We start from the raw sequence: 107,985 nt of genomic DNA, 5'->3' as shown, positions 1-107,985 counted from the left end.
ATATCCACTATATACTATGTATATATTCAGTGTGTCCAACCAACCAAAGCATCCCATCCTTCCATTTATCCATCCAATGTGTATATCCAGTACATCCAACCAACCAACAAACCAACCAATGTATGCAGTGCATCAAACCTATCTCTCCAACCATCCAACTAATGAATTTATGCAGTGCATCCAAGCTCTCTCTCCAACCAACCAATGTATGTGTCCAGTACAACACCCCAGCAAACAATATCAGGTAGTGCATTCATCCAATCAGTAACCAAACAATGTATCCAGAGCTTCCAACATATCTGTGAAACCAACCAATGTCCAGTAATCCAACGTTTTCATCCATCAATCCATCCATGAATTAACCAGTATCTGTACCTAGAACAACCAAACACCCTGACAACATATCCACCAATCCATCGAACCAACCAATATGTGTCACCATTGCAACCAACCAGCCAATCAATGTATGAAGTACATCCAACCAACCAACCCACCAGACAACCAATGTGTGCAGACAGTGCAACCAACCCACCACCCAACATATCTATCCATCCAAGAGATCATCAGGAACAAAGGTCAGCCCCCATGCTATTGTGGCATCAGGGATTAACCCTCTGCAGAAACCCGAAGATACTCCAGGGATCGACACAGTTCTAAACACACAGCGGATAGGCTGGGCTCCCGGGGGAAGGATTCATTAGGGGGCTGTTCCCTAACTGTTGTTTTTGTTGCTTTCCAGAATTACCCAGCAGCTCTTGTGTTAATTATTTCACCATGAATGCACGCACCCCACACACCATCCAGCTGGATGTTCCCTGCGCATATGATCAGCAGTGATGCTGATATATCACTTGCCATTGGTAAGATTCACAGTTAACACCCATAACACGGCTAATACTCTGAAACTAGTTAACACCCAGGAGAACATTCCACTGGGCTATTGATTCTGGCTGTCAGCAGACTCAGGGAGATGGTACTGCATTAGGGTCACATTGAAAAAGGCAAATTCCCCCTGACTCTGGGATTAAAGTGTCTTCCTGGCTCATGCCTACCTACATCTGCTGAGAGCCTAGATTAATAGCTCCATGATGCAGTTAACTGGTGAATGATGACTGTTAACTCTGAACCCTACTGACTGCAAGTTAAATATCTTCAGCATGGAAAACTGTCATGCAGCTTTGCAGCTCCACCACAAAATGATTTGCTTCTGGGAGGCTTCCAGACCTCTGACTCTTTGCAAATGTATCTCCCTGCCTCAATAAACATTTGTGAAAGGAAGTTGGTAAACAGGGATCCGTGTCATTCTTCTAACCCCACTAGGAGGGAACAAGATGGAGCAAATTGGAAATGAGCAGGTGCAATATATTGGGTACACTAGCGGGAGTAATGGGCTGGAGGGGAGAGAGGCATGACAAGACAGGGAAGCTAGACATCCGGGTGACTTTGCTGCAATGGGGAATCCAGTGTCATGTGGCTAATGCCAGTCAAAGGGAAGCGTTTCTGTCAGGGGCACAGTGGGGTGGATAGGAAAGGGAGCCAAGGAAATGGGCAGTTTTATTATGGGGTATTAATAGCACACAGGTGATATTTACAGGTGAGTAATACTTCCAAGGGATCCTGGAGGGGATAGGAGGCCTTTCCCATCTACAGGACCCTATACAGCAGGGGTTCCCAAACTGTGGGCCATTCCCTAACGGTGGGCCATGACATAGTGCTGGGTGTTCCACCATGGGCGGTGCTGGAAGGGGGATGGGAGGACGTTGCCCCCACAAACTGTGTACATTGGTGGAGTGGTAGCCGGCGATGGCCCCTTCCCAGGGCCAGAGGAGCCCAGCACCCCCGCGGGTGGCAGAGGCTGAAGCAGGACCAATCCCCAATTTTTGCGTCAGATCCCTAAATGGCCCCCTCAAGGATTGAACTCACAACTCTGGGTTTAGCGGGCCAATGCTCAAACTACTGAGCTATCCCTCCCCCCACACAGCTCTCAGTGATTTCACCTGTTAGTGGGGAAGTCTAGACCCGGTTATCAGTGATTTGAGCTCTATTGGTCTGCAAACAAAAGACTCCCAATTGAGTCTTAATCACCTCTGTTAATACACAATAAAGAGAGGTAGGTCAAATGGACAACACCAGGCACAAGAACATGTCCCCAGCTACCCTCATCTCTTGGCACCCCTGTCCCCTCCCTAGTGAGTGCAATTCAGATGAGGGCGAACCTCTCACTCAGGGCAGGCCAAGCACAGCTCTGCTGCCCTTGATTCACACAACAAGGATAACATCCCTTTATTACCCTTGCCCCCAATAACAAAGCGATTTGCAATCCAACACCAGCCAAAAGTGATCATTTAGGCAAAGCAGCCCCACCACGCTGCTCACCTAGGCAGGACTGGGTGTGTTCATGCAAACAAGGTCAGCTCCTGAAGGCCTATTACATGGCTCATCCCTAGATGTCAACGGAAAGCTCATTCCGACCCTGCTTACATTATTCTGCATCGGTACAGCACCTGGCAGTCTAGGGTCCTGGCCCATGGCTAGAATTCCTAGATGATACAACAACACAAATAATAAAAAATAATAAATTCTATTTATATTCCACTAGTTCTCTCTATTTATCATGCCTTCTCCCCGGGAATACCAGTATGGAGGGAACGGAATTCATCTTGAGCTCCCATAATTACCTAGTAACCCACAATGCACTGCAAAAATGTCCCATGAGGTATTGCACCAGATGATGGAATAGGGGATACCGGGATGCCTACCCATAATGCCCCACACCATCTGCAGACAAAGCCTCTTCGGTGGCCCAGACGAAAGCAGCCAAATGCTCACAAGTTCCAGCAATATGGCAAAGTCGGCATCTGTCAGCTCCCAAAAGATCTGACGGTGAAACGTTTGAGGGCAGATGTGGCATGTCGTCCTGGAGTTCAACAGAAAGTGGCGCTCCTATCTTCAGTGACAACCGCATTCCAATAACCTGTTAAAATCATTACCCAGAAAATGCAACCCTTTAAGGAATAGCAAGGATTTCACTAGTAAGAGGAAGATAAGTTAGAAAGAAGTAATCGCTCTTCTGTAACCTATTTTCCAGCCATAAGTGTTTGCCTTCAAATTGAAAGAATAAAGACTTTGGAAAGTATCTAAAAGGAAGTAAGCTAATAATATTGAAATAGGAATTACAGCTTTTATGACCTCATTCTTAGCTCTTGATAACACATTGGCATCTTTCATAAGACAATCTTGCTGATCTGTTTATCTTTTGATGAAAAGGTTTGTAGATTTACAATTGCCCACTGATACCTTCGACACCTTGCAATTAAAGCCTTCTGTCACACATATGCTACAAAGCGTCAATCCCAAGGACACATATGTGCCTCTCAAATCATAGCATATAAGGAAATAGTACAGAAGATTAAAGGACATACACGTTACCAGCTGCATTTCAGAACTTGTGTAAACACATTTATGGCCAATAGTGTTATCTCCTCTCACATCTGAGGCCTGTCGCCTTGACAGAAAACAGAATTCCTCCTAGGAATTACCTTAGCTAGCTGAAATCTTTCACATGATGAAATCAGCAATAGATCGCATGCCTGTAAGTTATTATATTCTCCAAAGATAGTACATAATAAGAGTTATGAGTATCTCTTCAATCCCGTAAAGGCGCAGGCAGGTTTGTTGTGACCTCACATTTTCAGAATAAATTATTCAATCTACACTGGTAATAAGCTTTTGATCACGGCCTCTGCAATCTACCAGACAAAGGTCTAATAAGGTCTGATGGCTGCAAATTGAAGCTAGCCAAGTTCAGACAGGAAATAAGGACACAATTCACCAAGGGCCATGGTGGATTTCCCATCATGGACAATTTTGAAATCCGGAATGGTTTTTGTTATTTTTTTCCTAGGAGACCAGCTGTAGGGATTCATTCAGGGCACTTCTCTGGCCCGTGTTATCCAGGAGGTCAGACTAGATGATCACAACAGTCCCTTCTGGGCTTAGAGTCTGTGGATCTAGAACACTGAGCTCTACCCTCACAAGACGCCAATGTCCGACGGTACGTCACATGGTGGCCGCTTCTCTCTCCCAGGTTTCGCGTTACCCACAAACCTTCGCTCAGCAGCCATTTTACCCAGGCCCTGAGGAACGTCCCGGAGGATTACACCCACAGCTTGCTGCAGCTGGGGGGGCCGGGCGGGGCATGTGACGGCCATGCGGGTCTGCAAGGCGGCGCTGGATGGGGTGAAGGCTGATGAGGTCAAGGACTGTCTCAGCCTGGAGGCCTCCGTCAGCATCGGGGCCAGGAAGGGCAGGGCCCAGGCGGCCTTCAGCCAGTGTGAGGAGCAGCAGAAGAAGAAGAACTTCAAGGGGAGCTTCCACGAGACCAAAGCAAGTGCCACACCGAGGTGACGGGCGGCCACAGCCACGCCGACCTGTTGTTCTCTGAGGGGCAGGACGCCGGGGTGTTCTCGGCCTGGATGGAGAGCCTCAAAGCCAGCCCCGGCCTGGTGTCCTACTCGCTGCGCCCCATCCTTGGTGAGGCAGGACAACCCCAAGCGGGAGGTGCTGAGGCAGGCGGTGAGCGAGTACGTCGCCGAGAGGGCCCTGTGGAGGAATTGCACCTGGAGCTGCCCCCGGGGACCCAGCGCAGCGCCCATGACTCCTGCTCCTGCATCTGCCCCAGGGATGGCTCCACCAACACCATGTGCTGCTCGCGGGAGCGGGGCCAGGGGAAGCTGGCGGTGACGGTGGAGCGGGCCAGCGACCTGTGGGGCGACTGCTCCAGCCCCACTGATGCCTACGTCAAAGGTCTCCTTTCAGGGCCAGAAGCCGCAGAAGGAAACCGTCTGGAACGCCGACAACCCAGCTTGGGGCATTCGCCCAGGCCTGGGGCCCCTATGGGTGGGGGAGACCAGCCAGCTCCGCCTCCAGGTCTGGGACGAAAACAACAAATATGACAGCGACCCGCTGGGGACCTGCAACGAGCTGCTGCGCTCTGGGCAGGGCTGGTACCAGGTCTGCTACTTGAACCTCAGTCAGCTGGCACCATCCTCCCCCACAGCACCTACCCCGCATGCCCACCCTCCCCCTCATCAAACCAGATTCTCTCCTGCCAGGCCCAGTGTTGCTCAATGGCCCATTGTCTCTAACAGGAAGTGGCGGGTGAAAAAGCCTCACCCCAGCTTCCCAGCAGGCTGCCAGATGCTGGGTCTAGCAGGGCGGTAGCTGGCAGATGAGGGGGGACGAAGGCAGCTCTGGGCTGCTCAGCCTCTATCTCGTGAACACGCACTGGGTCCTGAGGCAGGAGCCCTGCTCTTTGCTGGACCCACTGGAGTCAGGTAATCAAAGGGCAGAGGAGCTATGGGGGCAGGTGGGCTGAAAGTTCCTGCAGGGAGAAGCTGGCTGGAACGAGGGGTGGGGAGCAGTGGTTGGGGTCCCAGGGAAGGTACCCCACTGCTAAGGACCTTGCTACCCAGGGCTCCTTGGTTAACCATCCTCTCCCCAAAGTTTACAGCACACTGGCCCTCCTCTGCACCCCACAACAGTGCTGTGTGGCTGTTCCAAGCTGCCCAACCCCAGAGGTGGCTGCATCTCGGTGCCAGGTGAGCCATCCCCGGGCGGCATCACTGAGCAGCTACTTCACAGCTGTCTCACCCCAGAGGTAGCTGCATCTCAGTGCCAGGTGAGCTGTCACGACATTATAAGCAGATGTCTGTTATAAGCACTGCCTGTTATTAAGGTTGCCCAAAGCTTCACGTTACAAGACCCTGTTTCCAGTTGCCTGGAACTTTGGCAAACTTTCCCCAAAAGACTGGAGTAAATGGGGACAAGGAGGCTGGAGAGATTGGGGCAGGAGAGAAACTGTGAATCGGGGTTGGAGAGGAAAGGCTGGGGCTGGCTGGGCAGCGAGACTGGGACTGGGAGCTGGTGAGGAGACTGGGACTGACTGGCTAAAGGACCTGTGCATTGCTACACGCTCATAACACAGCTCTGCACTAAGACAATGACCACAGTCGAGTCTCATGCTTCAGGGCTTCAGCTGGTCACCTGCAGGGGTCAGGAAGGAATCCCTTCCCCCCACATGCATAATTGACCAGCATCTGGGATTCCCCACCCCATCCCCGATTCCTCTGAAGCACCTGAGGTCAGCCACAGCTGGAGACTAGACACTGGCTGGTTCAGTGCTCTGAGCTGGTCCAGAAAACCCTCATTCTGGCTGCCTGGCTGGTGGGGCAGGGTTGCCAGATATGAGGCTAGGAAGGAATTTCCCCCCAGGGCAGACTGGCAGGGACTGTGGGAGCTTTTCTCCTCCCTCTGCAGCTGGCACCTCCTGGGATCATCGGGACATATCTCACCTCATTCCCTGCCACGGCAAGGGCCCCGGGCATGGCTGGCACCTGGGCCCTGTTCCCTGCCCCTGGCACAGCCTGGCCTACTGAAGGCTGAATGGTTTGGTCTAACCCAAGGGGTGGGCTCGATACAAATGTAGCTGGTAAAATTCCCTGGCCTGGGCTCACAGGGCATCAGACTAGATCCTCTAATCTTCTGGCCCCAACTCTGTGAAAGTACAAAGGATGCTGGGAATGGGAGTAGAGGGCACAATGGGACTGGGGGGAAAGAGGTAAGGGGAGCCCATAGGGTCAGTGCGGGAAGGACAGAGGCAGTGGTTCCCCATGGCACCCTGTAATGCCCAGCTGCCCTCACCCTGCTCCACGTGTCTTCAGTCCATCATGGCACCAATCTCTCAGCCACCCAGAGCACCCAGAGTACCCCACTTCTGCCAGCCCAGTGATTCTCAGTGGCTCATTGTCTCGATGGGGGAATGGCAGGTGACAGCTAGCTCCTATGTTGATCTAGAGGGCGGCACCTTGCTGGTTAAATTGGGGCTGAGACATGGAGGCGAAGGCAGATCTGGGCAGCTCGGCCTCTGACTGGTGAACGTGCGCTGGATCCCGAGACAGGAGCCCTGCGCTTTGCTGGATCCACTGGAGACGGTATTCTAGGGGGCAGGGCAACTTGGGGGGTGGGCTGAGAGGGGCAGATCCAGGCCAGAGTGACAGACACTGGGGAGAGGGCATGCTGGGGAATCTAGGGGGGCAGCACCGTACCCCACTGATGACCACTGTGCTACTCAGGGCTCCGTGGATAACCATCTTCTTCTCAAAGACCACAGCCCTCATCTGTGCCCCCCAGTCTGGGTAGGCAGCTGTTCCCCAGTTCCCCTTCCCCAGAGGTGGCTGCATCTCAGCTCCAGGTGAGTCATTTTGGCATTGCAGACGGTGTTGGTAGCCTAGCCTGTTATTAAAGCGAACCCAGATTTCCCATCATATGACACTCTTTTCAGTTGACTCTTCCTTACTAGACTTTAACTATCTGAGCTGAAATTTTCCATGCTGGCCGGTGTCTACCGCAAGCTGAATATTCTGGGAGAATTTCAGCCAAAACAATTAATCCATTCCCAAGAGAGAGGCAAAGGAAAAATACAGTGTTTTGCCCACATTAAAAAATTTCTTGCCATCTCTTTTTTAACTGCTCTAGTGGCCTGGCTCTTCATACCGGGCCGGCATCTTTTGCTGTCAGAGCAGGACTTTCCCTGTAATTTCTCCTCCAGGCCGGGCTGGGGCCGGGCAGTGTTAGGGGGCTTATTCCTTCACCCACTTACTTCCCTGGTCCTTCTCGCATGAACAGAGAGCAACAATACCCGAAGTCCAAAGGTGCAAACAATTCGATGTTTATTGGGGTGAACTTCCAGCAAGCATGATTCCAGTTTCCTTCCTTAGTGTCCCCCTTCCTAGCTCTGACACCACAGAGCCTTACACCTGTGTCCCTGTTCCCATTCCTGCCCTTAGCCAAACATGATTCCAATTTCCCCACTCCCCTTCCCTGTTCCCATTTCCCCCTTTAGCAAAACATGATTCCATTTTACTTACCCTCATTCCCTGTTCCCATCTCCCCCACCCACCCACCCCACACATCCACCCACTCACTTCCTGATTGACTGCAGACTGCATTTTCCACCTTTATGCATCCGATGAAGTGATCTGTAGCTCACGAAAGTTTATGCTCAAATAAATTGGTTAGTCTCTAAGGTGCCACAAGTCCTCCTTTTCTTTTTGCGAATACAGACTAACACGGCTGCTACTCTGAAACCTGCAGACTATATAGTAAAACTTGAGTTCTGCTTAGCTATACCTTAACCAATCATTTTCCTGAAATTTAACTAACCAATCCTAATGTATTGTAACATGACTATGTAACCAATTATATCCCACCACCTTAATTAGTTTACACCCAGCAAAATCAATTATACAGTAGACAGGAACAATCACAGAACCAGACAGAGATTATACAGACAAACAATAGCAAAGTGGGAACTATAATGACAAAACAATACAGAAGTGAGGATTTCACATCCCAGCTATTGATAAGTGAGTTCTTGCCAGACAGGATGCTATCAAACTAAGTTTCCTTTTACATTTTCTCCGCACTTCCCTTTCTCTGGAGGTGATAGGACAGGATTGTATTCCTAACAGCCCAATAGCACCTTATTTCAATGTGACGAGTTTGGAATGTGAGGAGGTGACCGGTCGCTTCGCAGCTTATGGCTGCCTCTGCTGCTTAGCCAAAGATCTTAGCCTAAGAACAGGGCCTCAGACTGTCACAGTAAGAGAAGGACCTTACAGCAGCAGACAGTGATTTTGATTCTTTCTTTTATACCTCTAGAACTAGCCAGGTGATAAGAATACACCTAAATTCTTAGAGTATAGGCCTTTACCGACAGGCCTGAAGATCTATATCCTAACAGGCAGCACAACAGCGAGCAGGGAGCCTGCTGCTTCTGGGGTCTTAGCGACCCTCCAGTCCTGGCACCCAGGCGGTGCAGAGGAGGAAGTGCCTGATTCCAACACAGAGCGGATAAAAACTAGACCAAGGGGGGGAGCTGGAAGGTGCAGATTCGGGCAAGGAGTTGGGAGAGACCAGGAGGGCAGCGATGCTGTGACTGAGAGTTGGAGGAGGGGTGAGTGAGGCTGGTTGTGCAGGGAAGTTGGGATGGAGACCTGGCAGGCGGTGGGAAGGCTGGGGATGGCTGGACAAGGAGACTGGGATGAGGCGCCGGGGGGAGGAAGAGACGGGACTGGCACTGGTTGGAGAGGATGGAGGAGAAGGGGTCCAGTTTGAGGCAAATGGGCAGAAGGTTCTGTGCCCATGAGAGCACTCTGCCCTCCTGAGCCTGGACGGGACCCCAGGATCCCCAGGTGCCAGTGTCTTCTGCTGGGGAAGGTAAATTACCCAGAGGGTTGCACATGTCATTGCTTCTCCTGTCTGAGCTCAAAGCACCTCCTCCCTGGGATCCTCGCATCCTTCTGCCCCGCCACGAGCTGCCTGGGTGCCTCCTCCCATCCCCCTCGAGCTCAGGGCATCCATTCCCATTTCCCCCATTCTCATTTCTTTTGTGATTGGCTGGCAGATCAGTTATTCAGGGTGTCGACAGGTTACACCCCACTGGGAGGCTGAGCAAGATTAAACTGGGCATTGTTGGGACAGGTTAATTTCTGGGGGGGAGGGATAGATCAGTGGTTTGAGCATTGGCCTGCTAAACCCAGGGTTGTGAGTTCAGTTCTTGAGGGGGCCATTTAGAGATCTGGGCCAAACATTGGGGACTGGTCCTGCTTTGAGCAGGGGGATGGACTAGATGACCTCTTGAGGTCCCTTCCAACCCTGATATTCTATGATTCCAGATTTAGCTGATGCTGCTGGCTCTGCTAACCGATGCCAGGGTCTCTGGGCATCCCCCATTTCCTTCTCCTGGGTTCCCGACTACCCCCCAAAATGTGCAGGGCTCTGCCCGGCGACGCCTAGAACAGTCGCTGACATTTGGGAACTGATTGGCTGCGACATTGAAAAATGACATCGAAACCGAGAATAGCCAGATCTGTTTAGTGCAGTGGTGTTGTCGCCAGGTTGGTCCTGCTGTAATAGAGAGACAAGGCGGGTGAGGAAATATCATTTATTGGACCAGCTTCTCTTGGTGAGAGAGACAAGCTGTTGGGCTGCACCGAGCTCTTCTTCCTGAGACACGAAGAACCTTGGAGAGCTGAAGGCTGGTCTCTCTCACCCACAGACGTTGGTGCAATAAAGGATATTTCCTCACCCGCCTTGTCTCACTATAATGTTTATGTTTATTATGCTAGCATTAGAAGCCTAAAGGGAGATCAGGGCCCCCCCTTGTGCCGGGCGCTGCACAGACCCAGCTGACTGAGATCAAGGCACCGTTATGACTGGCTCTGTCCAGACACACAGGGAGAGAAAGTCCCTGTCTCGAAGCTCTGACCCAACAAAGGCAGGATTATTCTCCCCATTTTACAGATGTGGAAAGTGAGGCCCAAAGAGATTAAAAGGTTTGTCCAACGTCATATGGGGTCTGTCGCAGAGCTGAGAATAGAACCCAGGAGTAATTGTACCATTTCTGCTCCTTACGTGCCAGGCGAACGTTCCTGTAAGCTCTCTTCTGCGTTCTCAGTAGTGAGACAGAGTAGCCAACAGATAGAAAAATCCACACAGCAAGTTACCTGCCTGGAAAGAAATTATGATTATTTATTATCTGAATTATGGATGCACCTGGGAACCCCAGTCATGGATCAGGACCCCATTGCACTAAATATGCGTTGAAAATATTGTCCTGAAATTGCCTCATAGCCTGTGGAAAGCATTGGCACAGGAGACGAATAGGGCCAAGAGTTTAACAGGATTCCAAACAGGACTTTCTTTGGACATTGGGAAAACCAGAATTATAATCCTAAGGGATTTAAATAAATTTGTTTAAAAGGGATATGTCTTATGCTTCAAAGTCTGAACCCACCTCTGATTAACGATGGGCAGGGGGAATTGGCCTCTGTTAGAGATTGCAGACTGGGCTAGATGGGCCCTTGGGTCTGATCCAGGGTGGTAGGGAGGGTTCAGGATACCAGTCTAGATGGGCCTATGAGTCTGATGTGGGTCTGATTGGGCTGATGAAACCCTAGAAAATGACCCTCAATCGGTGGCTAAATGTAACAAAATACACCACTTTCAATGTCCACTAGGGGGCCCCAGTGGTTGACAAAAAGACAGTGGTAATTGAATGCCTCTGTCTCTGTCTCTCTCTCCATATAAGTAAGTTAACCTGTGGAACTGCCTGCTACTGAATTATGATTTATTCAGGATCTCTATATGTCTCTCCCTGTAGGGGTTTCTGAGACTGACGCCCCAACACACCAGTCATGCCCAAACCTAGTGTCTTCATGTTCCTCCTCCTATTCCTCCTCCCCGTGGTCTCCCCCGAATGCCAGACGGGCACGGCTGCTGCATGCACGAATGCAACCTTCGTGCCCGGGTACAACCTGGTGGGAGAGGGGATTGATGTGACCACACTGGGCAGGACGGGGGCCTACTTGGTGGACACCAGCCAGTGGCGCGGCCCGAATGGCACCTGCACCCTGTGCCGGAACCCGCTGCAGGGAGGCCAGTGGCAGAGGCTGCCACTGGCCGCGGTGGACTGGAGGGTCCGCGTCTCGTGCCAACGAAAGCTCAGCAGCTCGGTGCAGCAGTCGGCCATGGGCATGATGGAGTCCGCAGCGTCCGTGGTGCAGAACGACTGGAAGGTGGGGCTGAAAGTGTCCATGGTGCCCATGGTTAATATCAAGATGGGGCTGGCCGGCTCACGTTCCAAACTGGCCGAATTCGTCACGCAGAAGTCGCGGAAGGACAAATATGCCTTCATAAGGCATGAGGTTTCCTGCCAATATTATGGGTAAGGACCAGCTTGGACACCTCCCAGTCTGGGGATGGCTCGCCTGGTACTGAGATGCAGCTAGCTCTGGGGAGGGGCAGATGGGTAACAACTGCACAGTGATGACATACCGGGATGTCTCGCCCAGTGCTGAGATGCAGCCACCTCTCGGGTGGGGCAGCTGGGAAACAGTTGCACAGTGGTACCACCAGCCATCCAGGGCCTTTCCCTTGTTAGGAGCTGTCTCGTTCTGGGGTGCGATCCAGGCCAGTGAGGGATTGTGTCACTGCCTGACCTGTAGCCCTAAATGCAGCAAGAGACTCTGCCTCTCTGAGTCCCTTCTCTGGATGCCCCACGAGCCAGCAGTGAGTATCTGTGCGTGAATCAGCTCTGAGACCAGCAGCCTGTGTGTTACCCCCCAGCCACACGCTGGTCGATGACCCCAACACACTTCCCATCCCAAGTGTCCCCCAAACCGTGTGCTTTGCAATCTCCATCCCTCTTGTGGCCCATTCGGAGAGATTTAAGGTTCCTTTGTTCCTTTAAAGATACAACACTCAGCAGCTTGCCGGGCTAACTGGAGTTCACATGCACTTTACGTCAAACACAGCACAGGGTGGGGTTAGCAAGTTTCTGAAGTAAGGGAGAGAGGAGGGTGAGTGAGGTCAAGCACAAGGGATAAGGACAAGAGTGATTACAAGCAAAGTGAAAAGCGCTTTCTGGTGGCTAAGATGTAACAAAACAAGGCACAACCTTTGTGCAAGGCAGTTTCCTTATCAATCTACCTTCCAGCGAGATGGTTGACCACCCCTCTGGTCGAGATCTCCCACCGAGTCCATTGTGTTTGGGTCCTTTCTCTTCTTAAGTGAAAGATCATTTGGGGTCCTCAGCCCTTCCCTTGATAGCCCAGTGAACCTTTGCAATGGATTCCCCTTACAGTCACCCAGCCATAGTAAAGTCCACCCAAGCTGTGAGGAAGGTGACGTGGAGTCAGCTGGCCAAGGAAAGTCCTTACTGGTTTCTTCCCCTGCTTGGGGTTGCTAAAATGCAAATCGATCTGTTTCCTGCACTCTCCTCCCCCTGCCGTTTTAATGGTCCTGTTGACCCTCATTTGCAGTCCCCTTGTCTCTTACTGTGCCTTGGAGATGCCTTTCAGGGACAGAACCACAGTCCGTTGTCGAGGGTGGAGTACCTATCGCCCTGCCTGGCAGACGCACTCTGATAACAGAATTTCCCACCCGTATGCGTGTTTGGATGTGTCCTCCATACAGACGCCTCGCATTGATAGCAATGAGCAGCACGGCATTAGCTTGCTGTTGATAAGTTTACGTGGCCCTTTTTAGATTCAGGTGACGACATGAGTGAGGTGGGGAGGCCAGCTGAGACTCACTACCAGATACCAGGGAGCCCTTGTCCTCTGGCATTGGGGTGCTGTTAGGGTCACACCTGAGCCACAGGGTTGCTGGCTGAGATCCAGCCTGAGGGCAGGGGACTGGCTGGGTCAGTGGGGTGGGGAATGGGACATGGGGTCTTTCCCCTCTAGGGGCTGCTGCTCTGATCTGAACCTGGCTAGCTATGGAGGATTTTCTAATTGTCCCATAAATTCTTTGGGTCCCTGGGGCAGGTTCCGGGTCAGTGAGAAACCTCCATTCACCAGCCATTTCACCCAGGCGGTGAAGAACCTTCCAAGCCTGTACAACAAGGCCTCTGAGCCGGAGTACCATCATCTGATTCAGACCTATGGCACCCACTATGTGTCTCAGGCATCCCTGGGGGGCCGGGTGCAGGACATGACTGCGGTGCGGGTCTGCGAGGCGGCGCTGGATGGGCTGACCGTCAATGAGATCAAGGACTGTCTGAGCACGGAGGCGGCCGTGAATATTGGGGTGGCCTCATTGCAATTCAGCTTCAACAAGTGCAAGGCGAAGAAAAATAAGTTGAAATTCCATCAGAGCTTTCACGAGACGTACCGGGAGCGCTACGTAGAGGTGGAAGGAGGGAAGAACACGGCCGACCTGCTTTTCTCCAACAATTACGTTGGGGTCTTCTCAGATTGGATGAAAACCCTGGAGTCCCTCCCTGGCCTTCTCACTTACTCCTTGAGGCCGATCCACACCTTGTTGGGGCAGGACGACCCCAAGCAGGAGGTGCTGAGGCAGGCAGTGAGTGAGTACATCCGTGAGAGGGCCCTGCGGGTGGATTGCACCAAGAGCTGCCCAGCGGGGACCCGGCGGAGCGCCCTCGACCCCTGCTCCTGTGTCTGCCCTGGGGACAGCTCCACCAACACCATGTGCTGCTCGCAGCAACGGGGCCTGGCAAGGCTGACGGTGACTGTGGAGCGGGCAAATGGTCTGCGGGGCGACCCCATTGGTGCTACGGATGCCTACGTCAAGGTCTTCTTTGGAGGGAGGGAGATCCGAACTCGCACCATCTGGAACAACAACAATCCCGTCTGGTACAGACACATGGACTTCGGCACCATCCATGTCACCGTCGCCAGCCAGTTCCGTGTCGAGGTATGGGACAAAGACTGGTCGAGGGATGACGTGCTGGGGTCCTGCACGGTCCCGCTCACATCTGGGGGGCCCCGCCAGAGGGAGTGCTACCTGAAACGTGGCCGCATCTGGTTCCGTTACAGTCTGCCCTGTGGGCCCAACCTTCAGGGCCAGAGATGTTCTGAGTATGTTCCCCAGCCCCCCCAGCACAGCATAGTCCAAGGGAAGGGGCTATGGTGAGCACCCTGGTTAGGGAATTGAAGAGGGGCACGGGTGTGCATCGGTCAACAGTGTTCCCTGTCCCTCAAAGCATTTCCTAGCTCCCACTCTGCTGATGCCACTGGGCTTCATGCTGTCATTTCTGCTCGGGAATCGGTGTCTCCTATGCCCATAACAGCCTCCTCCCTTCCATGGACCAGTCACCCTCACAACTCTCTCTGGAAAGGCATCCCACCACTAACTGCCAATTCCTGAGCCACTGAACCAGTACATAAATGAACTGTCTCCAACCAACCAACCAACCAATCCAGCACTGTATGTATCCAGTGCATCCAAACTATCCATCAATCCATCCAACCAACCAATGTATCTATCCAGAACATCCATGAAATCTCTCCAACCAATCAGCCAAGAAATCAACCAGCTACTGTCTGTATCCAGTGCATCCAATGTATCCTTCAAACCAATTAATGTATCAAGGTCATCCTAGCAATCCATCTAATCAACTAATGTATGGATCCCCTATGTCCAACATCTCCATCCAGCCAATCAATCAACCAATCATTGTATCTAGTGCTTCCAACATATCCAAGTGTAATACTGACCGATCCAGGTCATCGGCGAGTGGGACTGAACCTGGGACCTTTGGGGCTAAAGCCATGAGCCTCTGCCGCATGAGCTAAAAGCTTGCTGGCACTTAACCCAGGCTGTAAAGCAGCCAGATTTCACTCTCCCTCTAGTAGTCTCAGTGCATCAGGGTTACATAAGCAAGCAACCAATATATGTATCCAGTGCATCTAATGCTAATATAACATTGGCAATTGGTCACATTCACAATTAACACCCAGGAGGACATGCCAACATGCCACAGAGCTATTGATTCAGGCTGTTAGCAGGCTCCAGGAGATGGCCCTGCATTGGGGTCACATTGGAAAGGACAAATCCCCCTAACTCTGGGTTTAAAGTGTCTTCCTGGGTCACACCTACCTGCATCTGCTGACAGCCAAGATTAATAGCTCCATGGTGCAGTTAACTGGTAAATGTGGACTGTTAGCTCTGAACCCTACTGACTGCAAGTTAAATAGCTCCAGCATGGAAAACTGCCAGGCAGCTTTGCAGCTCCACCACAAAATGATTTGCTTCTGGGAGGCTTCCAGATCTCTGGCTCTTTGCAAATGTATCTCTCTGCCTCAATAAATATTTGTGAAAGAAAGTTTGTAGCCAGGAATCCATGTCATTCTTCTAACCCCACTGAGTTGGACCAAGATGGAGCAGATTAGAAATGAGCGCGTGCAATACGTATTTGGGGACACTAAGGAGGCACTGGGCCTGAGGGGAGAGAGGCGTGACAAGACAGGGGAGCTAGACGGCTGGATGAGTTTGCTGCAATGGGGAATCCAGTGTCATGTGGCTAATGCCAGTCAAGGGAAGTGTTTCTTTCAGGGACATAGTGGGGTGGCTAGCAAAGGTACACAAGGAGATGGACAGGTTTATTATGGGGTATTAATAGTGCACAGCTGATATTTGCAGGTTAATAATATTGCCAATGTATCCTAGAGGGGATATGCAGCTTCTTCCATCTACAGGCCATATATAGGACCAGCTCGTACAGGGGGGCGGGGATTGGGATGCATGGCAGTAGAGGGCAGTGTGCTGCAGGGAATGCCTTGGGGGGCTCAGTAGGGGGTGCTGTCCTCAGACATTAAGCACTGATCCCAACGCCCCAATGTGGCGCTAGGGGCCACTATGCTTCCAGGAGCAGGACAGGTGGTGAACGTTGATGGTTGGAAAATGGTTTACAAAGATATCGGTTGCTTCGATCTAACTTATCTTTCTCTTACTAGTGAAATCCTTGCTGTTCCTTACAAGGTTACATTTTCCGGGTACTGATTTTAACAGGATATTGGAACCCGGTGGTCACTGAAGGCAGGAGCCACGTCTCCTGTTGAACACCAGAACTACATGCCACGTCCACCCTTGAAACTTTCACTGTCAGGTCTTTTGGCAGCCGACAGGCGCTGTCTGACATTGCTGGGCTGCCTGTGTCTGGGCCACCCAAGAGGCTGGGTCCTCAGCGGAGGTGGTGCATTTTGGGTAGGCTTCCTGGTATCCCCCATGCCACCATCTGGTGTAATGCTTCCTGGGACATTTTTTCAGTGCATTGTAGGTGACCAGTTGTAGGAGCGTCAGTCTCGGAGGAAGGCCATGCCTCCTCAGTCTTGGGCCCCTGACAAGACAAGGGTTACTGGGGGAGAATTAGCCCTGGCCCCCTAGGTAGCGCTCAGAAACAACCAACCGTCAAGGGGCTCAGGCCTACAGGCAGAGCAGAGCCCCAAACAGTCTAGGGGCTCAGGCCCTCAGGCTGGGTGGAGTAATAAACAGTCTGACATACTGACTCTGGCAGACCTTAGACAAGCGCTGGCCTCTTGGCCTAAGGTGGGGAAGCTGCCACTCCAGGAGTGGGGCGGCTGCAGGGGGTAGGGGGAGCCAGGCCCACCTTACTCCTACCGGGTCCCAGCCCAGGGCCCGAACAGTGGCGGATGGTTCCACCGCTGGGTCAGCAGCAGGCATCCGACCATAACACGCTGAGCCCAAGCGCTGGTTAAAGCTAATCTCTCCGCTGGCCATGTAAAGTGCTTCCCCCAAAGCAGGTCTGATTGTCCAGCCGGCTCCCCGGCCCTGCTCCCTAGTCTAACCCTAACCTGACTCCATTACTCTACCCCTAAATCCTGCTCTAATGATATGCCTGCTCCCGTCCCCTAACCCTAACGTAACCCCTACGCTAACCCTAACCCTGCTCCCCTTCCAAGATCAGATCATTGAGAATGGACCCATCTAACCTGATATCCCATCCCACCCCTGCCACCCCAGATCAAAGTCAGACCATGGGCCCATGTAACTTAGTATCCTGCCCCCTCCCTGCCACCCTGAATCATGCCCATCTAGCCCGGTATCCTGCCATCTCCCTGCCACCCCAGGTCAGACCAATGGGCCCATCTAGCCAGCCTTACATTGTGGCCAACTCTGGAATAACCTGCCCTCCTGGGCGCACTTTCCTCCTGACCCTCATTAATTAGAGGGCAGTTGAAGCCCTGGAGCATGAAATTTACAATCCTTTCAAACATATGTGTTTTAAACTCTTAGGAGTATAACTCTGGCTCTTCCATTCCCCATATAAAGACCCTATTCCGAATCCTAACTCACATCCTGTGCCAATGAGTTTCACAGGCTACAAGGGGAATTTAAAGATAGTATTTCCTTTGAGTATTTAAGGTTAGTGGGTTAGAGCAGAGTGGGGATTCCTGGCTTTCATCTCCAGCTCTGGGAGAGGAGTGCGGTCTAGAGAGTTAGAGCAGATTCGAATGCACAGAGATCTATTCAGGCTTTCACTATTTTTAATAAATGAGCTGTACAAATTGGCAGAGTCCATGTGTTTGTCTGTATGTCTACAGGTGGGGGCATGGAAAACTGCCAAACCAGCCAATCATTTGTCAGCTGAGATGCTGTAATGAGCCAGCCAGGGGAGGGGAGAGCGACACATTTCCCATTTGCACCTCTGTTTCCCCGCAAAGGACTCCCTACAAAGCATTTCCCGTCCCATGATGTAGGGAGGGGACGGGGCATCGCGAGGCCAGGAGGCGGAGAAGCAGCCAGAAGGGCAAGCGCAGGATTTCTGACTCACAGCTCGGTGATTGCATGTGGAGCGTGAGGGGCAAATTCCTCAGTTGTAGCTGGCAAGAAAGACATGGCTCGTTAGGGTCACTGAGATCAGAACCCAGCCCTGACTCCACTGGGTCACTTTGCATTTTCTCCAGGGTCCCGGAGATCAGCACACACACAATAGGGGCGGTGAGCTCTGTAGGAGCCAGTTCCTCACCCTCACAACTCATAGTCCAAGCAGACAAGACAGACCCAGAGTGAGGAAGGGAAACTGAGGCACAGCATGAGTCAGCGACTTGCCCACAGTCACACAGGGTGTTGGGAGGTGAACCCAGGAGTTCTGGAATCCTTCCCCAGGCCACAAACACAAGAGCACTGCCCTGTTCTCCAACACCCAACCTGGCTGATGTGTCTCTGAGGGTGGTGTGGAATAAGTAGATTCTGCAACACCTCAGCCTTCATTTCACAAATTAATTCTCTAGCCCTCAGGGCTGAAAAAAAAGCCATCCAACCAGTGTGACCATTGCCAGAGTCTGCAGAGAGCCTGACACAACCACTCTGAGCAGCGAGAACTGGCTGCATTTGTCTCCATGGGCTTGTTCACACTTGAAACTAATGATGTCACTTGCTGGCACATCAGTGTACCTTGACCTACTGATTGTTTGGGCGGATGAGGCAAGGGAAGGGAATGGGGGTGATACCCATGTGGGATGGGACAATTGGGAGTGGACACGGAGAGACCAAACAGGGATTCATGTCTATAGTTTAACTCCCATTGATTCTGAAGCCTAATGATAACCCTTTAAATGTCAGTTTTTACTCTGTCATTGCTGATGGTTTCAGCAGAGGGGTAGGAGAATGGGGGGGAGTGGTGCCCATGTGGGGTGGGGGGCAACTGGGAGCTGACACAGGGAAGTGAGGAGTGTTCATATCTATCATCCCCCCCCCCCCGACTCTGAAGTCTAATGATGACATGTAACAATAGCAGTTGTCACTATTCCCCGCCTGATCATGTTAGTGAGGGTGGAAGTGAAGCCACTGGGTGAGGGGAACTGGGAGCTGCTACAGGGACGGGGGAGGCGGGGAGGGCGGATTCAGCCCCATAATTCAACCCAATTTAATTCTGCAGCCCAAGGAGGATGCTTGAAATCATGAGTGCCAGTAATTTTTTTATTAGGGTAGCATGGAGACCCCAGTCGTGATCAGGGTCCGCGCCAGGCCAGGCACTGCACAGACGCCTGCAACAAGATCAGGGCACTAGCTCATCTTCTCTGCTCCCCCATAGCCCAGGGCAGAGGATTTCCCTGGCTCCCCCCTGTCCTGAGCCCACGAATGGGGGTTTGGCTAAAGCCGCTGTTCTACCAGGACTCCCAGGCTGAAGGGGACCCCACAAGAGCCCTGAGCAGGACTATTTTTTAAATCCCTCCCTGCGATACCCACTCCCACGTGAGGGTTGCCAACTCAGACCGGACACTATTTGCGGCAATGGTCCGACCGAGTTGGCAACCCTACCGCACTCCCGCATTGTTCCTTGCATTTATATCCTGCTCTCACCCACAGAAACCTGACATCGGGCAAATCCTGCAAGAGAGATGGATTTCCCCATGCTGAAAGAAAGAAAGAAAGAAAGAAAGAAAAGGGAAATGGATGAGAAAGAAAGAAAGAAAGAAAGAAAGAAAGAAAGAAAGAAAGAAAGAAAGAAAGAAAGAGCTAGTCAATATATTATAAACACAAATCAGACACAATTTTTTCCACTAAAAGAATAAAACAAATCTTGCTTAAGCCATGTAAAAAAACACTCGAAGTCCTGTTGGAACAGACATCAAATCTCTTTTCTATCCCTTGCTTAAATATAAGTATTAAAGCTTTATTTTTAAAAAAGAGGAAAACTTGCTTTACGTTGCTGAAATCCTGTTGTGGCACACGGCTGTCAGGTGTTGCTCACACGCAATGGGAATCAAATGGCACCACAATGTTGCCGTAAAAGGTGCCGATTGTTTGTTAATGGTTATAAACAGTAAGTTGTTTAAAAAAAAACTGGATTTTTTTTAACCGGCTTCAGCACCGTTTTTAGGACTGTGAAACCTCCCAGTCCAGTTATGTGCATGTCCGGGTCATTCTTGCTTTTTGAAAACCTTTGGGTGGGAGAACTCCTCGCAGCACTGTGCATTGGTCAAAGTGGGGTCTGGCCCACGAAAGCTTGTGCCCCAATCAATGTGTTAGTCTCTAAGGTGCCACGGGACTCCTCGTTGGTTTTACACCCGTGACAGGATGTGGGGTCTCGGAGCAACAAAATCTGGGAGCGTGACTCTCTGATCTGACTTGAGCCCGAGCGCCACCCCGGATCCAGAGCGTGCGAGAGAAATATGTACGGGAAAGCCAAGCTCAAAGAAAACAAGTAGCAACTTCCCAAATAGGAAAAACAACCGGGGAGGCCTTGTGGCACCTTAGAGACTAAGACATTGATTTGGGCAGAAGTTTCCGTGGGCTAAAACCCACTTCATCAGATGCATGGAGTGGAAATCACAGTAGGCAGGTATAAATACACTAGCACGAGAAGAGATGGGCTACTTCTGGTAAAACTAAGATTTAGTATCTCCCAGAAAATTCCCACAATCTGGGGGTTTTTTCCTCCACCTGATCAACACAATACACTGCCTTCACCTGCTCCTGCTAATATGGCAGCAGGTCCTGCGGGACCCACAGGATCCCAATCCCACTGCAGGGTTAAACCTCACCAGAGAGGGGACCCCCCACCCTGCTGGAGGGGGGGGTGGAGGGGAGGGCTCAGCTCAGGGGGCTGGCAGTGGCCGGAGGAGCCGGACAAATCAGCGGCCACGGCCCGCGCCCGGTTCCGGTTTCACTTTCGTTTCCTTGGCGCTGTCTAGACAAAGAGAGTTCGCCGGGCGGGTGCGGCGGTCGGTTGCTGCAGAGACCGGGCCGTTCCTTCCCCCGGGCTGTGAGCTCCCGCCAGCAGTGCCCGCTGGGGTGCGGGGCTCTGGGGCTAGATCGGGGTCAGGGAGGTGGGGTCCTGGGGTGGGGGGAGGAGGAGGAGCGCCCAGGGAGCATCTTGGAAAAGTCCCAAACCAGCCTGCTCCTGCATGGGGCCCTCTTCACCCTGTCCCCCATGTTTCGCTATGGACAGGGGCACCCCAGTGCGGCGCTGCAGGGAGTGGGGGGTTAGTAGGGGGTGCTCTCCCCCCTGGGAGTCAGGGCTGGCCCCAGTGCAGAGCTAGGGGGCATGTGCCGCAGGGAGGGGGGTGTGGGCTCAATAGAGGGCACCCTCCCCTGGCAGTCAGGGCTGGCGCTAGGGGGCGCTGTGCTGCAGGGTGTGGGGCAGGGGGCGCTCTCCTCCGGGAGTCAGGGCTGGCCCCAGTGCGGGGCTAGGGGGCGCGGTGCTGCAGTGGATGAGTTGGGTGTGTTTTTTCGGGAGTTACAAACACAATCTGAAGTTGTTTCTCTCCAAATCCTTTGCCCAGCTGCAGGGACGTGGGCCCAATGGCCTTTGAGACGATCCGCCGGGGACGGGAGCGACTCATCGCCCTCCTTCTAACAAGCCCCGACCCCGTCTTGGACGAAGTGGCCTCGCTGGGGATAGTCACCGAGGAGGAGTATGAGGCCTTGGAGAAGCTCTCGGAGCCCAGGGAGAGGATCCGAAGGCTGCTGATAAAGATCCAGAAGAAGGGGGAGAGCGGCTGTGAGCAGTTCCTGGAGTGTCTGCAGAGCCTCTTCCCAGAGTTTCCATCAGATTTACAGCCCCCGGCACGCCGTGAGTTGGGGCTTTCTGAGTCATTTCAGTTTTTAGTGGGATTGTGTAGAAGAGACATAAAATGTAGCCAGGAGATATTGCGACGTAGCTGTGTATTGGTGACGGGTTGGACTAATGCTTAGAGCAGGGGGGGCCTGGAAGTCAGGACTCCTGGGTTCTATCCCTGGCACTCAGTGGGGCTTTCCAAACAGACCGACCTCAGCATGTCTGTAACATTCCTTGAAACCTGAGGATTTAGCCCCAAACCTGATCCCCCGCTCCCCTAAAAAACCTTGTCACCACCACCACCGCTCCCATGTAACACCCTTTTGCCGTAGACCACAGGATTTCTCTCTCTGTTTTTAACCTCTTCCCTCACTGCTGAGCTAACTAAAATGCAGGGCAGCAGCCAGCAGCCTCAGGAGAACAGCTGAGGGCTGAATGGGCCCCAGAAACGCTCCCTCCTTTCTCTCTCACCCAAGGAACTGACCGGAATTGTGAAGAAATCTGTAAGGTGCTGAGGTGGCATCGATTTGTTTTCCCTTTGTAGGGTACGTAACTCAGACAAAGGATGCAGAGAATCCAGAAGGTGGCACATCCTCCGAGAAGACCGGACAAGAAAATCTAGAAGCTGCTGTAGCCACACGGAAGAATGAGCTGGAGAATCCAGAAAGTGCTGAACTGCATGAGGTGAATGATCTAGGGTATCCAGACGGTTGCCCATCCTCAGGGGACATTGATCCACCGAACCCAGAAGATGCCATGTGCTCAGAGAAGAATGATCCAGAGAAGCCGGAAGAACCTGAGAAGCCGGAAGCTGAGCCGTCCTCAGGGAAGGGACTGGTGATACCAAATTTTGCCACATCCGCCATGAAGAACGGACCACAAAACCCAGAAACTGCTTTACCCTCAAAGAATGATCCAGAGAGTCCAGGAGGTGACAGATTCTCCGAGAAAGATGCAGCTGCTGTGTCCTCAGAGAGAGCAGATTTCGAAGGTACAGGACGGGTCTCTTGACTCGCCCTATAGGGCAATGCTTAAGAAGTATTTATGGCTGTCCTGCACTGGACACAGGATCCCAGGTGGGTTCTCCTCGGGGCTGGATGGAGAGGGATAGAGGGAAAGCTGTGCTCGATTTCAGATGCAGGAAGGGTCTAGTTCCTGTGTGTTTGGACCCCTTGCAAGAACAGAAGGTGCTTGTGCGTGTAAGGAAACAATTGCTCGTGGACATCTTGGGGGAGGCGAGGAGGTGCTTCTGGCTCCATGGAGCTACGTGGATTAGCAGGTTAACTCAACCACGAACCCCACCTCACACAGCTTAGTACCTTGAGCTCAATTTCAGCAGCTCCAGCTACAAGCTCGGTTCCTCCTCTATTATTTTAGCAGGGGCTAAGGTAGGGCTCCAGGTCTTCTGGCGTTCTCAAAGGGGTTCATGAGATGGAGCAAGAATTAAAGGCCACCTCTTGAAACCCTAGGCTAGACAAAGTCTATGGCCCAGATCTATAGGCTCCTAACTTCCATTGATGTGAGCCTAAATGACTTACACTTGCATTGCTTTTTAGGATCTGGAAATATCCCCAGCTGTGGAGAAGAAGAAAAGACTGCTGCAATAAAAGGGAAATTTGAAGGTAGGGTCTCTGCCAATCTGACCTGGGGGGAAATTTCTTCCTGACCACAAATACGGTGATCAGTTAGACCTTGAGCATGGGGTGAGACCCACCAGCCAGACACCTGGGTAAGAATTCTCTGTAGTCACTCAGAGCCCTTCCCATCTAGGGCCCCATCTCTGGCCATTGGGGATATTTGCTACATTTGGGCTACATGCCATTGTAGGCAGTCCCATCATACCATCCCCTCCATAAACTTAGCAAGCTTTCAGTCTTGAAGCCAGTTAGGTTTTTTGCCCCCAATGCTCCCCTTGGAAGACTGTTGCAGAATTTCACTCCTCTTCCTTATGGGCAATACCTCCCAACTTTTGTGTGACCTGCAAATTTGATTAGCACACGCCCACCTTTTGTGCCAAGATCATTGATAAAAATCTTATATAAGATTGGTCCCGAGACCGATCCCTGAGGTAACCTCCCTCCAGCCCGACAGTTCATCTTTCCCTATGACCCGTTGTAGTCTCCCCTTTAACCAGTTCCTGATCCACCTCTCAATTTTCATATTAATCCCCAACTTCTTCAATTTAACGAATAATTTCCCACATGGAAATGTAACAAATGTGAGACTGAAATCCAGGTAGATAAGCTCGACTGCATTTCCTTTGTCTAAAAAAAAAAAAAAACAAAAAACAGTCATCACAGAGAAAGCCATCAGGTTGGTCTGCACCATCTGCCTTTTGTGAAACCAGGTTGTATTTCATCCCAATTACCGTTCGTCTCTATGTCCTTAACTAGTCTCTCTTTCAGAATTTGTTCCAAGACCTTGCATACAGTTGAGGATGAACTAAGAAGCCTGTAGTTTCCTGGATCACTTTTTTTCCCTTTCTTAACAATTGGTACTACATTAGCAATCCTCCAATCATAGGGTGTGACCCCCACATTTAGAGATTCATTAAAAATCCTTGCAATTTCAGGTGCCAGTTCCTTTAATATTCTTGGATGGAGATTATCCACCCCCACCCCCCCATTTAGTCCCATTAAACTGCTTAAGTTTGACTTCCATCTCGGACGTGGTCATTTCGATTTCCATTTCCTCATTCCAATTAGCCACCCTCTCAATACCCCTAAACACCTCATTACCCTTATTAAAAATAGAGACAAAGTATTCGTTTAGTTGTGGGGTTTATTTTAGATTATCTTTAATCTCCACCCCATCCTTAGTTCTTATCAGTCCCACTTCTTTCCTTCTTTTCATTTTATTTATATGGCTAGAACCTTCTTATTGTTGGCTCTAATTTCCTTTCAAAGGTCCAAATCTACTTGTGGCAGTTCTCGCTTTATTTCTGTGCTTTCTGACCTCCAAGAGGCAGCTTTCCTTGCTGATCCGTCCCATCTTCCATTCCTTGTTGGCTTTCTGTTTTCTCTTCATCACCTGTTTGAGAAGCTTGGTCTGTAGCTTGGTCTGCAACCCTTCTCTATGAATTTTTTCTCCTTGCTTTGGATGCAGGCTCCAGATAATTTTGTAAGTTTGACTTAAAGTAATTCCAAACCTCCATGTTCAGATCCTTAAGTTCTTTGGCCAGTCCACTCCCCTAATTAATTCCCTTAATTTTTTAAAGGGAGTGCTTTTGAAATCAAGGACCCAAATTGCAAATCTGTTTTTGTTTATCCTTCCATTTAGGTTGAAACTGAATTAGCTCATGATCATTCAAACCAAGGTTGTCCCTTACGACCAGTTCTTCTCTGAAGTCACCAAAACTAAACCTAAAGTGGCATTCCCTCTTGTAGCTTCCGTGACTATCTGGTGAAGAAATCTATCAGCTGTCACATCCAGGAAAATCTAGGCCCTGCTATTATTAGTAGCACTCGTCCTCCAATCTATATCTGGGAAATTAAATATTAAAAACATTAAAGAGGTCTCTATCCCTATCCAGATCGGATCCTCGGGGTCTGTAGCAGACCCCAATCCCTGTCCCGGGGCAGTTTCTGGGAGTTTTGCTCCTCAAAGTGATTTTAGCTGAAATAGACTCTGTCGTTCCATCACGTCTAATTTCTTCAGTCTTCCTCATCATTAGCATACAGGGCTACTCCACCACCTTTACCTTTATTTCCGCCTTTTCTGCACAGCACAAAGGCTTCAATACCCGCACTCCAGGCATGATTACTAATCCACCATGTTTCTGTTATCCTGATAATATCTGGTTTCACTTCTTGCATCTGTAGTTCTAGATCCTCCATTGTGTTACCCAGACTCCTTGCACTGGTGTACAGCCATCTTAGTTGTTTCTGCGTGGCTTTGCCCAGCTTCCTCACTCGATTGGGTACAGTCATTCTGCTGCCAGTGTCTCCGACCTGGCTAGCAGTGTCATTGGTATCGGCACTGTCTTTCCTCTTCATGTCCATTCTCCAACCCACTGCTGTTCCTTTCTCTGTTGCTGTATTCCTCTTTCTTGATTTTTTCCCTCCTAATCAGGATTAGAATCCAGCATGGAGATTATGTGAGCGTCTCCCCTGAGTTCCTAGTGTAAATCTTTTAATCAGTTGTGGCAAACTCCACCCCGGAAGTCTATTTCCCTCCCTACTCAGGTGGAGTCCATCCCAGGAGAGCAGCCCTCTGTCCATGAATGCCTCCCCGTGGGCAAACCGCCCAAAGCCCTCCTGATAGCACCGCTGCTTGAGCCATCTGTTGCTCAGCATAATCGTGTCTCACCTTCAGGGGACAGGTAGAATCCCACTGAAAATTACCTGAGCCTCCATTTCTTTACGCGTCTTCCCCAGCCTGGCAGAGTCATCCTTGATGCATTCCAGTGAAAATCTAGCAGTATCATTTGTTCCCACTTGAAGGACAATCAGTGGATTCTTTCCTGCTTCCATTAGGATACTCTTTGGCCTCAGGTCCACATCTTGTATCTTAACTCCTGGCAGACAGGACAGCCCTCTGCTCTCAGGATCAGCTCAGGTGACAGGCCTGTCTGTTCTTAGAATGGATTCACCAGTCACGGCGACCTGCCTCTTCCTGTTGGTTATGTGATTCTCCAGCCTTCCCCATCTGTTCTTTCTGGCTGCAAGTCCTCGTGTCTCTTGTTCTCTCTTGCAATATTTTGTGTGTCATCCGCTGTCCTCTTGGGCTCCAAACTCTGACTATCTCCATTGACTCTTCCCCTCGTCATGTAGGACTCGCAAGTTCTTTTCTTCTTGCTTGTTCTCCCACCGTCTGTTGCTGCCTGCTGGGCCCCTTCTTCATCTTCCAATTCAGGGAAACCTGTTCCTGAGCTCTCTTTCTCCTTCACTAGCCCGTCTTTTCCTCTGCCTGGTTCTGGTAGTCACATGCTTCCATTGGCCACTTTCCTCATCTAGCAGCCTCCCCTCACAGTTCTCCCGTCCAGCTTCCATCTGCCGGTCTTGACTTTTCCCTTCAACCTTCCCTCCATCATCTGCTCAAATCCCCTTCGAAACTCAAACAAAGTCTCCACCTGCATCGCCAAACCTTGGATCTTCTTTTCCATCAGCTCCCTCAGGCAGCACTTCATACACCCAGCGATGAGCTGCCAAAATCTTAACAACCAGCTCCCTCCTCACCCCACGAGGGGGTCGTGGCCCACCCCTACCCCGGGGACTCCTACCCCCCTGTGTTCCTTGACGCCCCCCTCCCAGATCCCTGCCCCATCCACCCTCCTCCCTTGTCCCCTGACTGCCCCCAGAACCAGGCAGGAGGGTCCCGTGGGCCACTGTGGTGGGTGCCCACCCCGCCCCTAAGAGCCAGAGGGACCTGCCAGGGGGCGAGGTGGGGAGTCCCGGTGGTACTTACCTGGGTCAGCTCCCAGGAAGCATCCAGCAGGTCCCTCTGGCTCCTAGGGGCGGGGGAGCGTAGCTGGGGGGGGGGGGAGCAGGGGGAGCGGCCCTCCCCGTGGGTGCTCCAGCCCCAGAGCACCCATGGAGTCGGCGCGTAAGGTGCCACTTTTGGCCAGTTGTTAAATTTAGAAGCCCTTTTAGAACACAGGGGCACTGGGAAGGTCCAGGGCAGTGGTTCTCAACCAGAAGGACGCATACCCCTGTGGGGTACACAGAGGTCTTCCAGGGGATACCCAATTGCTGTAGCTCAGTGTTTCTCAACTTGGACGTTGCAGCCCCCAGGAGGGTCCTGGGACGGGTTTAGGGAGATCACAAGTGCAGGGCCGGCATTTAGGGGGGTGTCAAGCAAGGCAATTGCCTGGGGACCCATGCTATAGGAGCCCCACAAAGCGAAGTTACATGCTTCAGCTCTGCTGCCTGGAGGTGTGCTGTGACATTTCTTTGTATTTTTAAGTGAGGTGAAACCTGTGGTATGCAAGACAAATCAGACTCTTGAAAGGGGTCCAGTAGCCTGCAAAAGTTGAGAAACACTGGTCTAGGACCTCTGAGCAGGCTTCTCTTCTGGATCCTTAGATGGAGCGACTCCAGACTCAGATGTCTCCATGTCGGAGAGCAGAGCCGAGACACCAGGAGTTGCCATGTCAGTGGAGAGGTGCGGAGCTGAGACACCAGGACATTCTGCATCAGTGGACAGGAGCGGAGATGAGGCTCCCGAGACCTCTCCCAACAAAGTTCATGGAGGTAGAGTCCTGAGAACATCCCCCCCCAAGTCCTTCTCCCAACCCAAATCCCTCTGCCCTGAGTTGGCCAATGACGAAGTCAGTAAGGGCCCCCCACACTCCTGTGGTTCTTCCGTCCAGCGTCTCTATCTCTGTACACTAGCCGTGCCCGAGCTCCTGACCGTCCCCTGCGTATTGTCCATCTGTGAAGCACGTGGAAGATGCCAGGATTGTTTTACAAATACTACATGTAGAGCTGTGTGGAGAATGGAAAGTCCCTTTTGTGTTGGTTTCTGAGATTTTGAAATTTTGGGCTTTTCCTCCTCCAAATTCCCAAATCCTCCATAGAAGAAAATTCTGGGGAAAAATAAATTGTTTCTGAGCCGATGGAAACGCAGACGGCCCGCAGTGTCAGGAACCCAGCCAGCTCCGGGCATGGTTGCCTAGTAACCCAGCGAGCTCGGCTGGGCCCAATAAACCCGCACTGAGACTGTGTCTACACTTACCGGTAAATCGGTAAACTGGAGTAGAGTAACTTAGGTCGACTTACCGCTGTAGTGTAGACGAGGCTGAGTGACTGTGGTCCCTGACAGGACAGAAGGGCCCACAAGTCCCTATTTAACCCAGGTAGCCACAGCAGCACGACGGCTACTCAATCATTCACAGCTGTGCCAGACCGGCTCCCTGGCCAGCCCTTTCTCCACCCCTTAGCTGCTCCATTCTAGCCTTACGCCCTGCCTGCCTCTGAACCCCTGGCTCTAATCCCCGGCTGGCCTCCCAACCATGCCTCTGCCTCTGGATCTGCAGTGACAGATAGTCCTGGGGGCAGGAGTTTGGCCTAGGTCACACCATCTACGCCTCAGTGTGGGACACCCAGCCTCAGGAGCGAGGGAGTCTAGATAAAGTAAAGCCTCCCTAAGCGTTAGTGGAGACAGACGGGTTTGAACGTTTAGCTGGGTTAGTCCCCTTCAGATGAAACGAGCCGGGGAGGTGAAGGCTTCAGGCCTAAATTTTGGAAACAGAGAGATCAAGAGGAGGCCCAGGTGCAGCTGGCCCTGAGCTGTGATGCCATCCCAGGTGGTGATGCCTTCGTTTCCATTTGCAGGGAGAAGAGGAGCCCTGAAAACCGTCTTGTCAAAGCTGAGGCTCAAGAAGTTCAGAAATGGGAAACTGCGGCTGAGTGATCTCCTGGAAATCAGCCCGGAGAGCCTGAAGGACTGGACTCTTTCCATCCTGGGAGACTTGCCTTGGCACTTCCTGAGAAAGCTCATGGCTTTGAACGGGACAGCCAGAAGCACAAGCCTTGGGCAGGGGACATCTGATGAGGACACAAGTGAGGATGAGGAGGGTGGGGTGAGTGGGGATGTGTTTTCTGTGAGGGAAGACGACTCTAGGGCTTCTCTGCACCCCCTCGATGTTCTCTGTGCCGTTCTGCTTTGCTCAGACAGTTTCCTACAGCAGGAGATCCTCTCCAAAATGTCCATGTGCCAGTTTGCCCTCCCTCTGCTGCTACCTGCCGTTGACACCCCCAAGTGCACCCTACTGCTGTGGGCCATGAGGGACATTGTGAGGAAGTGGAGGCCCCACTCCCTGGCAGAGAGCAGAGGGTTCAGAGAGGAGAGCCTGGTGCTCACCAAAATGCCAACCATTTCCTTTGTGCGGATGGGGAGCTGCAGCTTCTCCAAGTCTAAACTCCTCAATGAGGTTCTCAGCCCCTCCCAGCAGCACCAGGATTTCTTCATCCATCGGGACATGGAGTCTGGGAACATCCCCCGGGAAATCGCAGATGGGCTAGTCGAGATTTCCTGGTATTTCCCTGCTGGGAGGGAGAATCTGGATCTTTTCCCAGAACCCATCGCGGTTGCAAACCTGCGGGGAGACATTGAGTCGCACTGGCTGCAGTTCAGCTTTTTAACAGAGGTCTCCTCAGCAGTGTTCATATTAACGGAGAGCATCAGTGAGAGAGAATACACGCTGTTATCATCTCTGCAGGGATCAGCCACTAAATACTACTTCATCCTTAACAGTCAGGCTGGGAAAGCCAAGGAAACACTGGGACTCCTCAATAAATTAGCCCCGCAACTGAATATGAACAAATCACAACTTCTGGTGAAACAGAAGAGCAACAATAGCGCAGAACTGGTGAAAAAGCTACGATCCACCCTACGGGGTGTCATGAGCTCCTCTCCCAAGAGCGCGAGCATCCGTGACATGGCTGTGACAGCGCGGGAGCTCGGGATCCAGGTGGATGAAGATGATGGAGAATGTTGGACCGCCTTGGAGCACGTTCAAGAAATCACCGCAGAAATACAGGACGTGGCAAAGTACAAGAGGGAAATGCTGAGGCTCCAAGGGGATCTGTGGAGGAACTTGGCTAAAGTGGAGAAAGAGCTGTGCCGGATGAAAGGCCAACGGGACGTCCCTCCGGAAGACTATAGATCCCAGCTGAGAGAAAGGTGGTTGGAGCTACGCAGGCAGCAGAACCAGTGTGACCTCACTAGCGGGATGGTTAAATTTATTAGCGGGATAGGACAGTTGAGTCCAGCTGAGAAACATCACTTCCTGAAATGGATGAAGTTCCACCTGGATCACATCGCCAGGGGGAACCTCTCTAGGCTCCGGGCTGAGTATAAAGAGAAATGTCGTGCTCTAGGGGATGATGCAAAACAGCTGGCAGAACTGGACGAACTAATCTCTGCCAGCTCCTTAGGGGTGGAGCATTTCATGCGTGAGTTGGGGCAATTTTACGAGGCCGAATGCTCAATGGTGAAAGACGGGAACATGGGGAACATCCAAAGGCAATTCATCTGTCTCCCAGGCATAGCAGCTGACCTGATGCTGGAAGGGTTTCCCATGGAGCTGATCGATGGAGATGCCTCCAACATCCCACTGCAGTGGGTGACAGATGTTCTGGCTGAGCTCCATGCCAAGCTGGGGGGAAGGTCCAGAATGCTGGTTCTAACAGTGCTGGGAGTGCAGAGCACTGGGAAATCCACCCTCCTCAACACCATGTTCGGCCTGCAGTTTGCAGTGAGCAGTGGCCGATGTACCCGAGGAGCCTTCATGTCCCTCATTAAAGTGGCAGAGAACTTTCGGCAGGAGCTGGGCTGTGACTTCATCCTGGTGATAGACACAGAAGGCCTGAAAGCCCCGGAACTGGCCAAGCTGGAGGACAGTTATGAACATGACAATGAGCTGGCCACATTGGTGATTGGACTGAGTGACATAACCATTGTTAACATGGCCATGGAGAACGCCACCGAAATGAAGGATGTTCTGCAAATTGTGGTCCATGCATTTCTCAGAATGGAGGAAATTGGACACAAACCCAACTGCCAGTTTGTGCATCAGAATGTCAGTGACGTGTCTGCGCATGAACAAAACATGAGGGACAGGAAACACCTCCTGGAGCAGCTGGATGAAATGACCAAAGCTGCAGCGAGGATGGAAAAGCAAAGCAGGGAGATGAAATTTTCTGACATCATGGACTATGATCCAGAGAAGCACAGTTGGTACATCCCTGGGCTGTGGCATGGAGTCCCTCCTATGGCACCAGTGAATATGGGATACAGCGAGAGCGTGTGTGAGCTGAAGAAATACCTGTTTGAATTCATGAGGAATCGATCACCTCACAGAGCCCCCAAGGACATTCCTCAGTTCATTGAGTGGGTGAGGAGCCTCTGGAACGCCGTGAAACACGAGAACTTCATCTTCAGCTTCAGAAACAGCCTGGTGGCTGAGGCCTATACCCAGCTGTCTGTGATGTACGCGGAGTGGGAGTGGGATTTCCGCAAGGAGATGCACCTCTGGATGTCCAAAGCCGAAACCACCATCCAGAACCAATCCCCAGACGATCTGGGTCCCGACACCTTTGAGAAACTAAGGCTGGAAGTTCACCAGATGCTCCACAATGGGGAGCAGAAGATGCAGCAGAGTTTACAGAGCTACTTTGAGAGTGGAACTGGGAACCTTCATTTGGTAGAGAAATACAGGGAAGATTTTCTCCGGAGTGTGACATTTCTCCGGCACGAACTGGAGAGCTATCTGCTCTGTAAATCTGAAGAGGCCATTCGTATCCAGAAAGGTCGGAGCAAGATAGACCATCTGCAGGCCAGGTACATGAAAACCATTGAAGGGAAGGTGGATGGGCTCTTGCGGGACTGCAGGGAGAGGGACAAGGAGCTAACGCCCAAGGAACTGCAAAGAGAGTTTGCCAAGATGTGGAAGGAAACCTTAGCAGAGCTGCCACTGGAGAGCTTACCCCTACGCCAAATTCATAAAGACATCCGCTACCAGCTCTGCAAGGACCTGGAGAACAGAGGGAGTTTGGTCAAGCAGATGCTCCATAAAGCCCAGAGCTTGTTGACCTATCAAAGCAAACCCTTCTGCATGAAGAAGGAGTATCTGGACTTGGCTTGGTACAGAGTGCCTGTGGAGTTTATAACTCAGCAATGTTGGCGTGAATTGGAAGAGTTCACAAAGTCCCTGATGGAGGAGTGTAGGAGGTACGTTGGGCAGAAGGTCCACTCCCAAGGGGATTACGACCAGACCTACTGCACGGAATTGCTGTGGATGATCAACGAGAGGCTTCAGGAGAAGATCGCTGGGAAGATGTGCACCAGTGCTTCCTTCGAAGTTGATTTAAAACTTCACATCCTGGGCGAGGCGGCCAGCGCTTTCCAGAAGATGCACGAAGACTTTCTCAAGAAGAACGACCCTCAGCGTCGCCTGGAGGAGCTGAGACCTCAGTATTTCTCCACCTTCAGAGACGTTTACTATGAGAAGGATGCCTGCCAGAAGAGAGCTTTTGATTTCTGTGACCGGTGTCTGAGACCCGCCCTGTGGGAGTATATGAAAAAGAGACTCGGGATTGAGATAGTGGACAACTTTCTCAGCAGTGGAGAATCCATCGAGTACGGCAGCCGGAGCTTCTTCCAGTTCTCCGTGCAGAAGAAGCTTCTGGAGGAGATGGACTTCAATAACTACGTGAAATACATCAATAACTATGAAGTGTTTGTCAAATCTTGGATCCAGACACGCCTGTTTGAGCGCTACAGAGAGATGGGGGGCTTGAAGGAGCTGGAGAAAGTGGTTCTAGCCACAATAATGAAGAAAATCCAGGAAACTCTGGAGAGCTCTGAGTGCCAAGACGCCCCCACCGTCTCTGAGTTCTTGGACCATTTTTGCCAAGCGATGTGCAAGGAGCTGGTCATCTCCAAGGACAGTTTGGAGGTGATCCTCTTCAAGAACACAGCCAGTGTCGGGCAGTTCTCAGCGGACATCCAGACCTTCCTTCCCCAGGTGGAAGAAGGTACCCTCTCAGAGTGGGAAGAGCTGAGCGGGGAAATGGTCTTCACACAGCTCCAGTTCAAGCCCCAGGATGAGATCTTCAAGCGCGTGTTTGGCTGTGGGAAGCAGTGTCCGTTCTGTAACGTTCCCTGTGAAGCAGGAGGCAGTGACCACAAGGAGCATTTTGCATCAGTGCATCGGCCTCAAGGGCTGGGGAGATACAGGGATGAGACAAGCAAGAGACTTATATATTCTTTATGCTCCTCTGACGTGGTTTCTTCAATGTTATTTCGAAATCTGCACACAGCCTTCCAATGGCATCCCTACAAAGATTATCGCCAATTTTACCCCACCTGGCGCATTCAACCAGACCCCAGCATCAGCGCCTCCGATTATTGGAAGTTCATATTCAGAAAGTTCAATCACCAGTTTGCCAAAGAGTACAAAGCGGATCCTGCCGATCTCCCCACAGAGTGGAAGAAAATAACCGAGAAGCAGGCTCTGCAGAGCATCCGAGAGGCCTTTAACATGGAATAGAGGCAGGCTCTCTGCATTATGATACAGTCTTTAACTTCACAACAGGGCCCCGTCAGTCTTAATCCTGGCATTTTGCTACTTCCCAGGGCTTGAATTTGCCACCTGAAGGCTCCTTTAATGTAGTTCTTTGTATGTAATTGCCTAGGTTTAAAAAAAAATAAGTGGAAAAACAAAGCAATTCCATTGTGTGGCATCATAATGACACCTCCATAGCTCCTCAGCAGGGCTTGAACATTTAGATCCCGTGCACACACCTCCACCGGTTAAGCTCACCAAGTAACTGATAGCAGTAGTAAGTTGTCATCCTCCCTGGGGACCGGCCAGCAGAGGGGAGTGAGGGACACATTTTGCCAGTGGATTTCGTAGATATTTGCTGAAGGAGAGGAATGATGAGACTCAGGACTCCTTGGTTCTGTCCTTGGTTCTGAGGGGAGTGTGCTCCAGCGGTCCTGTCATAGACCGATCTGTCCATTCCCCCGCATCTTGACCCCTTTTGACCCGTCCCTTCCACCATGTCCCCGCATCAGTCCCAGTCTCCCCACTACCAGCTCCTCTTTTGCTACATCTCCAAGTCCCCAGCTGAAATTAGGGCTTTATAATGGGAAGTGTCAGGCAACCTTAACTACAGGGGGTGCTAGCAGCCCTGCCTATACAGCAGAACCCTGTTTATCCGACCCTCCATTATCCGGCTCTCCATGTTAACCGGAGAACCAGTGTGCACAGGTCCAGAAGGGGGCGATCTCTCCTGTGGCCACTAGATGGTGATGCAGCATTGCACTTTCCCATTCTCCGGTTTCTCTGTATTTCTGATTACCCAATCTGGCCCCAGTCTCACTTACATCAGATAAAAGGGGTTCTGCTGTACTGTATTCTGTCCTTGGCTTCTTTGCCCCGAGAGGTAGAAATACAGCAGGGTCATTTCCCCGAGGGTAGGTGGGTCATTTATTATATATCCCAGGTGCCTTGTGGGACAAATCTAAAGAATCCCACACACACTTTGCCCCCTGCTGAGCCATGAGCCACTTCCCTCTGAAATCCAGATCCTTTAGCTTGTGCATGCGGACAGGGAAATGGGCAAGTGGCCCCAAGGCCCTGAGCTGTTGGGTTGGTGGATCCAGGTGCGGCGTCCAGTTTGCCCCTCCTTATGGCGGATGACTCTCTGTTGAGTTGCGTTGGGTGGGTCATAGAATCATAGAATATCAGGGTTGGAAGGGACCCCAGAAGGTCATCTAGTCCAACCCCCTGCTCAAAGCAGGACCAATTCCCAGTTAAATCATCCCAGCCAGGGCTTTGTCAAGCCTGACCTTAAAAACCTCTAAGGAAGGAGATTCTACCATCTCCCTAGGTAACGCATTCCAGTGTTTCACCACCCTCTTAGTGAAAAAGTTTTTCCTAATATCCAACCTAAACCTCCCCCACTGCAACTTGAGACCATTACTCCTCGTTCTGTCATCTGATACCATTGAGAACAGTCTAGAGCCATCCTCTTTGGAACCCCCTTTCAGGTAGTTGAAAGCAGCTATCAAATCCCCCCTCATTCTTCTCTTCTGCAGGCTAAACAATCCCAGCTCCCTCAGCCTCTCCTCATAACTCATGTGTTCCAGTCCCCTAATCATTTTTGTTGCCCTTCGCTGGACTCTCTCCAATTTATCCACATCCTTCTTGTAGTGTGGGGCCCAAAACTGGACACAGTACTCCAGATGAGGCCTCACCAATGTCGAATAGAGGGGAACGATCACGTCCCTCGATCTGCTCGCTATGCCCCTACTTATACATCCCAAAATGCCATTGGCCTTCTTGGCAACAAGGGCACACTGCTGACTCATATCCAGCTTCTCGTCCACTGTCACCCCTAGGTCCTTTTCCGCAGAACTGCTGCCTAGCCATTCGGTCCCTAGTCTGTAGCTGTGCATTGGGTTCTTCCGTCCTAAGTGCAGGACTCTGCACTTATCCTTATTGAACTGGGTCATTGGGTCATTGGCTGGTGGTCAAACAACCAAGCTGGAATGGTGGCGGGTATCAAGAAAGGTTTCTCCGGTGTATCCAGCTCTGGGTGCACGGTGGACCAGGTCATCTGTCTCTGATAGGAGGTAACATTTTTGGCTGAATGCAATGAGACTCTAAACTTACCTTCAGGTCTGGCTGGCTGGATGTTGGGAGGTAACGTGATATCTTTTGAACGCCCCATCCGATCAATTCCTAAATTTCCAGGAATGTTCCAGGCATTGAGGGGGAGAATCCTACTGGTTTTAGGAAAAAATGGAAAACCCGGAAGGGAGAAATGGGAGATACAGAGTCCCTGGCTTCTGGTCAGCAGAGCCATCAACTTCAACCAGCTCTAGAATTGTCTGTAGATCAAAGAACCAGTTGGTGGCAGAAATTAACCCCTTCCAGCCTAACAACACTCCACCGCCCATCTCAGCGCCACTCAGTCCCCCAAATATTCCAGTGCAGTGCGGCTCTGCTATGGTTAAGTTGGAGAACAGCTTTCTGTTTGAAGGGCCACTCTTCAAAGGGCTCTAAAATCCTCACGTTTACTCGGTTTGCTTTGAAATTTGCTGTGCCTCATGGGGGAATGGGGTGGGATTAATGGTCCAAGTGTGAGGCCATTTGACCAAGGCGATCTTGAGATACAACCCTCTCCAAACACAGAGTTTTGTCATGTTGAGAGATTGCACCATTGATATTTGGTTTTGGGTGGTTATTTTCCTGAAGCCAGGGCTCTGCTCCTGCCCCAGATACCCTGAAAATGTTGACACCTGAATGACTGATCTTCCAGAGAGAAAGAAATAGAATGTGGGGGGAGGAATGGGGGGCACCCTGAGCCCCTGGTATGGGGGGGTGGAATGGGGGTGCAAAGAGAGGTCCTGGCATGGGTGGAGAGGAGAAATGGGGGGAATGCAGAGCCCCTGGCATGGGGGAGGGGTTTGTGGTTGCAGTGAGTCCCTCAGCTAGACCAGTGGTTCTCAACCAGGGGTCAGGGGACCCCTGGGGGGCCGTGAGCAGGTTTCGGGGGGGGCCACCAAACAGGACCAGCATCAGACTCGCTGGGGCCCAGGGCAGAAAGACGAAGCCCCGCCACAGGAGGCTGAAATCCTGAGTCCCGTCACCTGGGGCTGAAGCAGAAGCCTGAGAAACTGAGCTTCTCGTTGCCCACTGTGGCGTGGGGCCTGGGGCAGTTGCCCTGCTTGCTACCCCCTAACGCCGGCCCCGGCTCTTATATGCAGAAAACCAGGGCCATGGAGTTTTTATCGCATGTTGGGGGGGCCTCAGCAAGGAAAAGGTTGACAACGCCGAACTAGAGAATGGGAGAGGGGCACCCAGAGAGGGGGAGTGGCGGGATGCACGGGGCCCCTGGGGGTACGCTGGGCTTGGCCAACAGATGCCCGGGAGCAGGTGTCCCCTAGTTGAGATCCCAGCCCCAGCTGACTGCTCCCCCCTACTGTTGTCACAGGGGCACAACCCCGATGGCGAGGCAGGGTAGCTGGGTCCTGGATCTCCGCCCCCCAACATGCCCAGCCTCACACCTTGAGGTGCTGGGACTCTGTAAAGGGGGGCAGCCTGGGGTCAACTCAGGCGGGCTCCCCATGGGGTGAAAAGATCCCACACCGATGGCCAGGACTGTGCGTGTCTTCAGCACTGGGATGGGCTCTGCCTAAGGGTAATTGACTGAGGGGAGGGGGTGACTCAGAGGGGAGAGGTGATCAGGGTGCCAGTTATGCCTGGTGCTGCACAGGTGCATCAGGAAACCAGTCCCTGCCCCAACCAGCTCACGGTCTAAACAGGCCAGGTGCTATCACCTCCATTTTATACATGGGGAAACTGAGGCGCAGAGAGATGCAGGGCCCTGTCTGATCACACCAGGTATCTGTGGAAGAGCCAGAGATAGAACCCAGGAGTCCTGGCTCCCAGCCCCCTCTGCTCTAACCACTAGCCCCCACTCTCCTCCCAGAGCTAGGGCTAGAACCCAGGAGTCCTGACTCCCAGCCTCACACACACACACCCCACATCCTCAGCACCAGGTCAAATAGCCCTACATGGGAGCAAAGGATCTCCTCTGGCCTTGTTCTAGGTGGTCATCGCTTTGACATGCAGGGCCCCAGGACGTTGACCAAACTACTCACACTGTAGGCTGGCTGCAAAGCATTGGGGGTAGGATAGCTCCCCTGTCAATGGGCTGGAAATGCTGGAAGTCTTGGATGTGGAGGACAGGGGGGAAGAGAGATTCTAACTACAAGGAGCCAGCGCCCTCGACAAGGGAAAGGGTAATGTCCCATTCCCTTCCCCTCCTGAGCCAGCCAGCCCCCTGCCCTGGGGCCAGATTGGAGCCAACACCCACTGGAGGGGAAAGGCCTCATGTCCCCTCCCCCAGACAGTTCACACACCTCCAAAAACAATTTTGGATAGTAAATTTTCACTAAAAACCCTCCATCATTGAATTCAATGGCCTGCTTCTAGTGCCTTGAAATCGGGTCACTCCAGATTTACACCAGGGTCACTGAGATCAGGATCCAGCCCTATAGTTTCCCACCCCTTCACCCCATAAGCCATCTCCCACATAGTTATGTTTTTTAAAAAAAACCAGCCCCTGCTTTTTCTTTGAAATGTATTTCCTTAAATCTGAAAGGCCAGCCCAGTCTGACCTAAAGAAAAACAAACCTGAACCAAAACCCTCCTTTGTCTTTCAAAGATAAAAAAGACAATTGTTCCAATTTAAATAAAATATTACAAAATGGAGACTTTAAACAAAAACAACTTACAAGTATCAGCTAGCCAAGGGCGGGAATGGACCATCAGTGTGATTGTCCAGTTATCCTAAGTAGAAAACCAAAGGTCTCTCTCCACTCTGTTAAGCGAGATGCTATCAAAGAAAATTTAACACAGATCCAAGCAGATCTCAGTTGGTTACTACCAAATCCGCAGGCTTCTGTAGGAAACGTGTGTAACATGGAGGCTGGTTTATTCGGTTGATGTCAAAGCACCGTGGTGGTCCCATCTCCGTCTCTTTGCAGTGTCATTGGAGTCCGGTTGGGCCCAGGATAGGAGAGAGACAAGGTGGGGGAGGGAATGTCTTTTATTGGGTCAACTTCTGCTGGTGACAGAGCCAAGCTTTGGAGCTCACACAGACTCTGCTTCGAAAGCTTCTCTCTGTTACCAATGAAGGGTGATCCTGATTCCCAGTGCTACCCCCGATCCTACTAGACCCCACTTTCCTCTCAGAGCCAGGGCTAGAACACAGGAGTCTTGAGGCCTCGACCAGTGCATTTACCGCAAGACCATTTCTTCTTGGCATAAAGTCATTTTGTCCTCTTCGCTATTACTATATAGAGTTTGATTTATCACTGCTCGAGTAACCCTTGTATTACAGGTTTCAGAGGAGCAGCCGTGTTAGTCTGTATCCATAAAAAGAACAGGAGGACTTGTGGCACCTTAGAGACGAACACATTTATTAGAGCATAAGCTTTCGTAAGCTACAGCTCACTGCATCGGATGCATGACACACACACTCTCTATCCCAGCCACTAGGGGGCAATGGAGGGACAAGGACACACAAAATCCCAGCCACTAGGGGGCAGCAGGGAGACACACACAGTCACTAAGGGGCAGTGGGGATGGACGGACGGACACACACATATACAGTGACTAGGTGGCAGGGGGGACACGCACAGAATCACCAGTGTGCAAATGGGACACACACACGTACACAGAGTCACTAGGCAGCAGTGGGGATGGACACACACACACGCACGATTGCAGCTACTGGGGGCAGTGGTCACACACAACCCTCCCTACCCGCTGCCCTCCCCGCCCCACCCAGCTCTGCCCCACACAGATGCTTGAGGATGCAGCAGTAAAGAAGCCAAATTAGGGCTGGGGAAAATTTGCTCCTGGCCCCCCTCAGCCCTGCGGTCAGGCTCCCCTTGTAACTGAGGCAGGAATGAGCTGCACAGAGTCGAAGGCCAGAAGGGCCCCTTAGATCAGCTCGTCTGCCCTCCTGCATAGCGCAGACTAGAGAATCCCTCCCCCAGCCCCTGGTGGTCACCCTCTCACTTGGGTTAGACTATTTCAGCACATAGGAGACCAAACTGTGGCATGCCATGGGTGAGAGCAGGAGGGACGGTGCTCCCCCAAAGCCCTTGGCCCCTGCAATGGCAGGCAATGGAGTAGGTGAGACACCCCCAGATAACCGTGCAGGCCATCTGCACCCGCACACTGCAGCAAGCCCCCACAAGGTCCCTGCCCTTCTGACCCAGGGGAGATTCCTTCCCAGTCCCAATCTGGTGACCCTGAGGACGTGAGCCAGACCCACCAGCAGAACAAGGATTCTCCGGAGCGGCTCGGGGCACAGGCCACCCCATCGGTGTCCTGTCTCCAGGGGTGGCTGATCCCTGATGCTTCAGAGGAAACAGGGGAGGATGGGAATCCCAGATACTGCCAGCTGATTGTGTAATGGGAGGGAGGAGAAGTCTCTTTTCATTTGATTCATAGTAAATAGTTCCTTAAATGTTCTCCCTCTTATATTAGTCGCCTTGGACATTCTGTCTTCGTAGCCTACTAGCCTATTTTACTTAAGAATTTATTTCCTTCCTGAATCCTATTTTCCTAAAAGGAGGCCTCCCTCCAGGTAGTCATTCCTTGGGTCGGGCCAGCCCTTAGCGACGGTCCCCTAATTTGTATTTGTCTCCTTTGCATGGTATTTTTATCTTCCTGTGCTTTCCCACATTTCCAAAAACCACCGGCGTGGTCACCATTTAAACCACCGATGGAAACCAGGTTTCAAATACAAACCAGCAGGGTGCAAGCTTACCCCCTCTTTTATGCTATTAAAAACTCCTAAAATATCCCTATTGTAAATTCCTTGAGGACCCGGGACCTCCAAAGTCCACGGCAAAAGAACCTCCCGTTCCCCTTCTGCTGTCGCTGTCTGTAGTACTGCCTCCCCTAGACTTTCCTGCCCCAGGGTTTGGGTTAATAGGAATTATTTCAGCCTCAAGTGACTTGACTCTTCCCCCCGATGCTGTCCGGCTGGGGACGTCAGTCCATAAATGAACACAAAGGGTGGGAAAAGAACTGAAATTGAAACTAGCGTTTCTCACCAATTTGCAGTCCCAAAGTCCTGTATCGTCGTTGTTGTTTTTTTCCTTCTTCTTCCACCAGCTGATGGCCCTTGGTTGTGGCATCTCGAGGTGGGTCATGGGTGGGGTCACTTTTGTCCCAGTGACGTTAAACACTGACAGGAGGCATGGGCTGATTACCAGGGTCAACATCGTTATTTACTTTGCACACCTCTGCCGTCCACAGGAAGTTTTCCCCACGAAGCGGGCACAAAAGGTTGCGGATTCACACCATCAGAGGAGTAGGCCTGCGATCCAAATGCCAGCCAAAGCAGCACCCAGGGCTGCCTTGTCTCCAAGGTCTTCCAGCATCCACACAATTGAGACTCTAAAACACAAACCAAAACAAAACTTCTCCCCTCCCTATATAGCGGGATCCATACATTTAAATATAATTTAAACATTTAACTCAACGTATTACTTGTACTTAGACCTATTTGGGCATAAGACCCTCTTCCCCCTCCCCCTTTTTCCCCAGGAGGGGGCGCTTTCATCTTTAACTGTGCTTTGAGCATCTACTTGGGACTCAGCAAATTCATCAGCCCTGATCTTGCCAATGGATACCTATTTCACTGGGGAGCGGGCAGTTTCCAGTAACACAGGGGGCAATCCCACCAAGTATTCCCAGTGCTGCAAAGCATAGGTGCCAACTTTGCCTGGCGCCGGTGGGTGCTCGAGCCCCACCCTTCCCTGGCCCCGCCCCTGCCCCATCCCCATCCCAACCCCTTGCCCAAGGTCCCCGTCCCAACTCCACCCCCTCCCTGCCCCTCTTGGACCCTTCCCCAAATCCCCGCCCCGGCCCCGCCTCTTCCCCCATCACGCTGTGTTCCCCCTCCTCCCCGCCACGCGAAACAGCTGTTTTACAGCGCAAGCGCTGGGAGGGAGGGGGGGAAAGCAGCACCCTTGCCGGGAGAGGCGGAGGTTAGCTGGGGGGGACGGGGAGATGCCGGTGGGTGCAGAGCACCCACCAAGTTTTCTCCATGGGTGCTCCAGTCCCAGAGCACCCACGGAGTCGGCGCCTATGCTGCAAAGCCCAAACTAGAGCCAAAACCTCTTTTTCACAGAGGGTGAATCCCCTCTTTACTTCACCTCAAGCTTTGGAGACAGCAGCCACAGGGCAGAGCCCGGTTCCATAGCTCTGACTCAGCAGAGCTTCCCTCCCCCTTTCTGTGGTTGCCATCTGCAGCACAAAGGGCTGTCCCAGTCTGCTCCCTCCTTTCACAATTCAGGCAGCAGGGATCGCGAAAATCCCTCCATGAAATCTCAGGAGAAATTAACCATTTCCAGAAAATATCGAAGAGCCGTGACATCCGTGGGAGCGGAAAGTCTGAGAATCAGCTCCACTGTCTGTTGATCAGGGGAATGCCCTCCTGTTCCAAAATTACTCCAAGTTAATTCACTTGTTGGGTGCACAACTGGGCTTTTTCTTTTTTTTTTTTTTTTTCAGGCGCTGTAAACAAAAGATCCAGGAAACTGGGTAACATCCTATCCAGTCCTTTCAAATTCTCTTCCCGGGTATCCGTGCAAACCAGGGTATCATTCACGTAAGGAATCACGCTGTCTCTTAGAGGCATTCCATCCCACCTCTTAACTAAAGGGGCAGGGCAAATAATAGGGACGTTGGTCCAGCCCATTTGGGATCTTGGCAAAAGACACCTGCTTCCCCTGGAAGGTAGAAGCAAATGTATAATGGCTGTCCCGATGTAAAGGGATCGCAAAGAAAGCGTTGGCCAAATCCCAAACTGAAAACCACTGGATCCCGCCTGTGGTAAACACTCCAAATTTCATAAGGAAATGCACATTCCTTCTATAGCAGTGGGTCTCAAACTTTAGCAACCCGAGGACGCCCCATTTTGATTTAAACATTTTCACGGAGCCCCAAACCCCCTGCTCAGCCCCATGCCCTGCCCCATTCCACCCCTTCCCCCAAGGCCCCACCCCTGCCCCTCCTCTTTCCACCCCCTCCCCCGAGCTTGCCCCGTCCCCGCTCCTCCTCCTCCCTTCCAGCGCCTCCTGCATGCCGCTGAACAGCTGTTCCCCAGCGTGCTGGGGGCACTGGGAGGGAGGGGGAGGAGTTGATCAGCAGGGCTTGCAGATCCCCTGGAGTACCCTCGTGGACCTCCAGGAGTCTGCGGATCCCAGTTTGAGAAACACTGTTCTATAGTTTAACTTCCACTTGTTGTATGCTATACCATTATATTACATAGAGTTATATTATATTTACATAAAGCGTAACTGTTTATTTGTGCTTACAGAGGTTTTGTGTACCCTTATTAAAGTTACAGTGTTATTACTCAGAGCCACCTTACGGGTCCAGTGTTTTTAACATCGCTTCTTCTCTTGGACCCTTGCCGTTGTTCAGAGGTACACTGTCTTTTTATTTTTGTTTACAGCTGCCTTAGTCTGTGCTTTCTTTACCTTGGGATTGTTCAAAAAGGCAGAAAAATATACGTCTCCATGGTCATCCATGGATCTTTTGCTTTAAAATTTCAGTGGAAAGCAGCAGACCTCTGTCGTGCTTTGTCCGAAAAAACAAACCAACAAAAAAAACCAACAACAAAATAAACCTTTCACATAGGTATCCAAAGTATTCACATAGGTCTCCTCCATTAAAACTTCAGAAAAACAAAAAGTGTGAGAGGGGTGGGAAGCAACCGTGTAACCGGACAATGACTCACCGGCGGCACCTCTTCCTGGTCGTCTCGGGGAATTAGTGTTCCAGCCTCCAGAGCGCCCTCTTCAGGCCAGTGTCTCGCCTTGCTGCTGGCTCCTCTGTCCCTCCCAGGACCCCGGTGCCCCTTTCACTGGGTGCTGGCTCCTGTCAGTACCCCACAGTTCTGGGTCTCCCCTCCCAGGGGAACCCCCCACCCACTATCCCCACCTCGCCTCAGTCGTAGGCTCCTGCTAGTCACCAGCTAGCCCCCGTGCCCTGGGGCAGACTGCAGTGTGAGCCACCCATCACAGGCAAGGTTGGGTTTGGACCAGCGGCCTCTGCCTACCCGTGGCTGCCCCTGCAACTCCTGTCTCCAGGTGGGGTCTTTCCCTGTTCTTTGTTAACATGCCTGGTGGTGGCCGCAGATGGTTCAAGGACAAGGCAAAGTTTGTACCTTGAGGAAGTTTTTAACCTAAGCTGGTAAGAATAAGCTTCAGGGGGCTTTCATGCAGGTCCCCACATCTGTACCCTAGAGATCAGAGTGGGGACGAAACCTTGACAGGGCCCGAGCGGGTGTGCACCCCGCTACAAACCGATTAACCCTGCAAAGTCATTTTAAAGTACAGGCGAACAGCAGCAAGTTTTGCAAACTGAGGAGGCGGAGAAGACGAGGATATAGTTAGCTCTGAATGAAGAATGGGGTTCCCTGGGTTAAAACAGCTGGGAAGACTTACCCCTCGTTTTTATCCAGGGTCTGGGAAGAAAGTGAGGGTTCTTACCGGTTCTTGCAAACCCTGAATTTGTTCCCCCTCTGTCTGTTGCTTTGGTTTGTATGTCAAATGGATGACAGGATTGCCATTCTCGGCTGCAGTTATCTGTTTCTGGGCAACTCCTTGTGTTAATGCGTTCATTCGAGATGTTAACCCGCTCACTCTCCTCCGTTTTTCACTTTGAAACCCTTTTTTTCTCCACTCCCTTGTGACCAAGTCCCAGCTCCTCTCTCTTAAGGTGGTCTGTTAACTCTGCTTCAGACTCCAAGCCTTCTAATGCCAAATTATCTTTCACCACCCCTAGCTCCAATTGACAATCCTCCAGTTTAATTTCCTGGAATAACAACAAACTTGAAAAATGACTGGCAGCTGTCCATATGCTGCCTTTTTCTCTGGTTTTGGCTTCATGCCTTTACAATACTCTTCCAACCCCTTGCAAGCGGACTCAAGAGCCTCCTTTCATAGAATCATAGAATATCAGGGTTGGAAGGGACCTCAGGAGGTCATCTAGTCCAACCCCCTGCTCAAAAGCAGGACCCATCCCCAATTAAATCATCCCAGCCAGGGCTTTGTCAAGCCTGACCTTAAAAACTTCTAAGGAAGGAGATTCTACCACCTCCCTAGGTAACGCATTCCAGTGTTTCACCACCCTCCTAGTGAAAAAGTTTTTCCTAATATCCAACCTAAACCTCCCCCACTGCAACTTGAGACCATTACTCCTTGTCCTGTCCTCTTCCACCACTGAGAATAGTCTAGAACCATCCTCTCTGGAACCACCTCTCAGGTAGTTGAAAGCAGCTATCAAATCCCCCCTCATTCTTCTCTTCCGCAGACTAAACAATCCCAGTTCCCTCAGCCTCTCCTCATAACTCATGTGTTCCAGACCCCTAATCATTTTTGTTGCCCTTCGCTGGACTCTTTCCAATTTATCCACATCCTTCTTGTAGTGTGGGGCCCAAAACTGGACACAGTACTCCAGATGAGGCCTCACCAATGTCGAATAGAGGGGGACGATCACGTCCCTCGATCTGCTCGCTATGCCCCTACTTATACATCCCAAAATGCCATTGGCCTTCTTGGCAACAAGGGCACACTACTGACTCATATCCAGCTTCTCATCCACTGTCACCCCTAGGTCCTTTTCCGCAGAACTGCTGCCTAGCCATTCCCAGCACATCGCTAGGAAGATGTGCACCAGTGCTTCCTTCGAAGTTGATTTAAAACTTCACATCCTGGGGGAGGCAGCCAGCGCTTTCCAGAAGATGCACGAAGACTTTCTCAAGAAGAACGACCCTCAGCGTCGCCTGGAGGAGCTGAGACCTCAGTATTTCTCCACCTTCAGAGACGTTTACTATGAGAAGGATGCCTGCCAGAAGAGAGCTTTTGATTTCATCAACCAGTGTTTGACACCTGCTTTATGGGAATATATGAGAAAGAGACTCGGGATTGAGATAGTGGATGACTTTCTAAGCAGTGGAGAGTCCATCAAATACAGCAGCCAGAGCTTCTTCCAGTTTACTGTGCACAAGAAACTGCTGGAGGAGATGGACTTCGATAACTATGTGAAATACGTCAGAAACTATGAAGAGTTTGTAAAGGCCTGGATCCAGACATGCCTGATCAGCCACTACAGAGAGACTGGGAATTTGCGGGAGCTGGAGAGAGCAGTTCTAGCCACAATCATGAAGAAAATCCAGGACGCTCTGGAGAGCTCTGAGTGCCAAGATGCCCCCACCATCTCTGAGTTCTTGGAGCAATTTTGCCAAGCGATGTACAAGGAGCTAGTCATCTCCAAGGACAGTTTGGAGGTGATCCTCTTCAAGAACACAGCCAGTGTTGGGCAGTTCTCAGCCGACATCCAGACCTTCCTCCCCCAGGTGGAAGAAGGCATCCTCTTGGAGTGGGAAAAGCTGAGTGGGGAGATGGTCTTCACACAGCTCCAGTTCAAGCCTCAGGATGAGATCTTCCAGCGCGTGTTCGGCTGTGGGAAGCAGTGTCCATTCTGTAAAGTCCCCTGTGAAGCAGGAGGCAGCGACCACAAGGAGCATTTTGCATCAGTGCATCGGCCTCAAGGGCTGGGGGGCTACAGTTATGTGACAACTGACAGGCTTGTGTATTCTTTGTGCTCCTCTGATGTAGTTTCTAGTAAATCTTTTAAAAACCTGAACACGGCATTTAAATGGCATCCCTACAAAGATTATCGCCAATTCTACCCCACCTGGCGCATCCAACCGGACCCCAGCATCAGCGCCTCTGATTATTGGAAGTTCATATTCAGAAAGTTCAATCGAGAGTTTGCCAGAGAGTACAATGTGGAGCGTGCCGATCTCCCCCCAGAGTGGAAGAAAATAACCAAGGAGCAGGCTCTGGACAGCATCCGAGAGGCCTTTAACATAGAATAGAGGCAGGTGCTCTGCATTATGATACAGTCTTTAATTCCATAACAAGGCGCCGTCAGTCTTAATCCTGGCATTTTGTTACTTCCCAGGGCTTGCTTCTGCCACCTGAATGTTCCTTTAATGTAGTTCTTTGTGTGTAATTGCCTAGGCTTAAAAAAAATAAACTGAAAAACAAAACAGTTCCATCGTGTCACATCATACTGACACCTCCATAGATCCTTGAACCTTTAGATGCCCCGCACACACCTTGCCAGTTAAGCTAACCAAGTAACTGATAGCAGTAGTAGGTTGTCATCCTCCATGGGGACTGGCCACCATAGGTGAGTGAGGAAGGTACTTTGCCGGTGGGTTTCATAGATATTTGCTGACAGCAGAGGACAGGTAAAACTCAGGACTTCTGAGTTCTGTCCCTGATTCTGAGGGGAGAGTCCTCTATTGGTCATGTCATAGACTCATCTGTCCATCCCCGCCCTCCAGCTTGACCCCTTCTGACCCATCCCTTCTAAAATGTCCCTGTACCAGTACCCATCTCCCCCCTCCCAGCTTCTTTTTCACTTCACATTCCAGTCCTCAACGGAAAACAGGGCATCATAATGGAACATATCAGGCAACCTTTGCTACAGGGGGTGCGACCATCCATGCTTATAGTATATCTCTACCCTGGGCTTCTTCCCGCCGAGAGGTAGCAATATGGCAGGGTCATTTCCCTGATGGTAGGTGGGTGGTCTATAACATTTCCCAGGTGCCTTCTGGGACAAATCTAGAGACCCTTCCACATTGCTCCCTGGTGGTCCATGAACCACCTCCCACTGGAATCCAGATCTTCCAGCCACACACGGGGACAGGGAAATTGGCAAATGGCGGTGAGCAATTGGGTTGGTGGATCTGGGCTGTGGCATCCAGTTCACTTCTCCTGATAGCTGATGGCTCTCTGTTGAGTTGCATTGGGTGGGTCATTGGCTGGGGGCGAAGGGACCAAGCTAGAATGGTGAAGAGTGTTAAGAAAGGTTTCCTCGGCACATTCAGCTCTGGGTGTGTGGAGAACCAGGGCATCTGTCTCCAGGAGGAGGTAACGTTGTTAGCTGAGCAATGTGAGGTTCGACACTCCCCATCACATCTGTCTGGCGGTTAGGAGGTAACGCGATATCTTTTGAACACCCCACCCGATCAATTCCTACATTTCGGGGAATGTTCTAGATATCGGTTGGCAGAACCCTACTGATCTTGGGTCAAATTGCAAAATCCAGAAGGGAGAAATGGGAGACACACAGAGATCCCCTAGCTTCTGGCCAGCAAAGCCATTAACTTCAACCGGCTCTGAAATTGTAGATCAAAGAACCAGCTGACGGCAGAAATTAACCCCTTCCAGCCTAACAACACCCCAGATCTCAGTGCTGCTCAGTCCCCAACATATGCTACTAATGCAGTGCCACCTCTGCTGTGGTTAAGTTGGAGAACAGCTTTCTGTTTGAAGGGCCACTCTTCAAAGGGCTCTAAAATCCTCGCGTTTACTCAGATTGCTCTGAACTGCGCTGTGTCTCATGGGGGAATGGGATAGGATTCATGGTCCAACTTTAGGATCGTTGGACCAAGGGGATCCCGAGATACGGCCTCCCACAAAAGACCATTTTTCATCAGGTTGAGAGATTGCATCATTGGTGTTTGGTTTTTGGGTGGTTTTTTCCCCTGAAACCAGGGCTCTGCTCCTGCCCCAAATAGCTTGAAACTGTTGACAACTGAATGACTGATCTTCCAGAGAGAAAGAAATAGAATGGTGGGGGGAAATGGGGGGCACAGAGAGCCCCTGGCATGGGGGGAGAGGTGGAAAGGGGGTGCACACAGAGCCCCTGACATGGGAGAGGAGTTTGGGGTTGCAAACTGAACTAGAGGATGGGAGAGGGACACCCAAGGGGGATGGAGGGATGCAAGGGGTCCCTGGGGGTGTGCTCGGCTTGGCCGACAGATGCCCTGGAGCAAGTGTCCCCTAGTCAAGATCCCAGGCCCAGCTGAGCTCTCCCCCGACTTTTGTCACAGGGGCACAACCCCGATGGAGAAGCAGACCCTACCTTGGCAGATCCAGAGGGTAGCTGGGTCCTGGCACTTGGATCTCAGCCCCCCAACATGTCCTGCCTCGCACCTGGGGGTGCTGGGACTCTACAAAGGGGGGTGTATCAGACAGCCTGGGCGCAACTCAGGTGGGCTCCCCATGGGGTGAAGAGACCCCCCACAGATGGCCAGGACTCCTCCTGTCTTCAGCACTGGGGTGGGCTCTGCCTAAGGATGATTGACTGAGGGGAGCAGGTGGCCCGGAGGGGAGGGGAGATTAGGGTCCCAGTTGTGCCAAGTGCTGCAAAGTCCCTGCCCCAACCAGCTCACAGTCTAAATAGACACAATTCTATCATCTCCATTTTATACATGGGGAAACTGAGGCCCAGAAAGATGCAGTGACCTGTCTGATCACACAAGGCAGCTGTGCCAGAGCCATGGAGAGAACCCAAGAATCCTGGCTCCCAGCCCTGTGCTTGGACCACCAAAACTGCTCAGATCTCCCTGCCTTTCACCATTATGTCTCCATCAATCCTTCAGGCCTGTGCTTGAACATCAGAAACTGTCCACCCCTGGGAGAATATACATCCCCTGCACATCCAGGGTCACTCCCCTTAGAGCAGGGGGCTGGGAGACGGTCAGAAAAGATTTTGTTGTATTAAGTCTCTTAATACAACAATAAGATCCCAAATTTTCAAGAGCCAGGGATAGAACCCAGGAGTCCTGGCTCCCAGCCTCCACCAGCCATTCACATCCTCAGCACCTGGGTAATTAGGCCTGCAGAGGAGCAAAGGATCTTACTCTGGCCTATATCTACTGCAATCACCCGTGCACCCCTGGCCGGTCATTGCTTTGACATGCAGGGCCCCGGGACGTTGACCGAACTACTCACACTGTAGGGTGACTGCAAAGCATTGTGGGTAGGGTAGTCCCCTGCCAATTGGCTGGAAATGGTGCAAGTCTAAGATGTGGAAGACGAAGGAGGGAAAGAGAGATTCTAACTACAAACGAGCCAGCGACCGCTGGAGGGGAAAGGCCCCATGTCCCCTCCCCCACACATCCCAAAACAATCTTGGACAGTAACTTTTAGCTAAAACCCTCCATCATGGAATTCATGAGCCAGCTTCTAGTGACTTGAATTCGGGTCACTCCAGATTCACACCAGGATCACTGAGATCAGGATCCAGCCCTATATTTTCCCACCCCTTCACCCCTCTAAGCCATCGCCTACATTTAAAAAAAAAAACCCAGCCCCTGCTTTTTCTTTGAAATTTATTTCCTTAAATCTAAAAATCCAGCCCAGTCTGACCTAAAGAAAAACAAACCCGAAATAAAACCTTCATTTGTCTTCTCCACGATTAAAAAAAGGCAATTGTTCCAACTTAAATAAAATATTACAAAATAGAGACTTTAAAAATAACATCAGTATCAGCCAGCCAACAGGGGAAACGACCATCAGTGCGATTGTCCCATTATCCTAAGTAGAAAATCGAAGGTCTCTCTCCACTCTGCTAAGCGAGATGCTATCAAAGAAAATTCAATACAGACCCAAGCAGATCTCAGCTGGATACTACCAAATCCACATGGGGCTGTAGGAAACACGTGTAACAAACAGGAAGGTTAATTCAGTCGGTGTAACAGCACCGTGACGGTCCCATCTGTATTTCTTTACCATCACTGGAGCCCGGTGGGGCTCAGGAGATCATAGACTATCAGGGTTAGAAGGGACCTCAGGAGGTCATCTAGCCCAACCCCCTGCTCAAAGCAGGACCAATCCCCAATTTTTGCCCTAGACCCCTAAATGGGCCCCCCACAACCCTGGGTTTAGCAGGCCAATGCTCAAACCACTAAGCTTTGGAGCTTACACAGAGCTGTGCGTGGAAAGCTTCTCTCCGTCATCCACAGAAGCTGGGCCAATAAAAGATATTATCTCACCCACCTCGTCTCTCTCCCTCTCGCGGATTTCACACTTTGTCCCTCACACTGAGCTCTTGTGAGTTTTGTCACTCGTGAAGAACCTCTGGTGCAGGCCCTGCTATTCCAAGCCGCTCTGTCACATCCGTCCCCTAGTATCATCCACTTGCCAACCAATTCCCGTGTTTGCTCTCAGGACGCGGCTCCAGAACCTCCCTCCTCGGACAGTTAGCAAGCTCATTTCCAGCCTCCGTTTATCCAGCCCCGGTTGTTCTTGTGCCACCGTTGTCCTTTGGCATCCACAGCTCTGCTCTCTTTGCATCCCCGGTGTCTGCCCCCCAGATGCATTCATAGAGAGCCATCAGATCCCTTCTCTCGGCCTGCGTTTTAGACTAAGCCCAGGTCTGTCAGTCTCCTCACAAGATCGGCTCTCTGTTGCCCTGTGCAGCCTGGCAGCCCCTCTCTGCACCTGAATTCCTCTTTCTCAAACCTGGGTAACCAGACTTGGACACCGTATCGCAGGTGTGGTCTTCCCAGTGCCTTGTCCGATGGCACTAATGCTTCCTGATTGTGACCGGATAGACCTCACCTGCTCCATCCTAGGATGGCATTTGCAAGTCTTGAAGGGAGAGAGGGAGATTTTTGCCCAACTCCCCTCAGAGAGCTGGGGCTAGAACCCAGGAGTCCTGGCTCCAAGCCCTACCCTACTCTCTTGGACCCTGGGATAGAACCCAGGAGTCCTGATTCCCAGCCCCTCCTGCTCTAACCCACTAGACCCCACTCCCCACCCAGAGATGGGGATAGAACAGAATCCAGGCTAGAATCAGACCGGGGTCCCCCGGGGGGAGGAAGGGGGGGAATCTAATTTCATTCACCGAATTCCTGCCAACTAGTTATGCCATTAATTCTAACTACCTACATACACACAATGTTCTCCATCAGCCGAAACCAATTTAACCCAGTTGCAGCGATGGTTTGTCAGTGAAAAACCCTTGTGGTGAGGGGAAAAGGGTTTGCCACGGACAGGCGTTCAGGAGCGGTCCGGTTCAGAAGTAACCTGCAGCCTTTGTGGCTTTAGCTAGAGAACATTTAGAAATTTAGATCAGGCTCGGAAGATGGAGTCCTGACTCCCGGACCCACCCCCAGCTTCTGGCCCACTAGACCAGAGTCAGAGACAGAACCCAGGAGTCCTGATTCCTAGACCAGGGCATTAATCACAGGCCCATGCCTTGTTGGCATGAAGTCAATTTTGTCCACCTCACCATTACTATGGTTTGATCACTGATAGAAAAATCTTTATATCACACACACACACGCTATCCCAGCCACTAAGAAGTAGTGGGGACACATACACACATACCCCCCATACTCCCTGCTTCCCATGCAGTATCCTAGCACCCCTGGAGGGGCTCAGGGCACAGGCCCCCCCATCAGTGTCCTGTCTCCAATGGTGGCTGATCTCTGATGCTTCAGAGGAAGAGGGGGAGACAATCCCAGATACCGCAGGACAGCTGTGCAATGGGGTGGATAGGGGGTGAATTCCTTCCTGACCCCTACAGGTGACTGGCTGAAACCCTGAAGCATGAACCCCAAACCCTTGTCACCCAGGGATCACCCTTAGCATCGGGGCTCTGTAAAGAGGGGAGGGGACCCTCCAATTTCTTAACCCCCCCAGCACCTGGGCTTGCAGTTCAGAGGAGAGAGGGGTGCGGGGGTGGGGGTGAGCCAAAGGGGGCCAATGTGGGGGTTGGGATTCTGCTGTTCCAAGGGACCCCATAGCCAGAGCGACCCATAGCACTAGAAAGGTTTGTGCATGGGACAGCAAAAGCCAATAGTCAGGGCTAGATCCCCAGCTGGGGGTCTGGCCCATTGACCCCAGTGGAGCTACGGCCGAGTGACCCCAGCTGGGGGTCTGGCCCCATTGACCCCACTGGAGTGACGGCCGAGTGACCCCAGCTGGGGGTCTGGCCCATTGACCCCAATGGAGCTATGGCCGAGCGACCCCAGCTGGGGATCTCACTTTCAGAATCACTCCTCCACCCTCTTCCTAGGCAGTCCCCACCAGGCCCCCCTGAGCTGTCTGATGCCCTTTGCATTCAAAGAGTTCCTGGCTTTGCAAATAAAGATCTTGCCAGGGAATCAGTTACTAGTTCCCCATGACCTCTACTCCTGTCACCCCCGCAGAGAGAGACCCCATGGGTTCTAGCTCTGGCTCTGGGCCAGGGTACCTGGGTTCCATACCCCACTACCTGTGATGTTGGGCAAATCCTTCCAAATTGCTGGGCCTCAGTTTCCCCCACTGTAAAACAGAGAATGACCCGTTTTGTCGGCTCCCAGCACTGTCTCTGTTCAAGACCTGGCACCGCAGAAGCCAGGATCTCGGTTGGGGTGGAGGGGTCTGCGCAGCAGTTGGCATGATGGGGGCCTAGACCTTAGTCAGGGGGATCCATGCAGCATCTGGCACAACCGGGGGTGCTTGAGGGAGGCTGTGTAGACCTATCCCGTTACAAACACAGGCTAAAAAGTTTCTAATTTAGAAAGCCAAACCCACCGATGCTTCCAGGCAAGGATCCCACAAACGATCAGGCCTCTGCTTAACTTTAAGCTCCCCTCGAACGCCACTCAAGCACATTGTAAACTGTAGAAAGGGAAATACGGCCCAGGGCAGGTGTAAATCATGAGGCTTGCACAGAGCCCCAGCTGCAGGAGTCCATGGGATTAACACATAAGAACCTGAGCTTTAACAAAGTGTGGTGCTGGCTCTCAACCTTGGGGCAAAACAATGACCCCCCAAGGCACATAAAGAGGATCCCCGCCTTCACTGTTTTGTTTTTTCTTAAATAAAAAAAAACTCGTGATTTTTAAACAGGCAGAGATTGCTACAGGTGTGTTTATATAGGTACAACGGGGAGGTCTAATGGTTGGAGCACTCTACCGACACAGATGTGGATTCTATTCCCAGTTCCGCCAGTGGCCTGCTGGGACATGTCAGCCTCAGTTTACCCTTCTGCAAAATGGGGATAATACCACCGACCTCCTCCGCAAAGTGAGTTGGGAGCGCTAGGTATTATTACACTGGTACAAAGGTCGCCCACGGAACTAAACCAAAACGCTTCCACTATCGCACGGAGACAAAGGTCCGGCAGCTTTCAGGAGCCCCCGGGGTTCATACTCTACATAACAACAAATCACAATCCGGCCGGAGTTGGGTCGAGTTTTTTCTCGGTGAGATTTTTAGTTAATTAATAAAAAACAAAACATCTTAAATACAACGCATTTCCCTATGCCACCCCCGCCTGCACACAAAAGTCTAACCAACATTTTCTTCTTATACAAACTTTATCCCCGAATTTCACTAATGATCGGCTGGAAATAAAAGTCCAACGCACTCGATAGCAACTTGAGCCGTAGACCCACCTCTGCGCTCAGAGGCCAGAAGACTTTTTAAAGGGAAAACTCCCCTTCCCCACTAGATCAGATAAACTTAGCTAAGGAGAGCTAGCTAGACTGAGGTCCCTGTGTCCTAAACCTCTCATCCCCTCTGCAGAAATATTTTTAGTAGCCGCTCTGATCAAGCAATGGTCAAAGAATGGTAAGGGTTCCAGTTAAGAGGGGCTGTTTGTCCAGCTACAACGGCTACCCCAGTTTTAGGTCTACACACAAATTTTGTCCTGGTATTACTATGGCAGTCCGGGGGCGATTTCTTCCCTGATATAGTTCCAAGAGGACAATCAAGCATGGAGCCAGTTACACTGGTATAAATATGTCTTATATTGGTATAGCTTAATGCCCTTCCTGTATGAGAATAGCTACACTGGGAGAAGCATCTTTATGTCAGTACAACTTCATCCAGGCTGGGGCCACTCCTGTTTTAACTACATCAGGTGAAAACTTTTCATCTGTACGGGTTTTTTTGGTGGAAAACTGGGGTTTTAGAAAAAAGGATCAGTGTTCTCCAGAAATTTTCAATTTGTTGTCAAAAAAAAAGTGGCTGGAAATTGAAATATTGCCATTTGGAGAGAGCCAGCACCGCCTCATGGGAGGCATAGGTCCATTACCTCCTGTCCCTGTTCTCCTCACTGGGTCAGGCTGCTCAGTCAGACTACCTTTCCCATGATGCACTGCTTCCCCTCTCCCAGACAGGAGAGGTATAGCTCAGGTGTTTCATGCTCTCGTTTGCTTCTGGAGGCCCCGTTCCATGAGTGGCTGACATCTCCCATGATGCACCATGTTCTCCCATCTTGGAGAGATGTTCCATCACGGGAGATATAATCCAACTAGCGAGTGCAGCGTGCCAGGAGAATGGAGAGCATGAAGTAATCAAACTTCAATTCCCATGATACACTGCAGCAACTCAAGAGACATGCCATGGTGCATCATGGGAAATATAGACTGACCAGGAAGCCCAGCCTATGAAAGGAAGATGAGGCATTTGAACTACACCTCCCAGAAGGCACTGCAGAAGCATTTCTAAATCAAAACTATTCAGATTTCAGCTTTTACAAAAAAAATAGAACTTCTGCCAAAAAAATTGAATTTTCAGCAGAAAATTAACCCCCTCAGCCCTCAGGAAAAATGAAAAACAGACAAATTTAGCTTCCTTCTAAAATTTTAAACAGGGATGGAATATAAAAATTATTTTTTGTGTTTAGACAAGACCCTAAGAAACTTAATGCCACCTTTGTAAGACCTGCCTTGCAATGAGAAATCTCAGCTAGGGTCCAGAGAGCAAATATCGTTGCTATCGTGTGGGCTGGGCCGTATTTCAAAACGAAAAACAAAAGAGAGAGAGAGAGAACGAGCGCGTGCGTGAGCACAGGAAGCCTAGATGCTTGTTTATAAAACAAGCACCAGGGCTTTGCCGAATTTATAAGCGTATCACAGATCACACAGATGCATGGGGGCATCAAACTAGCCCTCTCTTGAGGCAGACGGTTGGGAGGAAAAAATGAATGAGAATCCCAGGGCCAGCTGGCGAGTGGGTGGAAAGGCTCAATAAAGGGCTAGCGGGGGCAGTACTTGGTCTCCACTTCTTGTTAAAGGCTGGGGGTAAAGGACACCCGTTTTTATCATTGACGGCAGAAGTTTTGAAAGACGTCTGAGGTTCAGAGGCCCAAATCCAGGCTCGGTTCTCCTAGGAAGCAACAACATTTTAAAATAATCACCAGGAAACAATCTGTGTCTCGTTCTATAGGGTGGAAACTGCTTTCCACGCACCACCACCAGCACACGAGGGGGCAGAAGTGAGTCTACCGCATGCTGCCTGGCCATTATTTCTATACCTATGGCACCAAGAAGCCCAGTTGTGCACCAGGACCACCGTGCAAGGTGCTGTACAGATACAGATCAATCAAGCGAGCTACTTAAAAAGCTTTACTCCACCAGGAGGGAGGTAGCTAAAGAGCTGGGGAAACTGAGTCAGGGCAGTCTCCAGTCGGGGTCTAAGATTAGTCTGTGGCGAAGCTAGGATAGAACCCAGAGATCAGCGCTGCAGGGAGCTCAAACTTAGCTCCAAAGCGAAAGTCACTTACAAATAACAGAGCTGAATGTAAGGGGGCAGGAAACCCCCAGATTTATTGGTTTTTATTCGACACAGAAGAGCCACCAAATTACAGCTGGGGGAAGAATAAGCGATAGCCATTTCAATATGAACACGGTTCCAGGAGAGGAGCAGGGACTAATGATTAGAGCGGGGGATGGACAGGGGCTAGGAGTCAGGACTCCCGGGTTCTAGCCCCAGCTCTGGGAGGGGAGTCGAACGGGTTAAAGTGGAGGCAGCTGGGAGTTTGGTTTTGTAGTTGGAGTGGGGGAATAGAATCTTCTTTTAAAACCGTTCCACGTACCGAGACAAATACAGGAAAAATTTAAGTGTTGGAGTTTCTAAAAGAGAAGACTGCTTTGTGTGAGAGATCTGAGTACCATCAGGATTTCTGCAATACACTTACATATTCTGCACCATAGAACAATAAAAAATATTCATACATCTTGGATCAGTAGCACAATAATAACGATTTCTGGGAGGTATAACTATATTTTATCCCAACCTATGAAGGAGGAAATTTTTCTACGATGACAATTCAATACCTCAGTTGAAAACACCCCAACATTTCTCTCTCTTGAAAGACTGGTCATTTTTTTTTATTTCCTCCCCCCCATAAAAGGAGTCTTTAAGCAAATTGTTTCAAAGGAATTTTGAAAGCAAATGTGTGTTGTTCACAAACGAAAAGTTGGTTTAAAATTCAGATTTGATTCTTCTCAGGAAAAAAAAAAAAAAAAAACAGTTTAAAATTTGTATTCTCCTTAAACGGAAACTTAGTTCTCTTTCAAAAACAAGACAAGTTTGTTTGTTTTGGGAGGAAAATTGTTATAATTAAGACAATTTGCTCTCAGTACAAAAAGTGTGTCTTCTTATTAGTTTCTTTCTTTCTTTTTTTTTTAAAAAAAGGGTTTTTTTGTTTTTTTAAGACCAACTTTTGTTGATTGAGGAGGAAATTTTAAAAAAATAAATAAATCTCTCCCTCTTCCAAAAAAACACAACCAAAAGTCTCAGACAAAAGGTGTCTATTTAAAAAAAAATTAAATTACAGATATTTTAAATTAAAGATATTTGGACTTTTTGCAGGGGACATCTTGGCCAATTTTGGGGGGGGGGGGGGAGGAAAAAAAATTAGACTGTTTTTTTCCACGTGTGTCAATTTTTAGGGGCAAATTTTTTTTTTTCCCCACACGAAAGCAATTTTTAAAATGTCCTCCTTCTTCTCCAATAACAGACACCATATAAAAAGGAGCTGGGAATTGGTCAAAACAAACCAGAAAATTAAATTCTACAGACGTCGAAAAACCAAACCAAACCAAAATAAAACCATGGCACCAATGTTTTGTGTTGTTTTTTTTTTTAAAACCACAACGTTCAGGCTCCTGTGCAGGAGATCACTGGAGCGTCATCTGAACGAATTTCAGTGGAATCCGTTGAGAATTACAGCCAAGCTGATTGAAAACTTGATTGAAATCAATTGGATTTAAGCACGTGCTTAGAGTTAAGCGGGTGCTTAAGATCTCTCCTGAATTGGGGGCCAAAACAAGGTAAAATAGGGTTAAGGGAAAAGTTCTCAGAGGCACAAAAAGGCAGCAGAGAATCAAACCAACACCGCTTCCCCTCACCCATCCATTGGAGAACTGGGATCCACCCCAAAACCTCCCTCACTAATTGGTCCATGCCACCCACAAACTGCCTCCCCCGCAACTGGGCGCCTCTCCTGCCCGTCCCCGTTTGTGCCTCTGAAAATTCCTCCCCTCCCTAACGATTTGGTGCTAGGATAATGATCGACATTGACTCCCCCGCCTCCATCTCTCCATCCCCTCTCATCCCCCCCACCCACACATTCGCACGACCCTCAGCTAACTTGCCCCATGGTGACAGTGGCATTGCCATCCACCCCTGTGTCCTGGCAGGGGCCTGCCTCAGGTCCCTGGGCCCCTCCTGTGGCAGCGTGGCCGGCTTTGGCGCGGCCGGCCTGGCCGTGGCAGGCCTTGGCGTGGCTGGCTAAGCGGCTGGAAGTCCGGAAGGCCTGGCCGCAGTCCGGGCAGCAGCGGCCTTTCTTGTCCGAGTGGGTGCGGAGGTGGTAGGTAAGGGCCAAGAGGTTGTGGAACTCCTTGAGGCAGGCGGGGCAGTGGTAGAGACCGGTGGTGTGGACCTTCTTGTGGTGGAGGAGGCTGCCAGCGTGGCGGTACGTCCGCTCGCAACGGTCGCACTTGTAGGGGCGCTGGTCCACCAGGCCATTGGTGCCAGGAGCGGCCCCAGCCTCTGCCTCCGCCTGGTGCCGCCACAGGTGTTGGACCAAGTCCCGAGAGGCCCGGTAGGCCTTGCCGCACTCCGAGCACTCGAAACGCTTCTTAGTGTGGACCCGGCCGTGGTTCTTGAGGGCTGATGGGGTGGGAAATTGCTTGGGGCAGACCGGGCACTGGAAAGGGCCAAGGGGCGCCGAACTGACGCCCACTGGGGTTTGGGTGCCCGTGTCAACATGGTCGCCTGAGGCGCCAATTGAGGCGCTGCCCACATGGCTGCCTGAGGTACTGCCAACATGGCGGCTATCACCATGGCCGCCTGAGGCGCCACCAACAACATGGCCACCTGAGGCGCCAACTGAGGCACTGCCCACATGGCTGCTGTCAACATGAGGGCCTGAGGTACCACTAACATGGCCACCTGAGGTAGTGCCAAGATGGCCACCGTCCCCGTGGCCACCTGAGGCGTCAACATGGCTGCCGCCCTGCTCCCTCCGGGCGGCCCGCCATTCTCGTGCCGTCTTGCTCCGGACAAGGGTGCTGCCCTCTAGTAGGGGGCGGGCGGGGGAGCTCCTGCTGCCGGGACGAGGCCAGCGCTGGGCATGGATCAGCTGGTGCCTCACCAGCTGCCTCTGCCATTTGAAGGCTTTGCCGCAGTCGGGGCAGCGGTGGCGCTTGACCTCGAAGTGGATGCGCTGGTGGTTCTTGAGGGCCATGAGGTTAGGGTAGGCCCGGGGGCAGACGGGGCAGCAGTAATGACCCGTCTTGTGGCTCTTGCGGTGGTTGAGAAGGCTGCCGGCATGGCGGTAGGTCCGCCCACATTGCTCACACCGGTACGGCCGCTCCTCGGGGTCCTTCTTGGGGGCCCTGGGCGGCTCCGAGACCCTGCCACCGTCGGCGTGGGCCTTGCCTGCTCTCTTGGCGTGAGCCAACTTCCTGGAGGACGAGGAGGGCAGTGGCGGTCTCCTCTCGCGGTGGACACGCTGGTGGCTGGCCAGCTGCTTCTGAAGGCGGAAGGCCTTGGGGCACTGGGTGCACCTGTAGCGCTTGGTCTCGAAGTGGATGCGGTTGTGGTTCTTCAAGGCCATGAGGTTGTAGAACAGCTTCTGGCAGATGGCGCAGCGGAAGAGGCCCGTCTTGTGGGTCTGCTTGTGGTTGATCAGGCTGCCCGCGTGCTTGTAGCTTCGGCCACACTGCTCGCAGCAGAAGGGGCGCTCCGACGTGGCGCCTTCCTCCCCGCTGCCACCCTCCTCATCTTCCTCCTTGGCAGCACGGACCAGCTCTTCCTCCTCCTCCGGGTGCTGGGTGGCACAGTGTGCCTCCAGCCCCGCCGCGCCCTTGCACAGCTCCCCACAGACATCACACACGTGCAGCTTGCCCTCCTCGGCATCGCTGCCACCTGGGTCCCGTTTTCCGGGAGCTGGGGCCGCGGCTGCCTCTCCTTCCTCCCTGCCGTGCGGGAGCACCGGCTCCTTCCCTGCACTGTTCCCATTGCCGGCCGGCCGGCTGTCATTCAGCTTACACTTGGGGTGATTACGGAGATGGTTGCGGTAGGCGGACAGGTTGGGGTACTGCCGAGAGCAGACGCCACACTGGTAATCTCCCACCTGGTGGGTCTTCTTGTGGTTGACCAGGCTGCCACCGTGCCGGTAAGTTTTCCCGCACTGCCCACAGGCATAGGGACGGCTGTCTGGGGGCGTCACACCGGTTTTCTGCTCCTCCGGCAGCTCCAGCCGCGGTCCCAGCCGCAGCTGGATGGTGGTGTCAGCCAATGCCGCTTCCTTCTCCTCCCGGTGGCCCAGGCTGTGCTCTTCGAGGCTTGCCATGTCGTCGAACGTCTGCCCACAGTAGCCACAGATGTGGGAGAGGAGCATTTCTTCCTCCCCGTCGCGCTCATCTGGCCGCTCCTCCCCCTCCTGCTGGAGCCCGGGGAAAGCCGCAGCCTCGTCAGCCTCCAAGCTGCCTTCCTGTGGCTCCCCATCCCCGCCGTGAGCCAGGCCGTGGTGGCGCTGCAGGTCCGTCTCACCTGGGAAGATCATGCCGCAGAGGCTGCAAAGGAAGGGACGTTCCTCGGCACTGGCACCCGGCTGCTGGGCCGTGGCATGGCCGCGGAAGTGGCTCTTCAGTGCCTCCAGGTCCGAGTATTCCTTTGGGCACAGGGAGCACTGGTATATGCCCAGCTGCTGGCTGTTCTTGTGGTCGAGGATTTCGCCTGGGTAGGGCTCAGAGTTGGGGCTGCCGGGTGGTGACGCTTCGGCCTCCTCCTCCTCTTTCAGGTGTTGCCACCCGTTCACCGCACTGCCTCCCCGCAGATTGTAGCTCCGCTGGGGCTCCTCCTCGCTCAGCGCCCCCTCCTCTCCAACCCGGGTACTCTCCGGGCCACCATGCCCAACATCTCCACTTCCCTCCGGCTGCATCGTCCCATCAGGGGCATCTCTGGGCTCCGCCTCCGCCACGCCCCCTTCCTCTTCCTCCTCCGGCCCCACTCGGCCCCTCCTCGGCTTCTGGTGGCCACGTAAGTGGCTCTTGAAGGCAGCCACGTTGGAGAAGCGTTTGGCACAGAGCGAGCACTCAAAATCCCCCGTCTGGTGCGTCTGTTTGTGGTTGATCAGGCTGCCCGAGTGGCGGTAGGACTTGCCGCAGAGCTCGCAACTGTACACCCGTCTGCCTGGCGGCTCCGCCTCACCTTCTCCCGTGCAAGGCTCCCCATCGCCATGCACCAGGGCGTGGCTCTGCAAACTGGCCAGGTCGTGAAAGGTCATCCCGCAGCAGCCACAGATGTGAGACATCCCTGGCCCAGGCCCCACCGCCTCCAACTCCTCCACATCTCGCTTGATGGCCTGCAGCAGGGCTGCCTCCTGCGTGCGGATGCTGCCTGGTTCCTCCTCCTCCTTCCCCTCCTTGGGGCAGGGGGCGGTGTCCCCGGGCGCGTGGCGCAGCTGGTGCCACTGGAATTCTGCCTCCCCCTCAAAGCTCTCTCCACAGCTGGCACATGGGTAGTTCCCCCGCTCCTTGCCCCGCGACGCTCGAAAATGCATGCGGACGTGGTTGCGTAGGGCCATCAGGTTGGAGTACTGCTTCGGGCACAGGGAGCACTGGTAGACGCCTGTCCGGTGGGTGTGCCGGTGGTTGACCAGGCTGCCCCGGTGCCGGTAGGTCCGGCCGCACTCCCCGCAGCGGTAAGGCCGCTCCTCTGATGCCCCATCCTCTTCCTCCTCCATGCAACCAGCCTCCTCCTCTTTGAGAGCACCTCCTCCATCCGCTTCCCCGCGGCCTGGCAGCTCTGTGGCCCTCTCCCCGCCGGCTGGCTCAGCGGGGCTCTGGTCAAGGTGGCAAGCAGCCTCTTCAGGCGCTGGGGGGCAGGAGTACCGGAGGTTGGGCCGGGAGGCCGGCTTAGATTTGAGGTGTATCCGCAGGTGGTTCTTAAGGGCCGCCAGGTTGAAGAGCTGCTTGCAGCAGAAGTTGCAGCTGTAGACACCCGTCTGGTGGCTTTTCTTGTGGTTGATGAGGCTGCCGGCATGGCGGTAGGTCCGGCCACACTCCCCGCACTGGTAGGGCCGCGCTTGGTCTCCGTCCTTACTGCTGGCTTCCCAGGCCCCTTCTGAATCCGTCGTGGGTTGGGCCAAGCCACCCCCATCCTCTTTCTCCTCTTCCTCCTCCTCTGGGTAGAGGCAGCTGTGGTTCCTCAGCTCTTCCTCATCGGCGAAGTTTCCCCCGCACCTCACGCACAGCTCCCCATCTGGACTGCCCCGGTCCCCGCCCCCAGCCTTCGCCCCATCCTTCAAACTGCAGGGGGCGCCCTCTCCGAAGGCGGCCGCCGGCGGCTGGTAGATATCCAGCTTGGCCGAAGTATAAATGGAGTCCTCCTCCGAGACGCTGTGTTCCGAGCCCTCCGAGGGGGCTCTCCCAGCCCACCGGGCTTTCTCGTGGGCCTTCTGGTGGCTCAGCAGCTCGCTGGGCAGGCGGAAAGCCTTACAGCACAATGGGCACTTGTAGGGGCGGTACTCCGAGTGCAGCCGGGAGTGGTTCTTGAGCGCCATGAGGTTGGAGAACTCCTTGAAGCAGACGGCGCACTGGTAGACGCCCAGCGTGTGGCTCTGCTTGTGGTTAGTGAGGCTGCCCGCATGCTTGTAGGCCTTATCGCACTGGTTGCATTTATAGCGCCGCTCCTCTGCCGGCAGGCCGGGGGCCTCCTGGCCTTCCTCCGCTTTGCCAGGGAACTCCAGCTGGGAGAAATCAGCCGGCACCACCGATTCGGCAATGTATTTCTCCAGGTTGCTCAGCAACGTCCCGGCGCCGCCGCCCTCTAGCGCGGGGAAGACGTCGGCATCCGATGACGAGGAGTCCTGCCCTTGCTGGAAGTTGTTCTCCCCGTCCTCCTCTCCCTTCTGGCCGCGGCTGGCGTGGGCCGAATGGCGATGGCTGGCCAGCTGGGAGGCGACGCGGAAGCTGCGGCCGCAGTCCGGGCACCGGTGGCGCCTCTCCTCGGTGTGGATGCGGAGGTGATTCTTCAGGGCCATGGGGTTCGAGAACTCCTTGCCGCACAGCAGGCAGGTGAAGAGTCCCACCTCGTGGGTGCGCCGGTGGTTGACCAGGCTGCCGGCGTGGCGGTAGCTACGCTGACACTGCCCGCATTTGAACGGCCGCTCCTCCCGCTGCGGCTGGCTCGGCTCGCAGCCGGGCTCTTCCATCGCTCACATCGGACGGCGGGAGGGCACTGTCTCCGCCTGCTTCACGGGGCTGGGCCGGTGGCCCGGAGAGCTCCGTTTCCGGTGCAACGAGCCTGCATCCCCTCCTGCTGCTTCTTCCTCCTCCTCCGGCTCCTTACGGCATCCCAAGGCGGCAGCTGCAGGGACACAAGCAAGGGAAGGGGGGTTAAAATGCCGCCAAATGAGTGCCCATATCCAAGCCTCACGCCTGGCTGCTACCGGACCCATGGCTTCATCCTCTCCAGACCAGGGGAACTAAGCCCAAGGAGGCGCAAAAACAAAGACCAGACGGGGTTACCCTGGGCTACGCTGTTTGATAGCCTGGCGGGTGGAAGGATATTGGACAGCAAACGCCACACAGCAGAGCCACGGATAGAACCCAGGCGTCCTGGCACCCAGCCCCCACCCCGCTCTAACCTACTCAACCCCACTCCCCTCCCAGGGCTGGAGATAGAACCCAGGAGTCCTGTTCTAAATAAAACAGCATGTAAGGAAGCTGAAGACAAACATCTGATGTCTCATTGTGTCTGAGAAGGGAAAACGAAGCTGGCCTGCCTGCCAGAACACCAGTCACAGACAGCTCTGTCGGGGACGCAAAGGAACTAAGCTGTCCCCTCCGCTGACTAGCTCCAAGCTGAGCGCAGGTTACAAATGAAATGTGGTCAGCAGGCCTCCTTCCCCGGCTTCCTCGCTTGTGTCATGTTTTGGAGGAGTACTTGGTTTAAGAAAGGCCTGGGCTTGCGGGTCTGGATTGAGGGGCACTAGCGGAGCTGGGGGTCGGGGGAGCCCAGGGCTGGGATTGCAGGGGTCTGTGGAACGAGACTGAGGGGCACTGGCAGAACTGTGTGTGCCCAGGACAGGGAGCTACACCCCCTCACAGTCACGAACGCTCAGTTCTCGCGCAAAAGGAACCAGGATTCCAGTGCTCTAAGCCCAGCTCTGGGAGAGGAGCGGGGTCGAGTGGGTTAGAGTGCATGGGAGAGGTGGCTGGGAGTCAGGACTCCTGGGTTCCGTCACGGGCTCAGAGAGGGGACGGGACTCTAGTGCAGGGGGGTCTCAACCTTTCTCTCTCCGAGACCCCCCCCCACCCCCAACTTGCTATAAAAACTCCACAGCTCACCTGTGCCACTGGTTTGCTGCATATAAAAGCCAGGGCCAGTGTTAGGGAGTAGCAAGCAGGGCAATTGCCCGGGGCCCCCGTGAAGCAACGTTGCTCAGGCTTCAGCTTCAGCCCTGGGTGGCAGGGCTCGGGGTGGCGGGGCTTCGGCTTTCTGCCCTGGGACCCAGGGAGTCTAATACTGGCCCTGCTTAGTGGAGCCCCTGAAACCTGCACGTGGCCCCCCCAGGGGAACCCTGGTTGAGAACCGCGGCTCTGGTGGTTAGAGGAGGGTGGGTTCACCTGAGTTCTATACCCTGCTCTGCCAAAAAGACACAGAGTAAGTAAAAAGACACACATTTCCCTTCTCTGTGCCTCAGTTTCCCCATCGCTAAATGGGGAAAACAGATACCAACTCATGTTTAGTAAGGCTAACACCTGTAATAAGTGTCTTATCCTTGATTAGGGCAAGGATAACTTAAAGTACACTGGCTTAATTATAATAATTAGAAAAGTGCATGACTCCATTTTGCCACCTGTAACAAGGTAAATAAAGTGCTAAATATAACTGACACACCACAGAAAAAACACTCAATTAATTCTCACTTAATCTGAAACTTTTGCCCCTAAAAAATATCAACCAGGCATATTTCTGAGCACCATCAAGCCATTTCTGAGGCTCTGAACACCAGCAGCCGGCTGTAGCAGGCTCCACATTTTAAAGATCGACAAAACATCAGGGTGGGAAAACACAAACACACACACGCCACGGGCTGGGGCCCCCAATTCCCTCCAGCAAGGGTCAGCGCCACACACACAGATTTATGGGACAAGGCAAAATTGACAATGGATGTTTTCCGCCCCCACGAGCAAATATCATCGCTGGCTTGAGATGAAGCATAAGAAGTGGAAGCCCTGGAGAAGAATTTTTGGTGGCAGGACACGCAATCGGTTGGGGAACTTTAAGATTTGTGACTGGTGTAACTCATTTGCCTTCAATGGCCCAGAGATTGCTAAAGAAACAACAATCTCTCAGGGCGGGTGTGGGTGGGTGGCTGTTTTCCATTCAGTCGCTCTTTAAAATTGGGAGCCTTTTAAAAAACAGACTTTCAAAGTTTCTAGCCTCCAACGTGACTTGATTGTGCTCATAGCGAGACAGGTAAATTAGGCCACTCCACAACCTTGGTAGAGAAAAAGACAGTGAGAGGTGCTTTTGGGGACAATACATCTCACTCAGCGCTGAGATGTGGCTGCCTCTGGGGTGGGCTAGCAGGGGAACAGCTGCACAGCGATGCAGCACAGGGATGATTCGCCTGGCACGGAGATGCTGCCACCTCTAGGGAGGGTCAGCTGGGTAACAGCCACACAGCGATGCTGCCTGGGGATTACTCATCCTGCATTGCAATGCAGCTGCTTCTAGGGCGGGACACAGCATACAGGACACACAGCCATTCCACACAATTTTTAGCTAAGGAAGGGCGAGAAACAATTGCATCCAATTTAAAACTGCAGGGAGGGAGGGAGGATGGAATTAGCAAGACTTCTGGGTTCTAACCCCAGCTCTGGGAGGAGAGTGGGGTCTAGTGGATTGGAACAGGGGGTGAGGCTGGGAGCCAGGACCCCTGGGTTCCCAGCTCTGATCCCCAGGGCTGCAAAGGGAGTGTGTAAGTCCCCGACCCTGTGTTTACCCATTCATAAAACGAGAATAACCATCTCCACCCACTTCATAAACACAACAGGAAAAAGCGTTTTAAAAGACTACATGTGACTTCAGGATAAAGATGGGGCCCTAACTAACCCCAGTACAACCCAGCATCCCAGCCTCTTACCTCCAGGGTCCAATAGAGCATCCCAGAGGTGACACACAGGCCAAGAGCAGGAGAGTTGAAGCAGTTTCCAGGCAGGGAGTCACAACCCAAGTGACAGCCAGACGTGGAGGCAAACACAGGATCTTCAGGGTACAAGAGAGAGAGGAAATTTGTAGGGACGAGCCCCAAAAATACAGGGCTCCCCGGGGTGCCTTATCCCGCAGGGGAGGGACCGGCACAGACTTTTGGTGGAGTTCAGTCTTCAATTCCGGATCCTGGCAGGGTCCAGATACAGGTCGGAAGGGGGGCTCCGAGCCCCAAAAGTCTGGGTCCAGACAGCGACTGGAGAGAGGCGCTCACGGCTGAGGGAACTGAGCCCCAGTTCGCAGGGTGCAAGGCTGCTGTACCCCGAGTGGCTGGCTACAGAAGCTCACAGGGGCTTGAGCCCCGAGGGTCTGGATCCAGGGGCGTCCGAGAGGCTGGCGACACATCCCCGGGGTGTGAACCCCAAGCTGCTGGAGACCGGAGCGCCCAGGGGCTTGTGATGCTGGAGGCAGGAGAGCCCAGGCGGGGCGAACCCCCAGTCCTCTGGTGGCGGGAGAGCCCAGGCGGGGCGAACCCCCAGTCCTCTGGTGGCGGGAGAGCCCAGGCGGGGCGAACCCCCAGTCCTCTGGTGGCGGGAGAGCCCAGGCGGGGTGGGGGCTCCCCGATCCACCGCCTCCTGCCGCCCCCTGGAAGAGACGAGACACCTGCCCACTGGGGGGCTGATTTCCCTGCTGGGGGGGGGGTCTCCAGACGGGCCAGACCATTCAACCACCCCCCCGTGGGGGTGGAAATCTCGCCTCCCAGCCCGTGGGGGTGGCTCTGGTCCGTCCCCCGTGGAGAGCAGGGCCCTGCCCCTGTAGCCCCCCTCTCTGCCCTGCTGCTGGGGGGCGGGGGGCGCCTGCAAACCCCCCCCCGCCAGGCCCTGCTGCCCCCTCAGCCAGGGGGCCGGGGCTGGAAGAGTCACCCAGCCTAGGGCACAACAAATACTTCCTTTTGTTGCTAGGAAACAGGAAATGTGCAGCTTGCAAAGCCTTCCCGGGAAGCCCGCCCCCCCCCAGCCCCCCGGCCGTGGGGCTGCACTTCCGGGGGGTGTCACCGTTAAAGGGGTCCCCCCCCCACACGCGCCTCCTGGGGGCCAAGTTACACCCCCGCCCCCCCCCTCCATTCCGTGCCAAATCCCTGCAACTTCCCTAGGGGAGGGGGGGAGAGGGTGACCCTGTTTTTAAAGGGACAGTCCCTGTTTTGGGGACTTTTGTTTTGGGGACTTTTTCTTAAGTAGGCGCCTGTCCCCCCCCCGTCCCGGTTTTTCACAGCTGCTATTTGGTCACCCTGGGGGCGGGGTCCACAGAGAAAAACTGACCCCCCCCCCCATCAACATCTTTATGTTACAGTCAAATCCTTCCCCTTCAATATGTCAGGACTCCTGGGTTCTCTCCCTGGCTCTGCGAGGGGAGTGGGGGCTAGAGGGGTGGCTGGGAGCCAGGACTCCTGGGTTCTCTGGGGGAGGAGAGGGGAGTCAGGACTCCTGGGTTCTCTAGGCGAGGGGGCGGGAGCTGGGAGCCAGGACTCCTGGGTTCTCTCCCTGGCTCTGCGAGGGGAGTGGGGGCTAGCGGGGGGGGGCTGGGAGCCAGGACTCCTGGGTTCTCTGGGGGAGGGGAGGGGAGTCAGGACTCCTGGGTTCTCTAGGCGAGGGGGCGGGAGCCGGGAGCCAGGACTCCTGGGTTCTCTCCCTGGCTCTGGGAGGGGAGTGGGGGCTAGCGGGGGGGCTGGGAGCCAGGACTCCTGGGTTCTCTGGGGGAGGGGAGGGGAGTCAGGACTCCTGGACTCTCTCTCCCACTCCCTCCCTGCGCAGCATTCCCTTCAGCCCCCTTCACTCCCCCCCGCCACCACTCCTTTCTGGGGCGGGGGGTGCCCCCGCCCCGATAAAATAGTTTGTACCGCCCCCCTTCCCATTGGATAATCTGCATGCCACACTTCCGGTTATGGCCACACCCCCTTCCACCGTGCTGTGCCAGGGCACGCCACACTTCCTGCGGTGCCACCCCCAACCTCTTCCCGCCCCCCAACAGCCCACCGGGGAGCAAGGTTCCTACCTTTGCCATCAACCCCCCTCCTCCACCCCACCCCCCCAGGCTCTGGGGTGTAGCAACCCCCGCCAGCCTGGCGACAATACACCCCCCAGGGGCTGGAGGCCTGCTGGGCTATGGAGGGGGGGGGGGTTAATATCCCTTTAAGCGGCTCCTTTACTTTGCATTTCTCCCCCCCTCCCCCCACTGTTGTCTTCCCCTCCCTCAGGGTCCTAGGGGCTGACTCATTCCGCTCCAGCAGGGAGTGGGGAGCAGCAGCAAAGGCGAGGCAGACGCCAGGTAAGGCAGAGATTAACCCATTGCAAGCCCTCCTAAGGGGTGCATGCACGCCAGCTCTGGGGAGGGGGCAAATCTCCTTTGCAAACTGCCCCCCCACCCCACTCCACCCCACCCCACCCTACCCTCCTTCCAGGGGGAGAGCCTCTTCCCCCGATGCGAGCCCCAGCCATTTTGCAACCCAGCCTTGCTCCTCGCCAGCCCGGCTGCAAAGCAGCCCCGGTAGCCAGCCAGGCGCAGCTCGCAGGGCCCCCGGGGCGGCCTGTCCGCCTCGGGTGCACGCTGGTGCAGCCTCCCTGCAAACCCTGCTCCGGCCGGCGGGGTGGCGCCTCCTCCCGTGGTCCTAGAGAGAGCCATTTTGCAGGCCGCCCGAGCCAGCGCCCTGCCGCCAGCCCTCTCCGCCTCTGCACGACTTTCTTGTGCAAAATCTCTATCCTTCAGTGCGGAGAAGGAGACAATAAACACCTCCCCCCCTTTTGGGGGGCATACTCTTTTCCAGCATCTCTCTCCTTTGCATTGCCTCCTTGGGGCGGCGTCTCCTCCCTTGGTCCTAAAACCAGCCATTTTGCAAGCGCGGAGCCATGCAATGATTGCTTTGGAAGGGAGCCCTTCCCTTTGCAACAGGCCTCGCCTTGCAAATCTCTCTTCTACCCCCCACCACCACACACACACACACACCGTCCCGAGCCACGTTGCTTGGCTTGTTGCAACCTATGCAACTCGAGCCCCGCTCGGTATTTGTCTGCAGGCTCGAATGCACAAAGAGAGGCGAGTTCCCCTTGGCAATCCCGTCCTACCTCCTAGCCCCCTGTGGGTTGCATTTCCCACCTTCCCCTGGTCCTAGCTACAGCCATTTTGCTTTGCAGTTGAACCGGGCAAACCCACGCAGAAACGCGGCCCATCTCTGTCTCCTTGCGCTGTTCTTTCCCTGTCTCTGCAGGATGACCCCCCCCCCACCCCCTTTGCACCGGTCTCGCCTGCCCCGGTCCTAAAGACAGTCATTTTGCAATTGCTTTTTGCCTCCCGGCAGGTCCCAATCCCAAGCAAGAAATAATGCACAAAATTCCCCGGAGGGAGAGGGGAGGCTACTCCCTAGAATGGCAAATACCTGCAAACTGTTGCTCTCCGGAACTGCCCTAGGTTTCTGGCCCCCTAGCCCTTGCAATTCCTGGTCCTAAAGGGACCCGGTTAACTTTGCTCCTCGGTGCAACTAAACAATCCATGCCCCGGACCCCATGTTTGCTGCATGTCTGCCTGCTCATTGTAACAAACAACAAAAAAAAAAGGAGTACTTGTGGCACCTTAGAGACTAACCAATTTATTTGAGCATGAGCTTTCGTGAGCTACAGCTCACTTCATCGGATGAACTGATGAAGTGAGCTGTAGCTCACGAAAGCTCATGCTCAAATAAATTGGTTAGTCTCTAAGGTGCCACAAGTCCTCCTTTTCTTTTTGCGAATACAGACTAACACGGCTGTTCCTCTGAAACCTGTCATTGTAACAAAGACATCTGTGCTCCCGACCCCCTGTTTGCTCCTCGTGCTCAGGGCTACCAAAGCAAAGGGGCTCTGGTGTCTGCGTTTCCTTTGCATTCTCAATATGTTGATTTTTCAGTAAGTCTTGGAGCCCTGGGAAAGTGCCAGAAGACTGCTAATATAGTGCCAATTTTTTAAAAGGGTAACCAGGATGATCCAGAGACTCCTGACATTACCCTGGGCGAGATAGTGACTGGATTAATAAAGAATTAAAGGAGTGTAATATAATTAATCACCAGGGATTTACGGAAAATAGAACCTGTCAAAGTAACTTTGATTTTTTTTTTTATAAGTTTACAAGTTTGGTTGATAAAGGTAATGGAGTTGATGTAATATCCTTAGACTTCTGTAAGGCATTTGACATAGTACCATACGACGTTTGATTCAAAAAACTAGAATGCTATAAAATGTACACGGCCCATTAAGCGGATTAAAAACTGGCTAACTGATAGGTCTCCAAATGTAATTGTAAACGGGGAATCATCATCGAGCGGTTGTGTTCCCAATATTGGTCTCGCAGGGGTCGGTTCTTGGCCCTATGCTACTTAACATTTTTATCGACGACCCCGGAAGAAAACATATAATCATCACTGATCAAGTTTGCAGCTGGCGCCAAAATTAGAGGAGTGGTAGATCATGAAGAGGCCCCGTCACTGCTACAGAGCGATCTGGCTCGCTTGCTAAGCCGGGCTCAAGCAAACCATGCGTGTTTTGATACGGTTCAATGTAAATGGATCCATCTAGGAACAGAGAACGCAGACCTTACTTACAGAGTGGGGGATTCTAGGGAAGCAGTGACTCAAAAAATTTTGCGGTCACGTTCAGTGGAACAGGAGCTCCCAACGTGACGCTGTAGCCAAGAGAACAGGAGGACTCGTGGCACCTTAGAGACTGACAAATTTATTTGAGCATAAGCTTTCGTGGGCTGCAGCTGATGAAGTGAGCTGTAGCTCACGAAAGCTCATGCTCAAATAAATTTGTCAGTCTCTAAGGTGCCACGAGTCCTCCTGTTCTTTTTGCGGATACAGACTAACATGGCTGCTACTCTGAAACCTGTAGCCACGAGAGTTAATGCAATCCTGGGATGCATAGACAAGGGAATCTCAACTAGTCTACAAGTATCTACATGGTGAACAAATATTTAATAACAGGCTCTTCAGTCTAGGAGAGGGAGGTCTCATGTGATCCAATGGCTGGAAGCTGAAGACAAATTCAGACTGGAAAGAAGTTGGGACATGTTTAACTGAGAGGGTAATTAGCCATTGGAACAATTTAATACGGGTCATGGTGGATTCTCCGTCACTGCCAGTTTTTAAAGTAAGATGGATGGATGGATGAATTATCTGGGGGATGTTCTCTGGCCTGTGTTATCCAGAAGGACAGACTAGATGATCACAATGGTTCCTTCTGGCTTGGGAATCTAGTTATCAGACCTATTTCCTAGTTTAGTCTACAGGAAAGGCTGAGTCCATTGATATGAGCAGGAAATAGCAGGGCTGGCTGATGAGAGGCAAAAAGCCACAAAGAGGAAATAGACCCGAGCTCTTAATTTTAATGTCCCTGAGCCCTTTGGGGAACTGATTTGTGCCCAGGAAACCTTGGTGCTTTATCTTTAGGACAGAGCGTCTTTAAAACTCAGTTTAACTGCAGAGGACATCAGTTAAAGGATCCAGGATGCTGAGAGGAGACTCCTCTGTCTGTTACTGTACCCTGTCAATGTGTGCACCGTCTGCTGGTTGGCTAAATCTGGAAATATTGTGGGTCCTACAAAACTAATGAGACCTTTTGTGGCCTCATTACAGTTCTTGACCGAAAAAGAAAAGGCAAATAGATGACCTTGAAAAACAGATCTATGGTGTTTCTTGGATTTTAAGGCTATCGCTCCTTGGAGTGGCAAAACAAATGTCTGGCTCTCCATTTGAACACATGCCCTAGTTCAGCACCCACAAGTGCCTCACAATAGACTCGCAGCCACTGGAGTGGTTAAATACCTGGTCAGCCCCCTGTGTAACCATGTCCCCTTTGTCTGCAGCGTTGGAGTGCTCCCAATTGACCTGTTCGTGTGAGCAGTGGGATGATAAACTGTTGACCTATTCTACATGCAGGTGCTCATGGGATTATAAGGATCTGAACCTACGTTCTGTGCAGACCAATGGTAGAATTATACTTTCCTGGTTTAGTATCTTCCTATTTTAGATACTTATCTGGCTCCCATTTCTGTAGTATATCAGCACCTCAGTCTTGTAGATATTTATGCTCACAACTCCGCTGGGACATAGGAACTGCTATTAACCTCATTTTACAAATGGGAAAACTGAGGCCCAGAGAGAACAAGTGACGTAGCCACGGTCACACAAGGCATCTGTGGCAGAGCAGGGTCTTGAATCCAGATCTCCTGAGCCTTCAGGTAGTGTCCTAATGGCTGGTCCTTCCTTCCCGTCCTGTATGGCTCCACTGGTGGAAGCGGTGGGATTATATTTTGCTGGTTTAGTCTACAGGCAGCCCTAGAGCAGCTAGAGGTGGGATTATACCTTTTTAGTTTAGTCTATAGGCAGCCCAATAGCTGAACTCCTAGTAAGAGCAGGATTATACAGTACTAGTTGAGTCTATATGCAGCCCAGTGGACACACTGGTGTGAGCAGTGGGATTTTTTCCCTAATGCACATCCCAGCCATCGTACTGTATCCCAAGGGGGAGGAGGGGTTGATCTCGCTATGGACCCCTCCTTGTAACCCTCCCCTGCCTTCTTTTTCAGAGAGCAGCCCCCCGTCCCTCCCCCGCAAAGATGGAGGAGCCCGAAGTGAGCATTGTGGTGAAGCTGGAGGGCGACTCGGAGGAAGAGGAGGAGAAAGAAGAGCCTGCCAGCTATGCCAAGTGCGGCCGGCGCTACAAGTGCCTGGCGTGCAGCAAGACCTTCCCCAGCGTGCCACGGGTCCTCCGCCACGCCAAGTGCCACGCTGGGGGGGGCCCCGCCACGGCCAAGCACACCTGCCCCAGCTGCGCCAAGGAGTTCCCCGACCGCTCGCAGCTGCACAAACACCAGCTGAGCCACTCGGCCGAGCGCCCCTTCCAGTGCCCGCAGTGCTCCAAGGCCTACAAGACGGCGCCGGAGCTGCGTAGCCATGGGCGTAGCCACACGGGCGAGAAGCCCTTCATCTGCCAGGAGTGCGGCAAGGCCTTCATGCAGCCAGTGTGCCTGCGAGTCCACATGGCCCGGCACACCGGCGACCTGCCCTTCCGCTGCTCCCACTGCGCCAAGGGCTACGGCACGCTCTCCAAGCTGAAGATCCACCAGCGGGCCCACACGGGGGAGAAGCCCTACACCTGCGGCGAGTGTGGCAAAGCCTTCGCTGACCCCTCGGTCTTCCGCAAGCACCGGCGTATCCACGCCGGCCTGCGCCCCTACCAGTGCGGCGCCTGCCAGAAGACCTACGCCGAGCTGAAGGACCTGAAGAACCACGAGCGTAGCCACACCGGGGAGAAGCCCTTCCTCTGCTCCGACTGCGGCAAAGCCTTCTCCCGCTCCTCCTCGCTCACCTGCCACCAGCGCATCCACGCGGAGCAGAAACCCTACCGCTGCGGCCAGTGCGGCAAAGGCTTCACCCAGCTCTCGTCCTACCAGAGCCACCAGCGCACCCACTCCGGGGAGAAGCCGTTCCTCTGCCCGCAGTGCGGCCGCATGTTCTCGGATCCCTCCAGCTTCCGGCGCCACCAGCGGGCCCACCAGGGCGTCAAGCCCTACCAGTGCGACAAGTGCAGCAAGGCCTTCCGCCAGCCGGCCGACCTGGCCATGCACCAGCGGATCCACACCGGCGAGCGCCCCTACAAGTGCCTGCAGTGCGACAAGACCTTCGTGGCCTCCTGGGATCTCAAGCGGCACCAGCTGGTGCATTCGGGCGAGCGGCCCTTCCAGTGCGGGGAGTGCGGGAAGAGCTTCGCCGAGCGGGCCAGCCTCACCAAGCACCACCGGGTACACTCGGGCGAGCGGCCCTTCAAGTGCGGCCGCTGCGGCAAGACCTTCGTGGTCTCCTCCAGCCTCCGCAAGCACGAGCGGACCCACGGCGAGCGGCGGGGCGGCGGCGGGGAGGAGGAGGAGGCGGCGGCGGAGGAAGACGCGGGGGCCGCGGCCCGCCACGTCTGCCGGCTCTGCGGGGCCGCCTTCGGCGAGGCGGCGGGGCTGCGGCACCACCAGCGGGGGGAGCACCCGGAGGCGGCCCCCGAGGCGCCCACCTGCGCCGAGTGCGGGGAGGCCTTCGCCTCGCCCTACGACCTGCGCAAGCACGAGCGGCTCCACCCCGGCCTGCGCCCCTTCCCCTGCCCCGAGTGCGGCAAGGGCTTCTCCGACCGCGCCGGCCTGCGCAAACATGAGCGCATCCACTCCGGGGTGCGGCCCCACGCCTGCCCCCGCTGCGGCAAGGCCTTCCTCGGCGCCTCCGACCTCCGCAAGCACCTGCGTACCCACGGCCCTGCCCCCGGCCCACCCCTCGACGAGGCCGTCCCCCCCCCCAATGGGCCTGGCGGCTGCCTGCCAGACGGACTGCGCCAGTCCTCCTGAGCCCCTCCCCCCTTGCGGGGGGGGGGTGGCTCTGTGTGCCGCTGGGGCCCCTCCCCGCTCTGGGGGGCGTGGGCTCCTTGGTAAACCCCCCACAGGTGGGCATAGCCCTCTGCTCCCCCCCCCCCCCCCGGGCTCCTTGCCCTCCTCAGCCATCATGGGGGTGTGGGCTATGCTCCCAGGCACCAGCCCTCTGGAAGATTATGGCTATATGCCCCCCCCCCGCCCCAGGACTCCTCCCCCTCCTGAGTCCCTAGAGGATATGGCTCTGAGCCCCTAAGCCCCGCTCTCTCCAGGACCATAGCTGTCTGCTCCCCTAGAGCCCCATGGGGGCGAGACTCTGTGCTCCCGGGCTCCTCCCCTTCACTCTAAACGCGTGGCTATCAGACACTCCCTCCAGGTGGTGTGACTGTCTCATCCTCTGGGCCTCTCCCTCTCCTGATCTCCCATGGGGGGTTGCTTTTTGTTCCCCAAAGCGGGGCGGGGGTGCCTTTACACAGAGCCTTCTTTCCTTGTCCCGCCGCTCCCTTTACGGAGGGGTAGGAGGCTGGGGAGATTATGAAAGGAGGACAGCACGGGGTTCAGTGCCCCTCCCTTCCCCAGGGGGCGTGGCTGTGCTGGCCCCTCCCTTCCCCAGGGGGCGTGGCTCTCTGCTCCCAGGCCCCGCCCCATCGGACGTGGCTGGCTGGTGAGACGCGGTCCGCTTGCGTGTAAGACTGCGGGGGGTGGAGCTGCCCTCTGCTGGAGGGAAGTGGAGCTATCCGTGAGAGCAAGGGGTTGATTCGCTTCTGGGTGTGGCGTGGGGGAGCTGGAAGGGTTTGTGGGGCCGAGGGGGTTGAACGGCAATTAGGGGAACTGCTCGTGGTAGCTGCCGACACAAGCCTCTTTGTAAACCGGCCTCCTGCCGCTGCAATGAAATAAACCCCTCTTTTTGTAGCCTGGGGGCTTGCTGTGATTCCTCCCCTCCCAGGGCCGGGGATAGAACCCAGGAGTCCTGGCTCCCTGCCCCCGCTGCTCTAACCCACTAGACCCCACTCCCCTCTCAAAGCAGGGGCCAGAACCCAGGAGTCCTGTGCTGGGGGCTGGACCTGGGCCTTTCCCTGAAATTGGGAGACTCGCACTCAGCCCTCAGCTCCCTGCCTGAACCCCTCCCCTTCCTGAACCCCAGGGGAGGTGCCTGTGTGGTCCCAAGGCCCACCTGCTCACAGAAGAGGCGTGGCTGTGTGATACCCTCATGGGAGCATGATTCTCAAGCCCTCGAGCTCCTCGCCCTTTCTGGGGCTCTTCCCAGAGGCTCCCTCCCTCCCCATGTCCTGTCTCTAGACTTGTAGGGCTTGGCTTTCTCATCCCTGGGGCCCCTTCCCTCTCACTGCAGTCCTGGGAGTACGGCTCTGTGCTCCGAGGCAGGGTGGGACCCTGCGCCCATAGCCACCCCCCCTCCCCAAGAGGTGTTCGCTGCTCCTGGGCCCCTCCTCCAAGGGGGCGTGACCCTGAATTCTCCTGGCCCCGCCCCAATTTATTTCCCATGCCTCTGTACTGCCCCCTGTGACTGGGTCCCCAGGGTAGAACCTTGAACTGGGGCACCGCTGTGTCCCCTTAGCTCTCCAACCTGGGCTGTCTCTTACACCCAGCTAAATTGCGTGAATGCTTCAATTAAACAGAGACAGACACCAGCCAATCTCCCTAGCCTTGCACCCCAGAAACGTACAGAGCTCAAGAAATTCTCTTCAACAGTGCAAGCTCATTAAACTTAGATTTGAATCCAGGAACTTTTCTCACCCCACTGGGTGTTCCAGGCAGTTGACAGTTCTCTGCACACAGGCTGGATTCCCTTCTCAGCCTGGGACCAATCTCCCCAGTTCAAAGTCTTTGTCTTCCCAAAGATGTTGAGATGGGAGAGGAGAGAGACCAAGTGGCGATGTCACTGGGATTCTGGATTCTTCTTGATCGGCCATCAACACGTGTCCGGCCCATCCTCATGTACATGTGTCTTGTTCATTGCACCTTTGTTGTCACCAAGAGGCTGGCTGTGGGTATTTCACACTTACCACATATCTCCGGAGCAAACATATTGCAGCACTTGATAATTTCACCTACCATGATAGCACTCACCAGTCAACAGGATATTCATGTTCAGCAGAGCAAGACTTCTTAAATGATACCTCTCAAGGCATGTATTGTACAAAACATTTCATTGTCATATCACAGTGTTGAATAGGGGGGTTCCCAGCTGTTATTTTGAGGTACAGTGTGTCACACCCCCACCCCCAGCTTGTATCTCCATGGGGGAGAAGGAGACAAATCGGATGGGGGGGGGGCATGCTGGGATGGAGTGAGGAAGACCCCTGGTAGAATATATGGGGATGCAGAGGGATAGGGGTCCTACCAGCAGGGGGTGAAGGAGTGAGCAGAATCCCCTGATGGGGGAATATGGGAGCTGTGGGACTCTAGGGTTGAAGTGCCAGGGCATGAAAAGGTGGATAGAACAAAACATGGGAGAACAGAGAGAGAGAAGGAAACCTCAAACCTGCTCTACAGCAGCCCAGGGTCATCCCCTGCCCCTCAGTGCCCAATTTCCCCAGCTCTACCCCACAGGGCCAGGGCATTGGGCTTGCTCCGGATTTACCCAGGTATCAGAATCCTGGCCTGATTCCATTGGCATCGGTGGGGTGGCTCTGTATTTACAGTGGGGTCCCTGAGGCACTAGGTGCTGGCCCCAGTGCGGCACTAGGGGGCGCTGTGCTGCAGGGTGGGGGGGGGCTCAGCAGGGGGCGCTCTCCCCGGGCAGGCAGTGCTGGCCCCAATGCTCCAGTGTGGCACTAGGGGGTACTCTGCTGCGGGGTCAGGGCTGCGGGGTCAGGGCTCAATAGGGGACACTCTCCCAGGGCAGGAAGTGCAGGGTTTGTCTCACTGTGGGTTCCTTTGCAGCCTCTCTAGCTCCTCATGCCGTGGGTCGAGACTCATAGGAACCGCGTTTGATCCACCACAGGGGTGGAATAATTGCTGACCACAGCTTCCTGTGCAGCTGGCTGTGGCTGGGGGTGTAAAGGGGGGCAGGAGTTCAGCGCTGGGGGGAGCGTGAGGACGGCTGAGACACTGAGAACACGGGAGACCTTGCGTGCTGCCTTCATCCACCTTCAAAGCGCATCTCTCCCAGCAGAGGCACAGACCAACCCTAGCTGCCGACGGGCCCCGGAGCCGAAATATTCCTCAGCTCAGTTCCTGAGGCAGGTGAGTGATGGGTGGGTCTGCTCAGACGCCAGCTGAGATTGGGAAACTCATTGCACCAGGCCCTGCACAGACCCCAACCGAGATCAGGGACTCCATCGTGCCGGGGGCTGCACAGACGTGAACCAAGATCGGGGTCCCCAGTCCCTCCCTGCTCTAACCCACTCGATCTCACTCCCCTCCCAGTGTGACAATAGAACCCAGGAGTCCTGACTCCCCCAACCCTCCATCCTCTAACTCACTTCACCCCACTCCACTGCCAGAGCGGAAATAGAACCCAGGAGCCCTGACTCTCAATCCAGTGCTCCAGCCACTAGACCATGTTGCCACTCAGCTTTTGATCATTAATTTACGTAGTTGATACCCTTCATATCAGGGGCATCTTGCAATTTCAGGCTGTTCGATTTTCTATTGGCAACAAAGCAGTGGGGGACAGCAGATCTGGACTGAGGAGCACCGGCAGAGTCCGGGGGGAGGGAACGCCAAGGCTCGGATTGCAGGGAGACTGGGGGCTGGCCAGAACCAAGCAGTCCATATTCAAATGCGTTTTTCCTGCCTGGTTCTGCCGGGGTGAGTTCAAACATTTACTGTCCCCTCCCAGTCCGAGCCTGCTACCCTGACAGGATGCAGAGCTGTTACCCCTTTCCTGCCCCACAGCCAGCTTTGCTGTACAGTTCCAACCCAAGTTGAAAACAGTTCAAATCAACATTTAACACAGCATCCCTTGTGGTTAGTAGGGGGAGGGACGCAAAGAGAAGTATGAGGTGCTCAAAGCATCTGGGGCAGAAGGAAGGGGACAGGATACCAGAGTAGATGGGCCCATGGGTCTGTTCTCGGGTGGCAAGGAGGGGGCAGGATACCGGGCTTGATGGGCCCATGGGCCTGATCCAGGGCAAAAGGGAGGGGGCAGGATACTGGGCTAGATGGGCCCAGAGTCTCCTCTGGGGCACCAGAATTTCCTGCTCTCTTTGCCCAACAGCCACAGTGTAAAGGTGACAGCGCCGGAGAGAAACCCCATAAAATGACCCCCCATCAGTGGTTCAACATAACCAAATCCACCACTCGGCGTGGCCACAAGGGGGCCCCAGCAGTTTCCACAGCAACGCCAGTCACGCCTAGCGTGGCCCAAGGTCCCGCTGCTCTTGCTGGCTATAAAAGCCACCACTCGAAGCCACGGGTTGTGTGTGGCTTTGCACTGCCCACTAGTGGCCAGACCCAGCCACTACCTCAGCTCACTAATTATAAGCCACAGAATCTGTCCACATTGCACCATCCTTTAATGGCCACATTGAGGAACTGCAATGACCCATGATTATACAGCAAGCTGTCAAGTGGGTACGTGAAACTATACCTCCTCCTCATAGTTAGTGTTGGTATTACAACATCTGGGAAATAGGGACGGGAGGGAATTGATGCAAATTAGGTAATCTGTAGTCAAACATGCAAATGAGGCATCAGGTCATTTGTGTAATGCCACCAGAGTTTCTGGAGCCCACAGTTTTCATGGGTGTGCTATAGAACATGGTAGATGTCATGGATGGTAAGTGGATGTCTGTTGCTACAACAGAGTTAACCAATGGAACTGCCTGACACTGGATTGTCACTAATTCTGGACCTCTGTGTGTCTGTTCCTCTAGGCTGTTCAGAGGCTGACGGCCTCTCCTTGGTGGGGGAACCCATCACATCAGCCATGCCCAGATTTGGTGCCTTCATCCCCCTCCTCCTCTTCATCTTCCCCGGGGCCTCCTCCCATTGTCAGACAGGCACGGTCAATGAATGCAAGAATCACACGGCCTTTGTGCCCGGGCACAGCTTGGTAGGAATGGGCATCGATGTGACCACGATGGCCAGGAAGGGGGCCGATCTGGTGGACAGCAGCGACTGGCAGAATCCAGACGGCACCTGCACCCTGTGCCGGAACCAATTTCAAGGAGGGCAGTGGCAGAGGCTGCCTCTGGCTGTGGTGGACTGGAGGGTCCATGTCTTATGCCAACAGAACCTGAGTAGCTCGGTGCAGCAGTCGGCCATGGGCATGTTGGAGTTGGCGGAGTCCGCGGTGCAGAACGACTGGAAGGTGGGGCTGGACGTGCCTGTGAAGCCCAAGGTTAATGTCCAGGTGGCGCTGGCCGGATCACATTCCAAACTGGCCAGTTTCCTGCTAGACCACACGCAGAAGGACAAATACAGCTTCATGAGCCATGAGGTCTCCTGCGGCTATTACAGGTGAGAGCCAGCCTGAGTCAGGAGGGCTCATCTGGAGTTGGGATCACAGCAACACCACAAGGTGACACGGGGCCTTTCCCCTCTAGTGGGCTCTGGTTCCCATCCGGCCCCAGGACAGGAGACTAGCTTGTTTTAGGGAAACAGGGAATGGGACATGGGGCCTTTCCCTTCTAGGGGGCCCTGGTTCCCATCCAGCCCGAAGACAGGAGACTAGCTCGTTCCAAGGGAGCAGGGAAGAGGGAAGAGAGGCCTTTCCCCTCTAGAGGGCACCAGCTCACATCTGGGACGGGCCAGCTGTGGGGGATTTTCGTGTCCTGTATGTCAGGACACCCCGGCCACCTGCTGTGGCCAGAACTATCAAGCAGCTGACGGTATCCCCAGCAAGGTTGTGAAGTTCAGCAGACTGGGTGGTTGCATTGAATAGGAACCACCTGCTTAGACCCTTTCTTCTGGGTTGGCTGGGGCCTTAGGCTGCACAGCTAATGATCTCAGCTGACTCATTGGGCTGAGCACACTCCTCCCCTTGTCTCCCTGACCAGGTTCCGGGTGAGCGAGACGCCCCCGCTCACCAGCCATTTCTCTCTGGCACTGGAGAACCTCCCGGAGCAGTACGACAGCAAATCCAAGCTGGAGTACCAGCAGCTAATCAGCAACTACGGCACCCACTACCTGTCCCAGCTGCAGCTGGGGGGCCGGGCACGGGACGTGACGGCCGTGCGGGTCTGCGAAGCGGCAATGAGCAGCTTGACTGTCGACGAGATCAAGGACTGCTTGAGCATGGAGGCAGCCAAGAGTATCGGAATGGGCTCAGTCAAGGATGGGCACAGCAAGTGTGAGGAGGAGAAGAAGAAGGGGAAGGTCCAGGGGAGCTTCCACGAGACGTATCGGGAGCGCCACGTGGAGGTGGAGGGAGGAGAGAGCACAACTGATGTACTCTTCGGGAGTAATGCCAAGGTCTTCTCCACCTGGATAGAGAGCCTCAAAGCCAGCCCTGGCCTGGTGTCCTATTTGCTGCACCCCATCCACATCCTGCTGGAGCAGGACGATCCCAAGCGGGAGGCGCTGAGGCGGGCGGTGAGTGAGTACATACGTGAGAGGGCCCTGTGGAGGAATTGCACCCGAAGCTGCCCCTCGGGGACTCAACGCAGCGCCCATGACCCCTGCTCCTGCCTCTGCCCCGGGGATACCATGACCAACACCATGTGCTGCTCGCGGGAGCGCGGCCTGGGGAAGCTGATGGTGACAGTGAAGACGGCCAGCGGCCTGTGGGGGGATTACGTTACTGCTACGGATGCCTTTGTCAAGGTCTTCTTTGAGAGAAGGGAGATCCGGACCGGCACCATCTGGAACAACAACAGTCCCGTCTGGAACGTCCACTTGGACTTCGGAACCGTCCGCATCACCAGTGCCAGCAAGATCCGCATAGAGGTCTGGGACGAGGACAACAAGTGGGACGATGACCTGCTGGGAAGCTGCGACATCCCGCTGGAGGCTGGGGGGCCCCACCAGAAGGATTGCTACCTGAACCATGGCCGCATCTGGTTCCAGTACAGCCTGCACTGTGGGCCCCACCTCGGGGGGCCGAGCTGCTCTGATTATGTCTCCCAGCCACCCCAGCAGAGCACAGCCAAGGGGAAGGAGGTGGAGGCCTTCTGGTCAATAGCACTCCCTATCCCCCAGAGCATTTCCTAGCTCCCGCTCTGCTCACGCTACTGAGCTTCATGCTGTTACTCCTGCTCAGGTATTGGTCTTTCCTATACCCAGAAGAGACGGTCTGCTCCTGTGGCCTGATATCCTCACAACTCCCTCTGGGAAAATATCCCAGCAGGAACCGCCCATTCCAGATCCCTCAGACCAGTCTGTCCAATGATTCCAGCCATCCAGTGTGCCCAACAAACCAAGGCGTTCACCTACCGCATCCAACCTATCTGCCCCCCGCATCCAGCCAACTGCCAGCCAACCAACCAACAAATTGTTGCATTTAGTTTATCCAAGGTATTCAACCAGTAAACCACCAATTGGATTTAGTGTATCCAATTTATCCAACCAACCTATCAAAGAATGTGTGACGTGCATCCACCATATCCATCCCTCCAACCAGCCAGTGCATATATCTAGTGCATCCAACATATGCAACAAACCAACCAATGAATGTATCCAGTGCATCCAAACAACCATTGAATTTATCTAGCGCATCCAATGTAAAAAGCCAGCCCGCCAGCCAACCAACAAATGAATGTGTTTCGGATGTCCACTGTAACCAACCAACCAACAAATGTATTTAGCGTATCCTGCCAACCAGTGTATCCAATGCACCTAATGTATCCATCCAGGCAACCAACCAGTGTATGTACCTAGTGCATCTGCTGTAGCCACGCAACTAATATCTTACATACGTTAAACCAACATGTGTAGCCAGTGCAACCAACCAACCCATGAATGTCAAGTTCATCCAGTCAACCAATACGTGCCGGCAGTGCGACTAATCCCCCAGCCCACGTATCCATCCACCCACTGTCATTACCTGTCTAGTGTACCCAGCTGAAAAGAGATCATCAGGAGCAAAGCTCAGTCCCGTCCTATTGTGGCATCAGGGATTAACCCTCTGCAAAAACCCGAAGACACTCCAGCGATGGGCAAAGTTCTAAACACCAGTGGATGGGATGGGCTCCTGGAGGGAGGATTCATTAGAGGGCTGTTCCCTAGCTGTCATTTCTGTGGCTTTCCACAATTATCCAGCACCTTTGGGGTTAACTGTCTCATCCTGAATGTGAAGGCCCCACCTACCGTCTAGCTGGCTGTTCCATGCTCAGATGATCAGCAGAGATGATGCGACATCACTTGCCATTGGTAGGATTCAGAGTGAACACCCACAAGGACATGCCACAGGCCTATCGGTTCAGGCTATCAGCAGGCTCAGGGAGATGGCACTGCATTGGGGTCACACTGGAAAGGGAAAATTCCCCCTACTTCTGGGATTAAAGCATCTTCCTGGCTCACCCCTATCTGCATCTGTGAGAGCCTAGATCCATGGTGCTGTTAACTGGTAATGAGGGTTGTTAACTCTGAACCCTACTGACTGTAAGTTCAATATCTCCAGCTTGTTTAAAATGCTGGGCAGCTTTGCATCTCCACCACAAAATGATTTGCTTCTGGTAGGATTCCAGCTCTCTGGATCTTTGCAAATGTATCTCCTTGCTTCAATAAACATTTGTGAAAGCAAATTTCTAAGCAGGAAGCCTTGTGATTCTTCTAACCTCAGTGGGCTGGACCTAGATGTAGAGTAGAAATGGGTGGCTGCAATACACACTTGGGAACACGACGGGGAGCTCTAGGCTGGGCAGGAGCAAGGCATGGCAAGACACGGGAGCTAAATAGCAGGATGAATTTGCTGCAATTGGGAATCCAATGTAATGTGGCTAACGCCAACCAAAGGGATTGGCTTCTGTCCAGGACAGAGTGGGGTGGGTGGGAAAGAGATACAGGGAGATGGGCCATGTTATTAGTGGGCATTAATATCCCCCAGCTGACATTTGCAAGACACTGCTATTGCCAAGAGATTGAGGAGGGGATATGAGGAATTTTCCTTCTAAGGGGATTCTGCTCTGATCTGGCTCTAGGGCAGGGGGATTGGCTGGCTCAGGAGGCTGGAGAATGGGACACAGAGCATTTCCCCTGTAGGGGGCGCTGGTTCTGATCTGGCCCCGCAACATGGCTGGCTCCGGAGGCTGGGGAATTAGAATAATAGTCCTCTTCTTATGGTGCAGCTCCGATTCCCTCCAGCAAGTGGCAGCCTGGACTCGTGAAGCCCCGAGCCGGTTGATCAGCTAAATCGATCTTGCAGGTCAGTTCTGACAGTGCATGGAAGGTGTTGGGGACAGGGGGAGGCTGCGAGCTCCTGATCTGCCCCTGGAATGAAGGCTGGGATCCTGGAGCAGAGGTAGAGAGACGTGGCGGCTCCGAGAGCCGATGGGGGTGTGGTTGTGATTCATTGTGAAGAGGAGAGGATCTTTCCATAGCCTGCTTCTGCCCACCCAATGGCTGCAGAGTATAAGGCCCTAGGTGGCACGGCCCACCTCCAACCAACTGCCCCCTGGGCCCGAGCCCTTCCCCGTACCCCAGCGCCCTGGGCATGGGCAGAGCATGAATCAGCTAGTTGCTAGAGTACCCTGGGCAATACTCTAAGCTGCCAGGGACAGAGGGATGGGCAGAAGTGGGAGCCCCATGGCCGATGGTGGAGCTGAGATGGGGGGAGGGGGATAAGGACATGGTGACACCGAAGAGACATAGGGGCCAACATGGGCATGTTGCAGTGTTCCTCTCCTCATAGAACCACGGGCGAGTCGTGGGGTCGGGGATGTGTGTGCAAAAATCCATCCCAGAGCCAGATCGGGAAACGAGGAGTCACAAAGGCCAGGTCAGGATGGGGCTGGGAGGCAGGGAGATCCCAGTGCAGCATGATCCCACCTGTAGGCTACCTCTGCTCCAAGGGGCTGAACATTAAGGTCACGGAGCCCAGGTTGGGAAACTGGGAGCCATGCAGTGCAGACCAGTATGGAGCTGGGACGTAGCCTACCCCAGAATAGAATGCTCCTGCTGAGAAGCAGTCGGGTGGAATCATGGGGCAGAGGCCAGGAGAAAAGGGGGCCTGGGAGATGTGGCAGAACGGGGACGGGATTCCCGTAGCCCCCTCCCCTAGAGTGATGGCCCCCCTGCCTCGTACAAGTAGCCCCTCAGACTCAAGCTGTAGCATCGGGCAGTGCTAGAGCAGCACGTCTGAGTTTCTAGCGGCAGGAAGAGCGGTTCTGACCACAGGCTTCCCCCTGCCCTTCTCTGCAGCTGCACAGCACTGCGGCAGGGAAAGAGCGCCTTTGATGTCAGTGATGAAGGAGTAGGGGGAGACCCCAGAGCTCCCTGCCATGCCCACTGCCGCACCAGTCAGAGCTGCTCCTCCATCCAAGCCTGGGCCTTTCTCATCAGCCCTGCCAGCCCCGGGACAGTCACCCCCAGCAGGTGAGTGAATGGTGGTGGGAGAATCTCTGAGCTCCCAGACCCCTCCTGGAGCTGGGGATAGAACCCAGGAGTCCTGACTCCCAGATTGACTCCCTGTCAAGGTTCCTTCCCCACTCTGAACTCTAGGGAACAGATGTGGGGACCTGCATGAAAACCCCCTAAGCTTATTTTTACCAGCTTAGGTTAAAACTTCCCCAAGGTACAAACGATTTCACCTTTTACCCTTGGACTTTATGGTGCCACCACCAACCGTCTAATTATAATAATAGTAATAGGCTGAAATTTAATAGTGAGAAGTGTAAGGTCATGCATTTAGGGATGAATAAGAAGAATTTTAGTTATAAGCTGGGGATGCGTCACTTAGAAGTAACGGAGGAGGAGAAGGACCTTGGTTGATCATAGGATGACTATGAGCTGCCAATGTGATATGGCCGTGAAAAAAGCTAATGTGGTCTTGGGATGCATCAGGCGAGGTATTTCCAGTAGAGATAAGGAGGTTTTAGTACCGTTCTACAAGGCCCTGGTGAGACCTCACCTGGAATACTGTGTGCAGTTCTGGTCTCCCATGTTTAAGAAGGATGAATCCAAACTGGAACAGGTACAGAGAAGGGCTACTAGGATGATCCGAGGAATGGAAAACTTGTCTTATGAAAGGAGACTCAAGGAGCTTGGCTTGTTTAGCCTGACCAAAAGAAGGCTGAGGGGAGATATGATTGCTCTCTATAAATATATCAGAGGGATAAATACCGGAGAGGGAGAGGAATTATTTAAGCTCAGTACCAATATGGACACAAGAACAAATGGATATAAACTGGTCATTGGTAAGTTTAGACTTGAAATTAGACAAAGGTTTCTAACCATCAGAGGAGTGAAGTTTTGGAATAGCCTTCCTAGGGAAGCCGTGGGGGCAAAAGATCTATCGGGCTTTAAGATTAAACTCGGTAAGTTTATGGAGGAGATGGTATGATGGGATAACATGATTTGGTAATTAACTGATCTTTAAATATTTATGGTAAATAGGCCTAATGGCCTGGGATGGGATGTTAGATGGGGTGGGATCTGAGTTACCCAGGAAAGAATTGTCTGTAGTATCTGGCTGGTGAATCTTGCCCATATGCTCAGGGTTTAGCTAATCATCATATTTGGGGTCGGGAAGGAATTTTCCTCCAGGGCAGATTGGAAGAGGCCCTGGAGGTTTTTCACCTTCCTCTGTATCATGGGGCACGGGTCACTTGTTGGAGGATTCTCTGCTCCTTGAAGTCTTTCAACCACGATTTGAGGACTTCAATAGCTCAGACATAGGTGAGAGGTTTTTCGCAGAAATCGGTGGGTGAGATTCTGTGGCCTGCGTTGTGCAGGAGTCAGACTCGATGATCATAATGGTCCCTTCTGACCTTAGTATCTATGAATCTATGAACAAATATATAACAGGGAAAGAGCCCGCTTGGAAATGTCTTTCCCCGCAAAATCCTCCCCAAACCCTACACCCCCTTTCCTGGGGAAGGCTTGATAAAAATCCTCACCAATTTGCATAGGTGAACACAGACCCAAACCCTTGGATCTTAAGAACAAAGAAAAAGCAATCATGTTCTTAAAAGAAGAATTTTAATTGAAGAAAAAGTAAAAGAATCACCTCTGTAAAATCAAGATGGCAAATACCTTACAGGGTAATTAGATTCAAAACACAGAGAATCTCTTTAGGCAAAACCTTAAGTTACAAAAAGACACAAAAACAGGAATATCCATTCCATTCAGCACAGCTTATTTTCTCAGCCATTTAAAGAAATCAGAATCTAATGCATATCTAGCTAGATTACTTACTAAATTCTAAGACTCCATTCCTGTTCTATCCCCGGCAAAAGCATCACACAGACAGAGAGAGAACCTTTATTTCTCCCTTCCCCAGCTTTTGAAAGTATCCTGTGTCCTCATTGGTCATTTTGGTCAGGGGCCAGCGAGGTTGTCCTAGCTTCTTAACCCTTTACAGGTGAAAGGATTTTTCCTCTGGCCAGGAGGGATATTAAAGGGGTTTACCCTTCCCTTTATATTTATGACACGCCTCCCAAATCACAGCTAGGGTGAAACGCTGCCTGGGATTTCTTCCTGGAGCTCTAGGAAAAACAGAATTAATAAGACACATGCACCTCTAAATATACTACCAAGTATATAAAGACTAACAATATTTTCCACATCTCAAGGATGATTTTAACCAGTTGATTCTGGGAAACTTTCATGGGAGAGTGCATCAGCCACTTTGTTAGAAGCTCCATGTGTTGGATGTCGAAATCAAAATCTTGGAGAGCTAAACTCCACCGAAGAAGTTTTTTGTTATTTCCCGTGGCGGTATGAAGCCACCGTAGTGCAGCATGGTCGGTTTGCAGGTGGAAACGCCGTTCCCAAACATATGGGTGTAGCTTTTCCAGAGCATAGACAATGGTGTAACATTCTTTTTCACTGACTGACCAGTTGCTTTCCCTCTCAGACAGTTTTTTTGCTGAGAAACACTACAGGGTGGAATTCTTGATCCGGTCCTTTCTGCATTAAAACTGCTCCCACACCACGCTCGGACTTCTTCTCTTTTTCCTTCTCTTCCTCCACATGCTTCCTCTCTTTTTCCTTCTCCTCCAGTTCTTTGGCCCTTGCCTCCATATCTTTTTTTCCTTTGCCTCCATAGCTCTCCTGTGAGCAGCCGCTTGGTGTTGTTCTGCCTCTTTCGCTGCCTCCTTTTCTTTGTCCTTTGCCTCCATAGCTCTTCTGTGAGCAGCTTCTAGGGCTTTTTCTGCTTCTTTCACTGCCTCCAGTTTGGCTAACTCCTATTTGTGTAGTGCCTTGGTGTCTGTCATCTTTACCTCTCTGTTTTTAACTAACTTTACACTCGAGGGTTAGAAATAAAACAAACAAAACTTGGCTTGTAAAATTTTGCTGTGCTGTAATCAGACACCTGTTCTCTGATAGTGATCGTCAGCCTACAGAAAAATCCACCCCCCCAAAAAAAAACCAACAACAAGAATAATAAAAAAAAATAAAAAAAAAACCCAAAAACCCTAACATCTTTTTCTCCAGGCAAATAGGCAGAAAACCCCTCTAGTTACTTTTAGGTAAAAAAAAAAAATTCAGGTCTGTGAAGACTTGTGAATTTCCCTGCAGGAGATTAACTACTCTGCCTTTAGGTTGAGAAAACCTGCAATTCACAAAAGATAATTCCCTTTTGTCTCTGCTCTGGCCCCAAAGCAAAGCAAAAAAGCTTCCAACTATTCCCAGTTGGAAATCTGCTTTCCAGCAGCCCCAAAGGAAAAAAATATATTTCCTTTTAAAATCTGTGTTTCTGGTTCAAAAAATCTCAAATTGATCTCAAAATGATTTCAAGTTAATTCCACCACTCTGCCACCATGTCAAGGTTCCTTCCCCACTCTGAACTCTAGGGTACAGAAGTGGGGACCTGCATGAAAACCCCCCAAGCTTACTTTTACCACCTTAGGTTAAAAATTCCCCAAGGTACAAACTATTTTACCCTTTGCCCTTGGACTTCCACTGCCACCACCAAACGTTTATCTGGGTTTATTTTTGAGAAAGCGTTGTTTGGAAACGTCTTCCCCCCCCCCCCCCAAATCCTCACCAAAACCTTGCACCCCCCTTTCTGGGGAAGATCTGGTAAAAAAAACCTCACCAATTTGCATAGGTGACCACAGACCCAAACCCTTCGATCTTAGAAGAATGAGAAAGCATTCAGTTTTCTTATGAGAAGAATTTTAAGAGAAGTAAAAAGTAAAAAAGAATCACCTCTGTAAAATCAGGATGGTAAATACCTTACAGGGTAAATAGATTCAAAACATAGAGAATCCCTCTAGGCAAAACCTTAAGTTACCAAAAAAGACACACAGACAGGAATATCCATTCCATTCAGCACAGCTTATTTTCTCAGCCATTTAAAGAAATCAGAATCTAATGCATATCTAGCTAGATTACTTACTAAATTCTAAGACTCCATTCCTGTTCTGTCCCCGGCAAAAGCATCACACAGACAGAGACAGACCCTTTGTTTTTCTCCCTCCTCCCAGCTTTTGAAAGTATCTTGTGTCCTCATTGGTCATTTTGGTGAGGTGCCAGCGAAGTTATCCTAGCTTCTTAACCCTTTACAGGTGAGAGGATTTTTCCTCTGGCCAGGAGGGATTTTAAAGGGGTTTACCCTTCCCTTTATATTTATGACACATGCCTTGTGAGGTATCATTTAAGAAGTCTTGCTCTGTTGAACATGAATATCCTGTTGAATGGTGAGTGTTATCACTGTAGGTGAAGTTACAAGTATTTCAATACATTTGCTTCTGAAATATGTGGTAAGTGGGAAATGCACAGTATTCCTTATCCACATTTATCTGAGGCTGGGCCGGACACGTATTGATGGCCAATCAAGAAGAATCCAGACTCCTAGTGACATCACCACTTGGCCTCTCTTCTCCCGCATCTCAATATCATTGGGAAGACAAAGACTTTGAACTGGGGAGATTGGTCCCAGGCTGAGAAGGGAATCCAGCCTGTGTACAGAGAACTGTCAACAGCCTGGAACACCCAGTGGGGTGAGAAATGTTCTTGGATTCAAATCTTCTAAGTTTAACAGGCTAAGCAATTTAGACTGCAATTCTATTTTTATTTCTTGTGTAACCAACATTGACCTCTGTGTTTATCACTTCTAATCACCTAAAATCTATCTTTCTGTAGTTAATAAACTGACTTTAACATTTTATCCTTACCAGTGAGTTTGCCTAGAGGGCTTGGGGAATCGGCTCAGGCTAGAAAGGCTGGTGCATGTCCACTTTCCTTTGACAAAGTGCTGAAGTAAATAATGAACTTGCGCTGTTTAAGAGAAGGTCTTGAGCCATGTAAAACGGTACATTTCCTGGGTCCAAGGCTGGGGAGATTTGCAGATGTTTGTATCTGTCTAATTAGAGCATTCATGCAATTTAGCTGGGTGTCTCCTTGCCTGTTGTTGGCAGAGTGAGCTCAGTCCCTGGATGGGTTTTGCTGCTTGTCACTGGCAAAGCATTGTAAGAGACAGTCTGGGTTGGAGAGGTAAGAGGGCACAGTGGTGCCCCAATTCAAGGTTCTACCCTGGGGATCCAGTCACAGGGGGCAGTACAGAGGCATGGGAAATAAATTGGGGAGGGTCCAGGAGAACTCAGAGTCACACCCCCTTGGAGGAGGGGCCCAGGAGCAGAGAACACCATGCCCTCTTCGGGAGAGGGGGCGGCTATGGAAGTACAGTCCCACCCTACTTGGGAGTACAGACCCACACTCCCAGAACTGGAGTTGGAGGGAAGGGACCCCAGGGATGAGACAGCCACGCCCTTCTAGTCTAGGGAGATGACCCCAGGAGAGGAGGACCTCTGGGAAGAGCCCCAGAAAGGGCGAGGAGCACTAGGGCATGAGAATCATGCTCCCATGAGGGTATCAAACAGCCATGCCTCTTCAGTGAGGGTTTGGGACTTGGGACCATACAGCCACACCCCATGGGGTTCAGGAAGGGGTAGGGCTTAGGCAGGCAGCTGCGGGGGGGGTTAGTGTGAGTCTGCCCATTTCAGGGAAAGAGGCCACCCCAGGTCCAGCCCCAGCACAGAACTCCTGGGTTCTGGCCCCTGTTATAAGAGGGGTGTGGGGTCTAGTGGGACAGAGTAGGGGTGCTGGGAGCCAGGGTTCTCTGCTGTCTCTGGGTGGGGAGGAATCACAGAAGCCCCCAGTAACAAAAAGAGATGTTGATTTCATATTCTTTTCACAGCATCAGCGCGAGGCCGGTTTACAAAGAAGCTTTGGACGGGGGTTACCATGAGCTTCCCTTTACGGTTAAGTTCAAAACCCTCAGCCCAACAATCCCTTCCAGCCCCGCTGCACCCCCACTCCACAGCGCCGCAGGGAATCAATGAATTGCTCTCACAGACTGCTCCAATTCCCTCCAGCAGGGGGCAGCGCCACCCCACACACACTTATGCACATGAGGACAGTATTTCACCAGTCAGACACGCCCGATGGGGTGGGGCCTGGAACCACAGAGCCACGCCCCCTGGGGAGTGAGGGGCCAGTACAGCCACGGTCCCGGGGAGGGAGGGGCATTGAACCATGTGCTGTTAAGAATATAAGAATGGCCAGACTGGGTCAGACCAAAGGTCCATCCAGCCCAGTATCCTGTTTGCCAACAGTGGCCAATGCCAGGTGCCCCAGAGGGAGCAAACCTAACAGGCAAAGATCAAGTGATCTCTCTCCTGCCCTCCATCTCCACCCTCTGAAAAACAGAAGCTAGGGACAGCATTCCTCACCCATCCTGGCAAATAGCTATTAATGGACTTAACCTCCGTGAATTTATCTAGTTCTCTTTTAAACCCTGTTATAGTCCGAGCCTTCACCACCTCCTCAGGCAAGGAGTTCCACAGGTTGACTGTGTGTTGTGTGAAGAAGAACTTCCTTTTATTTGTTTTAAACTTGCTGCCCGTTAATTTCATCTGGTGGCCCCTAGTTCTTCTATTATGGGGACAAGTAAATAACTTTTCCTTCTTCACTTTCTCCACACCACTCATGAATTCATATACCTCTATCATATCCCCACTCAGTCTCCTCTTTTCCTAGCTGAAAAGTCTTAGCCTCTTTAATCTCTCCTCATATGGGACCCATTCCAAACCCCTAATCATTTTAGTTGCCCTTCTCTGAAACTTTTCTAATGCCAGTATATATTTTTTTGAGATAAGAAGACCACATCTGTATGCAATATTCAAGATGTGGGCGTACCATGGATTTATAAAGGGCAATAAGATATTCTCCATCTTATTCTCTATCTTTTTTTTAATGATTCCTAACATCCTGTTAGCTTTTTTGACTGCCGCTGCACACTGCGTGGACGTCTTCAGAGAACTATCCATGATGACTCCAAGATCTCTTTCCTGATTAGTCGTAGCTAAATTAGCCCCCATCATATTGTATGTATAGTTGGGGTTATTTTTTCCAATGTGCATTACTTTACATTTACACACATTACCTTTCATTTGCCATTTTGTTGCCCAATCACTTAGTTTTGTGAGATCTTTTTGAAGTTCTTCACAGTCTGCTTTGGTCTTAACTATCTTGAGCAGTTTAGTATACTCTGGAAACTTGGCCACCTCACTGTTTACCCCTTTCTCCAGATCATTTATGAATAAGTTGAATAGGATTGGTCCTAGGACTGACCCTTGGGGAACACCGAGAGTGCTGAAGGAACTGGCGGCTGTGATTGCAGAGCCATTGGCCATTATCTTTGAAAACTCATGGCGAACCGGGGAAGTCCCGGATGACTGGAAAAAGGCTAATGTAGTGCCAATCTTTAAAAAAGGGAAGAAGGAGGATCCTGGGAACTACAGGCCAGTCAGCCTCACTTCAGTCCCTGGAAAAATCATGGAGCAGGTCCTCAAAGAATCAATCCTGAAGCACTTGCATGAGAGGAAAGTGATCAGGAGCAGTCAGCATGGATTCACCAAGGGAAGGTGTCATAAATATAAAGGGAAGGGTAAACCCCTTTGAAATCCCTCCTGGCCAGGGGAAAGCTCCTCTCACCTGTAAAGGGTTAAGAAGCTAAAGGTAACCTCGCTGGCACCTGACCAAAATGACCAATGAGGAGACAAGATACTTTCAAAAGCTGGGAGGAGGGAGAGGGACAAAGGGTCTGTGTCTGTCTGTGTGCTGCTCTTGCCAGAGACAGAACAGGAATGGAGTCTTAGAACTTTTAGTAAGTAATCTAGCTAGGTATGTGTTAGATTATGATTTCTTTAAATGGCTGAGAAAAGAATTGTGCTGAATAGAATAACTATTTCTGTCTGTGTATCTTTTTTGTAACTTAAGGTTTTGCCTAGAGGGGTTCTCTATGTTTTTGAATCTAATTACCCTGTAAGATATCTACCATCCTGATTTTACAGGGGGGATTTCTTTATTTCTATTTACTGCTATTTTTATTAAAAGTCTTCTTGTAAAACACTGAATGCTTTTTCATTGTTCTCAGATCCAAGGGTTTGGGTCTGTGGTCACCTATGCAAATTGGTGAGGCTTTTTATCCAACATTTCCCAGGAGAGGGGGGGTGCAAGTGTTGGGAGGATTGTTCATTGTTCTTAAGATCCAAGGGTCTGGGTCTGTAGTCACCTAGGCAAATTGGTGAGGCTTTTTACCAAACCTTGTCCAGGAAGTGGGGTGCAAGGTTTTGGGAAGTATTTTGGGGGGACAGACGCGTCCAAACAGCTCTTCCCCAGTAACCAGTAATTGTTTGGTGGTGGTAGCGGCCATTCCAAGGATAACGGGTGTAATATTTTGTACCTTGGGGAAGTTTTGACCTAAGCTGGTAAAGATAAGCTTAGGAGGTTTTTCATGCAGGTCCCCACATCTGTACCCTAGAGTTCAGAGTGGGGGAGGAACCTTGACATGGTGGCAGCGGTGGGATTAACCTGAAATCATTTGAGATCCAGTTGAGATTTTTTGAACTAGAAATACAGATTTTAAAAAGGAAATTTTTTTTTCTTTGGAAAGAAAGTCCAGAAAGCAGCTTTGAAACTGAAAGCAGCTTGGTTTCTCTCTGCTTTGTGGCCAAGCAGAGACAAAAGGGGATTATCTTGTGAATTGCAGGTTTTCTTTGCCTGGAGGCAGGGTACTTAACTCCAGCAGGGAAATTCACAGTCTTCCAACCCAGGGGTTTTTTTTTTCTTTTCTTCCTAAAAGTAAATAGGGGGTGTGTGTTCTACCCATTTGCTTTTTCTTTGGGCTGGGTAAGCAGGTTTCCAAGTAGTTGGAGGTTTTTTGCTTTAATTTGGGCCCAGAGCAGAGACAAGGGAATTGTCTTTTTCTGTAGGCTGACAATCACTATCAGAGAATAGGTATTCTATTCCAGCACAGCAAAATTTTACAGCCAAGTTTCGTTTGTTTATTTCTAAACCTCGGGTGTAAAGTTAGTAAAAACAGAGAGGTTAGAATGGCAAAATCCGCGGCTCGACTACAGCTCGAATTAGCCAAATTTCAGGCTGAGGAAAGACAAAGGGAACATGAAAGACAGATAGAACTCATGCAGCTGAAGAAGGAACAAGAAATGGAGGCAAGGAAGCATGTGGAGGAGGAGAGGGAAAAAGAGAGGAAGCATGTGGAGGAGATGGAGAGGATAAAGGCCCAGCAGAATATACCAACAAACCCTAGCAATCCTTCTCCAGGTACCACTTCCCATCCCAGAAAGTTCCCCACCTACAAGGCAGGTGATGATACTGAGGCCTTCTTAGAAAACTTCGAAAGGGCCTGCCTTGGGTACAACATCTCTGCTGACCAATACATGGTAGAGCTGAGGCCGCAGCTCAGTGGACCCTTAGCTGAGGTGGCAGCTGAAATGCCTAAAGAACACATGAACAAGTATGAACTGTTTAAATCCAAGGCGAGAGTCAGAATGGGGATAACACCCGAGCAGTCTCGTCGGAGGTTCAGAGCCCTAAGGTGGAAACCAGACATGTCATTTACCCGACATGCCTACCACATTGAGAAACATTGGGATGCCTGGATATCAGGAGCAAGTGTTGAATCTCCAGTAAATTTGCCCTTCCTAATGCAAATGGAACAATTCTTAGAGGGTGTTCCTGAGGAAATAGAAAGATACATCCTAGATGGGAAACCCAAAACTGTAATTGAGGCAGGAGAGATTGGAGCCAGATGGGTGGAGGTGGCAGAGAAGAAGAAAACTGGTCGCAGTTGGAGCGGAGACCAGAAGGGACAACCCCAGACCACACCCTATTACCGGGGGCCGCCCAAAGCCCCACCTACCTCCCAAAGAGCCCTCCAGACCCCTTATCGTCCCACCACCCCGTTCTCCAGCAGCCCTCCTCGCCCCAGTGACCCGTCAGCTGGACGATGTTTTAAATGTAACGAGCTGGGGCATGTAAAGGCCAACTGCCCCAAGAACCCCAACAGATTACAGTTCATTGCACCGGAATCACACCAGAGGTCCACAGGCCCAGATACCTCCCAGATACCCTTGGAGCGGAGGGAAACTGTGAGTGTGGGCGGGAAGAAGGTCACCGCGTGGAGGGACACCGGAGCACAAGTGTCAGCTATCCATGCTTCCTTAGCGGACCCCAATTTAATCAACCCAGAGATCCAAGTGACGATTCAACCCTTCAAGTCCAACTCTTTCAATTTGCCTACAGCCAAGTTGCCTGTCCAGTACAAGGGCTGGTCAGGAATGTGGACTTTTGCAGTCTATGATGATTATCCCATCCCCATGCTGTTGGGGGAAGACTTGGCCAATCATGTGAAGCAGGCCAAGAGGGTGGGAATGGTCACCCGCAGCCAGGCTAAACAAGCCGTGAGGCCTAGCTCTGTTCCGGAAACTTCTATCAGGACCCAGTCAGAGGTGACGGACCCGGACCCCAGGCCAATGTCTGCAACAGCAGTAGTGGATCCAGTCCCAGAGACCCAGACGGAACCAGTCCTAGAACCGGAACCAGCTGAACAACCAACACCAGACCCCGTGTCAGCACTGAATCCAGTACTTGCAACCTCAACACCAGAGGGCCCCACCGAACCTGAACTGGCAGCAGCCGATAACCCTACACAAGAGGCTCAGCCGGAGCCTGAATCCCAACATAGTGCACCAGCGGAGAGCGGTTCACAGTCAATAGAAACAGCTCCATCCCCTATATCGCTTCCAGAGGGACCAAGCCTAGGTCCACAATCCCATGAGGAACTGATGTCTCCAGCATCAAGGGAACAGTTCCAGACCGAACAGGAAGCAGATGAAAGCCTCCAGAGAGCTTGGACGGCGGCACGGAGCAACCCACCGCCTCTCAGCTCTTCTAATCGATCCAGGTTTGTTGTAGAAAGAGGACTTTTATACAAGGAAACTCTTTCTGGTGGACACCAGGAAGACTGGCATCCTCAGAGACAGTTGGTAGTTCCAACTAAATACCAGGCCAAGCTCTTGAGCTTAGCCCATGATCACCCTAGTGGCCATGCTGGGGTGAACAGGACCAAAGACCGTTTGGGGGGGTCATTCCACTGGGAGGGAATGGGCAAGGATGTTTCTACCTATGTCCAGTCTTGTGAGGTGTGCCAAAGAGTGGGAAAACCCCAAGACCAGGTCAAAGCCCCTCTCCAGCCACTCCCCATCATTGAAGTTCCATTTCAGCGAGTAGCTGTGGATATTCTGGGTCCTTTTCCGAAAAAGACACCCAGAGGAAAGCAGTACATACTGACTTTCATGGATTTTGCCACCCGATGGCCGGAAGCAGTAGCTCTGAGCAACACCAGGGCTATAAGTGTGTGCCAGGCACTAGCAGACATTTTTGCCAGGGTAGGTTGGCCCTCCGACATCCTCACAGATGCAGGGACTAATTTCCTGGCAGGAACTATGAAAAACCTTTGGGAAGCTCATGGGGTAAATCACTTGGTTGCCACTCCTTACCATCATCAAACAAATGGCATGGTGGAGAAGTTTAATGGAACTTTGGGGGCCATGATACGTAAATTCGTAAATGAGCACTCCAATGATTGGGACCTAGTGTTGCAGCAGTTGCTCTTTGCCTACAGAGCTGTACCACATCCCAGTTTAGGGTTTTCCCCATTTGAACTTGTATATGGCCGTGAGGTTAAGGGGCCATTGCAGTTGGTGAAGCAGCAATGGGAGGGATTTACACCTTCTCCAGGAACTAACATTCTGGACTTTGTAACCAACCTACAAAACACCCTCCGAACCTCTTTAGCCCTTGCTAGAGAAAACTTACAGGATGCTCAAAAAGAACAAAAAGCCTGGTATGATAAACATGCCAGAGAGCGTTCCTTCAAAGTAGGAGACCAGGTCATGGTCTTAAGGGCGCTCCAGGCCCATAAAATGGAAGCATCGTGGGAAGGGCCATTCACGGTCCAGGAGCGCCTGGGAGCTGTTAATTATCTCATAGCATTCCCCACATCCAACCGAAAGCCTAAGGTGTACCATATTAATTCTCTAAAGCCCTTTTATTCCAGAGAATTAAGGGTTTGTCAGTTTACAGCCCAGGGAGGAGACGACGCTGAGTGGCCTGAAGGTGTTTACTACGAAGGGAAATGTGCTGGTGGTGTGGAAGAGGTGAACCTCTCCATGACCCTTGGGCGTATGCAGCGACAGCAGATCCAGGAGCTGTGCACTAGCTACGCGCCAACGTTCTCAGCCACCCCAGGACTGACTGAACGGGCATACCACTCCATTGACACAGGTAATGCTCACCCAATTAGGGTCCAACCTTACCGGGTGTCTCCTCAAGCTAAAACTGCTATAGAACGGGAGATCCAGGATATGTTACAGATAGGGGTAATCCGCCCCTCTGAAAGTGCATGGGCATCTCCAGTGGTTCTAGTTCCCAAACCAGATGGGGAAATACGTTTTTGCGTGGACTACCGTAAGATAAATGCTGTAACTCGCCCAGACAACTATCCCATGCCACGCACAGATGAACTATTAGAGAAACTGGGACGGGCCCAGTTCATCTCTACCTTGGAGTTAACCAAGGGGTACTGGCAGGTACCGCTAGACGAATCTGCCAAGGAAAGGTCAGCCTTCATCACACATCTCGGGCTGTATGAATTTAATGTACTCCCTTTCGGGCTGCGAAATGCACCCGCCACTTTCCAAAGACTTGTAGATGGTCTCCTAGCGGGATTAGGAGAATATGCAGTCGCCTACCTTGACGATGTGGCCATATTTTCGGATTCCTGGGCAGACCACCTGGAACATCTACAAAAAGTCCTTGAGCGCATAAGGGAGGCAGGACTAACTGTTAAGGCTAAGAAGTGTCAAATAGGCCTAAACAGAGTGACTTACCTTGGACACCAGGTGGGTCAAGGAACTATCAGCCCCCTACAGGCCAAAGTGGATGCTATCCAAAAGTGGCCTGTCCCAAAGTCAAAGAAACAGGTTCAATCCTTCTTAGGCTTGGCTGGTTATTACAGACGATTTGTACCGCACTACAGCCAAATCGCTGCCCCACTGACAGACCTAACCAAAAAGAAACAGCCAAATGCTGTTCAGTGGACCGGAAAGTGTCAGAAGGCCTTTAACAAGCTTAAAGCGACACTCATGTCTGACCCTGTACTAAGGGCCCCAGACTTTGACAAACCGTTCCTAGTAACCACAGATGCATCCGAGCGTGGTGTGGGAGCAGTTTTAATGCAGAAAGGACCTGATCAAGAATTCCACCCTGTAGTGTTTCTCAGCAAAAAACTGTCTGAGAGGGAAAGCAACTGGTCAGTCACTGAAAAAGAATGTTATGCCATTGTCTACGCTCTGGAAAAGCTACGCCCATATGTTTGGGGACGGCGTTTCCACCTGCAAACCGACCATGCTGCACTAAAGTGGCTTCACACCGTCAAAGAAACTAACAAAAAACTTCTTCGGTGGAGTTTAGCTCTCCAAGATTTTGATTTCGACATCCAACACATCTCAGGAGCTTCTAACAAAGTGGCTGATGCACTCTCCCGTGAAAGTTTCCCAGAATCAACTGGTTAAAATCGTCCTTGAGATGTGGAAAATATTGTTAGTCTTTATGTACTTGGTAGTATATTTAGAGATGCATGTGTCTTATTAACTCTGTTTTCCTAGAGCTCCAGGAAGAAATCCCAGCCAGTGTTTCACCCTAGCTGAGATTTGGGGGGCGTGTCATAAATATAAAGGGAAGGGTAAACCCCTTTGAAATCCCTCCTGGCCAGGGGAAAGCTCCTCTCACCTGTAAAGGGTTAAGAAGCTAAAGGTAACCTCGCTGGCACCTGACCAAAATGACCAATGAGGAGACAAGATACTTTCAAAAGCTGGGAGGAGGGAGAGGGACAAAGGGTCTGTGTCTGTCTGTGTGCTGCTCTTGCCAGAGACAGAACAGGAATGGAGTCTTAGAACTTTTAGTAAGTAATCTAGCTAGGTATGTGTTAGATTATGATTTCTTTAAATGGCTGAGAAAAGAATTGTGCTGAATAGAATAACTATTTCTGTCTGTGTATCTTTTTTGTAACTTAAGGTTTTGCCTAGAGGGGTTCTCTATGTTTTTGAATCTAATTACCCTGTAAGATATCTACCATCCTGATTTTACAGGGGGGATTTCTTTATTTCTATTTACTGCTATTTTTATTAAAAGTCTTCTTGTAAAACACTGAATGCTTTTTCATTGTTCTCAGATCCAAGGGTTTGGGTCTGTGGTCACCTATGCAAATTGGTGAGGCTTTTTATCCAACATTTCCCAGGAGAGGGGGGGTGCAAGTGTTGGGAGGATTGTTCATTGTTCTTAAGATCCAAGGGTCTGGGTCTGTAGTCACCTAGGCAAATTGGTGAGGCTTTTTACCAAACCTTGTCCAGGAAGTGGGGTGCAAGGTTTTGGGAAGTATTTTGGGGGGACAGACGCGTCCAAACAGCTCTTCCCCAGTAACCAGTAATTGTTTGGTGGTGGTAGCGGCCATTCCAAGGATAACGGGTGTAATATTTTGTACCTTGGGGAAGTTTTGACCTAAGCTGGTAAAGATAAGCTTAGGAGGTTTTTCATGCAGGTCCCCACATCTGTACCCTAGAGTTCAGAGTGGGGGAGGAACCTTGACAGAAGGTCATGCCTGACTAATCTAATCGCCTTCTATGATGAGATTACTGGTTCTGTGGATGAAGGGAAAGCAGTGGATGTATTGTTTCTTGACTTTAGCAAAGCTTTTGACACTGTCTCCCACAGTATTCTTGTCAGCAAGTTAAGGAAGTATGGGCTGGATGAATGCACTACAAGGTGGGTAGAAAGCTGGCTAGATTGTCGGGCTCAACGGGTAGTTATCAATGGCTCCATGTCTAGTTGGCAGCCGGTATCAAGTGGAGTGCCCCAAGGGTCGGTCCTGGGGCCGGTTTTGTTCAATATCTTCATAAATGATCTGGAGGATGGTGTGGATTGCACTCTCAGCAAATTTGCGGATGATACTAAACTGGGAGGAGTGGTAGATACGCTGGAGGGGAGGGATAGGATACAGAAGGACCTAGACAAATTGGAGGATTGGGCCAAAAGAAATCTGATGAGGTTCAATAAGGATAAGTGCAGGGTCCTGCACTTAGGACGGAAGAACCCAATGCACAGCTACAGACTAGGGACCGAATGGCTAGGCAGCAGTTCTGTGGAAAAGGACCTAGGGGTGACAGTGGACGAGAAGCTGGATATGAGTCAGCAGTGTGCCCTTGTTGCCAAGAAGGCCAATGGCATTTTGGGATGTATAAGTAGGGGCATAGCGAGCAGATCGAGGGACGTGATCGTTCCCCTCTATTCGACATTGGTGAGGCCTCATCTGGAGTACTGTGTCCAGTTTTGGGCCCCACACTTCAAGAAGGATGTGGATAAATTGGAGAGAGTCCAGCGACGGGCAACAAAAATGATTAGGGGTCTGGAACACATGAGTTATGAGGAGAGGCTGAGGGAACTGGGATTGTTTAGTCTGCAGAAGAGAAGAATGAGGGGGGATTTGATAGCTGCTTTCAACTACCTGAAAGGGGGTTCCAAAGAGGATGGCTCTAGACTGTTCTCAATGGTATCAGATGACAGAACGAGGAGTAATGGTCTCAAGCTGCAGTGGGGGAGGTTTAGATTGGATATTAGGAAAAACTTTTTCACTAAGAGGGTGGTGAAACACTGGAATGCGTTACCTAGGGAGGTGGTAGAATCTCCTTCCTTAGAGGTTTTTAAGGTCAGGCTTGACAAAGCCCTGGCTGGGATGATTTAACTGGGAATTGGTCCTGCTTCGAGCAGGGGGTTGGACTAGATGACCTTCTGGGGTCCCTTCCAACCCTTATATTCTATGATTCTATGATTCTAACACCCCTAGTTATCCCTCCCCATTCTGAAAATTTACCATTTATTCCTACCCTTTGTTCCCTGTCTTTTAACCAGTTCTCAATCCATGAAAGGATCTTCCCTCTTATCGCAGGACAACTTAATTTACGTAAGAGCCTTTGGTGAGGGACCTTGTCAAAGGCTTTCTGGAAATCCAAGTACACTATGTCCACTGGATCTCCCTTGTCCACACGTTTGTTGACCCCCTCAAAGAACTTTAATAGATTAGTAAGACACAATCTCCCTTTACAGAAACCATATTGACTTTTGCCCAACAATTTATGTTCTTCTATGTGTCTGACAATTTTATTCTTTATGTAAGCGGGGGAATAGTCCTGCTATTGTGGGGAACTTTCTTGGCTTCTGCACTACCCCGGTGAAGTGGGTTAGCGAAAGGATCCGAGTCCTCGATCCCACTTCCTTTACCCAGTGGCCTCCCTGCCCTTGAGGACTCCCCTTCCACTCTCCTGTCTGGCAGAATCCTCGTAACCTCAACAAGGCTGGGCCCAGGATTCCTGGGGGGCTCGACCCCCAACCCTGCTGTGGTCACCTAGGACAGGGACTAGGGTGTCCCCACTCCGGGGTACTCTCTCTGCACTGGGCACTTCTCTGACCCACTGACCATTACATACAAGTTAAAGCAAATGCAAGTTATTTCATCAACAATTAATTTTAAAAAGAATAAGGGGAAATGGGAAAGGTTAAAGGAAACACATCACGCCGCCCTGTGGCAGGGAACATCACAAACAGTGTCTCTGGAACGTCAGGGCGGTTCACAGTCTGCTCCTTGTAAGTCCCAGGCCTTCTCCAGCCCTGGCTCTGCTGCAGGGAGGCTGTGGGTTGGACACTTGCTCTGGTGGTGGCCACACGCTCTCAGGCTCTAAGTGGTAGGACCCTTCTGCCCAGTGTTGCCCCCGCCCCGTCGGGGTTATGATCCAAGCCTGGCCTGCAGAACCCCTTGCCTGAGGCGTCTCCCTGTGCTGGGCCTGCTGCCCAGGGTCCCCCTCGCTCTCCCCAGCTGCTCACCGCACCCAGTTCCAGACAGCTCCAACCCCAGCTCCACCACTCGGTCTCTGCACGGCTGCTGCTGCTGCCTCCAGCTCCCTGGGCTGCTTCTTTGGCCCCTCTGGCTCTGGATGCTACAGCTCTGCTCCCAGGACAGGTCTGCTCTCTCTGGGCTGCTTTTCTGGTCCCTCTGGATCTGGCCCAGCTCTGCTCCCCAGCTCAGCTTGGGCCCCTGCTTTCTCCTTAGCTTGGCCCCACTCTGTCTGACCCAGGCAAATCCAGCTCACAGGGAGGACGGGACCTCCCTGGCCTCCTGACTCACTGATTAGCCTGCCCACCCTGTCATTCAGGCTGACCAGGAGCATTGGCCTTTCCCCATTGTTCCTGGGGACTGTCAGTCTCAGGGTCCTGGTTTCCCATCGACCCTTCCCCTTTTAGTACTGGGAGCTAGCAACTAAAACACCCCCACTGACTGTTAGTAAGGGGGCAACAGTCCCCTTACATTTACTATTGTTTCAACTAATCTGCCCGGTACTGACGTTAGACTTACCGGTCTGTAATTGCCGGGATCACCTCTAGAGCCCTTCTTAAATATTGGCGTTGCATTAGCTATCTTCCAGTCATTGGGTACAGAAGCTGATTTAAAGGACAGGTTACAAACCATAGTTAATAGTTCCGCAAATTCACATTGGAGTTCTTTCAGAACTTGTGGGTGAATGCCATCTGGTCCCGGGGACCTGTTACTGTCAATTAATTCCAAAACCTCTTCTAATGACACTCCAATCTGTGACAATTCCTCAGATTTGTCACCTACAAAGATCGGCTCAGGTTTGGGAATCTCCCTAACATCCTCAGCCATGAAGACTGAAGCAAAGAATTCACTTAGTTTCTCCGCAGTGACTTTGTCGTCCTTAACTGCTCCTTTTGTATCTCGATCGTCCAGGGGCCCCACTGGTTGTTTAGCAAGCTTCCTGCTTCTGATGTACTTAAAAAACATTTTGTTATTATCTTTTGAGCTTTTGGCTAGCTGTTCTTCAAACTCCTTTTTGGCTTTTCTTATTACATGTTGACACTTAATTTGGCAGTGTTTATGCTCCTTTCTATTTACCTCACTAGGATTTGACTTCCACTATTTACAAGATGCCTTTTTATCTCTCACTGCTTTTTTTTACAGGGTTGTTAAGCCACGGTGGCTTTTTTTTAGTTCTTTGACTGTGTTTTTTAATTTGGGATATACATTTAAATTGGGCCTCTATTAGGGTTTTCTTTGAAAAGTGCCCATGCAGCTTGCAGGGATTTCACTCTAGTCACTGTACCTTTTAATTTCTGTTTAACTAACCCCCTCATTTTTGCATAGTTCCCCTTTCTGAAATTAAATGCCACAGTGTTGGGCTGTTGAGGTGTTCTTCCCACCACAGCATTTCATCGTCATTATCACTCTCCTGGTCAGGTGGTCGACAATAGATCCCTACTGTTATATTCTTATTCGAGCCTGGAATTACTATCCACAGAGATTCTATGGAACATGTGGATTCATTTAAGATTTTTACTTCATTTGATTCTACATTTTCTTTCACATATAGTGCCACTCCTCTGCCCCCCCTCGCTCGACCTGTTCTCCTTTCATAATCTCCCCAGCCTCCTACCCCTCCCCAGGGCAGCAGAGGGACAAGAGAAGGAGGCTGCTTGGTGTAGAGCCCGTGCTCAGTTGGGGAACAGGCCCCCCCATGTCTTGGGGAACAAAAAGCAAACCCCCGTGGGGGCTCAGGAGAGGGAGGGGTCCAGGAGATGAGACAGTTACAGCCCCAGGAAGAAGTGTCTGATAGCCACGCCCTTAGAGTGAAGGGGAGCAGCCTGGGAGTACAGAGCCATGCCCCCATGGACCCAGAAGAATTAGGGGTTCTAGGGGAGCAGACAGCCCAGAGAAAGTGTGGGTTAGGGGCTCGGAGCCATGCCCCCCAGGGACTCAGAAGGGGGAGGAGCCCTGGGGGGCATATAGCCATATAGAGGGGTGGGGATCCTATGAGGGCTGAGCAGAGCAAGGAGCCCCAGGGGGATCAGAGGGCCATGCCAACGTTAGGGGCGGGGGTTACCAAAGAGCCAACCCCCCAGAGGGGGTGGGCCCCAGTGGCACACAGAGCCACCCCACGCAAAGAGGGGCGAGGGGCCCCAGTGACGCAGAGAGCCATGCCCCAGAGCGGGGAGGGGCCGCAGCCGCGCACAGAGCCACGCTGTCGAGAAGGGGTGTGGGGCTCAGGCCGGCACGGTTGGAGAAGCCCTTGCTGCATTTGGGTCATTCGCAGGCAGGGGCGGAGACGTTCGGGCTGACGCAGATCGTAGGGCAAGGCGAAGGCTTCCCCGCCCCCGGGGCAGGTGGGCGCCCCGGGACCTGCCTCCTGGTGCTCCCCCTCCTGGCGGCACCTCTCTGCCCCGGCATCAGGGAAGGCGGCCCGGCAGAGGCAGCAGCCGTACAGCGCCATGGCCCCTGCCTCCTCCCCGTCCCGCCGCTAGCCATGCGTCCGCTCGTGCTCGTGGAGGCTGGAGGAGACCACAGAGGTTTTGCTGCAGCGGTCGCACTGGAAGGGCTGCTCGCGCGAGTGCGCCCGGTGGTGCCGCGTGAGATCCCAGGAGGCCAGGAAGGTCTCGTCGCACTGCGGGCACGTGTAGGGGCGCTCGCCGGTGGGGATCCGCTGCTCCGTCCTGTCGAATGTCTTCTCCTGGTCCAAGAACAGGAGGGCGAGCGACAGACCATCCCTACGCCCGAGCTCCCGGACCAAAAACAAACGATCAAAGATGGTGCGGCCTGGGACGGTGTAGGTCTGGTTGGATGGACCACGTCCACCAGCACGGACCCCCGCTGCAGCGAGATGGCCTTCGCAACGACGTTGTAGTCCGTACTGAGGAGGAAGACGGGATGCCAATTCTGAAGGTCACAGAGGTCCCCCTTCTTCGGTAGCAAGGCGAGCACGGCTCGCCTGCACGACAGAGGGAGGATCCTGCTCCCCGAGGACTAGCCCCAGACAGTGACAAGGTCACGCCGAGCATGTCCCAGAATACGCAGTAGAACTCCACGGTCAGCCCGTCCATGCCCAGAGATTTATTGGTAGGCATACGGTAGGAACTCTTTGTTTCAAAGCTTGGTTCCCAGACCAGTTTGTGGAAAAATACTGACATCCCAAGTGGAATCCAGAGACCTGTGGTCTGATCACATGCCCTTGCGTTATTTGTTTACAAGCTGGCCAAAATGCCCACAGGAAGGTTAAGCTATTCCAGTCCATTGTCTTTGCTGATGGGCCACCAGCACTGTCCGGCTTCTTCATTGTTGTACCAGAAAGTCTAGTTGTGGGTGTCACGTAGAATAAGCAAGATTGAAATACAGAGATATCGTCAATATTCCTAAATTTAGATACAAAAATGATACATGCATACACATAGGATAATCACATTCAGAAAATTGTATCTTTTCCAATGACACCTCACATGACCTGTCTTGTAGAAAATGCATTATAATTATGCCATAATCATATCATAATAATATTACGATGAGAAATATGGCATGCAGTGTCACACTCATGGGTCCAGCTAGCCCAGTATCCTGCTCCAACCGCACCACTCCTGAACAGACCCATGGTCCCATCTAGCCCGCTATCCTTCCCCCTCCGTGCCACTCTGGATTAGACCCATGGGCCCTTCTAGCCTGTTATCCTGCCCCCGAGAAGAGCCACGGGCCAATCTAGCCTTGCATTTTGACCCTCCATGTACTCTGATTTGGGGGGCAGGATATTGGGGGGGGGGTTCATGCAGGTCCCCACATCTGTACCCTAGAGTTCAGAGTGGGGAAGGAACCTTGACAGCATGTATTGTACAAAACATTTCATTGTCATATCACAGTGTTGAATATGGGGGTTCCTGGCTGTTATTTTGAGGTACAGCGTGCCACACCCCCACCCCCAGCTTGTATCTCCATGGGGGGGAAGGAGACAAAAGCGGATAAGGGGCATGCTGGGATGGAGTGAGGGAGACCCTTGGTAGAATATATGGGGATGCAGAAAGTGGGGTGACCCCTGGCAAGATAATGGGGGTGAAGGGTGATGGGGTCCTACCAGCAAGGGGTGAAGGAGTGAGCAGAATCCCCTGATGGGGGAATATGGGAACTGTGGGACCCTGGGGTTGGAGTCCCAGGGCATGAAAGGGTGGATAGAACAAAACTTGGGAGAACAGAGACAGAGAAAGAAACCTCAAACCTGCTCTATTGCAGCCAAGGGTCATTGTCCCCCGCTCAGTGCCCAATTTCCCCACCTCCGCCCCAGCCTGCCCCACAGGGCCAGGGCATTGAGCTTGCTCTGGATTTACCCAGGGATCAGAATCCTGGCCTGATTCCATTGGCATCGGTGGGGTGGCTCTGTATTTACAGTAGGGTCCCTGAGGCACTAGGTGCTGGCCCCAGTGTGGCACTAGGGGGTGCTGTGCTGCAGGGCTGCGGCTCAATAGGGGGCGCTCTTCCCGGGCATGCAGTGCTGGCCCCAATGACTCAGTGCAGGATTTGTCTCACTGTGGGTTCCTTTTCAGCCTCTCTAGCTCCTCATAACCTGGGTTGACACCCACGGTAGGTGCATTTGATTCACTACATGAGTGGAACAATTGCTGGCCACAGCTTCCTTCCCAGCTAGCTGTGGCTGGGGGTGTAAAGGGGGGCAGGAGCTCAGTGCTGGGGGGAGCGTGAGGATGGTTGAGCCACTGAGAACACAGGAGACCTTTTGCGGTGCCTTGATGCACCTTCAAAGCGCATCTCTCCCAGCAGAGACACAGACCAACCCTGGCTGCCGACGGGCCCCAGAGCCGAAATATACCTCAGCTTGAATCCTGAGGCAGGTGAGTGATGGGTGGGTCTGCTCATACCCCAGCTGAGATCGGGAACCCCACTGCACCAGGCCCTGCACAGACCCCGACCAAGATCAGGGACCCCATCAGTCTGGGTGCTGCACAGACCCATCCCAACTGAGATCTGGGCCCCCTAATGCTGGGCACTGCACAGAACCCCCCCCCCCCCCCATTGAGACTGGGGGCTCTGTCACACCAGGTGCTACACAGAACTCAACCAAGATCATGGTCCCCAGTCCCTCCTGCCATAACCCACTCGATCCCACTCCCCTCCCAGTACGACAATAGAACCCAGGAGTCCTGACTCCCCCTCCACCCTACATCCTCTAACCCATTTCACCCCAAACCCCTGCCAGAGCAACAAAAGAACCCAGGAGTCCTGAGTCTCAATCCAGTGCCCCAGCCACTAGCCCACGTTGCCACTCAGCTTTTGATCATTAATTTATGTAGTTGATACCTTTCATATCAGGGGCATCTTGCAATTTCAGGCTGTTTGATTTTCTATTGGCAACAAAGCAGTGGGGGGCAGCAGATCTGGACTTAGGAGCACCGGCAGAGTGGGGGGGGGGGGAGGGAACCCCAAGGCTCGGATTGCAGGGGGACTGGGGGCTGGCCAGAACCAAGCAGTCCATATTCAAATGCGTTTTTCCTGCCTGGTTCCGCTGGGGTGAGTTCAAACATTTACTGTCCCCTCCCAGTCCGAGCCTGCTACCCTGACAGGATGCAGAGCTGTTACCCTTTCCTGCCCCACAGCCAGCTTTGCTGTACAGTTCCAACCCAAGTGGAACATAATTCAAATCAACATTTAACACAGCATCCCTTGTGGTTAGTAAGGCAGGAGATGCAAAGAGAAGTGTGAGGTGCTCAAAGCATCTGGGGCGGAAGGAAGAAGACAGGATAGCAGGCTAGATGGTCCCTTTAGTAAGGCTTTTGATACCTTCTCGCATGACCTTCTCATAAACAAACTAGGGAAATACAACCTAGATGGAGCTAGTATAAGGTGGGTGCAAAACTGGCTGGAAAACTGTTCCCAGAGAGTAGTTATCAGTGGTTCCCAGGCTGGAAGGGCATAACAAGTGGGGTCTCACAGGGATGGGTTCTGGGTC

The 107,985-nt window shown here is 52.3% G+C and overlaps 5 protein-coding genes, 1 long non-coding RNA gene and 1 pseudogene across 7 annotated transcripts; 5 read left to right on the top strand and 2 right to left on the bottom strand.

The window, feature by feature from the left end:
• Positions 1-2,711: 2,711 nt before the first annotated feature.
• Positions 2,712-6,437, top strand: LOC125637854 (perforin-1-like; annotated as a pseudogene).
• A 4,821-nt stretch (positions 6,438-11,258) lies between these two features.
• Positions 11,259-14,502, top strand: LOC125637851 (perforin-1-like). The gene is made up of 2 exons (XM_048852890.2): positions 11,259-11,788; positions 13,392-14,502. The coding sequence occupies exons 1-2, from the start codon at positions 11,259-11,261 to the stop codon at positions 14,500-14,502; spliced, it is 1,641 nt and encodes a 546-aa protein (XP_048708847.2).
• A 6,508-nt stretch (positions 14,503-21,010) lies between these two features.
• Positions 21,011-34,068, top strand: LOC125638091 (interferon-induced very large GTPase 1). Of its 2 annotated transcripts, none has more exons than XM_048853384.2 (6): positions 21,011-21,100; positions 21,621-21,910; positions 22,440-22,886; positions 23,452-23,517; positions 27,919-28,086; positions 29,170-34,068. In XM_048853384.2, the coding sequence occupies exons 2-6, from the start codon at positions 21,640-21,642 to the stop codon at positions 33,888-33,890; spliced, it is 5,673 nt and encodes a 1,890-aa protein (XP_048709341.2). In that variant the 5' UTR covers positions 21,011-21,100; positions 21,621-21,639; the 3' UTR covers positions 33,891-34,068. The 2 variants fall into 2 exon arrangements, with proteins under 2 accessions (XP_048709341.2, XP_048709340.2); XM_048853383.2 differs by having other exon boundaries at positions 21,019-21,129.
• Positions 34,069-38,613: 4,545 nt separating this feature from the next.
• Positions 38,614-41,675, bottom strand: LOC125638109 (uncharacterized). Its single transcript, XR_007357152.2, has 2 exons — positions 40,988-41,675; positions 38,614-39,319 (listed from the first exon to the last, which is right to left on the bottom strand). It is a non-coding gene; the product is annotated as an uncharacterized LOC125638109 (long non-coding RNA).
• A 12,317-nt stretch (positions 41,676-53,992) lies between these two features.
• Positions 53,993-69,742, bottom strand: ZNF646 (zinc finger protein 646). Its single transcript, XM_048853386.2, has 3 exons — positions 69,702-69,742; positions 66,207-66,328; positions 53,993-63,418 (listed from the first exon to the last, which is right to left on the bottom strand). Exon 3 carries the CDS (start codon positions 63,261-63,263, stop codon positions 58,182-58,184), a length of 5,082 nt encoding a protein of 1,693 aa, XP_048709343.2. The 5' UTR covers positions 63,264-63,418; positions 66,207-66,328; positions 69,702-69,742; the 3' UTR covers positions 53,993-58,181.
• Positions 68,327-74,777, top strand: ZNF668 (zinc finger protein 668). The gene is made up of 3 exons (XM_075129178.1): positions 68,327-68,596; positions 72,161-72,233; positions 72,884-74,777. The coding sequence occupies exons 2-3, from the start codon at positions 72,228-72,230 to the stop codon at positions 74,681-74,683; spliced, it is 1,806 nt and encodes a 601-aa protein (XP_074985279.1). The 5' UTR covers positions 68,327-68,596; positions 72,161-72,227; the 3' UTR covers positions 74,684-74,777.
• Positions 74,778-77,769: 2,992 nt separating this feature from the next.
• LOC125638096 (perforin-1) lies at positions 77,770-83,313 on the top strand. The gene is made up of 3 exons (XM_048853388.2): positions 77,770-77,911; positions 79,546-80,131; positions 80,671-83,313. Exons 2-3 carry the CDS (start codon positions 79,599-79,601, stop codon positions 81,821-81,823), a joined length of 1,686 nt encoding a protein of 561 aa, XP_048709345.2. The 5' UTR covers positions 77,770-77,911; positions 79,546-79,598; the 3' UTR covers positions 81,824-83,313.
• Positions 83,314-107,985: the final 24,672 nt, after the last annotated feature.

This window comes from Caretta caretta, chromosome 6 (assembly GCF_965140235.1).
Source record: "Caretta caretta isolate rCarCar2 chromosome 6, rCarCar1.hap1, whole genome shotgun sequence".
Taxonomy (NCBI): Eukaryota; Metazoa; Chordata; order Testudines; family Cheloniidae; genus Caretta; species Caretta caretta.
The sequence above is the reverse complement of the archived record's forward strand: the minus strand, read 5'-3'. Positions and strand labels throughout refer to the sequence as shown.

What these genes read in the sequence shown, in the direction of transcription:
- LOC125637851 (XM_048852890.2), top strand. Translation starts at nt 11,259, where the DNA reads ATGCCCAAACCTAGTGTCTTCATGTTCCTCCTCCTATTCCTCCTCCCC. An exon ending in GTTTCCTGCCAATATTATGG is followed by an intron (nt 11,789 to 13,391) that starts GTAAGGACCAGC and finishes TCCCTGGGGCAG; the next exon opens with GTTCCGGGTCAGTGAGAAAC.
- LOC125638091 (XM_048853384.2), top strand. Translation starts at nt 21,640, where the DNA reads ATGGCCTTTGAGACGATCCGCCGGGGACGGGAGCGACTCATCGCCCTC. An exon ending in TTTACAGCCCCCGGCACGCC is followed by an intron (nt 21,911 to 22,439) that starts GTGAGTTGGGGC and finishes TTCCCTTTGTAG; the next exon opens with GGTACGTAACTCAGACAAAG. An exon ending in AGAGAGAGCAGATTTCGAAG is followed by an intron (nt 22,887 to 23,451) that starts GTACAGGACGGG and finishes ATTGCTTTTTAG; the next exon opens with GATCTGGAAATATCCCCAGC.
- ZNF646 (XM_048853386.2), bottom strand. Translation starts at nt 63,263, where the DNA reads ATGGAAGAGCCCGGCTGCGAGCCGAGCCAGCCGCAGCGGGAGGAGCGG.
- LOC125638096 (XM_048853388.2), top strand. Translation starts at nt 79,599, where the DNA reads ATGCCCAGATTTGGTGCCTTCATCCCCCTCCTCCTCTTCATCTTCCCC. An exon ending in GTCTCCTGCGGCTATTACAG is followed by an intron (nt 80,132 to 80,670) that starts GTGAGAGCCAGC and finishes CTCCCTGACCAG; the next exon opens with GTTCCGGGTGAGCGAGACGC.